At 55.7% G+C, this 139,148-nt stretch overlaps 4 protein-coding genes across 4 annotated transcripts; 3 read left to right on the top strand and 1 right to left on the bottom strand.

Moving 5' to 3' along the window:
* The first annotated feature begins 21,739 nt into the window (after positions 1–21,739).
* Positions 21,740–114,324, top strand: ACOT7 (acyl-CoA thioesterase 7). The gene is made up of 9 exons (XM_004596086.2): positions 21,740–22,129; positions 51,606–51,723; positions 65,702–65,858; positions 69,364–69,455; positions 73,424–73,538; positions 74,571–74,657; positions 97,435–97,551; positions 104,798–104,982; positions 113,940–114,324. The coding sequence occupies exons 1-9, from the start codon at positions 21,966–21,968 to the stop codon at positions 114,036–114,038; spliced, it is 1,134 nt and encodes a 377-aa protein (XP_004596143.2). The 5' UTR covers positions 21,740–21,965; the 3' UTR covers positions 114,039–114,324.
* A 2,292-nt stretch (positions 114,325–116,616) lies between these two features.
* On the top strand, positions 116,617–124,093 carry GPR153 (G protein-coupled receptor 153). The gene is made up of 6 exons (XM_058660776.1): positions 116,617–116,765; positions 119,737–120,189; positions 120,358–120,787; positions 122,585–122,777; positions 123,091–123,275; positions 123,381–124,093. Exons 2-6 carry the CDS (start codon positions 119,834–119,836, stop codon positions 124,038–124,040), a joined length of 1,824 nt encoding a protein of 607 aa, XP_058516759.1. The 5' UTR covers positions 116,617–116,765; positions 119,737–119,833; the 3' UTR covers positions 124,041–124,093.
* A 2,444-nt stretch (positions 124,094–126,537) lies between these two features.
* On the bottom strand, positions 126,538–127,288 carry HES3 (hes family bHLH transcription factor 3). Its single transcript, XM_004596088.2, has 3 exons — positions 127,208–127,288; positions 127,040–127,118; positions 126,538–126,914 (listed from the first exon to the last, which is right to left on the bottom strand). The coding sequence occupies exons 1-3, from the start codon at positions 127,286–127,288 to the stop codon at positions 126,538–126,540; spliced, it is 537 nt and encodes a 178-aa protein (XP_004596145.2).
* Positions 127,289–133,150: 5,862 nt separating this feature from the next.
* ICMT (isoprenylcysteine carboxyl methyltransferase) lies at positions 133,151–138,502 on the top strand. Its single transcript, XM_058660775.1, has 5 exons — positions 133,151–133,427; positions 133,861–133,949; positions 134,349–134,518; positions 135,011–135,228; positions 137,567–138,502. Exons 1-5 carry the CDS (start codon positions 133,233–133,235, stop codon positions 137,747–137,749), a joined length of 855 nt encoding a protein of 284 aa, XP_058516758.1. The 5' UTR covers positions 133,151–133,232; the 3' UTR covers positions 137,750–138,502.
* The last annotated feature ends 646 nt before the right edge of the window (positions 138,503–139,148 follow it).

Here is a 139,148-nt window from a genome sequence, read left to right as displayed (position 1 = left end):
AATCTACCTCATTTCGATGGCCTGTGTTGGGGAGGGACCTTGACTTTGCCCACATATCTCTTACTCCTCAGGCCAGACAATGAACATCACGAGGCATGTGGCGGGCTGCAGCAGGCGGAGTGGTACAACAAGTTAAGCCATGGCTTGGAATGCCACATGCCAGCAGGATGCCAGCGTGTCTCAGCCTTCCGTGCCTGCAGTGGAAGATGCTGCCTACTTGGAAGGCTCGGGTGGACTTCTGTGTCAGCCAGAGGATGGAAGACTGCTCTTCACTGGCGCGCTCTGTAACTCTGATCCCCAACACACACACACACTTGCTAACCCTTGCGACAGTTCTGAGCCCTCGGCTGCTCCCGTTAGGCATGGCCGTCACCCTCACTGCTTAGAGTCCACCAGGCAAGGGACAGTGGCATCTCCTAGTGCCAGCCGGTGCTCTCGCAGGTGGGGCCAGTGTCATCTCAGTGAAGGTTCCCTCCAGGACTTCCCAAGGACTCCATTCTCTCACAGAGTTTCCAGCCTTATGGGGGGGAGGCGGTTCTATAAACTCATGAAGCATTTACATTTAAAAAGAAAAGATTTTTTTTTTAATTTGAAAGGCATAAGATTTATACAGACACACAGAATTTTCCATTCGCTGGCTCACTCCCTAAATGGCCACAGTGGCCAAGGTGGAGCTGACCTGAATCCAGGAGCCAGGAGCTTCTTTTGGTTCTTCCTGTGAGTGTGCCAGGCCTTCATTCTGGGTGTTGGCTTGGGGGCCAGGGCAGATCCCAGGGGCCCAGGTCATCCTACAGCGATGAGCCCAGTGCCCCTGGCACCCTATTCCTCTCCATCATCTGTCTTAACTTCCTGCCTCACATAGCTCCCTTCAAATTCATACCCACCCTGGGCCTCAGAATGCAATCTTGCCTGGAATGGGGTCTTTGGTTTAGGATGGGTCCTCAGTCAGAGAATGGTGTCCTTATATAGGGGTTGGGGACACGAGGACCCCAAGGGCAGAGGGACCCGAGGCAGAGGCTGGATCCTCTGCTGCAGATGCCAGGGAGGGCAGCCCTGCCAAGCCCTGGACTTCATCGACATCACGCGCCTGTGATGACAGTAAGAGAGCCGAAGTTCCTGAGTTGGCATTTTCTTCTCACACAACTTGGAAGGCAGGAAGACAGAGAAAGATAGAGATGAACAGACAGAGAATCCATTGGTTGCTCCTCAAATGGTGGGCACAGCCAGATCTGGGCCAGTCTGAAGTCAGGAGTCAGGAATTCAATCCGGACCGCCATGTTGGATGGTGAAGCCGCCGCCTGCTGCCTTGCAGGGTGCGCACTGTGAAGAAGTTGGATCAGAATGGAGGCAGGACTTGGGCCCAGGCACTCTCACATGGGAGGCAGGTGTCCTGGGTGGCCTCTTAACACTGTGCCACAGTCTGCCCCAAATTACCCATATGGATGCTGGTTCAAGTCCCAGGTGCTCTGCTTTTGATTCAGCTCCGCGTTTATACACCTAGGAAAATTAACAAAAGGTGGCCCAAGTGCCTGAGCCACCCACGTGGGAGACCCAGCTGAGGTTCCTGGCTCCTGCTGTGGCCTGGCCTGGTCCTGGCTGTTGTGGTCATTCAGGGAGTTGGGACTCACCCAGTGGATGGCTGCTTCTCTTCTCTCTCTACAACTTTGACTTTCAAATAAGTAAATGGATTCTTCAAAAAAAATAATAATACTAAAAAGATTGGTAAAAATCTTACTAAAAAAACTATCTTTAGTAAAAAAAAAAAGTCCGAGACAGCAATAGATGCATAACCTGGATTCCATTTATATGGGATTCAGCAAAAATGGCAGCAAAGGGTGCAGACGTGTCTGACATGACAGAGAAACATTAGACAGGGCAAAGAACAGAGAGCAGATTACAGAAAAAGATAGGGGTCAGGAAGTCAACAGGGCGGTACCTGGAGAGCCGCTGGACACAGGGAAGAGGCAATGACTGAAGAGCGGTGTTACAGAGAACAGAAAACCCACCAGCCACCGGTGAGTTGTGATCCAACTCCATCGACAACCAGGGATCCAGAGGCAGCCACAGGTCAGCCCTTGCAGCAGCCAGGTGGGAGCTTGGGTTCATATGGGGAACTCGGGAGCTAAGGCAGGCAGGGACCGGCCAATCCTGCCACATACTTTGGCCCAGCAGAGAACAGAAAGCGAGCTGCAGACTCCACGGGGCAGACTGGTGGTGGGTTGGAGCTAACAACACAGGGATCAAACGCTGGAGTGGGCCTATCTCAAGCTAGTCACACTCAGCTGATCCCACACGGAGGACAATGCCAGCTTCACATCCTGCAGGATCTGTGTAGTCCCTGGATCAGAAAGCCAGCAGCCCGGCTCTCTGGCAGTGCCCCTCTAGGTGCCATCTTATGTGTTTAGACAAGATGAGTGCCCCCGATAAATTAGTTATCTGGGACAGTTGGCCTCTTCCTAACCCAGGACACTGATTGAACTGACTTGTAGACCTGTAGGTAATACATCTTAGAAAACTGCACTAGAGAAAAACACACCAAACAGGATTGCAATGTCAAAAGTTAAAAGAAGAGACAGAGGCACAATGAATGTTACCAAAGACTCCCTGGTAAAGGAACAAAAGCTCTACCACCCTCAGAGTTAACTGAGGAAGACATTGAAAAATGGGGGACGCAGAATTCAGAAAACTTATTATAAAGCTTCTGACCAACAATGAGAAGCACATAATACAAGAGTTCAAGGAATTTAAAGCATTTGTTACACAGGAAATGAATCAAATGAAAGCTGACATTTCAGAAGTTAATAATACAGTGGAGCAAATTAAAAGTACAGTGGAGAGTCTAAAAAAATAGAATGAATGAAGCAGAAGAAAGAATATCAGAATTGGAAGGTATTTCCTGTCACCAGAGGGAAACAAACAAAAAGCTGGAAGCAGAGCTAGGCCAAGCTAAAAAAAAAAAAAAAAGTATCCAGGAATTAAAAGATACAATTAAAAGACCCAACGTAAGAATTATCAGAGTTTCAGAAGGCATAGAAAGAGCAACTGGGATTAAAGGTGTATTCAATGAAATAATAAGGGAAATTTTCCCTAATCTAGAGAAAGAATTGAGAAGCAACATCCAGGAGGGGCACAGGACTCCCAACAGGGTTGACAAAAAGCAACCTTCACCAAGGCACATGGTAATCAAGTTCTCCCCAGCTGAACATAAGGAAAAAATCCTTAAAGGTGGACATGACAAAAATCAAGTGACCTATAGAGAAACCTCAATCAAACTCACAGCTGACCTTTCAGAGGAAACACTGCAGGCCAGGAGAGAATGGAGTGACATTCCAGACTCTAAGAGGGAAAAAATTTCAGCCCAGAATAACGTATCTTGCAAAGCTCTCCTTTGTCTTTGAAAATTAAATAAAATTCTTCCACAACAAAGAAAAACTCCAAGAATTTGTGTCCTCTAAACCTGCCCTACAGCTTATACTCAAAGATGTTCCATTGAAAGACAAACGGTATAGCAGCTACCAAAGCCATAGGCATATGTGGAGAACATCCCACTAAAACGCCAACAGAAGACCCAACCAAAGAGCAACACATTACTAAGATGACAGAACTAAATGACCACCTATCCATATTAACATTGAATGTAAATGATTTGAATTCATCAATCAAATGCCATAGATTAGAGGACTGTATCAAGAAACAAAACCCAGCTATCTACTGCTTACAGGAGACACATCTCACTAACAAAGGTCAGAGGAAACTGAAAGTGAAAGGATGGAAAAGATATTCCAAGTGAATGGTAAGGAAAAACGTGTGGGGGTAGCCGTTCTTACATCAGATGATATAGACGCTGATGTAAAAAACATTCAAAGAGATGAAGAAGGATGCCATAGAATGATGAAGGGATCCATTCAGCAAGAAGAGATCACCATAATAATATATGTGCGCCATATGCCAAGCATCTTGATACACGAAACAAACATTAATGGACTTACAGGGAAAAGAGACTCCAATACAATCAGAGTGGGTGACCTTAATACCCCTTTAACAGCAACCGACAGATCAAAAAACAGAAATCAGCAGAGAAACAGCAGAATGCTCCCAAACTCCAGAGCAAATGGACCTAGTTGATACTGATCGAACCTTTAATCCTACAGATAGAGAATACACTTTTTTTTTTCCACCAGTGTGTGGAACCTCCTCCAGAATTGACCAAGTTATAGGCCACAAAACAAGCCTCAGCAAATGTTAAAAAGTCGAAATCATACCGTGCATATTCTCAGATCATCATGGAGGGACGTTAGAGACCAAGAAGTCAAAACACCCAAGAAGACTTGCAAACACATGGAGACTGAATAATGTCACTAAATGAACAATGGATTAGAGAGGAAATCAACGGGGAAATTAAAAAATTACTTGAAACAAATGAATGCATCAACACAACATAAAAACTTACGCGACACAATGAAGGCAGTGCTAAGAGGAGAGAGCATTTCAATCAGTGCTTATGTCAAGAAACTAGAAAAGCACCAAGTAAATCAGCTGACCTTACAGTTGAAGGAACTAGAAAAACAGCAGCAAAGCAATCCCAAGATTAGTAGGAAAAAAATCATCAAAATAAGGGAGAAAATATTCTGATGGAGGAGCCTGGGCAACTCCTCTGGCAGGACACAGTCCCTGCAGGTAAGCTCAAGAAGCAGAATAGCAAACAGCCCAGAACAGGCAATGGAAATTATCCCACTGGCATACATTTGGCATAGGTTAGGAGCAGACCAGGCTGAACCTGTTCACATCACCCGCTGGCGAATCCGAGCACCAGAACAGAGTGTGGGTAGAGCCAGGTTTGGTTGCGACACATGCCAGTACACATTAAGGAATGCCAAGGTGAGATGAGCCGTATCAGATGAGGTTGCAGCGCCCAAACAGCACATGTGATAATCAGGGGGAGGAGGCAAAGCCGACAGGAAAATGTGGGCTCCCCTGCTGGACAACTACTTCCATTGGAAAGCGTGAGTTGGGATGGGGGCAGATCAGACTAGGCAGGGCTATAACACCTGTGGGCTTCATGTGAGCTAGATAAGGGAAGGGCCAGGCTGGGCTGACTGTTTCAACTGGTGCAAGCAATAATTAGAGTGGGTGAGGGTTGGTTGGGCTTAGCCGCACCATTAGCTGGCAGAGGCTGGCACTGGGAGCCAATTCTGTCAAGTCAAATGCCAGAACCACCTGGAGAGTGCATAATCTGGGAGTGGGAGTGGCCTAGGAAGGAGATAATGGGCACCTCCCTTGGGGTTACCACTCTCACTGGACAGCGGGACAGGGGCAGGGGTGGTTAGACAGAAGGGCACCTGCCAGTATGTGTTTGTAATCACTGGCTTACAGATTACACGGTGGCATCATTTTTCCCCAATAAACTTTTGTATTTTCTTTTTGTCACTCATGTGTTGGTTACTCAGTGGCACGTTTTGTCATGGTGCTGTAATTTGTTGTTGTTGTTGTGGCTGTTCTAACTCACACCAGTTGTTGACCTTGTTTTATGGTTTCTGAATTATGGAAATGTATAGTGATGGAGTACTGGGGTCTACCATTTACAGATGTGGGGGTATAACGCAACATGCATCCCTGCTTCCGGACAAAAGATGGATTCCCAATGAAATTGCTGGACATTATTGACAATGGGATGCTGGACATTGTACCAGCAATGTTGGGGTACACTTAAATAAGAGACTGATGGAATTATGATTCCTTATGAAGGACTATACCATTGTAGTAAAATGGGGAAAACCTATTGGGGGTGGGAGTTTGGGAGGAAATCCCAGTTTATACGAAATTGTACCACATAATTCAAAAATTCAAAATAAAAATACATTTAAAAAACCACATTTATATGAGATTTGTGGAAGAGTCAAAACTAACCCACCAAGACAAGGCCGATGAGCGATATCCAGGGGCTGGGGCTGGGGACCGGCAGCAAAGGGGGAAGAAGAGGCAGTGTCAGGGGCGGCAGGATGCTGTCACAGGACAGTCGAAAACTTTAGGACCCTGTACCCACATGGAAGACCAAGAAGAGGCTTCTGGCTGCTGTTTGGATCAGCTGAGCTCTGGCCATTGCAGCCACTTGGAGAGTGAATCAGCAGAGGAAAAATCTTCCTCACCCAGTTAACTGACAGTTAACTGCAGCAGTGTGTTCCCGCACCTCACCCCACCCTTCCTACCTCCTGTTGGGCCATTCAAGTTAATTGAACGCCCAAAACCAGCTGGGAGGCTCCTTGTTCATGTCCAGCCTCTCCTGCCTCCCTCACTGATCAAGTTAAGGGACAGGAGGAAATGGCCTGGGGCTATTCAAGTTAAGTGTTGGGGGTTGAAATGGCTCTGGAGGCTGGCACGGCCCCTCTGGCCTCCTACTGTGCTATTTTAGGTTGATTAACTGCAGGGAAACATTGGGCTCAGGCAGCTCCCTTCCCACCTCCTGCCTGTTAGTTAATTCAAAACATGGACACTTTGTACTGTGCTGCTTTCAACATGATTACAGGATGAGAACTTAAAAACCCCTGATTTGGGCCCTGCTTTGTGGCCTAGCAGCTGAGGTCCTCGCCTTGGGCGCGCCGGGATCACATATGGGCGCCGGACCCTGCACCTGCGTGGGAGTTCCGGAGGAGGTTCCAGGTTCCCGGCTTCAGATCGGTGCAGAACCGGCCGTTGCGCTCACTTGGGGAGTGAATCATCGGACGGAGGATCTTCCTCTCTGTCTCTCCTCCTCTCTGTATATCTGACTTTGTAATAAAAATAAATAAATCTAAAAAAAACAAAACAAAAAAATAACCCTGACTTGAGCCTCTTGCCCCGAAGTGGCTGGTGGAGCATCCCAGAGTTGCTTTGGCCAAGCTTAGCCAGTGAAGACTCCTCACATCCTACAACAACTCATTTATTTGAGAGACAGAGTGACAGAAGCAACAAACAGAGAGGAAAGAGAGAGATGGAACTTCCATGGTTGGTTCACTCCCCAAATGCCTGTGCTGGGCTGGGCAAGATCCAGAAATAAACAGTTTTTGTTTTAAGTTACTTTTATTTTAGTATGTTCTATCGTATTATTAGGTTGCTATTAACTTCTTTAAGTGGCTGATTTATAAATAGGTATGGATAAGGGAGCCAACAAAAGCTTCACTGAAAACATGCATTATTTTTTTTTTTTAAGATTTATTTATTTTCATTACAAAGTCAGATATACAGAGAGGAAGATTTTCTGTCCGATGATTCACTCCCCAAGTGAGCGCAACGGCCAGTGCTGCGCCGATCCGTAGCCAGGAACCAGGAACCTCCTCCAGGTCTCCCACATGGGTGCAGGGTCCCAAATCTTTGGGCTGTCCTCGACTGCTTTCCCAGGCCACAAGCAGGGAGCTGGATGGGAAGTGGAGCTGCCAGGACTAGAACCAGCGCCCATATGGGATCCCAGCGTGTTCAAGGCGAGGACTTTAGCCGCTAGGTCAAGCCGCTGGGCCCAAAAAACATGCATTATTAAAACACTCTGCATGGAGGAGCGAGGCAGTGCAGGGGCCCAGCACGTTAAACAGCACCCATACGGCCTCCATATGGGCCCCAACCTGTTGCCAGTATCCCATACGAGTGCTGGTTGCAGTCCTGGCTGTTCTGCCTGCAAGTCAGCTCCTTGTTGACATGCCTGGGGAAATAACAGAGATTGGCCTAAACACTTGGACCCCCTCCACCCCTGGGGGAGACCTGGCTGGAATTCTAGGTGTTAGCTTCAGCCTGTCCCAGTCCTAGCTGGTGTGGCCATTTGATTACCTGAACTGGTGGGAAGATCTCTCTCGGTCTCTCCTTTTCTCTCTAACTCTGCCTTTCAAGTAAATAATAAAGTCTTAATAAAGATAATAAAAAAAGATTTAAAAAATAAGTAAGTCTTAAGAACAAAGAAAGAGGGCCCAGCATGATAGCCTAGTGGCTAAATCCTTGCCTTGCACCTACAGGGATCTCATATGGCTGCTGGTTAATGTCCGGCTGCCGCACTTCCCATCCAGCTCCCTGCTTGTGACCTGGGAAGGTAGTAGAGGACGGCCCAAAGCCTTGGGACCCTGTACTCGTGTGGGAGACCCAGAAGAGGCTGCAGGCTCCTGACTTTGGGTCGGCTCAGCTCTGGCCATTGTGGCCACTTGGGGAGTGAATCAGCGGATGGAAGATCTTTCTGTGTCTCCTTTCTGTAAGTCCACCTTTCCAATGGAAATAAATAAATATTTGGAAACACATACACACACACACACACACACACACAGAATCGTGCCTGGGTTCCAGAACATTTTACACCAAAAATAAACTTGTCTTTCAATGCTGCTTCCCATGAATTTGAAGGTCCCTTTGCAGGTACAGCGATCCTGCAGGTCCAGGGGAACCTCTGTGTACCTCCGTGACGGAATTCCACCCAGACACGACAAAGTGCGCACAACCTGAATCCCTTCACAAAACTTGAACAAACCCAGCCAGTACTCCCTGCGAGGGGCCTGTTGCAGCAGGCTCAAAGGCCCGTGTGAGGCTGGCAGGGCTGTTTCTTCATCTCGGAGCTGGTCCCACACCGTGTTTCCTTTACAGATGTTTGCAAGTCCCTAGGATGTGCCAGATGTTGTGTGTTTGTCACCCTTTAATTAAACAGTTCTGTAAACAGGCTGGCCCGACAGCTGACCTCGAGCCAGGGTCAGGTACAAGCTGGGAGCTGAGGCTTGGATTGTAAAGCATGGCCATGCTGCCTCTGTACCAGGGCACAAAGCAGACAGAAGTGTGAAGACCCCGGGGCTGACAGAGGAATGAGACAGGGGTCTGGCCAGGCCGGAGGCTGGGGCAGTGAGCAGCAGGCTTGGGGCTGAAGAAGACCGTGGGCAAGCCTGAGCTTTGGGGACAGTAGCTGGGAGACTCAAGGTGAGTCCATGGGGCTGCACAACCAGGACAAGAACAATGGGGGAGGGACAGGGGAGGATGTCCTGCTGGGAGGCAAAGGCCATGGTCTGTGACGAGGGGGCAGCCACCAGGAGGGATGTGCAACGAAGGCGGGACTTGGGGGAGAAAGACGGAGCTTAGGGGATGACAGAATTTGGAGGAAAAAGGCCAGGTTTTGGGGGAAACCCCACAACTTGTTCCACAGCAGCAAACAGTGGCACGCCAACCCACGCTGCTGCAGTTGTGGTGGGGCTGCCGCCTGGGGGAGCAGGAGGACCTTCTGGGGGCAGTGGTGGCCTTCCTGGATGGTGGGGCTGCCGCCTGGGGGAGCAGGAGGACCCCCTTGGGGGGCAGTGGTGGCCTTCCTGGATGGTGGGGCTGCCGCCTGGGGGAGCAGGAGGACCTTCTGGGGGCAGTGGTGGCCTTCCTGGATGGTGGGGCTGCCGCCTGGGGGAGCAGGAGGACCTTCTGGGGGCAGTGGTGGCCTTCCTGGATGGTGGGGCTGCCGCCTGGGGGAGCAGGAGGACCCCCTTGGGGGGCAGTGGTGGCCTTCCTGGATGGTGGGGCTGCCGCCTGGGGGAGCAGGAGGACCCCCTTGGGGGGCAGTGGTGGCCTGCCTGAGTTCGGCTGTTTCGGTGTTTCCAGGGGTCGTGTCATATTCCTTTCATGATGGTCACTCAAGCTGCACGAGTATGATTTGGGTATTTTTAAAAATCGACTCTTTTTTGTTGCTATTTTATTATTTCTTCACTTTTCTTTTTGATGATGTTTACGTAGTTGATTAGGGTCGGGAGAGTCAAGGATTAGGGGAAAGTGAGTGAAACCATTGTTTCCTTTTTTTTTATTATCTCTTCTTCTTGTATCTAGGGCAAAAGGGGAGATAAGGAGAGAAGCTGCCCCCAGCCTCCCAACTGCCTCAGTACCTGGGGATGGAAAACAGCCACCCGACATCATCCCAGGATCTCTGATGTGGAGCATGCTCTGAGGCTCTGCTTAAGTGTTTTTAATAGTTCTGAAATGCTGTCAATCTTGCCAATTGAAAGATGAGAAAATTCTTCCAAGTTCAATTTGTTGACATAGTCCACCCCAGAGTTTCCATTTGCTATCAATGGTTGGCTGGGGTAGTTGACTAATTTATTCTGTCCTCCTTCCTCCATTACAGTCCCAGGTGTCCTCTGCAGGCTCCAGTGGACTGCCATGTCCTCCACGTGCTTCCGGACATGCTGGCCACTGCTCCGTCTGAGCTGTGGGGCTCAGGCGCGAAGAGGTCACTAAGTCAATAAGATGGCGCCTGGCAGTCAAGGTCACTGGGTTATACGTGGTGGGTAAGATGGTGGCCAAGCACAGAGCCCTGGGCGTGAACTAGGGCAGGGGTCACGTTGTCTCAAAAAAAGACTGATTGGCCAGGGCCGTTTCACTCACCTACCCCGGCCTCTGGGAGGTGGGTTCTGCAGTCATGTTCCTAGTAATGGCTGCTAGTTTCTCCCCTCCTGGAATTCCTGAAATTCCTGACCTGAGGCTATCCCTTACCCTATCTAAGAATCTGAATTTCCCCAATAAATCGGAACTGCTTAGTCTGTTTGTGTCTCACCGGCCGGGAGGCTGGGTGGCGGGCAGCAGGCTCACCCCCTCCGGCAACGGGGTACTAAAGGAATCTGCAGGGGAGACCCCGCATAAGCCACTGAGGACCAGCTCTGACACATGCTTTATGGTCAGTCCACTGATCCTGCAATTCTCCCCGCGGTTGGAGTTCTGAGTCCAGTAGTTCAGTTAGGGGAATCCCCAAAGAAACTTCATCTGAGGTGATCCCAGACCTGACTCTCATGGGTGCTTGCCAAAATGGGATCTAGCTCAGTCCATCACCCACATCCACATACAGAGAGACAGGAGTAGTTGCAATTACTGGCTCAGTTCTGTCTCCAGACATGTCTCTTACATAAACCAATGGCTGCTATGACTCAGCCCAATCCTGCCCACCTCACACTTGGCCCTCACATACACCTGCCAGTGGGAACTGCAGCCTAGTCAGAGTGATCCCCAATAATCCCAGTAGGTCTGCTACCAGCCCTGGTTCCTGTGCTTGCCAGAATATGCAGCAGACTGGTCCAGTCTGTACCATGTCATAGCAGCTCTCCTACAAGTCAATGGGCGTTGAAGCTTAGATCTACCCAACTGACCCCACTATCCAGCCCACACTCGTGCCAGCAGGTACCACTGCTTGCCTACTCGATCCTATACCCAGCCCTGGTTCTCATGCTCACCAGTGAAAGCTGTAGCCCATCAGAGAGGTGCCCACAGTTTCCCTGCTGGGCCAGTTTCCCTCCCAGTCCCAGATCTCACACTCCACCTAGCTTGACATGACTTGGCCCGTCCCAGCACTTGCCTCTTGATGCTGCGGCAAAGCCCAACCAGCCTGTACTTACTCTGATTAGTGCATACACCAGTAGATACAGTCGCTTAACTGAGCCTGGCTCTCCCCTAACTCAATTAATATGCAGGACAACAGGTATTGTAGCCCTAGTTGGCCCCTAGCCCCAGTTCTCATGCTCACCAGTAGGAACTGTGGCCTACTCACGTGAGTTAGATAAGGGAAGAGCCAGGCTGGGCTGACTGTTCCGACTGGTGCAAGCAATAAAGTGGGTGAGGGATGGTTGGGCTTAGCCGCAGCATCAGCTGGCAGAGGCTGGCACTGGGAGCTAATTCTGTCAAGTCTAATGCCAGAACCACCTGGAGGTGCATAATCTGGGAGTGGGAGTGGCCTAGGAGGGAAATAGTGGGCACCTCCCTCGGGGGTTACCACTCCCACTGGACAGCACGAAAACCAGGACAGGGGCAGGGGTGGTTAGACAGAAGGGCACCTGCCAGTAGGTGTGTGGGCTGGATAGTAGGTTGGTTGGGTTGAACTAGGCTTCAATGCCCATTGACATGTACGAGAGCTAAATGGGATGTGGGACAGACTGGACAAGTCTGCGGTACATACTGGCAAGCATGGGAACCAGGGTGGGGGCAGAACTGGTGAGGGTTATGGGGAGTCGCCCGAACTAGGCTGCAGCTCCCACTGGTTTGTGTGAGGACCAAGTATGAAGTGGGTAGGATCAAACTGGACTACAACACCCATTGGTTCACGAGGAAGACAGGGCTGGAAACAGAACGAACCCAGCAATAACAACGGCCAGCATGTGCATAAGCTGATTGGGGCGACAGACGGTGTTGGACCCTGTAGTACCAAACTCATGCAAGAATCAGGTCTGGGATCACCTCAGATGAAGTTTCTTTGGAGATCCCTCCAACTGAACTCAGAATCCCAACCATGAAGAGACTATGTCAGTCAGTGGATTCTGAATAGGTTTCATCGTGACTGGAACGGCAAGATTGGCAGCAATCCAGAACTGTTGAACCATCAAAACGGTCTGAGCAGGACCCTCGGAGCACGCCTCCCGTTGGGGATCTGGGATGGGTGGGAGGCTGGGTGGGGCTTTTCCCTTTGTTTCTCCCCTGACCCCAGATACAGGGAAAACATGATATTATTAGTGTGGAAACAATGGTATTTCCCACTTTCACCCTGTAGCCCTTGACCCTTTGTACCCTAATCAACTAAGTAAGATTATTAAAAAATGATTAAAAAAAATAAGGAACTGTGGTCTTGCAGGGGAGCCGCCCCACAGCCTTCCTACCAGGCTGGGAACTCCGCCCGCCCGCCCGCCCGCACTGGGCTTGCGTGTGCTGGTGGATGCTGAAGCCCAGCCTGGCATGGCCCACCTCACCTCGGCATTGGCCAGTAGGTACTAAAACCTGGCCTGGCCTGGTCTGCCTCCAGTTCAAGCTCGTGCTGGCAGGTGCTGGCGCCCAACCCAGCCCAGCCAGCTCCCAGTCCTGGCCCTAATGTGAACTGGCTGGTATTGCAGCTTGATCTGGCCTGTCCTGCACCTTGTCCTGGTTCTCAGATCTGCCAGTGGGTGTTACGAACTGGCCCAGCCTGGCACAACCCCAGACCTGACCCACGCATATGCTGTCAGGTACTGTAACCTGGTCTGCTCTGGTCTGCTCCCTGCCTTGGTTCTTGCACTCACCTGTAAGGACTGTGTCGTGACAGAGGAGTGCCCCAAGCTGCTCTGTTAGGTCTCCCAGTGACAGATTTTGCGCATACCAATGGGTTCTTGGCACAGGCTGACTTAGCCCACCTCTTGTCCTGGCAGGAACAGTGGCCTTTCCCAACTGGCCTGCGCCCATTCCAGTTCTTGCTGTTAGGTGCTGCAGCCCAGACAAGCCGGGTCCATGGCCAAACACAGCTCTTACATTGCTCCGGCCAGCAGAGCCGGTAATGCGGACAGGAAGAGGGTCTGGGGATGAAGCACTGACAGGAGACCAGTGATGGTAGAAGTCTCTGTAAAGTCTCTCTTTATTGCTCCTTCACCTCTCCTTATATACTCTTCCCTCCACATCCTCATTTAGGAGGATATTGGCTACAGATAAGTCCAATTAGTCTAGGTGTTTTTAGCCACAAGCCCAGTTATTGTTCCTGCCCAGTTTCTGTTCGTGCTCAGCCCAAGGAGCACTAATCAGCTCCTTAACCCACAACATTACATGGCTCAGTGGTAACCAAGACCAGCCCAGCCCATCCTACTCCTGGCTCTCATGAGCACCAGTGGGTGCTGGAGTATAGCCCAGTCTGGCATACCTCAAACACAGTCCACACTCATGCTGAGGGACACCGTAGTCATGTCCAGCGCAGATCGTGGCCCCAATTCCAGCCCAAGCACTCCCCAGTGGGAACCAATACCTAGCTATGGCATCCCTTTAGCTCCCCAACCACGCCTGCTCCCAGCCACAGATCTTGGCATGTGCCAGAGGTTGCTCTGGTCCAGATCAGCATAGCCCATCCCCTGTCTTGGCCTTTGGTATTCGATGCTGAAGTCTGGCCTGGCCTGGCCTACCCCCAGTCCTAACTCTTGCTGGTGGGTGCTACAGCCTAGCCCTGCAGTCTGTTCCCATTCCTGGTTCATGCAAACTGGTATGTGTGATAGCCTAGCTTGGCATGACCTGTGCTCCAGCCTGACTCCTGTACCTGTCAGTGGGCTAAGGTTGGCCTGGTCCTGCCTGGTCCACCCCCTCCAGAACCGACCCGCACACTTGCCGATGAGTGGAGCTACCTTGCCCTGCTTGAATCACATGTTCACCCAGTAGGGGAGTTTTCCCAAGTTCCGCTAGCAAGCCCACTGCCAGACCTCACATGTTCTGGTGGGTGCTAGGGCCTTTTCCTGGCATAGTCTGCTGTCTCTGTCCTGGCCTTTGTGTGAGCTGGTAGTTGGGGTGCCCAGCCCACCCCACATCCTATTCTTGGGTGCACTTGCAGGTGCTGCAGCCGGAACCAGCCAGGCCTGTACCCAACTCCAGTGCCCATGAGTGTTGGGCTCATAGCTCAGCCTGTTATCACCCCCAACTCTTAAGCAAGGCAGCACAAACTGCGGTTCCACCAGGATGGATCTACAAATCCTCCCACAGAATCTGCCCCCAGATCTGGTTCTCTTGCATGCTAGTGAGTGTCACGGCCCAGCCTGACATGACCTGACTCTCATTGGTAGGTGCTATGATCTAGTCCCCCTGCTCCAGCTTTAGTGTGGACAGGAGTGTGGTGGTGGCTGGTGAGCCGTGCTAACTAGTCCAGCTCGTCTCCCGTGTGGGCTGGTGCATCGGGCTCATAAAGGCCCTCCAGCTTCTCCCGTCCAAATCAGTTTCAGCCCCCTCATTTACCTGTAAATACAATAGCCTTGTTGAGGTAAGTCCCTCAGAAGTCACCCCTCACCTGCCACACACTCGCTCAGCGGTCCTCCCTCTTCCCTCCCCCACCCTTTTTCCTGATCAACCTATGCGCCCTGCGTCCTGGAGCACATGGCCCCCAGCCCAGCTTTCTGAAGCCAGATTTTCTGGTCAAGTGGTGTGCTGGCCTGGACTCTGCCTGCCGACCAAGCTGCTGGCCCATGTGCTGGCCTGGATCCTTCGCCCTCCACACACCCAAGATCCAGGCCCATTCAAAGTTCCCCAAGCCCTGTCCACCAGCACACCAGGCCAATATGCTAACCCAGGGCTCTCCCTTCTCCTCTCCAACCCAACCCAGCTCAGGACCATCCACGTGGAAAATCGCCAGGCTCGCTCCTCTGGCCTGGATGTGCACCTCCAGGTCCCCGCACACCGCTCCCAGTGAATCCCTGACTCTCCCTGATGAGTCCTGGCTGCTGCACTGCTGCAAAAGGCAGTGGGGGGCAGGCCTGGGGCAGGGTGAGGTGGAGGGGTGCTGGCGCCTACTCCTTTTTTTTTTTTTAAGATTTATCTATTTTATTAGAAAGCCAGATATACAGAGAGGAGGAGAGACAGAGAGGAAGATCTTCCATCCGATGATTCACTCCCCAAGTGAGCCGCAACGGGCCAGTGCGCGCCTATCCGAAGCTGGGAACCAGGAACCTCTTCTGGGTCTCCCACGCGGGTGCAGTGTCCCAATGCACTGGGCCGTCCTCGACTGCTTTCCCAGGCCACAAGCAGGGAGCTGGATGGGAAGTGGAGCTGCCGGGATTAGAACCGGTGCCCATATGGGATCCCGGGGCGTTCAAGGCGAGAACTTTAGCCATTAGGCCATGCCGCTGGGCCCCCATTGCGAGAGCTTTTAAGCCTATTCGCTCATTTGTATTTATTTAAAAGATAGAGTGATGCAGAGAGAAAGAGCCCCAAAGGCCTTCTATCCATCGATTCATTCCCCAGATGTGTGCAGCAGCTGAGGCTGGGCCAGGCTGAAGCCAGGAGCCAGAGACTCCATGCAGGTGTCCCACGAGGGTGCAGGGGTCCAAGTCCTTGGGCCAGCATCTGCTGCTCCCCAGGTGCAGTATAAAAACTCGGAGAGCAAGCAAAGGATGAGGCAGGACTTGGTCCCAAGCACCCCGAGATGGGGGTACAGGATTCCCTCAAGAGGTAGCTTAGCCCGATGTGCTACAGCGGACTTCCCCTTATTAAAAACAAAACAAAACAAAACTGTGTGGGGCCTGGAGCAATAGCCTAGTGGCTAAATCACCACCTTGTATCCACTGGGTGCTGGTTTGTATCCCAGCTGCTCCACTTTCCATCCAGTTCCTTGCTTGTGCCTGGAAACGCGGTGGAGGATGGCCCAAGGCCTTGGGACCTTGCACTAACTTGGGAGACCTGGAAGAAGTTCCTGGTTCCTAGCTTCAGATCGGTTCACCTACCGTGGCTATTTGGGGAGTGAACCAGTGGATAGAAGATCTTTCCATCTCTTCTTCTCTCTGTAAGTCTGCCTTTCCAAGGCAAATGAGTGCATCTTTTTCAAAATATTCAGTGTAAACAGAAAAATATATGAAGCACGCATAGGATGGGCATTTGGAGAAGCAGTCGAGGGCAGTTCCTGAGGTGCTCACAGCTTAGTCACACAGCCCGGGTTCAGCAGCTAGCTCCGGAACCCTGCTTTTCCCTCTAAGGTTTATTTCTGGGGCCAGTGCTGTGGGCAGTGAACACAGTCTCTGCCTGCAGCACTGGCGTCTCCTGTGTCTCAGCTGCTCTACTTCCAACTCAGCTCCATGTAATATGCCTGGGAAATCAGCCGGGGATGGTCTGAGTCCTTGGGTCCCTGCACCCATGAGGGAGACCCAGGAGATGCTCCTGGCTCCTGGCTTTGGACCAGGCCAGTTCTGGCCATGGTGAGCAATTGGGGTTGAGCCAATGGATAGAAGATCTCTGACTCTCCCCTCTCTACCTCCTCTCTAAGTTTCAAATAAAGCATTCTTTTTATAAAGATTTATTTATTTATTTATTTTTGGAAAATCAGATTTACAGAGAGGAGGTGAGCAGTTGAGATCGGCCCAAAGGCTTGGGACCTACACCTGCCTGGGAGACCTGGAAGAAGCTCCTGGCTCCTGGCTTCAGATCAGCTTAGCTCCAGCTGCTGCAGCTGCTTGGGGAGTGAATCAGTGGAGGGAAGATCTCCCTCTTTGTCTCTCCTTCTCTCTGTATATCTGACTTACCGACAAAAAAAAAAAAATCTTTTTTTTTTTTGAAGATGTATTTATTTTTATTGCAAAGTCAGATATACAGAGAGGAGGAGAGACAGAGAGGAAGATCTTCTGTCCGATGGTTCACTCCCCACGTGAGCCGCAACGGGCGGTGCTGTGCCGATCCGAAGCTGGGAACCAGGAACCTCTTCCAGGTCTCCCATGTGGGTGCAGGGTCCCAAGGCATTGGGCCATCCTTGACTGCTTTCCCAGGCCACAAGCAGGGAGCTGGATGGGAAGTGGAGCTGCCGGGAATAGAACCGGTGCCCATATGGGATCCCGGCGTGTTCAAGGCAAGGACTTTAGCCACTAGGCCATGCCGCCGGGCACCCCCCCCCAAAATCTTAAACAAACAAACAAAAAACAAAAAGAAGACAAAGTGTGTCTGGGAAGTGGCATGTTAGCCTAGTGGCTAAAGTCCTCATCTTGCATGCCTCGTGATCCCATATGGGCATCAATTTGTATTCCAGCTGCTTCACTTTCCTTCCAGATGCCTGCTTGGGGCCTGGGAAAGAAGTGAAGGATGGCCCAAGGCCCTGGGACCCTGCACCCACGTGGGAGACCTGGAAGGAGCTTCTGGTTCCTGGCTTCAGATCGGTTCAGCTCTGGTTATTGTGACTACTTGGGGAGTGAACCAGCAGACAGAGGGTCTCTCTATGGATTTGACTTCCCCCCCCCAAAAAAAACTTAAATAAAAAATGCATCCAGTATAAACCCACGTGACCAACATGTGCAGTAGCCAGGTTAAGAGAGGACACGTTCCCACTCCCCTGACAGGAGTTCCTGGGATCCTCCCCGGAGCCAATCCTCTCCTTCCGTTAAGGGGCACCTGATACCCTGACCTCAATGATTGTTTTCTTCTTTGTTTCTTTACCATGCGCTCTGCTTCCCCAACAAAGCTCTGGGTGGATGAATGGGTGTTTGATGCCATGGTCTCCCTTTGCAGCAGACGGTGACTGGCCTGACTCTGTAGTGTTCCTGGGCGAGAGGGGTGAGCGTGTGGTACTTCACTGTGCCTCCTGCTGAGTCGGGCCTTTGGGTTGTTAGGGTGTGTATGTGTGAGCTGTCTTTTGGGCATGGATTTACAATATGAGCATATTTGTGGGGAAAAATGCAGTTAAGAGTTTAGGGGCTGGCATTGTGGCACAGTGGGTTAAGTGGCCACCTGTGATGCCCACCTCGCACATGAACACACGGTTCAGGTGCTGGCTGCTTTGTTTCTCATCCAACACCCACATGGAGTTCCAGGCCCAGCCTTGGCTCTCGTGGTCAGCTACGGAGGAACTAGTGAATAGAGGATTGCTCTGCCCCACTGTGTCTTTGTTACTCTGCCCTTCAAATAACTCATTTAAAACAAGTTTATTTTGGTGTAAAATCTTTCAAGAAGTCTTGTATTGTTTCTTTCTAGTACAATATTTGGGGGGCACCGTTGGTGTAGTGGGTAAAGCTGCTGCCTAGCGCACCAGTGTCCCCTATATTTTGAATCCTGAAGTCCTGGTTTTGATTCAAGTGCCTGTTGATGAACGTGGGAAGGCAGCATAAGATAAGTCAACTTCCTGGGCCCCTGCACCCATGAGGGAGACCTGCGTGAAGCTCCTGGCTTCGGCCTGGCCCGGTGCTGGCCATTGCAGCCACCTGGGGAAATAACCAACAGACACAAGATCTCTGTCTCTCCCTCTCTTTAACTCTGCCTTACAAATAAATCAGTAAATCTAAAAGAAAAAAAAAATCAGTTAAAAAAAAAAAGTCTCCAATTTTTTTTTTTTTTATTCTGGACTGTTTGAAGATGTCCTGAGCAAAGGCTGTCAGCAATGTCAGTAACTCTCTCCAACTGATTTTAAGAGTTGGCACCAAATTACTTCTCTACCACCACCGCGCCTGACCCTCTTGTTTCATAGCTCGTGGTCAGCCGACTCAAATGGTAGCAATACGAAAATCTATGAAATATAAAACTCTGTCTCCAAGGCTACACCTGCCCATCATTTCATAAATATTTCTCCATAGAACGTTGAGTTCACCAATGTATTTAAAGTTATTATCTATTCTATTTCGTAACATGAGAGGAAGATATAGGCAGACAGAAGAAAAGCTTCTATTCGCTGATTCACTCCCCAGCTGCCCACAGCAGCCAGGGCTGGGCAAGCCTGGGCAGGGCTTGAAGCGCAGAGCCTGGGCTCCATACAGGTGGGTGTGAAATATTAGGCATTTAGGAGAAAGACAAGATCAGTGAGGAAGTCAGGGGTTTTGGGGCGGGGATGGGGAGACTCCAGCTGAGACAGCAGCCAGGAAAGGCTTTATTTAGGAAGCGACATGTGCTGGGGCATGCAGTGGTCCTGATGGAGGAGGGTTTAAGTGCAGTGGCCCTGGCACATCCTGGGCTCCTCGGGGAGGACCAGATGAGCCAAGCAGGCGAGCGGAGAGCAGTGCATGATTCAGAAGGGAGGGTGTGTGGTGGTGGCGGGGGCATTCAGGTGCTGATCTGGCCTCAGCCTGGTCTCACTGAGCATGGTCTCACTCAGCCTGGTCTCACTGGGGGGTTCACTGAGGAGCCTGCAGCATTTGCTGGGGGGTTCACTGAGGCGTGCTTGAGAAAGAGCGGCAGCAGGGATGACTGGGAGGTCCCAGCTTGGGCGCTTGTCAGGGACAGGGGTGCTGGGACAGACAGGGCGGGAGGACCAGGCTGTGCAGGCAGCCCAGGACGGACTCCGCCACAGAGGAGTGAGTGGGTGTAGGCATGAGTCTGGGATTGGTGTGGTGTGGGTGGGGTGTGGGAGGCTGCTGTGACGGCCACCAACGGTGCAGCCACACCAACGGGATCCACATGCTTTCCTAAAGGGATGGGGACTCTGCCGGGTTTCCTTTGTGTACCCTTCCAGAAGCACTTCCCCAGAGAGGCAGAGGCAGCAGGGATGCAGGCCAACCAGGAGGAAAAGGGCCAGTGTCGGGGTCCTGGAAGGCAGGGAGACGCTTCCAGAAGACAGGGGTCACATCGGCTTAAGGCTGTGGAGGAGGTGGAGGAGTTGGAGGAGATGACTTCTGACAAGAGATTACTGGATTTAGCAACTTGGGGGGGGGGGAATTAGAGACCTGAGTGGGGAGGGAGGCAGCGGAGAGGCACCCACAGCTGCTCTTGAGTTCCGCTGAAAGGAAAGGTTAGACACAGCCCAGGGGCCTGAGGCCAGCGGCCGACTCGGGCAGTCTTCCCTTTGCACTTCAGGTCCAGGGCTGGGCCCTTCTCTGTAGGCTGGGGTGCTGACCAATCCTGTGGACAGGACACTCTCCTACGCACGGGGCAGGTTGCTCCTCCCTTCTGGCTGGGACCCGGCTCCCTGCAACTAAGCCCCGCAGTCCAGGAGCTTGCTCTCCAGTGGCCTGACCTGCTTCTGCAGTGGATTTAGGACGTTTGCGACAGGATGGGCACACCCATCCACGCAGGGCAGGGCCTCATAACTTTATATGGCCGCCCCCACCCCCCCATCCTCATCCCAAGGGTTGTGGCAATATACGCCGCTTAGGGTCCGGGAGGGACAAGAGGAAGGACCGCCTGGCTTGCGCAGCCTGGCAGCTCCCGGCACTTGTGGCCCACTCTGGAAGGCTGCTTCCCCAACCCCTGCCTCCGCCTGCAGAGCCACAAGCTTCCTCCCAAAGCCCCCAGCCAGGTCCCAGCTTTGCTTCCACGTCAGAAGCCACGCTGGGAGAGGTGGGGCTGGATCAGGCTTCGTGGCCACTCAATCCAAGCTAATTTCCTGTGATAACCTTGGACTCAAACGCCCTGTGACTTGGGCTCCCAGCAGGAGGGGTCAGATGGGAGCTGCGCCCTGGTCCCGCAATGCCGGATCACCCTGCAGGGATGCCTGGCTGGTGGTGGCTCGGATTGTGCTGCAGAGCTTGGCTGTCGGGGAAGCTCTTTTTATTTTAGCTACGGAGCACAAGTCTGTTTTCATTGTAGAAAATATGGAAGGCGGCCAACCGCAGAGGAAAAAGCCAGAGGCTTGCTTTGTGGCACACGTCAGGCTACCGCCTGTGCTGTACGGGCACTGAGAGGGTCCGCTCCATGTCCTGGCCAGCTCCCTGCTAAGGCCGGTCCTCCACGGTGGGAAAGCAGCGGGAAATGTCCCCCTGTGTGAGACCCTGGTGGACTCCTAGGCTTCTGGCCTTGGCCTGGCCCGGCTTCCACCCTTGGCCATTTGGGGAAAGACAGGACACATGGGAATTGCTATCTCTTCCAAAAACAAACTGCCTGGATTTCAGCAGGTAGAGCCGGCCTCGGTTGCCGTCTGAGGTTTTCTGGTGAGTTCTCTGACCCCAATCCCGGCTGTTCCCTGCTCTCTGCAGCCGGGTGCCCCAGCTGGACACTTGCCGGAGAGGCCCCAAGCTTTGTGTGGCAGCCCAGGTGGGCCTGCGTGCTTTCCGACGAAGACCACAAGGCTCCGTTCCTGAAAACGACCTTCAGGGTTTGGTTTTGTTTGGTTTTTCCGCCCCCCCCCCCCCCCACGACACCGGCTGATTTTAGACAGCGCTATCGATGGGGGCGGGGGTGCGGGCGGCTCCAGACCCGAGGGCCGGTGGCCGGGCCTTCCGCGTTGACCTCTATCGGGCCGCGGAACACTGGGCGCGGACAGCGAACCGCCGGCCCGGCCCTCAGGGAACGCCCCTCCGCCTTTGCCCGCCACCGGGGCGAGCGACAGCCTCCGCGGGACTGCGCAACCCGGGCCTCCGCCGCCCGCACCCTTCAGGCCCCGGGCCCCTCGGCGGCCGCGGCCTCTGCAGCTCGCGGACCGACCGCGCCCAACGGCCGCCGAAGCTTCTAGAAGCCGCACGCCGGGGGAAGCCCCCGCCGCGGGCGCCACAAGCCGACGCCGACGCGAGGCCGCCGCGGCCTTGGCGGCCCGGGGGGCGGGGCCTGCGCGGGGGCGGGGCCCGCGCGGGGAGGCCGCGTCCGATTCGCCCCCGGCGCGCAGGCCCCGCCTCACCGGCGCCATGGCTCCGCCTCCGCCCTCCCCCTCCATGGCGCCTCCCGGGCTCATTCATTCGGCGCCGGGCCTTGTGGACACCTGCGCGCTGCTCCCGCCGCCCGCCGCCGCCGCCGCCGCCAGCATGTCGGCCCCCGCCGCCGAGACGCCGTCCGCCATCCAGATCTGCCGGTACGAGTCGGGCCCGCGCGGCCAGCGGCGCCGGGTGGTCCCCGGGGCCCGCCCGCAGGGTCCACGACCCCCGGCCCGCCGAGGCCCCAGCTCGGGAGGGCTCCCTCCTCGGGCCGCCCTCGGCCTGCGGAGGCTGGGACGCGCTCGGGATGCTGAGGGAGAGGGCGGCCCGGGGGCTCCTCCCATCACCTCTCGGCGCATCCCAAGGGCGGCGGCCGTTGGAGGGAGGAAGCGGGCGGAGTCCGGGCCGCGACAGGGGCGGCGCGGACACCTCGGACCCCGGCAGAGAGTCGGGGTAGCGCCTTGGGCTGAAGACCCGGCGCCGCCCCAGCCCGCGGAAGGAGGGGGCGCACGCACACATCCGCGGCGGGTTTGGGGGGGCAGGTGTGCAGATGGAGAGCAGATAACGCGCTGGTTGGCCTAAAGCAGGGCAAGGCTGCGTCTGGACCGCCCCGAGCTTCGCACACAATAGGAGAAAGGGGTCCCCTCTGCGCCCCCCACCCTAGGGGCGCCACGGGAAGCTGGAGGAAGGGCCGCGGCCTCAAGGTTGCCGCTCCCCAGGAGCTAACGAGGGCGAGGACGATCTTGGCCGCTGGAGGGCTGGGCGCGCCGCTGACCTTGGGGCCCAGCGTGTCCACCCGAGGCTAGTCACTTTCCTGAGGGCTGCCGCTGCAGTGCCGTGCAGAAGGAGCTCCTGCCCCAGCCCACCTGGTTGGCTGGCTGGCTGGGTCCAGGCCCTTTCTTTGATCTCAAGGTCAATGTTGACTACCCCGGTTGGCCTGGGCAGGTCTAATGACTGTCGCAGAGGTGACATGGCCTTGGGCTGGGAGCCCTGGGCATGGTCGGTTGCCAGGGGTCAGGACTCACTTCCAGCTGCCTTGGTGCCCCGCTGATTGGGCAGGGCACCCCACCCTGGAGCTGTGTGGGGGCAACAGAGACACCCCCAGACGCAGTGCACTTACGCCCAGTCTCCGGAACAAGGAAAATTCTAGATCTGACTGTGGAAGGCCGGGCTTGGGTTCACTTCTTCAGGGTGGGGCATAGTCTGTGTCTTGTTTTTGTCCCCCAGCCACAGACAGCGGCTAGCAGATTCCCACATGGCTCTGGGAGCTCCCTTGTGTCAGCTCATCTGTGTGCCTGGCTTGTGCGCTGCACCTGCAGAGCTGCGCCTGGTCCTTTGGTCAGGGATCCTGGGGTTCGGACACCTATCTAAAGTGGACCTGTCCAGGGAGTGAGGGTGCTGGGAAGAGGGCTGTGGTCATGTGGCCTTCAACCAGAAAAATTCCAGGGTTGCCCAAGGTGGAGGTACCGGAGTGGGGAGCCCTTTAAGAACATCCGAGCCGACCTCCTGCCTTGAAAGTGGAGCCTCCTGGCCCAGCTCAGCCAGGCCCATGAATTTAACAAGACTTCACTGGGCACTGCCAAGGAGCCCTGAGAGGAAGCTGACCTGGGAACAGTCAGGTCCTGCCCTGGAGGGGTCACAGTCCAGCAGGGAGGCGATGTCCAACCCCCGTCCTTCTAACAGGGTGATGGCTGCTGTGCACGGAGAAGAAGCCTGAAGCAGTGGAGGGCCAAGCGTGGGCAGCTGCGCAGCTAGGGGACCTCTGTCCCCTGCCCGCTGTGTGACCTGAAGACACGGGTTGGCCTTGCTGCGCTCCCCGTTTTCTGGCTGGTGGCTCTGTGTTCAGTCACAGCAGGTCCGGGGCAGTAGGGTTTGCACACCTCACACCCTGTCAGTCACTGGGAGCTTCTGCGGGCAGTACCTTTGTTCAGGTCCCAGCTGAGGCTTTGGGCGCCTCTCGGTGTCTCCCTGGAACTCAGTGTTCTCGGCTGTGAGTCAGAGAAAGAACAGTGCTTGTTTTGGGGTGTTCCAAGGATGCACACCTGTGCCCCACCTGGCGTGTGGAGGTGACTTCACAGGACTTTGGACGGTGAGGCCAATGTGCAGCCTTCACTCCTTCCTTGGGGCAGAATGTGTGAAGATGTAGTTTGTGGGACAGCATTTGAAGTCTCGGCAAAGCCTTTTTCCTTTGTTTTACTTTGACTAATGGTGATGTGTACTTAGTGAAGGACTTTTTCCCTCTTTGGCGTGTCAAGTTGTGGGGCAGGTGTTTGGCCCAGGGTTGGGATACCCATGTGTTGCGTTGGGAGTACCTGGTTTGAATCCAGGCTGCTCTGCTTCCAGTGCAGCTTCCTGCTAAGGCGCAGTCCGGGAAGCAGGTGATGGCTACTCAGGTGGGAGACCCACCCAGGTTGAGTTGTGAGGTCCTGGCTCAACCTGGCCCAGTCCTGGCTGCTGTGGGCACATGGGGAGTGAGCGGTGGCGGAAAGATGTCTGCTTACCTGTCTGTCACGTGTGTCTCTGCCTCCAAAATGAAATAATAAAGACAACAGGAAGTAAACAGGGTGTCGGATGGAAGCTGAGGTGCTTCAGCCCAGTTCTGTCCCTGCACAGATGGGAAGACAGGCTGGGGGATTAGAGCAGCTGACCAGGGCCGGCCTGGGTGCTGGACTGGCTGAGGTGGCAGGAAGCGGTTGAAGGAGACTTACTGCCATAGGTTTAGTTTTACATTCTGCCCCAAGGGTGGTCTCCTCCCCACCCCCAGGGCTTTGAGGGTGTTTATGGAAAGGAAGGTGAGGAAGTGGGGCCTGTGACAAGTGGTCTGTTAGTGCAGTCTGGCAGAGCGCTGCTGTCCCGTGGTGGTAGGAATGTCCCATGGCTGCCCCGTCCTGCAGGGTCACCGACTGCCAGCTGAGCACCAGGAACGTGGCTGGGGGCAGAGGAACCAGAGGCAGACACTAGATGACAGTGCCGTGCTACTCAGTCCTGAAATTGTCTTAAGGTTTAGTTATGTTTATTTGAAGGACAGAGTAGGATAGCAAAAGATTTCCTCTTCTGTCTGCTGGTTCTCTCCCCGATCCCTGCAGGAGCGGAGCTGGGTCGGTCGGGAGCCAGGGAGCTCCAGCCAGATCTCTGACGTGGGGGCAGGTGCTTGCGTGTCATCTCATCACCGCAGGTACACGTGAACAGGAAAAACAGAGCCACGGGTACTTCCATCCCAGTGTGGGATGCAGGTGTTCCAAGACTATACCCAGGAGCTGAATGTGTAATTGTGTTCATTTTTCTGTATTTATATGTAAATGAAGACTTATGGGCAATGTGGTACATACGGGAATTAAGAAATCCGAATGCAGGATAGAGCGTTGGGCAGGATCTTCCTGGGGACTACCGGTGGGTCAGGAGCAGGGGGCTTGGCTAACAGGCAGACAACCTTGGGATCCTTCACTTGTAGTGGGGGTGGGAGATCTGCGATCTGTGAGACCTTTTGTTTTTTTTCCATGTCCTGTTCTAAGACACATATGAACCAGGAAGTTTACAGGGTTATGAATAGTCTTGTGCTCTGTTGTACCAGAGCCCTGACAATTGCCTGGTGCTCAGAGGATGTGCCAGTTAACAGGAGTTGGTGGGCTGGGCATACAAATGGGTCTCTCCACTTCACTGGCTACTTTTGGCTGGTGGGGGCAGGGGTATAGCCTAGCCTGACTGCTTAAAAGCAGCCGGCGCCATCTTGGCTCAAGCAGCCAGTGTGCCAGTGGTGCCAGGCTTCACCCACTGACTGCACAGTGATGAGCTGTGGGATTTGGGGATATCCATGGATAAGGCCACCTGAAGTGTAGGTGAGGAATGAATCTTGAGGGACTCCCAATGACAGGGCTACTGTGTTTGCGGGTAAGCAAGAGGACTGAGACCTGGTGGTTTAGAGGGGAGAGACTGGAAGATTTGTATGGGTCAGACTGATGCACCAGCCCACATGGGAGTCCTGGGATGGGCTTGTTAGCATGGAACATTACTGACCACCACAGACCATCCCACAGGAAAGCTAGGGCTGGGGACCTGTCTAGCAGGGCTAGAGCCCAGTAACTGACTGCATGCAGGAATGGGATCAGTCACATTAGGCAGGGCCATGACACTAACCAGCAGACGAGAGAACCAGGTCCAGGGGTAGATTCTGTGAAGGGGTATGTTAGTCTAACCCTGTGGAAGTGGAAGGAAGTCCTGCTGGTTAGCTTAAGTGTTGTGGTAGTGATGGGCTGAACTAAGTGTGACCATGGGACCTGCCAACTCTCATGGGTACAGGGACCGAGAATAGTGTGGGCAGGTCCAGGTTGCAGCACCCGCATGTGCATCCTAAAACAGGGTGTGGAGTGGGCTGGGCTGCAACATTCACCAGCTCATACAAAGGCCAGGATAGAGAGACAGGCTATGCCAGGCAAGGGTCTAGCTCCACTGGCATGTGTGAGATCTGGGTCTGGGAGTGGGCCAAGTGGGGGCCTACTTGTATTTCCACAGAGTTAGACCCACATACCCCTTGGGAAACTCCCCTAGTGGGTCATAGCTCCTGCTGGTGAGCATGTGGTCCAGGCCTGGGGGTTAGGCAGGCTGAGAAGGTAGTTCCACTCATTGGCAAGTGTGTGGATTGGTTTTGGAAGGGGGTAGACCGGAACAGGGTGAACAAACCTTAGCTCACTGGCAATTGCAGAAACCAGGCTGGAGTGCAGGTCATGCCAGGTTGGGCTGTCACACCTGCTGGTTTGCATGAGCCAGGGATGGGAGCAGACTGAGCAGGACCAGCTTCTAGCACACACCAGTGAGAATTGGGATTGGGGGTAGGCTGGGTCAGGCCAGACTACAGCATCCAAAGGCAAAGGCCAAGACAGGTGAAGGACTATGCCAAGCTAGGTTAGAGCAACCACTGGCACGTGCGGGATTTGTGGCTGGGATCATGCCTTGTTGGGGAACTAAGGGGACACCTTGGCATACATTTGGCTTAGGTCTGGGGTGAATAAGGCTGGGCCAGTTCATATCACTTGCTGGCAAATCTGAGCACCAGAATGGAGTGTGGGTTGGGCTGGGTCGGGCCGCAGCACAAGCCAGTTCATGTGAAGGCTGGGACTGGGGTCTCTGGATGGGCTAGGCTAGACTGTAGCTCCCACAAGCATGAGCTAGAATTGGGGTGGGGCCAGGCTGGGCCAGGCTACAGCACCCACTGGCAAATGCCAAGGTAAGGTGGCCATGCCAGACTTGGCTGCAGTGCTCAACCAGCACATGTGAGACCTCAGGAGGAGAAGGCAAACCCCACAGGGGGGCTGTATGGGGCTCCCCTGCTGGACCACCATTCCCACTAGTGAGCATGAGCTGGGATTGGAGTAGGCTGGGCAGGGCTACAACACCTGTGGGCCTCATGTGAGCTAGATCAGGGGAAAGCCAGGCTGGGCTGACTGTTCCTACTGGTGCATGCATAAGGCAGAGTGGGTGTGGATTAGTTGGGCTTTACCACAGCATCAGCTCGTGGGTGCTAGCACGGGGCGCAAATTCTATCAAATTAAACTGCAGAACCACCTGGAGAGTGCAAGATCTGGCAGTGGGAAGGAGCCCAGTAGGGAAACAGTGGGCACCTCCCTCCTGGTTGCCACTCCAACTGGTGAGCATGAGAACCAGAACGGGGGCAGGCATGGCTAGGCAGAGAGTGGCATCCACCGGCACATGTGTGGACTGGACAGTGGAGCTGGTTGGGTTGAATTAGGCTTCAATGCCCATTGACATGTATAAAAGCTTAATGGGATGTGGGACAGACTGGACCAGTCCGCTGTACATACTGGCAAGCACAGGAACCAGAGGGGGTTCCTTGTGGGGGTTATTGTGGGTTGTTCCGACTAGGCTGCCGCTCCCACTGGTTTGCGTGGGGGTCGAGTGTGTGGTGGGCAGGATTGGGATGGGCTGCAACACCCATTGGTTTGTGTAGAAGACAGGGTTGGAGGCAGAACTGACCTAGCAATTGCAACCACCAACATGTGGATAAGCTGATTGGGGCAGTGAACTGTGCTGGACCCTGTACTGGCAAGCATACATAAGAATTAGGTCTGGGATCACCTCAGATGAAGTTTCTTTGGGGATCCCCTCAACTGAATTGCTGGACTCAGAACCCCAACAATGGAGAGAATTGCAGGTTCCGTGGTCTGACTGTGGAGTGCATGTGTCAGAGCTGGGCCTGGTCGGTGGCTCAGATGGAGCAGTGGACAGCATATCCAGGTGCACATGGAGGATATGGCGGTCCACTGGAGCCTGCAGAGGACACCTGATGCCATAACAGAGGAAGGAGGACAGAACAAGTACATCAACTACCCAAGCCACGTGTTGGCAGTAACTATCTGAGACTCTAACGGAAACTATGTCAGTCAGTGCATTCTGGAGAGATTTCATCGTGATTGGAGTGGCGAGATCAGCAGTAATTCAGAACTGTTGAATATCGAAACCTCCTGAGCAGGACCCTCAGAGCATGTCCCAGATTTAGGACCCTGGGATGGCATAGAGTGGCTGTCCTCCATCCCAGGGTACAGAGGCATTTGGGAGACATGTGGCCCCTTTGCTCATCTCTCCCCTTCCCCTGATGGAGAAAAAGAGAATGTGGAAACAATGGTCTTACCCACCTTCCACAGCCCTTGACCTTTTGCACCCTAGTGAACTATGTAAGAAATCATCAAAAATAAAAAATAACTGTCTTGGGCCTGGTGGTGTGGCCTAGCGGCTAAAGTCCTCACCTTGAACGCGCCAGGATCCCATATGGGCACCAGTTCTAATCCCAGCAGCTCTACCTCCCATCCAGCTCCTAGCTCTGGATCAGCACAGCACCGGCTGTTGCGCTCACTTGGGGAGTGAATCATTGGATGGAAGATCTTCCTTTCTTTCCTCCTCTCTGTATATCTGACTTTGCAATAAAGAAACAAATCTTTAATAAAAATAGTTATCTTTAAAAAAAACCCTAAGCTTGGTGTTAGAGTGGAACAGGGTGGCAGTTGCTTCCTCTGGGGCCTTGTGTTTGCCTTTATAGTGAAATTACTGAAAACAGACTGATTGATAGAAACCATAGTCAGAGGTAGTCTTCTCGAACATTCCATGAAGCGATCTTCGTACTGACTTTGTGCCTGCCTGCCCAAATGTACACTCACACTCTGTGGCCCGCAGGGCCTGTGTCTGGGGATGCCCGTATGTGGGCCAAGCAGCGTGGATTCAGCTGGAGCTGGCACTCGCAACTGACCAGGCCAGAAGTTGCTTTTCCCTTTGGGACACGCAGGTCACCGCCAAGGGTGACCACACGGTTGCCCTGGCCTGCTCTCTTGTGGGTACGCTCTCACTCTAAGGCGTGTCCTATGGAAGGGACAAATATGGTTTCCCCCAAATGTAGAGTTCTACATGCGATGTCACGATAGCAGAGAGGCAACAAAATTGTAGGTGTTTAATAGAATTCAGTAATCCCTTGATCATGGTATTAAAGAGCTGCCGTTATTTATTTGAGAGACAGAGCTCCCATCTTCCGGTTCACCATCACCCCCCTGCTGCCCACAGTGGTTGGGCTGGGCCCGTCATGGCCAGGAGCTGGGCCAGTTCTGCCAGGTGAATGGCAGAGAGCTGGTCACGTGGGTCATGACTGCTACCTTGGCAGGAAGCTGGTGTCCGGAGCAGAGCAGGAGATGATTCAGAATGCAGGTGTCTAGCTGCTAGGCCAGATGACTGCCCCCGTGTTTTTAAAAAAGATGGAAAGTTGCAGTTTGTGTTTTTGAAGATTTATTTGTTTGAAAGGCAGAATTACAGAGAAAGGAAGAGGTATCTTCCATCTGCTGATTAACTTCCCTACAGGTTGTCACTGCCAGAGCTGGGCCAAGCCCACGCTGACGCTCTGTCCGGGTCTCCCACATGGGTGATAGGGCTCTACAGTGACAGGAAGCTGGATTTGAAGTGGAGCAACGCGGGTTCAGACTGGTGAGCTTATGGGATGATGGTGTTAGCGCCACCCCTGGGACCCGCTGCACCAGCGCCACCCCCAGTGGTCGTTTGCTTTTTTCAAAACAGTTGTGCTAACGTACGTCCATACATTCAGACACACCTCGTCAATGCATGGTTCCATGAATTTCAGCAAATATGCACCCTTGAGGGGTCCTGTTGGTGCAGCTGGCTGAGCCGCCACAGTGGTGTCAGCATCCCAAATCAGAGGGCCAGTCTGAGCCCCGCTGGTCTCCTTGTTTGTTTCTTTTTTGAAGTTCTATTTATTTGTAAGGCAGAGTTATAGAGAGTTGGAGGGAGAGATGAGAACTCTGTTGTCTGGTTCATTCCCCAAATGGCCACTGTGGCTGGAGTTGGGCCGTTCTGAAGCCAGGGACGAGGAACGGCTCTCAGGCTCCCACGTGGAGCCAGGAGTTTAACAACTTGGGTCAGCCCATCGTGCTTTCCCAGACACACCAGAAGGGAGCTAGACTGGAAGTGGAACAGCTGGGACTTGAACTAGTGCCCTAATGGGATGCTGGCACCACAGGTGGCGGCTTTGCTGGCTATGCCACAGCTCCAGTCCCTTTTCCATTTTCTGACCAGTCACTTGGGAAGGCGGCAGAAGGTGGCCCCTGCTGTCCGTGTGGAGATGTAGCAGGAGTCCCAGGCTCCTGGCTCTGTCCTGGGCTGACCCAGGCTGTGTGGCCATGTGGACAGTGTGTCGGATAGAAGGCCTGGCGCTGTCTTGGGCTCTTCTGTGGCTGTGCCTTTCCAAGAGGAGTCTGCTCACTTGTCCAGTGTCTGCTCACTTGTCCAGTGTCTGCTCACTTGTCCAGTGGCCCCCGGGTTGTGACGCAGGCTATTTCCTTCACCTCTGAAACTTCTGCCCCACCCCCACCCTGACCCCTGGTGAGCAGGTCAGCTCACCACAGTTGTTCCTTTCATAGCATGTGAGCCTGACCAGTGAGCCACAGTGTGTGTGTGTATGTCTGCGCACCCCGCAGCACACTCCCCTTCAGTGCTGTGTGTGTGTGTGTGTGTGTGTGTGTGTGTGTCTGCGCACCCCGCAGCACACTCCCCTTCAGTGCTGTGTGTGTGTGTGTGTGTGTGTGTGTGTGTGTCTGTGTGCCACGCAGCATACTCCCCTTCAGTGGGGTGTGTGTGTGTGTGTGTGTCTGTGTGCCACGCAGCATACTCCCCTTCAGTGGGGGGTGTGTGTGTGTGTGTGTCTGCGTGCCCTGCAACACACTCCCTTCCAATGGTGTGTGTGTGTATGTGTGCCCCTTCAGTGGTTTGTGTGTGTGTGTGTGTGTGTGTGTGTGTGTGTGTCTGTGTGCCACGCAGCATACTCCCCTTCAGTGGGGTGTGTGTGTGTATGTGTGTGTGTGTGTGTGTCTGTGTGCCACGCAGCATACTGTCCCTCCTTCCTCTTTTTTGCCCGGTGGTAACACAGCACTTGCAGGGTCTGATGTTGAGGCATAGCAAATGAGGCTGCCATCCGCAGCGTTGGCAGTTCACGTGAATGCTGGTTTGTATGTGTCTCGACTGTTCGGCCTGGGAAAAGCAGGGGAAGATGGGCCAAGAGCTTGAGATCCAGGTGGAATTTCTGGTTTCTGGCTTGGCCTAGTTCAGCCCTGGCAGTTGTGGCCACTTGGGGGTGAACAAGCAAATGGAAGACCTGCCTCTCTGTCATTTTCATTGGAAAGGCAGAATCAGATTTATAGAGCGAAGCAGAGAGAGACCTCTTCCATGCTGACTCACTCTCCAAATGGCTGCAACAGCCAGAGCTGAGGTCTGGCTGTTGCAGCCGGGTCTCCCATGCGGGTGCAGGGTCCCAAGGCTTTGGGCCATCCTCCACTGATGTCTCAGATCACAAGCTGGATGGGAAGCTGGGCCTCCGCGACGTGAACTGGCGCCCGTATGGGATGCTGGCGCCTGCAAGGTAAGGATTTAGCCATTGCACAAGGCCGGGACCTTTGATCTTTGAGAGGACTGTGTTACAGCTGCTGAGCTGTGGGGTCGGGCGTGCTGCAGCCCACCCTGCCTGCCCGAGGGAGCAGGGAGAAGCGGAGAAGGCGCAGGCGCAGGGCTGGCTTTGGAGGGATGGCTTTGGAGCTGCTTGGTGGGGATTTGGGCGGCCCCCAGAAGTGTTTGCTTGTTTCCCTCTGTGGGGGATGGGAAGGTGCTTAGATCTCAGCTTCTGCTTCTGGCTCCTGGGCGTGCACGGAGATGCCCAGTGGTCTGCCTGTCCCTCGGCACCTGCGGCGCTGGAGACCCGTCCTGGGAAACAAGACTGTGCTCTTGCTGGACCAGGACCTCTGTGCCACTTGGCAGCCTCCTGGCTCAGCCGTGGGCGCCACGGACTGAGGACCTTCTGCTTGCCAGGAAACTAAGCAGGCTGCGCAGGGTGCAGTGCTGAGGACCCGGGGATGGCATTCCTGTGGCCACAGCCAGATGGCCCATCGACCATTTCCCGCTCTCTGTTCTGAGGATGCCCAGCTCCGTGAGTCCAGGTTGAGTCACAAGTTCTGTGCTCGCTGGGCTCCGGAAGCTGAGCAACCAGCTTGCCTGCCTGCTGCTTTCCCCGGGGCAGACAAAGAGGTAGCCGGGAGTACAGTCGGTGGCACACAGCTCCCGGTGGGGCTTGGCTAGTCCCTCCCAACCCAACCCACCTGATAGACGCTAGAGCTGCTCTGCTGAGCCCGTTGCCCACAGGATGAAGCTGCTTGCCAGTGTACTCTGCCTTGGCCAGCTTGCTGGGAGGCAGGCAGCCTGGGTCAGATGCTGGGCATCCAGCTGGGCTGTTGGAACGAGGGCCAGTCTGATGCCAGCCCGCCCCTGCAGCAGCACTGTGGGAAGGTAGGATGACTGGCAATATTCTGGGCCCACTCCCTCCTCCAGCTCAAGGTGCCTGCTGGGCAGCACGTCCTGTGACCGCCTGATTGAGGATTTGTTGGAAATCGTTTGCTGTGGATGAAGGGTGCTGGGAGTCGGATGGGATGTGCTCTCTGGGGTCTTCAACTTCACTGGAGACCAGGGCACTGGCAGTAGCTCCTGACTGCGGGCCTGGCAGCGCTGGGCGGGGAGAGCAGGGACACCTCAGGGCTTGAGTTGCATCTGGGAAGCACCTGGAGCCAGCAGCTGTGCTGGCACCCAAGCCCAGCTGCTGGTGTCTGCGTCGGCTCCCGGGTGGGCCTGAGCTGCTGCACTGGATGTGGAGCTGCCTCCCATGTTGGCTCACCTCTCACAGAGCTGTGCACCTTCCAGTCCTTTCTTGCTGTTCCACTGCCCCAATGGCTGCAATTGCCAGAGCTGGGGTGGTCTGAAGCCTGGAGCTTCATCTGGGTCTCTGATGTGGGTGCAGAACTTGGGAGCATCTTCCATGGCTTCTGGGCACGTTAACGGAGCTGGATGAGAAACAGAGCAGCTGGGACTTGAACTGGTGCCCATGGGGAATGTCCCTGCTGCAGGTGGAGGCTTAGCTTACCACACTACAGCGCTGGCCCCAGTTTCATTCCTTTTTAGGGCTGGATGATGTCCTACAGTGTGGGTAAACCCAGTTTGTTTATTCCCATAAGCAGGGAACTAGATGGGAAATGGAGCAGCTGGGAGATGAACCAGCAGTAATATGGGCTTCTGACGCTTGCAGAGTGAGGATTTAGCCATTGAGTCATCATATCAGGCCCTATTTTTAAATAAAATTATTTGTTTACTTGAATAGGGGAGAGAGAAAAAGAGAGAGCCAGAGGGTGTGTTCCATCTGCTGGCTCAGTCCTTGAATGCCCGCAGTGCCTCAGGGTGGGCTGGGCAAAGCCAGGAGCTGGCAGCTCTGCCCGCCGGTAGGGACCCAGTGCTTGGCCTGTGACTTGCAGCCACCCAAGGTGCATATTGGCAGGACCCTGGATATGAGAGCGAGGCAAGGATCCAAATCCAGGGATTTTTGTGTGGAATGTGCTGTCTGTATTAGTGGTGTAGCCTCTGCATTTGCGTTTTCTCCCTGTATAGCTGTCCTTGCAGGGTGTCTGGAGGGAAGTAAAATCTTGCTGTCGTGAGGTAAGGGTGCCCATTAGCGCCTGGGAGAACGCCTTGCAGCACCTGCCCCACGGGACGGGCTGTGGCTGTCCTGCTCGGCCGGGCTGCTGCCTCCACCTCCCGTTGAGCTGCTTCGGTGCGGTGTGCTGAGTGGCCCCAGCCTTGCGACTGGTGGCCGTCCTCAGTGCAGGAAGGACCCCTTGGTTTTGTCTTTGTTCGCGTCTGTGTAGTGACTAGTTTTTCTACATATTTTTGCATATTTAATAGACTATAGAATAGAATTGGGGTTGGTGCTGTGGTGTAGTGGGTAAAGTTGCTGTCTGTGGTGCCGGCATGCCATATGGGTGTCAGTTTGTATATAGGCTATTCCAGTTCTGATGCAGCTTCCTGCTAATGCACCTGGGGCAAAGGTCAAACATGGCCCAAGCTCTTGTGTCCCTGTATCCACATGGGAGACTTGAAAGAAGATCCAGGCTCCTGGCTTCAGATTGGCTCAGCTTTGACTGTTGTGGCCATTTGGGGAGTGAACCAATAGATGGAGGATCTCTCACTGTTTCTCCCCTTTTCTGTAATTGCTTTTTTTTTTTTTGTTACTGCTTTTCAAATAAATAAATTAGTTTTTTTTTTAAAGATTTATTTTATTTTTATTACAAAGTCACATAAACTGAGAGGAGGAGAGATAGAGAGGAAGTGGAGCTGCCGGGATGAGAACCAGCGGCCATATGGGATCAAGGCGAGGACCTCAGCCACCAGGCCACGCTGCCGAGCCCATAAATTAGTTTTAAAAATAGAATAGAATTAAGGGCCCACCACAGGATCCCATATGGGCGCTGGTTCTAATCCCGGCACCTCCGCTTCCCATCCAGCTCCCTGCCTGTGGCCTGAGAAAGCAGTCAAGGTCGGCCCAAAGCTTGGGGACTCTGCACCCGTGTGGGAGACCCGGAAGAGGCTTTTCCTCTGCCTTTCATCCTCTCTGTGTATCTGACTTTGCAATAAAAATAAATAAGTCTTTAAAAAATAGAATAGAATTATTTGAAGGGAATGTGTAGCTTTGTAGAAAAGTGCCAGCTGCCTTCCAAAGTGATTAGTGGGGATTTGTGCTGCTCCGTGCATGTCGGGGTGCGGGCCGTGCTGGCAGGGGTGCGGGGTCGGGGTGCAGGGTTGGGGTGGGGGCCGTGCTGGCAGGGGTGCGGGGTCGGGGTGCGGGGTCGGGATGGGGGCCGTGCTGGCAGGTGTGTGTCGGGGTGCAGGGTCGGGGTGCTGGCAGGTGTGTGTCAGGGTGCAGGGTCGGGGTGCTGGCAGGTATGTGTCAGGGTGCGGGGTTGGGGTGCTGGCAGGTATGTGTCGGGGTGCGGGGTTGGGGTGCTGGCAGGTGTGTGTCGGGGTGTGGGGTCGGGGAGCGGGCCATGCTGGCAGGGGTGTGTCGGGATGCGGGCCGTGCTGGCAGGGGTGTGTCTGGGTGCGGGCCGTGCTGGCAGGGGTGTGTCGGGGTGCGGGCCGTGCTGGCAGGGGCGTAGTTCTGTGCTGCTGTACCGCACAGCTCCCTGACAACGCAGGACATGGAGCATCTTGGCACATGCTGATTTGCCGACTCTGTATTTTCTTTCATGAGGTGTTTCTTCAAGTTTTTGACTCATTTCTATTTATTTAATTTTGTTTTTAAGGTTTATTATTTGAAAGATAAGGGAAGAGTGAGGAGGTTTCCCACCCCCTGTGCACTCCCTACATTGCTCCAACGGCCAGGCTGAAGCCGGAGCAGGAATGCCAGCGAGGCGTCCCCCCTGGGTGCAGGGGCCATCTCCCACTGCTTTCTCAGGTGCACTAGCAGGGAGCTGGGCTGGAAGTGTACCTTCTGGGACTTGAACTTGCACTCTGATATGGGCTGCAAGTGTCAAAGTGGTGAACTGGACGACAGCGCTGGTCCTCCTGGCCCTTTGCATTCCTTCTCCTTGAGTTCTTTGCGTATTTTGGACACAGTTCTGTTGTTTATCTGTCGTGTAAATATTCTCTCCCAGCCGCTGGTTTGTCTCTTCATTCTCTGTCTTCCTCAGAGTTGAAGGGAGATGTCAGGCATGTGACTGGGCAGCCCGGAGGCTTGTCCCGCTGGCTCGTGCTCCGAGCATACCCTTGGCCGTTTCCTGCAGCTGCTTGGCCGAGTCGGGTTGCTCAGCACTGCAGGTGTGTGCCCCAGAGGGGTGGTGGCTGACTTAGGATTGCAGGTCCTGTCCCTGGGCTAGGTGGAGGCGACTGCCGCTGTGGCCTGCAGATAGTACTGGCAGCACTGCTGTTTTGTGTGCAGGGCAGGCCCCTGGCCCCGGGGCCCCTGTGTGGTGGGGGCTGCGGCCTTCCGTGGCTCACCATACACAGTGACATTCAGACGATGACTCAGGGGCGCGTCCTGCCTGTGAGGCTGTGCTGGGATCACTCTGGACCAGTGTTCTGGGTGGTGAGGGCCCCTGCCGCCCCTGTGGGCATACACCTGGGCTTCGGAGTCAGGGGGCACTCCTTGTGACTCCCTCAGGACCTGGGCCACATGGGTGCAGAGCTGGTGGCCGGAGCCCATGCTTCCAGTGCTGGGTTAGCCATGGGAAACCACCCTAATTGTCACATCTTTGTGGGGACGTGTGCTTTTATGGGAAAAAGTCAGGAACCTGGTGGTTGTATTAGTGGCAGGTGTGTGCTCACCTGTTTGGGGCAGTCAGGCTGTGTCCGAAGCAGCTGTGCCACTCTGTGGACGGCTGAGGAGTCCGCTCTGCAGCGCCTTCGTCCACACTTGATACAGGCTTCTACATGTTGCCATTTTGATGGATATGGAGAGGAATTTGTGGTTTCCTGATGTCTCCTGGTGTTGAGCATTTTAAAAAAATGTTTATTTGAAAGGTGGAATTACAGAGAGAGAGGCAGAGCTTCCATCTCAGGGTGACTGAGCAGCTGGGACTGGTCCCAAAGCCAAGAGCTTGGAACTCCATCTGGGTGGCGCGGCCCCCCAAGCCTTGGTGCTTTAGCAGGGAGCTGGGTTGGTGCCTGGACTTCAACTTGAACTTCATGCAAATGGGATGTTGTTCTCACGAGCAGGAGCTTGGCTGGCTCGTCACCACGCTGCCCTGAGCGGGTTGTCCTGCACTCTGCGGTGCCTCTCTGCAACCATCTTATCTTTCTCTGTGGATTGTCAACATCTTACTGCTGTTAGCAAATTAGGCTATTTGTTTTCTTTTGGCTGAGCTCTGAGACGTAGAAGGGCTGGCGACAGGCCCTGCCCTTCCTGGCAGCTGGTAGCCGGGTGAGTTTAGGGTGAGGAACATTGGAGCCTGGTGGCCTGGGCTGGCCCTTCCCTGGAGCACTGGCTGCCTCTCCACCTCTTCCACAGCCTAGGGTCCCTCCTTTTAGGTTTTTAGCCTCAGACATTGCCGAAAATGGTGACCCACCTCTCCCAGGAAAGTAGGCACCTTCGTTTGTTTCTTGAATCTCCTCCCGGAAGTGGTGCTGGCCTCTGTACCCAACGGTGTGTGTTTGGCTTTAGAAATCCAGAGTGCCTTTCTGGGGCAAGGGTTAGGGAGTCTGAGGGCCTGGGCTGGGCACTGCCCGCACGGCCTCTTTCCTCTGGCAAGGAGCCTGCTTCTCTCCCCGGAGTTTCTGGCCTCTGGTTGTTAATTGTAATAGCTTCATTGTGAGGTTACTCCCACAGCCCAGCCGGCCACAGCAGTCTGTGGGCTGACGTGGCTCCGTCCCGTGGGTTTGCTAGGACGAGCAGCCCCAGAATGAACCTGCACCTCCCATTGGGGTCACTGCTACCCTGGCACCTGTACGTCTGCTTTCTCTTCATAGTTGATTTAAAATTTTTTTTCTTTCTCTTTTCCTTTCTCCCACCTTTCTGCCTGTCTCCCTCCCTCCCTCCCCCTTTTCCTTTCTTTATTTCCAGGATTTATTACCATTTATTAACACCTTCTGTGTTGTGGTGCAGAAGGTGGCCCATGGCCTGTGCTGCTGGTCTCTTACATTAGATGCTCATTCCACCTCCCGTCCAGTTCCCTGCCAGTACACTTAGGCAAGCAGCGAAGACGGCCCCCTGCCACCCATGTGGGATCCTGAATGGAGTCTAAAGATGTATTATTTACTCATTTGAAATGTAAAGTGACAGGAAGAGGAAGGATCTTTCAGTGCTGGTTCACTTCCCAAATGGCCACAGTGGCCAGGCTGGTGCAGCCAGTCAGGAGTCCAGAACTCCACCTGGTCTTCCACATGGAGAACAGGGACCCAAGCATCGGGCACTGCTTGCTCAGGTGCACTAGCAGGGAGCTGCATTGAAAGTGGAGCCGCTGGGACTCAAACTGGCACCCCATATGGGATGCCAATATTGTAAGCAATAGTGTAACTTCACTACACCCCAAAACTGCCCCCTGCAGTTCATCAGGAGGTGTACACACACATGGCTGTCATCTGCCGATTACTTCTGCAGTGGCCAGGCTGCAGGGTCCCCGGGGATGCGATCCAGGCCTCCCATGTGGGTAATGGGCCTCCCAAGGACGTGAGGCAAAGACAGGTATTGAACCCAGGCACTCGGTGTGGGACGGGGAGGGGGACTTCACAGGTACATAGATTGCTGGGCCGTTGCCTGCTGTCTGTCTCCTTGGGCTTCCTGTTCTAGACATGATGTGGTCAGTACTCGGTGTGGGACGGGGAGGGGGACTTCACAGGTACATAGATTGCTGGGCCGTTGCCTGCTGTCTGTCTCCTTGGGCTTCCTGTTCTAGACATGATGTGGTCAGTACTCGGTGTGGGACGGGGAGGGGGACTTCACAGGTACATAGATTGCTGGGCCGTTGCCTGCTGTCTGTCTCCTTGGGCTTCCTGTTCTATACATGATGTGGTCAGTGCAGTGCATCACATGTGCCCTGTGACTGGCTTCTCCCTGACAGGTTCAGGGTTCTTGCCCTGTCAGATCAAACCCCACGCTTTCTTTGTCTCTACTTGTGGAGATCGGGTGCCCCATGCAAGTAGTGGCTGGTTGGGTCAGAGGTGGAAAGCAGTGGCCCACAGTGGTTGGACTCAGGACTGTTTATTCGTGAGGCCTGTCTCTGTGGAGCGCTATGGGCATCTTGGGCCAGTGTTGTATGCGGGTGGTATGCCCAGGGCCTGGTGGAGGGGGAGCCAGGTTGCTGAGGGAGGTGGGAATGCCTGCCTAAAGGATGGAGCCGAGTCCAGAGGGTGCAGGATCAGGGGCCCAGGCTGGCACTTCAGCCTTTATCCAGGACCAGTGGGGACCTGGAGGTGCCATGCTGGTACTGCAGCGAGGCTTGTCCCTGGGAGTCTTCAGGAGGCACAGCGGCAGTGAGGCCTGGCTCGGGAGGGCCAAGCAGTGAGTCAAGGCCAAGAAAGACTGTGGATTGTCAGGGGTGGCGATGGTGTACCGGGTCTGTGTCCCCAGGTCAGAGGAACGGGGACCTCCAGACATGTGGCCTTGGGGACCTTCCTCTAACCCACATGTGACTGGTGGACTTGGTCAGACCACATGCAGGCCTTGGTCTCAGCGGAGGGCAGCGGAATGTGCTTCTCCACCTGGGACCTGAGTGGTGTGGGAGCACTGCTTTTGGCCCTGCCTGGTTTGTGACGTGGTCAGTGGAGGAGCGGGGGCCTGCCCTGGCCCTGCCTGCCAGTCAGGTGTAGGAAGACCCAGGAAGGCCGGAGTTCAGGGCTGGGCAGGCCGGGGCCTTTACCTACCCCTCTGTCCTGGTACTTGATCACATTTGGGTTGACACACATGTGTGGTTCATGGCCCTAGGTCTGGCACAGTACCTGGTGCTGAAATGCTATGGAGTGCCTTGTGGGCACCCCAGCCAGTGGGGTCGTTCCTGCTCTGGGTCAGGTGGGGAGCCCAGAGGCCAGCATCCTGGGTGGCTGTCACCTTTAGGCGTGGGTGGGGAAGGTGTTTGGGGAGCCACAGCCCCGGGCTTCACTGCTGAGATGTGGGGCCTATGCTGTTCTGGGCCCCCGATTTCCTCTCCAGGTGCTTGGCAGGGCGCCCCAGCATCTCTGGGGGAGCCAGGCTTGTGGAGTCCTTCCTCTGTGCTTACAGGTGGGAGTGTTTACGGGAAACGACACTTGCACTTTCAGTAATGACGTTCCTGTCCTGCATTTACCACAATGGCTCTCCAGATAAGGAAGTCATCCAGGACTGGCAGCTGAGGCGAGCAGGGGAAGCTAGCCTTAAGATAAGGGCGCCGTGGGCACAGGAGTGGCTGGTTGATAAGAGGACCTTCTCAGCCCTCCCTGTCCAGCACTTCCCCTTTTGCCTCTGAGTGTATGCTGCTTGCCTGAGCCCTGGGAGCTGAGCCAGGACGTTGCTGCCCATCCCCTGTAGCCCTCAGGTGGATTCATGTGTTCATGTGGCCGTGGCCTTGCCTGATAGTCTGCTCTGTGCAGTGCGCGCCCTGGCCCGCTGAGGCTGTAGGACACTGTCTCTAGCAGCCGGGGACAGGAGGTGGCGTGAGGAAGCAGGAAGTGGACACGTGGGGCAGGAAGAGCTGAGACGCTCTGGTAGGGGCGGAGGGGATTACCGAGCAGCAGCTCCGAGGGAGGCGGGCGAGAGTGGAGACCCCGTCCCTCAGCCTGTCCCGGCGGCTCATGGCCCCATGGTATGTGGAGGTGGATCCTAGGAGTTAAGCAAATCGTATTTATTTAATTATTTAAGAAGCAGAGACAAATAAGATCTCTCTCATCTGTTGGTTTCCCAGATGCCTTCAGCAGCCAGGCTGGGCAGGAGCTCAACCCAGGTCTTGTGTGTGGGCGGCAGGGACCCCGTCGCTTGCTGCCTCCCAAGGTGTGTGTTAGCCGGAAGCTGCAACCAGGAGCAGGGCTCTGATGTGGGCTGCAGGCCTCCTGGTGACGCCAGTGCCCGCACTGGGATGGATTCTGGCTGCTTGCTTCCTTCATCTGGGTGCAGGCTCGGATCTGGCCCTCCCTGTCAGGGCTTTGGGAAGGTGGCCACAGGACCAGCTGGGGCCTGGCCTTGGTTGGGTCCAGGCTGCCCCATCAGGGACTTCACAGAGGCCCCTCAGCTGTGGCCCTCCCCATATCCTGGCACGGTGGCCGGAAGGGCTTGCAGAGTTACTCATTATAATTATTTATGAAATGGCGTTCCTATGACGACTGGTGTTTGTGACGCAGCCTCTTCCTGTTTAGCTTGGGCAGCCTGGAAATCCAGGAGGCTCCCCCACACTTGACCTGCAGGGAGCTGGGGTGGGCCTGGGTAGGGCTGACCTCTGGGAGGGATGAGGGGCTGCGTGATGCTGACACTGCCCATGGCCCGTGCACACACACCCGCCTTGCTCTGGGTCTGGGAGGTCGCAACAGCCATGATGGCTTGTCGCAGCTGAGCGGGTACTGCCGGTTGTGGCCTTGTCTAGGCTACCTGGGGCCACAGGGAACGCACGTCTGAGGGACCTGTGCAGAGGAGGGGGTGTGGAGAGGGAGAGTGGCTCCTGTGGCCAGCGGGTTGACTGGCATCATGACCAGGGAGCCCAGACAGGAAGCCCAGCCGCCTGGTGACCTGCTGGGCTGCTGGCCAGATATCCCCCCATGGGAAGCGATAGCCACTCTCTAACCTCCCGCCCTTTTGTTCCCCGCTGGGTTTGTTGGCTGCTGTGCTTCCCTGGCCTGAGCCCTGGAGAGCTGGGCCTTGGGACTGTTGGGTCCTGCTGTGTAGCCACGCGGGCAGCCTGCGAGGCCCGTTCTCCCACCCCCTCCTCACCTTCCTCTCCTGGGGAAGGTAGCGTGGGTCCTGGAGGTTACAAGACTGTTGTCAGAACCTTCTCGCACATTGAAGAGGATGGGCAGAGTCTCCCACAGGAAGGGGAGGGCCCCTGCCCCTGCCGGGGTCCTGAAGGAAGCCTGTGGCATGGCCCTCACTGCCATCCCTGGCCTGCCACTGCCCCTGAAGTTCTGCATGGAGGTTGGCACAAGTGCATTGCCTTCCCTGGTTTAAGGCGTGCTTCCAGTGGGAAAAGCCCAGGGCTGCTGGCTCCCTGAGGCGGCCTTCGTGCCGGCTGCCTGGGGGTGCTGGCATGGGCACAGTGGCTCAGCCTCTTTGGGAGTTCAGGCCAGACCTCTGAGAGGACACTGTCAGTTGCATGCCTCCCTTCGTGCTGCGGGAAGTCCTCCGTGTTTATGTGCCACCATAGTGACCAGGCACACGTCTCCTCCACATTAGCACTGCAGTTTTGGGGTCAGAATCAGAGATTCTGGCTGAGGGCAGGGCAGGCAGACCTAACCCTAGCCCAGGGCAGCCACCACAGTCACTGTGCTGGGGCCTGAGCCACCACGGCTACTGCTTTGCCACCCATCACTGCCTGAGCAAAAAGAGACGAGGCCCCTGCGCAAGAACCTGTGAGCTTGCTGGGGCAGGACAACAAATGACCACAAGTCAGGTGGCTTAAAAATCAGTGGGAACTGGGCCAGCACTTTGGCATAGGAGTCCTCCCTCTGTAGTGCCAGCGTCCCTTGTGGGCACTGGTTTGTGTCTCGGCTGTTGGGACGCTGCGAGCACGTGGGAGACTTGGAAGAGACTCCTGGTTTCAGCTTGGCTCAGCTTTGGGTGTTGTGGCCATTTGGGAAGTGAACCAGTGGATGGAAGATCTCTCTCTGTCTCTGTGTCTCTCTGTAACTCTGCCTTTTTTTTTTTTTTAATTTAAATTTTATTGGAAAGGCAGAGCTACAGAGAAAAGGAGAGACAAAGATCTTTCAACTGCTGGTTCACTCCTGAAGTGGGTTGAATGGCGGGAGCTGGGTTGATCTGAAGCCAGGAGCCAGGTGTCCCACGCGGTTACAGGGTCCCAAGGCTTTGGGCCATCTTCTACTGCTTTCCCAGGCCACAGGCAGGGAGCTGAGTGGGAAGTGGAGTAGCCGGAACACACAGTGGTGTCCATGTGGAATCCTACTGGTTGCAAGGGGAGAATTTGGCCATTGAGTCATCGTGCCAGGCCCAACTCTGCCTTTTAAATAAAAATAAATATTTAGGGGGAGAAGATGATGGGAACTTTTGTTCTCACAGTCTGGAAGCCGGAAGTGTGAGGTCGGAGTGTGCAGGAGGTGCTGCCTCCACAGTTAGGAGACTGGGGTGTACCCCTGCTCTCTGGCCCCCGTCCCTGTGGAGTTCTCAGCTTGTAGCCTTGTCCCTTGCTGTGCGGCTGCCTCCAGGGCCACATGCAGAGTCCCCTGTCCTTATAGGGCGTTAGGTCGGGGCCCACCCTCTCCGTCTCGTCCCAGTCGGTTCCATCTGCCAAGAGCCATTTCCACATTTAGGCTCTGCTCCAGGTGCCCGGGTGGGGCACTGTTCAGCCCACACGCAGGCTATCTGGGACCCAGGCTCTTCCTGGCTGCCTGTGTGCTCTGCCTGCTTGGCACCTGTCTCCTGAAGCACCTCTGGGCTCCAGGCCCTGTGCAGAGCCTGCTGGGACGAGTGCTGACCCGTCACAGTGATGGGGACTTGTGGAAGGCTGTGACGGGTGTGCAGCCATCTGCACCCATCGCCCTGTGCGAGGCTCCTCCCCTTCTGACAATGCCCTCCCTCTTGGTCAGGGTTGGCCAGTATCCTGCCCTGCGCATCTGGCTTCATTTCCCTTGTCCCCCTATGATGAACCCAGGAGCTGGCCTGCCTTCTACGTCGTAAATGGCTCTGAGTCCCGTGTGGTGATGTGGGGCAACTCCTGCCTGTGAATTGTGGGGTCGGGACATGGGCAGGCAGTGGGAGTCCTGCTGAGGTCACAGTGACTTCTTTCCTCCGGACATTGCTGGGGTAGATGGATGCAGGCTGGGCAGTGGGAAGGGCCACATGTGCCTGGCAGACACCAGTGTTTTGGCAAGTACAGCTGGGAACCCTGCAGGGCAGTGGGAGATGAGGCAGAGAAAGTTCTGGATCCATGAAGGCTTCCAGTGCTTTCCTGGCAGGGAAAGCAGATCTGCCTGGATTCCTGCATCGTAGGTCACTCTTTGCAGCAAGGTGCCTGGCCCTAGGTGGGTGCCCCCTCCCCACCCCTGCGCAATCCGTGACCCTGAGTTGAGGTTTTCCCAGGAGCTCAGCTCTCTGCTCCAGCCTTGTCCTCCCACTGTGGATGAGCCCCTGGCCCTGGGGGGCTGCTCCCTTATGCTGACCCTGCTTGCTGCTCCCTTCCAGGGCTTGGTCAGGGTGACGTCACTTCCTCTGGGAAGGTTCCCGAGGGTGGGAGTGGCTCTGTGGAGTGTGTTTACTCTGCTACGTCAGAAACCTTGTCATCTTGCTGTCCAACCTGATGGGACCCCAGCAGCATGGTGGTGTTCGCTCGAGTTAGCGGGGTAGTTCTGGTGTGGGTGGCTGGCTAGATGTGGTTCTGACTTGGGCAGGACTGGCGGGCATAGGCGAGGGCTGGGCCATGGTGAGTCAGTAGCTGTGACCACTGCTGGCCACAGGTCCAGGGCCACACTGGTAAGGGCAGCAGTGGCCTCCTTGCCTTCAGGCCGTGGGTTGGAGGTAGGGCTGCCATGGCCCCAGGGTGGGTGACCACGGGTCAGGTTGGTGCCACCTGAGCTGACCCGAGTGCCATGGGAATTCACGTTGAGTTTAATGTATGGGTTTTTCTGAAAACCTACAGCTCAGGCATCCTGGACTCTCAGGTTTGAGTGAGGAGCTGTGTGTCCCCCAGTCCACCCTGTTCCTGTTACACCTGCCTGGCCTTAAGCTGGCTTGATGGTGGACAGTAGGGAAGCGAGTGGCAAAGGGGGGACCTGAGACAGTAACCGAGCAGCTTACAGGTCCTCTGGGCGAGGTGGGCCTTGATTGACTGTTCCCGGTTGGCCGGTTGGTCTGGGGACAGAGGACAGGGCTTGGTGCAGGACCAGCTACAGGAGAAGGTGACCAGGCCAGGGCAGGCTGGCCAGCAGTTCCTGGCATTAGTCCCCTGAGGACAGCAGTGAGGGCTGGGACCCTGCGTGGATAGCAGGGTGTCTGGTGTCCATGGTGTGGGGCTCTTGAGGCGCACAGCCAGCTCCTCACTTTTATTTTTTGTTTTTTGAGATTTATTTATTTTTATTGGAAAGTCAGATATACAGAGAGGAGGAGAGACAAACAGGAAGATCTTCCATCTGATGATTCACTCCCCAAATGAGCGCAACAGCTGGTGCTGTGCTGATCCAAACCCAGGAGCCAGGAACTTCCTCCAGGTCTCCCACACGGGTGCAGGGTCCCAAGGCTTTGGGCCGTCCTCGACTGCTTTACAAGGCCACAAGCAGGGAGCAGGATGGGAAGTGGAGCTGCTGGGATTAGAACCAGCACCCATATGGGATCCCGGCGTGCTCAAGGCGAGGACTTTAGCCACTAGGCCACGCTGCTGGGCCCCTCACTTTTATTTTTTAATGATTTATTTTTAAAAAAGATTTATTTTTTAAAATATTTACTTTCATTTGAAAGCGTTAGAGAGGGATTTTCCATCTAGGGCTGGGTCAGGTTGAAGCCAGGAGCCAGGGGCTTTTCCCAGCTCTCCCTCCTGGGTAATAGGAGCCCGAGGGGCTGAGCCATCCTGCGCTGCTTGGTCCTGGGCTGCCTCGGTGCTGCTCAGCGCAAGGCAAGAAACAGACGACATCCGGGCCACCCAGGCCTAGGAAGAGGCTGCTGGCCAAGGGGACCCCCATAGGGAGACCCCCTGTCCTCAGGTGGGTGGGACCTCGTACTAGCACTGCCTTGGGGGAGGGCAGGGGTCAGTCGCACTGGACACGGGCCAACCCCTGCGTGGGCTCCTGCCTGGGCAGACAGGGCTTCCGAGTGCATCAGTGACAGGCCAGTCGCCCTGCAGGTGGGCACAGGAGGCGAAGTTGGCCCGGTTGGAGGGAGTGTCCAGGACCCATTCCAGCTTGGGAGGCCCATCCTGGGGTCAAACTCTGCCTCGCTCTGCTGAGCTGGGAGGGGCCAGGGTGAAAACTCACTGGTGGCGGGGCAGGCTCACCTCGACCTGGGCAGCCAAGCAACAACAAGTGTCTCCAAAGACAGACCCTTGTAGTCCCATCAACTCAGTTTTTAAGAACACCAGAGTGGGGCCCGGCGCCATGGCCTAGCAGCTAAAGTCCTCGCCTTGAACGTGCCGGGATCCCATATGGGCGCCAGTTCTAATCCTGGCAGCTCCACTTCCCATCCAGATCCCTGCTTGTGGCCTGGGAAGGCAGCCGAGGACAGCCCAAAGCTTTGGGACCCTGCACCTGCGTGGGAGACCTGGAAGAGGTTCCTGGTTCCTGGCTTCGGACCGGCGCGTACCGGCCCGTTGCGGCTCACTTGGGGAGTGAATCACTGGATGGAAGATCTTCCTCTCTGTCTCTCTCCTCTGTGTATATCTGACTTTGTAATAAAAATAAATCTTAAAAAAAAGAACACCAGAGTGGTTTGAAACAAACCTTAAGGAACCACATGGTGCTCCCCTCTGTGCTCTGCTCCTGCCACCCCGTGCTGACTGCCCCCGGGTTCTCCAGGTACCGTCTGTAACTGTCCCCAGGGACTCCGGGAGCCTGCTGCGTGACCAGGTCTCAGCAGGTGTGGACAGCTGTCTGCGGATGGGAAGTCAGTGGTCACTCGCTGTAGAAGATGGTGTCTCTGGCTGCCCTGTGAGCTTCCGGCCTGCAGGGTCTCACGGTGGGGGTAGATGTGCTGCCAGCTGTGTGTTGTGCCACCGCGGCAGTACTGCCATCTGCCCTTCACGGGTTCCGTCTTCCCTGCAGTGCACTGAGGTGGTGCTGGTACGATGCCCACTTTAGAGGCAAGCAGATGGCCAGGGCTGTTTACCTGGTCGCCCACCTGGTAGGAGCCGGAGCTGGGCATGCTCCCAGGCTGTACCCGGTGCAATCTTTGAGCTACTTTGACAGCAGTTGGGAGATGCCAGACCTGGTGCTGGTCCTGGCCCCGTGCTAGGCTGCAGGGCACCACAGGCCTTCACTTGCTGTCCATCACACATGTCTGGGCCCAAGGCCGATGAAGGCCAAGTTCACAAGCCAGGTGGTTACCTGGGAGGGAGCCAGGCTTGGCCAGGGCTGCCCACGCAGGATTGGCCAGTGGCTTGCTGGCATTCTTGCTGGCCTTGTGCAGGTTTCCTGAGCCCATGGTGGGGATGAAGCTACTCCTCACTGGGGACGGGCAGAGGTGTTGCTGGTCTCTGTCTTCATGGGGAGCCCTGACCAGCTCCCCAGGCAAGACCCAGTGTCTGACAACCCACAGAGGCCGGGGCTTCTGGCCCTGGGAGTTTGTTTTGGGGACCCCAGTGGAAGTCTGAGCTGTTTGTGCCTGCCAGGGAGCCCAGACGGGGCCGTGCGTGGGGGCCCCTGCAGCTGAGCTGCTGCCTGTTTGCCGATGGCTTAGAACCTTCGCCTTAGAATCTTTTGTGCTTGATAGTCTTGACCCTGCCAAATGTGACCACTCCACCACTCTGCCACACAGTCGGGTAATGGTACCCAACACTGCCAAAGAGGCCCCCATCCATAGCGTTGGTGTGGGCTGGTGTGGGCGATCAGTGATGTTCTATGCTAACAGCCCATCTCTGTATTCCTAATTAGGCTGGTGAATCTGTCTAACCCAAATTGTCTTCTGGATACTTCCCTCCAAACCACCAGGTCTCAGTCCCCACACATGCCTAAAACCTCCATGACCCTGTCACTGGGAATCACCCAAATTCACTTTTCACCTACACTAAAACTGACCTTAGTCATGGGTGTCCCCAGGCAGCAAACATATCTTAAAAAAACCCCAGAGTTCGGAGAATCAAGATGGCGGAATAGGGTAAGGACACGTTTATGCGGACGGAAAAACATTTAACCAGGATGAAGCAGAGAGGACACATTGCAGGAAATAGGAAAGGACAGAACAACAGCAGAGGGATACCTGGAGACTGACAGACACAGGAAAGCATCAGACACAACAGTGTGGTGTTGCAGTGACTGATACTCCAGCACGGCGATCTGAACTCCACAGCAGCCGGAACTCCACCAGCAACCAGGTGGGAAGGGACTTTCACTGGGAGCTCGGGTGGTGAACCCAGACAAAGAACTGTCCGTTCTGCTGGTCCGTTTGATTTGACCAGGAGCAGAAACAGAGCAGCAGATCTCAGACGGGCAGTGCGAGAACAGAGTGGATTTCACAGTCCAGTCAGCCCCCTAGAGCCGAATTGGGCGCCATTTTGCGTAAGGAGAAAAGGGCAAGGGAAGGGACTGAGCATGCGCTGAGCTGGGAGTGAGCTCATTTCTGACTCAGTGAACTGCAACGACGTGGCATTTTACGGGTTCCACCCAGGGCAGGTCTGGATAGCCTTCAGATCTGACGGCCAGCAGATCAAGAACTGTAGTGGTGGGCCCGGCGGCGTGGCCTAGCGGCTAAAGTCCTTGCCTTGAACGCCCCAGGATCCCATATGGGCACCGGTTCTAGTCCCAGCAGCTCCACTTCCCATCCAGCTCCCTGCTTGTGGCCTGGGAAATCAGTCGAGGACAGCCCAAAGCTTTGAGACCCTGCACCCACGTGGGAGACCTGGAAGAGGTTCCTGGTTCCCGGCTTCGGATCAGCGCGTACTGGCCTGTTGCGGCTCACTTGGGGAGTGAACCATCGGATGGAAGATCTTCCTCTCTGTCTCTCCTCTCTGTATATCCGGCTTTCCAATAATAATAGATATTTAAAAAAAAAAAAAAGAACTGTAGTGGTTGCATATCAGGCGTCATTTTGGGCACTGTGGCAATAGCTTTGGGACTGCAGGGACAATGGTGAACTGCACATGTGCTGAGCTCACGAGAACTTGCTGGGGTCCTTGATTGCACTGGTCCCGCAGGAAAATAATACTGTTTCAGCGTACCAGTCAAAATAGGTCCGTGTGGCACCCAGACCTAAAGTCCAACAGGTTCCAACAAGATCAGCACTGCCAACAACCTAATTATATAGGACACCTGGTTTCTCTAATCCTGGGACCTGCTCCAACCAGAAGTGGGAGAAAGGTTGCAGAGACAACGGTGCAGCCTCAGCACAGTATCACAGGAGGTGGAGAGTGGTGAGCCAGGAGCTGGAGCTACAGAGACCACGGTGGAAATTTAACATAAGAACCCAGACCTGGAACTCGCTGGAGGTTGTGGCACAAGTGGCTGCAAGGAAAAAGTTTTGTACCAACCGCAATAAGTAAAATCACATTGTAGACCTATGGGTGACACAACTTAGAAACCTGCCCCAAGGAGAAGACTCTGCTAACCAGAAGTACAATGACCAAGAGCAAAAGAAGAGACAAAAGCACAATGAATATTACTGAAGACTCCCCTGCAAAGGAGCAAAAGCCTTTGCCAACCTCAGAGTTTACTGAGGAAGACATCGAGAAAATGGGGGACACAGAATCCATAAGACTCATTTTAAAGATTCTGATCAACAATGAGAAGCTCATGCAAGAGTTCAAAGAATTTAAGGAAGCAACAAAGCAAATCAAGGCTGGTATATCAGAAATTAAAAATACAGTAGAGCAAATTAAAAGTACAGAGGAGAGTCTCCAAAATAGAATGAAGCAAGCAGAAGAAAGAAACTCAGAATTGGAAGATATTTCCTGTCACCAGGGGGAAACAAACAAAAAGCTGGAAGCAGAGCTGGATCAGGCCAAAAAAAGTATTCAAGAATTGAAAGACACTATTAAAAGGCCAAGTCTAAGAGTTATGGGAGTCCCAGAAGGTGCAGAAAGAGAAGCTGAGTTTGCAAATGTATTTAATGAAATAATAAAGGAAAATTTCCCTAATCTAGAGAAAGAATTGGGAAACAAGATCCAGGAGGGGCACAGAACTCCTAACAGGCTTGATCAAAAGCGATTTTCACCACAACATATGATAATCAAGCTCTCTTCAATCGAACATAAGGAAAAGATCCTTAAATGTGCACGTGAAAAAAAATCAATTGACATATAAAGGAATGCCAGTTAAGCTCACAGGAGACCTCTCACAGGAAACTCTCCAGGCCAGAAGAGAATGGAGTGACATATTCCAGATTCTAAAAGCAAAAGATTGTTGGCCCTGGATAACGTACCCAGCAAAGCTTTCTTTTGTCTTTGAAAATGAAATAAAATTCTTCCACAGTAAAGAAAAGCTAAAAGAATTTGCCTCTCCCAAACCTGCCCTACAAAGGATACTTCAAGATGTTCTCTTGACAGAGAAGAGGAATAGCACCTACCAAAACCAAAGGCAAATGTGAAGAACATTTCAGTAAAATGACAACAGAAGACTAAACCAATGAACAACCCATTCCTAAAATGACAGGACCAAAGTAACACCCATGTGTATTAAACTCTGAATATAAATGGCTTAAGCTCAATCACACATCATAGATTAGTACACTGGATTAAAAAACAAAACCCATCTGTTTATTGTCTGGAGGAGACATACTTCAACAAAGATCAGCGGAAACTATATCACATGGGTTTTGTTTTCTGTTGTTTTCATCTCTTCAAAACACTTCCTTCAGATTAAATCATTCAATGACTCGTAGATCATACAGTGGCATCATTTTCTTCAAGAAGGTTCTTGATTTTCATTTTCACATTACTCACTTAGTAGCGTGTTACTCAACTTCTTGATGTTGTTAATTTCTTTTTTCTCCCGGATGTTGATTTTGTTTTGTGACTCTTCATTTAAGGGGATGTATAGTAGCTGTGTAATGGGGACTGTCATATCTAGTAACATGTCATTTAACCTCAGGCATTGTAAATTTCTATTTTTATTGCTGATTTTTGTATCATGACTTTTCATTTAAGGGGATGTACAGTAGTTGTGTAATGGAGACTGTCATATCTAGTAACATGTCATTTAACTTCATGGCATTGTAAATTTCTTTTCTTTCTATTGTTGATTTTGAATCATGACTTTTCACTTAAGGAAATGTACAGTAGCTGTGAAATGGAGACTAACATTCAGATGTGAGGATGTAGTGTGGTATGCATTTCTACTTCCAGACAAAGATGGACTTACGATGAAACTGTTTACTATATCTTGACAATAGGATTCTGGACTCTCTGCCAGTGTCTATGCCTGCAATGATGGACATATGACTGAGTATGAAGAACTATATGTTAGTAATGATATAGAGGAACTGGGGAGGGGATAAGGGAATATGAAACTGTATTATAAAATAATAACAATAATAATAAAATGTTTTAAAAAATTAAAAAAATACCCATAGTTTACCGCAGGGCAGCCAGCAGGCAAAGCCTGGCACCACTTGGTACACTGGCCACCCTGGGGGAGGCCGAGGACTCGTTCACTGCCTTCCGGCCGTGTCTTTGGCGTGAGCCCCCAGCATTGGGTCTGACCCGGCAGGGTCACCCCCCCACAGTTGCCACACTGCAGGGAGCTGCACTTGCCCCCAACCCCAAGGCCCGCACCGCCTTAGAATCTTCTCCATCAGCATGCGAAGGCCCAGGCAGGCTGGCTGCCCGCGGCCCCAGCAGGAGAGTGCCCCATTCCCCCGCATTCCTCAGAGCCCTGCTAGACTAGCCCCGGTCTGCCTACCACACACACGGAGCGCGTGATGGCTTGGGGCCCATTGCGGTCTCACACACCCGCATCTCTTCTCCCCGGGGTCTCATCCTGCTTCTCCTCTCTCTGCCCTAGGATCATGAGGCCTGATGACGCCAATGTGGCCGGCAACGTCCACGGAGGGACCATCCTGAAGATGATCGAGGAGGCAGGCGCCATCATGAGCACCCGACACTGTAACAGCCAGAGTGGGGTGAGCCTCCGGCCTGGGCTGTCCGGGGAGTGCCTTGTACCAGCCCCAGGGGCTTCTGGGGGCCACCCGGCCTAGGAATGACTGCATGAGAAGGGCTGGGAAGCCACAGGAATGGGGGCAGCCCTCACAGGGCCGCATCTCAAAGACTTTGGGCCATGACAGTGATGGAGGTGTGTGATGGCCCAGTGCCTTGGCTTTCTGCTGGCCATGAAGCCCTGGGCGGCTGTGTCTGGCTGAGGCTGTACCCCAGTTACAGCCCAGAGGTGACCCCAGGGCTGGGACCCGGGCATAGTGGGGGATTGAGAGTGTGTGGCTTGGGAACCCCTATAAGAAGGGCTTGCCTGCCTGGCCGGGAGAGAAGGGCTGCCCTTGGGTGCTTCAGAGAGCGCCCTCTGGTGGCCCTGGAAAGGGCCTACATGGCCTTCAAGGACCAGCCTGTGAGGGTGCCCCTGTGGCTGGGGCAAGGGCAGGCCCTGTGGGCACAGGACCTCAGCCTGGCATGGGGATGGGCTTCAGAAGGCGGGCCCCAGGAGTGGGGAGCCAGGGAAGTGGAGGGGCATGACTGTGAGCATGACTGGCGCTGAGCCCAGCTCTGGGAGCTCAGCCTGCACAGTGCTCATAGCAGCCCTGGAGACAGATGCTCCGATGGAAAGATCGAGGTGCAAGGAGACTGCGTGCTTGTTGGAGGCCCGGGGGGAGGCAGGCGGCCAGTCCAGGCTGTGGATCCAGGCCCAGAAGCCTGGCTTTGAAGCTGAGGTCCCAGCACAGATGGGATGCCTGGGAGGGGACCATGGGCTCTGGATGAGAGCCTTGGAGCTGGCCCCTGAGGACTGTGCCGGGGCCCTGGGTGGGGCGGAGGCACTCCCAGCCACATCTGGTGCTGTCCTATCTGTGAATTTACTTCTTTTTCAAAGGAAAGTATTTGGTCAGAGAATCAAGATAGTGGAATAGGGTAAGGACATGTTTAAACAGATGGAGAAACATTAGCCGGTGTAAAGCAGAGGGCACATTCCGAGAGTCAGGAGAGGACACAACGACAGCAGGGGGGCACCTGGAGACTGACAGACACGGGAAAGCAGTGGCCACAGTGGTGTGGTGTTGCAGTGACTGATACCCCAGTGGCATTCAGCGAGTGGCGAGCTGAACTCCACCGGCAGTCAGAACTCCCCCAGCCACAAGGTGGGAAGGGACATTACCTGGGGAGCGCTGGAGGTTAACCAGACAAAGGACTGCCCGTCCTGTCCTGCTGGTCTTTTTTTTTTTTTTTTAAGGTTTATTTATTTTTATTGGAAAGGCAGATATACAGAGAGGAGGAGAGACAGAGAGGAAGATCTTCCATCTGATGATTCACTCCCCAAATGAGCGCAACAGCTGGTGCTGTGCGGATCCAAACCAAGGAGCCAGGAACTTCTTCCAGGTCTCCCACACTGGTGCAGGGTCCGAAAGCATTGGGCCGTCCTCGACTGCCTTCCCAGGCCACAAGCAGGGATCTGGATGGGAAGTGGAGCTGCCGGGATTAGAACCGGCGCCCATTTGGGATCCTGGTGCATTCAAGGCGAGGACTTTAGCTGCTAGGCCATGGCGCTGGGCCCCCTGCTGGTCTTTTGATTTGGCCAGGAACAGAGACAGTGGCAGATCCCAGATGGGTAGTGCAGGAACAGGGTGGATTTCACAACCCAGTCCGTCCCCTAGATCTGTATCGGGCGCCATTTTGTTTAATGCAAAGGATATCGACAATACTGCACATGCGCTGAGCTAGGAGTGAACTCATTTCTGGTTCACCAAACTGCAACAACATGGCATCCTGCAGGTTCCACCCAAGACAGGTCTGGGTAGCCCTCAGACCCGATGGCCAGCAGATAAGAACTCTAGCAGTGACATGTCAGGCACAATTTTGTCTAGTATGTCAAAGGCTTTAAGACTGCAGGGACAACAGTGAGCTGCGCATGCGCTGAGCTTGGCAAGAACTCACTGAGCTCAGTGGATTGCACTGGTTCCACAGGAAAATTGTCGCTGTCCCGCAGCGACGGACTTGGTGCACGGAGCCGATAATAACACGCGTGGACCCCTGACTGATGGTCAAAAGCCGAGGTTTATTAGTAGCATCAGACTTTATATTCTGAGGGTCATATATGATAAGGGAGGAAGTGTTGAGCTTATCAACAAAACCATTAATGCTTGTTTGGAACTCCTTTTGTCTTGTATATTCCACCAGGTGTTCTCATATACATATGCAGATGATATCCAATAAGGTATACAAAAGGTAGCCATTTGGTTATTCTCCTCCAAATATTATCCAACCAACTGTAATCCTGTGCTCACTGACCTATTAGGGTCACAATGTCCTCCTACAAATCCCCCTTCTGTGTTTTGTAAAATTAGGCCTGAATGATGTATGTAGGGGAAACATGCTCTTGGGAGAGCAGAAAAATGGGGAGAAACAATATTATTTAACCGAAAGCAGAGTGGCACAGGAACAGTGTAAAGACCAACATTGACATACATAGCAGCTGAGTTCAAACATAACATCAAAGTTCTTTACAGTTACATCTTGTTTAGCATTAACAGTTTTAAATTGATAAAAGCTTTTCAGGGAGATTCTTAACCCAATTTAAATTTTGCAGTTTATAGAGGTTAAGCACAGTTTTGCATTTAACAATTGAAGAATAGAAAAGTTTTAGGTAGGTGAGCAGGGAAATCCCCAACAACTTAGTGAGTGAGGAAGAATTTAACTCTACATGGGGCTCACAAGCAACCCTGATGGTTGGTGTAAGAGAGGGCTGAGAGCCAAGGCTGGAACTAGTTAAGAACTAGAGGAAGCTCCTCCTACAATCCTTTTGTCTCTGAGTGCCTCCCGGGGCTCCTGGCTTAAGTTCCCAGGTCACCAGACCCTATGAGCAGGGTACTGGGCTGCTTCAATCCCTTGTGAGAAATCCAATAGGAAAGGACTGACCTCAGAGTTCTCGGCCTCCAAGGGCACTCATCTTCCTTGTGATCTCCTTGGCAGTCGGGATACTGTTCTCGATGTCCTTGATGAGGCAGATATCCACTGTTTCTGCAGCGAAAGCACATGGGAGGCCTCCGGGGGTCTCCGGGACTAGGATAGAGGGCTCCTCTTATCCTCCTGCTCCACCTTGAGATCCCCCTTGCTCTATACACACAACCTCCTTTAAGAGGGTGTCAGAGTCGTCCTTGGATGCCACCACAAATTTCTATGGCTTTTCTAATGTCTAAGGTCATTAAAATCTATAAATAACAAGTTACACTTAAAGTCTTCCTCAAATATTCTAAGAAGGTGGAGAATTTCTCTGCACTCCTGACCTGTAGTGGAACCAGAGGAATATTAAACAAATTTAGCTTTTCAGTTCTTAGAGGACGCTCCACTGGGGGTTCCATCTTCTCCAGGGGCAGTGTTGAGTTCAAGGGAGCTGCAGCACTTTCGAGGTCAGATGAGCCATAGTTTTGAGGATCCATCAGGAAATTCTAGGGACAAGAGCATAACCTTTCCCACGGATTATTAGTGTTTATCAAATGCATCATAATGTCAAGGACAGTTGCGCTTGATGCACCAATCTCTTAGGATCCCTCACGTCACCCGGTGTTGGGAGGGGTCTGGCCTCCTCCTCCTCCTCCAATGTCTCCTTGATGGAGATGGATCTTTCAGAATGAAGTCGCGAATTTGTCTTACTGCAGGCGCTTCCTCCGGTGAATGGAGTCCAGGGCTTTATATTACCTGCTGGCACCCACACAGGCTGCAACTCAGTTTCTGGGAAAACACAAACAAACCCTCTTCCCATAGTTAGCAAGGTGCCAGGGCCTCTCCACTTGTGAGTGGCTGGGTCCCTCCATCAAACAAAAGGTGTCCGTGTTGAGCCTGCAAGCAGCCTCCAGTAACGCAGAGCTGGTGCTTACCAGGAGGCAAGATCTGAAGAAAATTTAAGGTGAGTAAGGCCAAATTAATGCATTTACAGGGGTAGCATATTCCCCCCTCTGCTTTTAAAGCATAACTTTAACATCTTTTTGATTTTACAATCCTATCAGAAAGCTCTGGGCGTGGCTGCAGGTTGCCACAGCCCCAAGGCAACCTGCTCTTGATAAACAAACAGCAACACATGATAACAATTTGAAACAACTTTTTACAAAGGACAAAATGTTAAGACATACATGTATGCGCGCACACACACAGACACACACACACACTTTTGGAGACTTGAAAATATTATTCTCAACCAAGCTTAGTAGTAGTGTTCACCAGAAACCAGTAAGTGAAGCACCATTAAATCAATAGTTTTGAACCAAGAAACTCAGACAAAAACATTGATCATGCTATGAAATCCCTCCAATCTAAAATTGCAAATTTCAGTCTTCCCAGCAATACAGCCATGCTAAGAATACATAATTAGCAACGCAAACTAAAATTAAACCTTCACAACTCCATGGATGTATACAATGTTTTGACACAATAAAATTTTACTCCATTTGTTATTTGGCAATAATCTTAGTATAATCCAATAGCCTGGTCAACTGTCTCCACAAAACGGGAGATAAATCCGTTGGCATTCTTGAGGCCTCATAAGAATACCAAGGGAATCCCTAGGATTTGAAACCTTTGAATTCTTAAATGCTTTTTTAAGGATAGCTAAAAATATCTGAAACAAGATTTGTTGTTGACATTAGCATAACACATGATAGATTACAATTGGTTATTGATGCGAGATCATCACTCAAATATCTTTAAAACAAATACAAAACCTTGACACGTTAAAGGCAGTGAGAGATTTGATAACCAGCCAAAAACACAAGAATTACATTAATACATGCAATTAATACATGCAAACACTTTGTAGACAATGAATATCACATTAACTTATACCTTGAAATAATCAAATAGTGTTCGAGTTCAATTTTATACCAAATTATTTATGATAAAATTTCACATTTTTATTAAATGTCCCCCCAAAAAACCCTCAGGATTTACAAAAGCCTACTATCTTCTTTGAATTCCAAGCTCCCAAAAGTTGCAATGGATATACAGATGAAGTCATTTTGCTAAACATCTACCACAACAAAAGACCTTGAAATTGGTGATTATTGTGAAAGCTAGCCACTAAACTGAAGGCCAGCTTCCTCAGCATTATAAAATATTCCAAAAGACATGCGGTTACAACTTGGGTACATTAACAAACAAAACAGCAAACATTCACTTTATAATGATATAATGACATCACCCAAACACTCCTTAAAGCAAGAACATCGCTTTTGTTAATTTTAAACAATGAGAACGTAATGAGGCAGTGAACATAAAAATTAACTTAATATAAAGACTTGTACTTAAAACTTAGTATACATGATTAAGCAATGCTGTATATGAATAACATGCATACACCACAACTGATTGGCATTTCAGCCTCCAGGATTTATACTTGCAGGGTGAGGAGCACAGGTGGGGCAATGAGACAGTGGCAGTTTTAAATTTGTAGCTTCTCTGCAGATTCCCATTTTGTAAACCTGTGAATGTTTGGGACCTGGGGCTGACCCCTCCCAGAGTCTTCTGGCCACAGGCATCTGCCATCACGGTCAAATTTGGATTTACATTCTTTTTTCCAGTGTAGGCCTCTTTGGCACTTAGGACATATTCCAGGGGAGTGACTGTTAAAAGTATCCGCAGGGTATTTTTGAGTTGAAGGAAGCATTCTGCAATCTTTTCTAAGGTGTCCTGGCTTGCCACAATTAAAACATTTAGCCTTCATTTGTTTTTGAATAGCAAAAGTTTCAAATGCTGCTAGGCGGGCACGGTGTTTAAATGTCCCTATGTTGCGACAGGCTCTCAGGTAACCCAGAAGATCCTCTTTTTCTTTGATAGGACGAATAACAGCCTGGCAGTCCTCATTCGCATTATCAAAGGCCAGTTGCTTTAACAACAATTTCCTAGTGCCTTCTCCCCTAACTTGTTTTTCTATAGAGTCTGTCAAACGTCTTACAAAATCAGCATAAGATTCTCTGGCTCCTTGAATGACTTTTGTATAACTGCCTGCAAATTCAGACCCAGTTTCAGTTTTCTCCCATGCCCACAATGCTACGTCTCGTATATGCATGAGCGCAGCTTGAGGTAGCTGTATCTGTTGCTCTGTAGTAACCCACTGTCCATCTCCAACCAACATATCATAAGTCAATTGTCCCCCACCAGGGAGTTGCCGACCTGATGCTCCTAAGGATCGCAGTTTTTCTTTAGCCATATCGCTTCTCCACATTTTCCATTGTAAATATTGAGAAGGAGAAAACCCTATTTTTGCTATTACTTCAAAATCATAAGGAATCCAGTTTGCTCCCTGGCTCCAGCCATTTAAATATTCCCACACATAAGAGGAAGTAGGTCCGTAGGACACGCAAGCCTTTTTAAAAGCTATGATGGCATTAACATCTAGGTTTTCATAGGTAGGTTGATTATTTTCTTGACTAAGAATGATTGGAAAAAGCAATCGGAATTCATGAGGTCTCCGGAAAACATCAGGCATTTGTAAATGTCTTTGATCAGATTTAAGAGCAAGACGGCATGGGCTGATATTTAACTGTTGCTTTATCCCAGCCTCATTTACCTCACTAGAGAAATCCTGTGGTTTAACACTGAAAATTTTCTTTTTCTTAGTTCTGATTTCATTTTCAGTCACATTATGGTAACATCTTCCAAGTTTTCTTTTCCTAATTTCCACATCTGAAGTATAAGGCCTTTCTCTTTTTGCTGCATTACAGTGGCATCTCCTCGTGGGAGGGTCTCTCACACGTTCTTTCTCATCTTCATCTGTAGTATAAGCCATTTCTTTCCTAGCCACATTACGGTGGTGTCTCCCGTTAGGGAAATCTCTCACGGGCTCCTCTTTGCTGTCCTCCTCATCTGTACTATGAGGCGTTTCTTTTTTAGCCATATTACAGCGTCCTTTCCTGTTAGGTGGGCCTCTTAAGGATTCTCTTTCTCTTTCTTCCTTGTCCATACTATGAAACACTTCTTTTTTAGCTACATTTTGGGGGTGTCTCCCCTTAGAGGAATTTCTTGCAGATTCCCCTTCTAAAATTATGATAATAGCTCTAATTAAAGCCGATATAATCCAAAAACTAACTTGAATATCTTCTATCCTTCTGGCCTTTTCACCATTTTTCTGAGTAAAATTCTTAAGTCCAGTTTCTAGTGTCCATTCATCTGGAGACCAAGGATTATATTCACTAACAAGCTCTAAATAAGAATGCAATTGCTGCCTAGTTATCTTCGTTCCACTTTTCACTAAAAAATTCTGCATAAGAGAGATAAAAGACTGTGCCCTACACTGGTTCTGGCCCATTGTCCCACTCACCACTTTCTGTGGGGGTCTCCGCTGCACTTTCTCTTCTTCTTTCAAGTCCCCGTTCAGGCGCCAGTTGTCGCTGTCCCGCAGCGACGGACTTGGTGCACGGAGCCGATAATAACACGCGTGGACCCCTGACTGATGGTCAAAAGCCGAGGTTTATTAGTAGCATCAGACTTTATATTCTGAGGGTCATATATGATAAGGGAGGAAGTGTTGAGCTTATCAACAAAACCATTAATGCTTGTTTGGAACTCCTTTTGTCTTGTATATTCCACCAGGTGTTCTCATATACATATGCAGATGATATCCAATAAGGTATACAAAAGGTAGCCATTTGGTTATTCTCCTCCAAATATTATCCAACCAACTGTAATCCTGTGCTCACTGACCTATTAGGGTCACAATGTCCTCCTACAGATTGCACTGGTTCCACAGGAAAATAATATCGACTATGGCTTTGTACAGGTCAAAATAGGTCCATGTGACCCTCAGAACTAATGACCAATAGGTTCTGGCAAGATCAGCACCACCGGGCCTGGTGCAGTGGCCTAGGAGCCAAAGTCCTCACCTTGAACGCGCTGGGATCCCATATGGTTGCCAGTTCTAATCCCAGCAGCTCCACTTCCCATCCAGCTCCCTGCTTGTGGCCTGGGAGAGCAGTCGAGGACGGCCCAAAGCCTTGGGACCCTGCACCCATGTGGGAGACCTGGAGGAAGTTCCTGGCTCCTTGGTTTGGATCGGCACCGCACCAGCCGTTGTGCTCACTTGGGGAGTGAATCATCAGATGGAAGATCTTTCTGTTTGTCTCTCCTCCTCTCTGTATATCTGACTTTGTAATGAAAAACAAGTAAATCTTAAAAAAAGAGAGAGAGAAAGACATCAGCACACCAACAACCAGCTGTATAGGACACCTGGAGTCTCCCTGATCCTGGGCCTGCTCCAGCCGAAAGTGGGAGAAAGGTTGTACAGACAATGGTGCAGCCTCAGCACAGGAGGAGAGGTGATCCAGGAATCGGGGCTACAGAGACCATGGTGGGACTCTAACATAAGAACCCAGACCTGGAACTCGCTGGAGGGCGTGGCACAAGTGACTGCAAAGAGCCGTGTACCAACCACAATAAGTACAATCGAGCTGTAGACCTGTGTGTGACAGCTTAGAAACCTGCCCCAGGGAGAAGAATCTGAAAACCAGGAGTACAATGACCAAGAGCAAAAGAAGAGACAAAGGCACAGTGAGTATTACTGAAGACTCCCCTGCAAAGGAGCAAAAGCCTTTGCCAACATCAGAGTTAACTGAGGAAGACATCGAGAAAATGGGGGATACAGAATTCAAAACACTTGCTATAGAACTTCTTAACAACGAGAAGCATGTAAAGCAGGGGTTCAAGAAAGTTAATGAATGTGTCACATAGGAAATAAAAATCAAATGAAAGCTGATATATCAGAAATGAAAAATACAGTGAAGCAAATTAAAATTACAGTGGAGAGTCTAAAAAAATAGAATGAATGAAGCAGAAGAAAGAATCTCAGAATTGGAAGATATTTCCTGTTACCAGGAGGAAACAAACAAACAGCTGGAAGCAGAGCTGGATCAGGCCAAAAAAAGTATTCAAGAATTGAAAGACACTATTAAAAGGCCAAGTCTAAGAGTTATGGCAGTCCCGGAATGTACAGAAAGAGAAGCTGAAATTTAAAGTGTATTCAATGAAATAATAAGGGAAAATTTCCCTAATCTAGAGAAAGAATTGGGAAACAAGATCCAGGAGGGGCACAGAACTCCCAACAGGCTTGATCAAAAGCGATTTTCACCACAACATATGATAATCAAGCTCTCTTCAATCGAACATAAGGAAAAGATCCTTAAATGTGCACGTGAAAAAAATCAATTGACATATAAAGGAATGCCAATTAAGCTCACAGGAGACCTCTCACAGGAAACTCTCCAGGCCAGAAGAGAATGGAGTGACATATTCCAGATTCTAAAAGCAAAAGATTGTTGGCCCTGGATAACGTACCCAGCAAAGCTTTCTTTTGTCTTTGAAAATGAAATAAAATTCTTCCACAGTAAAGAAAAGCTAAAAGAATTTGCCTCTCCCAAACCTGCCCTACAAAGGATACTTCAAGATGTTCTCTTGACAGAGAAGAGGAATAGCACCTACCAAAACCAAAGTCAAATGTGAAGAACATTCCAGTAAAATAACAGCAGAAGACTAAATCAATAAATAACCCATTCCTAAAATGACAGGACCAAAGTAACACCCATGTATATTAAACTCTGAATATAAATGGCTTAAGCTCATCAACCAAACATAGATTAATAGACTGGATTAAAAAAAAACAAAACCCATCTATTTATTGTCTGGAGGAGACATATCTCACCAACAAAGATCAGCGGAAACTATATTTGATGGATTTTGATTTTTTAAAATTTAGTTTCATCTCTTCAAAACACATTCTTATTGAATTCTTCACTGACTCATAGATCATACAATTGCATCATTTTCTTCAAGAAGGTTCTTGATTTTCTTTTTCATTTCTTTATTGACACATTAGTCATTCAATAGCATGTTATTTAACTTCATGGCATTTTTAGTTTCTTCTTCCTGTTGATTTTGTATTGTGGCTTTTCATGTAAGGGGATGTATAGTAACTGTGTAATGAGACTGTCATACCCAGATGTGAGGATACAGTGGAGTATACATCTCTGCTTCCAAAGATGGACTCCCAAGGAAACTGTTTGCTATATCTTCACAATAGGACGCTGGACTCTGCCATTGTCCATGCCTGTAGTGATAGACATGACTATGCATGAAGAACTATTTGTTCTCTGATCAACTAAGTAAGATCATTTAAGAAAATAAATAATAGAAAAAAGTAATATAGAGGAACTCAGTGGGATGGGGGAGGGAACTTTGGGAGGAGATAAGGAAAATCCCAGGGCCTATGGAAAGGTATCATAAAATAATAATAATAAAAGTAAAAAAAATAAAGTATTTACTTGAAAGTCACAGTTAAAAAGAGAGAGAGACAGGGGTGGAGAAGGACAGAACTTCCCTCCACTGAGTCACTCCCCAGATGGCTTCAAGGCCAGAGCTTGGCCATAGCAGAGCCAGGAACCCTGCGGGAAGCAGAGGCCCGAGCTTGTGGGCCGTCCTCCACTGCTTCCCCCAGAGCATCAGCAGTGCGGGGTCAGAGCGAAGTGCCGGATCGGAGCGAAGCGGCCTAGAATCCTAGAAGCAAGCTAATACTCATGTGACCTGTGGCATCCAAGGTGGCGGCTGAACCTGCCATGCATCGATAGGAAGCAGGTTGGAAGTGGAGCAGGTGGGCAGTCGTGATGGCCTAGTAGGCTAAGCCTGCAGTTGCAGGCACTGGCATCCCTTACGAGTGCCAGTTTGATTCTTGGCTGTTCCAGTTCTGATCCACCTCCCTGTTTGTGGCCTGGGAGAGCACTGGAGGATGGGTCAAATCCTTGGGCCCCTGAACCCATGTGGGAGACCCAGAGGAAACTCCTGGCTCCTGGTTTTGGGTCAGTTCAACTCTGGTCACTGAACCATTTGGGGAGTGAAACGATGGTTAGATCTCTGTCTCGGGCCCAGCGCTATAGCCTGGTGGCTAAAGTTCTTGTTTTGCACACGCCGGGATCCCATATGGGTACTGGTTCCTGTCCCAGCTGCTCCACTTCCCATCCAGCTCCCTGCTTGTGGCTTGGGAAAGCAATGGAGGACGGCCCAAAGCCTTGGGACCCTGCATGCTTGTGGGAGACCTGGAGGGAGGCTGCTGGCTCCTGGCTTCGCTTTGGCCCAGCTGCATTGTGGCCACTTGGGAAGTGAACCAGTGGACAGAAGATGTAAGATCTATCCGTCTCTACTTCTCTCTGTAAATCTGCCTTTCCAATAAAAATAAATAAATCTTTTTAAAAAATCTCTATGCATCTCTGTAAAATCTGCCTTTTGAACAAAAATAAAATTTTAAAAAGAAAGAAGGAAAGGAAGGAAAGAAAAAAGAAAAGAGGGAAAAACCCAGTGCCCTGGCCAGGCTCACCTGGCGTGGTTCCTGTCGCTCGGGGTGGCGCCACCTCTGAGCTCAAGGGGTCTTGGATCAGGTGGCCAGGCGGGCTTCTCCCGCAGTCACTCTGCAGGCGCACGGCCACTGCAGCGCCCATCTCTCACTGACTCAGGTCCTCACTGGTCCTCTCAGGCCTCACCCTGGTCCTCACTGACTCGACTTGGCCCTCACTTTCACCATGGCCAGCTCAGCTCCACTGAGCAGCTTCCCCGGCCTCTGCCATTGTGCTGCCCACTGTGCTGGGTGCAGCCTCCTGGTGGATCACCTGCTGGGCTCTGCCCACCTCGGTCGCTCTCTACCTGCTTCTCTTGGTCCCATTCACAGCAGCACAGCTTCCTGTCTTCCAGAGGTCACATGGGGTGACAGCCTTCTCCAAGCTACCGCCATGGCAGGGTGCCTGAGGGTGGGCATGAGAGCAGGTGCCACCAAGGAGATAGCAGCAAGACCAGCCACCTTTCCGGGCCCTCCTGGGTGCCCAGCATGACTCCACACACTTGGCACTTGTGAACACAGCTAAGTCCCCACCCATGGGAGGGTACAGCTGCCTCTCCTGGGCATTTGGAGCCCCAGGGCTCCTCACAGCTGCAGCGGGCTGGCAGTGTCCTCTAGTGTCTGTTTTCACAGAGACTAAGACCCAGGTGTTGGGTTGCTACCCAAGGTGGAACCCCAGGCTGGAGCTGTTGCTTGGGCCTGTGCCTGCTCAAGCTGCCTCCCAGGGTTTTATGTTGGGCAGAAGCCATAAGCTGCTCTGGGGAGTCAAGTTCGCAGCTTGGGAGGTGCCTTCCAACCAGGTACTGGGCCTGGGCTCCTCCACTCACACCTGCCTCTATCCTGTCCCCACTCTGGCTGGCGCCTCGGTGCCAGTTTGCCCAGCCTCGCCACGTGAGCCGATGTGCTCCTGTGTTCTGCGGACCCCGGGAGGCCCCTGCCCTGTCCCCTTTGTCCACACCCTCTTCAAGTCCTGTAGCACAGTGTCTTGGCTCAGTGTCCCCTCCCCCAGGTCTACGGAGCACTGAACTCTGTGTGGTTGCCTTGTTTGTGTGGGGGCTGTCTGCCTCCCTCGGACCCCCTGTCCAGAATCCCAGTCCCAGGCACCACCTGTGAGCGCCATCTCCCCAGGCGGCAGCCCCTCCAGGTGTGTGGAGGTTGCCACAGCTGGCGGGTCGCAGTCACCACCGCAGAGCTACCACTGCAAGTGCGAGTCCCGGTGCCCTTCCCTGCTGCTAGCAGTGTGTGCTGGCTCCAGCTCGCCACCCCTGGCCTGCCTGGCTCCAGGTCGCCCTGTCTTTCCCGCTTCTGCCAGTGGGTGGTGCCATAGCGCTGTACGTTGGTGTGGAGGCGACCGTGCTTCTGGCTCTGGCTTTAGTGTAACCTGCTTGCGGAATGGGGGAGACAAGTGCATGTAAATGGGAGTGGGGGAGCACCGTCCACTCCGGCCAGCCTTACCTGGGCATTTTCTGGCCAGTGTAATTCCTTGCCCTGCCCCTTTGTCCCTCTGAGACTTGTTCCTCGGGTGTGGGTAGCAGCAGACTTGGTCACTGGAGCCCCGAGCCTGTGCGTGAGAACTGCCTGGGCGAGCCCAGCCATCCCCCCAAGGGGCAGGCTCTGGGTTTGGACCAGCCTGTGCATTTGCATATTGACCCAGAGCCAGGTGGGAGAGCAGGGACCCCCCACACACATCCAGACTGGCGATGCTGCCACTTGCTGTACACGTCACTGACTGTGGGCAGCTTATCTCAGCCCTGGTAATGGTGCTGGCAGCATGAACTTGACGTCAGAGCTGGCCCAGGCCGTCAGGCCCACCACCCTGGCCTGTTGCCTGCCCAGTGCAGGGTCAGCCTGGTCTCTCGCCGACAGTGCCCAGCATCCATCCTGGGCGTCCCGGCCTCCAAAGCCCTGGGAGAGAAGCGGTTGTTTCTAAGCCACCATGCTCATGACGCAGTTCATGGTGCTTCCTTAGAGCAGCTCAGACAGCCCCAGACACAGGGCCGTGGGGACGACCTGCAAAGCAGAATGTGTGAGAAGCGGGGTGTGGTGTGCCCTCCCCTGGGAAGGGGCCCCTTGGTGGCCAGAGGCGGGCTCTTGGCTTCTGTTGAAGTTTGAGCCCTAAGAACGGGTCACCCAATTGGAGGATAAGCAAGATTCAGATTTTTAAAAATAGAGCAATGCTAACAGAGAGTGTGTCATGCCCAGCAGGGTGTTTTTTCCTGCATGTTGAGTGAGTGTATATTTAGCTTCTGCCCAAGCATAGCAGCCCAGAGCTGTGAAATGAGAAGCCAGGCAAGTGAGCCAAGGAACTGACAAAACGCCTGCAAACAGTCACTGTGGGTGTCTGTGGGGCACTCTCCCCTGCCCTGGTTCCCCGAGGTGGCCGGGAAGCAAGGCAAGGCCCACCCTCAGTTCTGCTGCGACACCCCCCTGGAGCCCCTCTTGTGGTTTTTCTGCATCCTGGGAACCTGGGGGGTCAAGAGCAGCCATGCAAGAAACACTGGAGCCGGTGCAGAGTGTGGCTCAAGGGCGTGGGTGGGCAGCTGGGCTGGGCAGGACTGACCGCCCTCTGGTCTTCCCAGGAGCGCTGTGTGGCCGCCCTGGCCCGGGTGGAGCGCACCGACTTCCTGTCGCCCATGTGCATCGGTGAGGTGGCCCACGTGAGCGCGGAGATCACGTACACCTCCAAGCACTCAGTGGAAGTGCAGGTCAACGTGATGTCCGAGAACATCCTCACAGGTAACGTGGCTGGGCTGGGGCGCAGCAGGGTGGTGTGGTCCGCACCTCCTGTGCCCCATTCATATGGGAACGGTGCACCCTGAGCCAGCATCCTACTGCAGAGTAGGAGCTGATCCCTGGCGCTGAGTGCGAGTCCAGCTGGCCTGGGTGGGTCTGGGAGCTGGCCATGGCCTCCACGCTGCCCCTCCCTGGTCCTGCTCACCCTCAGAGGCCACGGGCGGTGCTGTTCCCATGGAGTTCACCAGCTGCCCGGAGTAGGCCGGCCTGGATCTCAAGGGGTCAGACACAGAGAGAAGCTTACTGGGCACAGCTTTGCCTTGAGATGCGTCTGCACCTTCCCCGCTTGGCCATGGTAACCATGGAAACCATTTCCTTCCCACACAGCCACAAGAGAGCAAAGCTTATCCTCGTTGGCTCACGCGCTTCCTTTATAACCCGCCTATAACCTGCCCACCCTGTCGTGCCCTCTGGCCTCACTGCCACCTCCCCACCCCAGGCTGTCCACCCGCAGGGGGCTGGATGTGGGGCACAGTTAGTTGTCCATTGTGAGCATTCAATGACCTCTCAGCGTAGGTGATTACAATGGGTCGCCTCGGTCCTGCCGTAGCCTGGGCACCTGGGCAGCAGGGCAGGGCCTGGGGTGGAAGGGGAACCAGCTTGCCCATCTCTGGGTCCTTGGCGGGTTCTCCAGCACACTGGGGACCGGCCCCTCCTGAGCCTTTGCTGTAACCAGGGGCAGGCTCGGAGCAGATGGGACGTCCCTGTACTCAGCCGTGTGGCCCAGCTCGGTGGCTGTCACCCCGTCTTGCGGAGGGAAGGCCGCAGCTGTCTCCGGCATCTGTTAGTTGTTGATCACTGATTAAATAGTGTTATCTGAGTGTGGAAGTTGGTGGCTTCCAGGCTGGCAGGGCTGCTCCATGACCCCCTGCCCCTGCAGTCGCAGTTGCTGGCCTCCCTCCCGGAAGGGTGGGTACGAAAATCTGCCCCTTGGGGAATAGAGCAGGTGCTGGGCACCGCTGGAGCTGTTCGCTCTCCTGGGATTTGAACCTAGGCTTTGTTGCCCCAGAAGGCGAGCAGCTGTCTGTCCCCCAGCCCGGAGGAGCTGGGCGGTGGGGCGCTCTCTTTCCTGCATGTTTTGGTCCTCTGGTCCTGGCACCCACTAATAAGGATGGGGCACCCCATTACTTCTTTTTCCTCTTTCTTTTTCAATTATTTTTGTTTTTATCAAAAAGCAGAGATAAGAGCCATAGCTTACCACCCACAGGTTCACTCCTCAAGACTGCAACAAGGCTGGGCCATGCCATAGCCAGCAGCCAGGAATTACATCCGGGTCTTCCAGGTAGATAGTAGGGGCCCCAGTTCTCTGCCACACCTGTGGCCTCCCAGGCCATGCCCTGGCAGGATGGAGTGGGCGGCATCCAGCCAAGCCCCTGGGTCAGGGATGGGCGGGCGCTGCTCTCTGCTGTGTCTCTGCTCACCTCCATGGTCTGCACACTTCTCCCACCTCTGATCTGGGCCGAGCTCTCGGGCACCCTGCAGGCTATTTTCTGCCCACCTGTGTGCTGGCAGGGGAGCCTGAGAGATCTGGCTCATGGCCACATGGTCACTTCCAGAGCTGAGCCTGGCACAGTGGGCACCTGGCCAACGGGCAAGTGACCTGATGGCAGGGAGGGCGGGGCAGAGAGGCACCGGGTCTGTGGCTCTGAGCTGACTGACTGTGGCGACACTCTGCTCTGTGTGTCCCGGGATCCCGGCCACGCCGCCTGTCTGGCTGTGGCAGAGCCCGCACAGGCAGACAAGCCACAGAGCACTGCTCTTTACGCTTGTTCTGTGGCTGTCAGGACAGTAAATGAGGTGGGCGCGACGGCTGAAAGCTCTGAGCTCCTGAAGAGTGGTCTCGGTGCTGGTGTTGTTCGTGGCCGTGGGTAAGGGGAGTGCAGTTCACATGGGCACCTCCTTCTGCTCCATGGCGTTCGTTTAGGTCTGGAGGGCCACTGGTGTTTCCATGGAAACCTGCTTGTCAGGTGGCCGTGGCTCCCGGGCTGATGGAGCGGCCAGACGCGGGCAGGAGGCCTGGGCTTTGGCCTCCTTTTAATTGCCCCTTGGTCTGGCCTGGGGCCTGGGGCCTGAGGTGACTGGTGTGAAGTGAGCTCCACTTGGCCCGGTGGGGAGGGTGCCACAGTTGTTTCCTGCCTTGCCCGCTTGCTCACTCTGCAGCATCCTGTACTGGCACTGCCCTGGTCTATGCCTGGAGCCACCGATGTCACAGGAGCCACTTTGCCCGGCAGGCCTCCCTCCTTGCACGGGACGGGCCGCCACTCAGGATGCCTACATCCCATCCAGCTTCCTGTCATTGCACACCCTGAGAGGCAGCGGGTGATGGTCCAGCGAGGTGGGTCCCCACACCCAGGAGGCTTTGGCCTGGCTTGGCCCTAGCTGTCACAGGTGCATGAGGAGTGAACCAGGAGGTAAAAGTTCTGTCTCTCTACATTTTAGATAAAATTAAAATAAATAAAATGCTAACTGAATAAATAAAAATAATAGCATCCTTGGAGATACATCTCTGACTGGAGCCGGAGAGGCCTGACTCTGGCTTTAGAGTGGCCCTGAGTTGCTGTGTGACCTGGATAACAGGCTGAGCTCTCTGGGCTTCAGGCTCCCCTGAGGATCAGGGCCCAGTGATCTGTCTTCCTGTCTTCCTGCCCGGCAGCCTCGTTGCTCTGTGACTGGGCACTGTGCCCCGGGGAATCAGCAGCCGCGTGTCCATCCCTTGGCACTCAGAGGCTTCTGGATTGGAGCTGTGAGTTGGCCAACATGAAATTCAAGTGCCTGGGAGAAAGGGCTTCAAAGAGATTCCTGGGGTGACAGAATGGGGGCTCTGATGAGTTGACTGCCTGGCTCTGTGCTGGGCCTGGCCATCCCCTCTCTCTTTGGGACCTTTCTGCCTGGGCCCAGCTGCCAGCCGTAGGCAGGTGCACACCTGTGTGGGTTGTGGGCTTCCCTGTCTGCTGGGGCTCCCGGGGAGCTAAGAGTGCTCTGGGCATTTGGCTGCACAGTGCCTGAGCGTTACAGTTGGTGCTGGCTGTGAGGTGCTAGTGGGGCCCCCGGCCAGGAGAGGAGCAGCAGGTCCTGTGCCGCTGTCCCCACTGTCGGCAGTGCTTCTCGGTGACTGGACTCTCTTCCTGCAAGTGCCAGGTGGAGATGCCTTAGGCAGCTGGGCAGGCTTCAGCCGCGTGGCCTGAGTCAGCTGCCCCATTGTGGGGCTCTCGGCAGGTGTGCAAGGGGAGGCTCCGAGTGGTAAAGGGGTTTGTCTACAGGCTCATGGTGCCTTGACTGTGTCTGTGCTGGCACGGTGGCTGGCAGGCCATGGGGCTAAGTGGCCTTAGAGGAGGGGACCAGAGCCAGTGATGGGAGGTGAACAGGGCTGGGAATCGGAGCCTCTGGATGCCTAGCAGTGCCCACCCTGCCCCCGTCCCAGAATATCATGCCTGTGGCTTCTCACCAGGTACCAAGAAGCTGACCAACAAGGCCACCCTGTGGTACGTGCCCCTGTCGCTCAAGAACGTGGACAAGGTGCTGGAGGTGCCTCCTGTCGTGGTAAGGCGACCCCACCCAGTTTGCTTCTCTCTCGGGTGCAGAGGGCAGAGGCTGCGTCCTGGGGCGTGATGAAAGGTGACTGACTCATTCAGCCAGGAAGCAGCTGGATGGGAAGGATGCTGGTTATCGGATGAGGATGTAGGGTGGAGGTCCCTTAGTGCATGCTGCATTCATTCATTCTATAGCCGAGAGCTGGGACCCCCAGGCTGCGGGGCCTAGGCCTCAGGAGCTGGTTCTGGTCTCGGCTCTGGGTACAAGGGCACAGCATGAGCCTGCTCCAGGGTTCTGCCCGACAGGAGCTTCCTTGGCATGGGAGACGTCTGCTGTGCCCGTCCTGGGCCTTGGCAGACCTGTGGAGGGCAGATGCTTGGGGAAGGGGATACGTCCGTTCCTTCAAGCCCCTCCCCCGCTCCTCTGGTACCCCAGCTTCTGGAGTGTGACCATGGCTGTGTCTGAGGGCCGGTGCTGGCCACTATCTCCCCCTGCCCACGGTGCAGCCGTGTCTGCCCCAGCTGGGAACGCTCTCCTGCCCTGATGTTCAGCAGTTTTAGAGATGACGAGCGAGGGCTGCTGGCCAGGGTCTGCATGCCAGCGCGATGGAAACTGCATGCTCATGGCACCCACAGTCCTCACTGCACCCTTGGGGTTCGCCCCATGGCCAAGACCAAGGCTCAGTCTTGTCTGCAGGCCTTAAGGAGCGCTGTGTTGCTGGGCTGGGAGGACGTGTTCTCTGCAGCCACGGTCCCTCTGGGACCATGAGCCTGGCTGGCTCCCCAAGGCTGCCTTCCTCTTTCTGTCCCCAGTTCTGTGCCTGACTGAGACACTAGGAGCCTTTCTAGATTCTAGGGGCTTATTGGGGGGAGGGGGAAGTGTGCTGGCTGCTGGGCACACTTGTTGTGTGCTCTAGGTTTTTTTTTAAACAAGGAGGGGGCCACTCACTGTTTGCTGGACAGGGCAATTGGATCCTGGACTGGCTGACTTGGTGACTGTCTCCTTTGCTACTGCAGGCGTCAGGGAAATCCACCAATCATGAACACGAAGGGTGGACCCAGTGTAGAGTTCTAGGATCCCACGCAACTCCCCATCCTGGTGCCCTGGGCTGCTGGGAAGTGGCATGGAGTGGGTGGCCTTCAACAAAGGCCAGCAGTCTTGGTCAGGGAGTGGGCAGGGCCACTCTGAAATTTCGCAGACTCTCCTGGCCGCTTCCCGCCTCTGCAGGTGTCCAGGGCTCATAGCTGCATCACCCCGTTCTCTTGTCTTACTGCCTTTCCTTCTGCTGCGTTTGTAAGAACACCAGCCCTTGCGTTAGAGCCCGTACGATTCTGTGTGACCTTGTCCTAACCAAGCACAACAAAGACCTTAATCCTTGCTGTATTCTACTGAGGCTCCAGATGGAGACAGACACCCAGGGACACTGCTGGGCCTGGCGTCCACCCCTGGGCTTGGCGCATCTGCCCCTACACCTGTTCTGTCTAGGGTGCTTCCTGCTGCTCAGCTGAGATGGGAATTTCTTTTTCTTTCTTTCCTTTTTTTTGGGGGGGGCGGTGAGGCAGATTTACAGAGAGAAAGGTCTTCTACCTGCTGGTTCACTCCCTAAATGGCCACAATGGCTGCAGCTGAGCCAATCTGAAACCAGGAGATAGCAGCTTCTTGGGTGCAGGGACCCAAGTACCTGGGGTGGTCCCACCCTGCTTCCCCAGGCACATGCGCAGGAGCTGGGTGGAAGTGGATTAGCTGAGATGAGCAGCACCCGTATCAGATGCCAGTGCTGCAAGCAGACTTAGGATTCTTGGTTTTGTTTTTTAAATTTATTTATTATATTGGAAAGGCAGATATGCAGAGGAGAGACAAAGAGGAAGCTCTTCCATCAGCTGATTCATTCGCTAAGTGATCACAATGGCCCGAGCTGAGCCGATCCGAAGCCAGGAGCCCAGAGCTTCTTCTGGGTACAGAGTCCCAAGGCTTTGGGCCGTCCTCGACTGCTTTCCCAGGCCACAAGCAGGGAGCCGGGTGGGAAGTGGAGCAGCTGGGATATGAACTGGCACTTACATAGGATCCTGACGCATGCAAGGCAAGAACTTAGCCTCTAGGCTACTGTGCTAGGCCCAAGACTTAGCATTCTTTACCATGGCACTGGCCCCAGTAACTATGCTTTTCAAAATAAATAAAAATAAACCATTCAGAAATAAGGATGTACTTGGCACCGTAGCTCAATGGCTAAATCCTAAGTTTCCAAGTGCTGGGATCCCATATGGGCTCTGGTTCGTATCCCAGCTGTTCCACTTCTCATCCAACTCTCTGGCCTGGGAAAGCAGTCCAGGACAGCCCAAAGCTTGGGCCCCTGCACCCACATGGGAGACCTGGAGGAAGCTCCAGGCTCAGCTCCAGCCACTTGGGGGTGAACCAGTGGATGGAAGATCTTTCTCTCTGTCTCTCCTCTCTGTAAATCTGATCTGCCTTTCCAATAAAAATAAGCAAATTTTTTTAAAGAGTTTTGGAAGGCCTCTAACCTCTATTTGCACATGCTCACATAGAGGCACACACCCTCGGTGGGGCACCAGGAAAGAGCCTGTTTGTGGAGGGAAGGTTAAATTGCTCACCGCCACTTACGCAGCTCCCGTGGTGGGTCTCTGCTGAACGCACACCCCCACCTCCCCCCCTCACTGCTGCTCCCTTCCCTTCTGAGCTGCTTCGGAAGACGGGCTGTCTGGCAGCAAGGGCTGGCTGAGGCCGCGAGGTGGTCAGCCCTGTGCAGCTGAGCCACGAGCAGGGAAGTCGAGGCCCAGCTCTACCACCAGAAGCAGGTTTGCTCAGCAGAGTGGAACGCACGGGTTCTCTGAGTTCATGGCTTCCCCGCAGGTTCAGCTGGGAATGTCAGCTGAGCGAATGGAGAGACAGAGGCAAATGGGCAGCAAGGAGGGAGGGGCCCAGGTGAAGGGGCTGGGTCTGGGGGCAGGGGCAGACAAGACACGAGACCCAGCCTGGGGCCAGCGCAGAGCACCCGTGGGCCTCAGTGAGAGGAGCTGTCCTGCATGGGGGAGTTTAGCAAGTCCTGGGCATAGCCTAGTGAGTATCAAGTGAAGCAGAGAAGCCCGGCAACCCCACTGTGCCCCAAGATGCTCGTATCACATCCGCTGGAACTCCTGGCTCAGAACCTGAGCGGCCACTAGAACCTCGGGCTGCTTCAGCGTGGGCCGAGATGCAGCGAGGACTGGTGGAGCAGGCGGCCCGGGCTCGGGACGGGAGGACTGTGTTTCCTTGTGGCCCTGGATTCTACAGTTTGTGACTCAAAACAAATCTTAGGAAGAAGTGGCTGAGGCTTGTCAGTATGAGATTGGCTTCTCGGGGGTAAGTTGGGGACGATTGAAATGCCCTCGTGTGGTTACGTAAATGACATCACGATGATCCAGTGAGACAATGAGACACTTCTCAGTGCCACAGAAGTGTGATAGACCTGTATATGTGGTCCTCTTCAAAAAGATGGTGGAAAAATGAAGTTCAAAGATGAGTTTGTTTTAGTGTGAGGAAGTTTGAAAGCCACTTATCATTTTCAGGGTTTGCGTTTTTCATAAGCTTTCTGAAGACTGCCCACAGGCAGTCCTTGGAGGCTTGGTTCCCGGGTGTCTCAGTGGAATAGGATCCTGTGGGATTTCTACCTCCCTCATGTTCTTGTTGCTTATGAAACAGGTGTTAAAATTTAGGCAGTCACTGGCATAGGTGCAAAATATTGGGCACCCATGAGCCTGCTGCCCAGGGTTGGGAGGCCATGCCGGGCTGTGTGCATGGGAGCCAGGCTGTGGCCGGGCTGGATGCGGGGGAGCCAGGCCGTTGCCAAGCTGGGTGTGGGGGGAGCCAGGCCATGGCCAGGCTGGGTGTGGGGGGGGCCAGGCCGTGGCAGGGCTGGATGCGGGGAGCCAGGCTCTGGCCCTGCCGGATGCTGCTGATCTGATCCTGGATGGCTTCTGCAGTATTCCCGGCAGGAACAGGAGGAGGAGGGCCGAAAGCGCTATGAGGCACAGAAACTGGAGCGCATGGAGACCAAGTGGAGGAACGGGGACATCGTCCAGCCCGTCCTCAACCCAGGTAAGGTTGCTGGGGACACAGATGTTCCTGACTTGCACTTGATGGGCAGGCTTCTCCTCTCTAAGCCGGGGCCTGGGGCTCACCTGGACCTGCCACAAGCACTCCGTCGCCCCACTCTCCCCGGCCGTGGCCTGGTGGCCTGCTCTCTGCCTTCTCAGACTTTGGATCCCAGACACTCGAGGGCCACCTGCCCCTAACCTTGAAGTCCCAGTAGGCCTGTGTGTCTGTGCGTCTCCACCAGGCCCAGTGCAGGCCTTGCCGTCCACAGCCCCTGGACTGAGCAGAGCCATTAGTGATGGTGGTAAACGGAGCTGAGAAGTAGGCAGGCTCACCCAGGAAAGGGAGGACCACGGGGCCTGGGCAGAGAGCGAGGATCCGGCTAGGGGCAACTCTGGGGCCCCCAGCTCTGCCGTCTGTCCCTTACCTTCCTGGTCTCCCCGGAAGCGGGTGCTGGGGCTCAGTCCACCTCCTGCTGAGCTGTATGGCTTTGGAAATTGGACAGGCAGACACCTTGCAGTCCGAGTGAACTTGATCTCCTCCTGAACTTGTGAGCATCTAACGTACTTCTGGTCAATTCTGTCTGACAGTAACTGCATCAACATTGTTTTCAGGCATGAATTCCATTCCTGCTGCCTTTGGAAAACTATGTGGCCACAGAGATGGCCAGTCTGGAGGGAGTACAGGGCCCTGCACCTTGGGGGACTGTGCCTTCGGGGACCATGGCGGGTTGGTGTGGCCAAGTCAGTTATGGACATAGCGGTGGTGCTTCTTGTAGAGCAGAAGTCAGGAGGCTGAGGACCTCTCAGTAGAAGGACCCACACAGCCCTGTGACTGCATCTGGAGGTTCCAGTGATGCCTTGCAGGGCACCGCAAACCCCAGAGGGTGGCATCAGTGACCACGACCTGAAGGCTAGGGAGGCTCTGACCTGCCCCAACCCTGTCGGGAGAGCATGGCAGTGACCCCACGGGTGCCTGCGGTTTTGGTTTTACCGACTCACTCCCCACAGACTGGCGTGTCCTTTGTGATTGCAGAGCCCAACACGGTGAGCTACAGCCAGTCCAGCCTGATCCACCTGGTGGGGCCGTCGGACTGCACGCTGCATGGCTTCGTGCACGGAGGTGAGAGTGGTCGTGGCGCTGGCCGCTCCTTTCTGGCTGCTGGCTCCTTGCGAGTCCCCAGGAAGCCGTGCCGCTGTCTGACCCAGTTTATACTGTTGTGTTTAGTGAAGTACAAATTTAAACTTTGAAGAGGTTGCATAAGAAATTACTGAAACCCTGCCGGTGCCTGTGAAATTGGAAAGGAAAGTCAGCCGGTGACTGTCCCTCGAGGAGCCCCATGCGGGGTCCCACGCAGCTGCAACGCCTGATGCTGTCTGATGCTGCCTATGAGTGCCTGGTGGCTGCCTGGGGCTCACGACGGGGCTCATGTCCCCACAGAGCAGCACTGTGCCCCCGTCACAGAGTGCCCGATGGCCCTGGCTTTGTCCCTGGTGTTTCCATTCATTTCCTCATAATTACAGACCCCTCCTCAAGCAGCACTGGCCTCAAGGTGCCCTGCTAGATCGTTCCAGAGCTTGGCCAGTGTGGCTGGAACAGAGATGGGCTGTGGGTCTGGAGGGGCCCTCTCGCCTGCACTGGGGCGTGACACTGTTTGCTGACTTAGACCAAATAGAAGTGAGTGCGTGAAGCCCCTCGTTTTGTGGGTGTCGTCATTTTGGATGAAAGCAAAGTAAACCTCAGTGAGCAGGTGTGTTTGAAGTGATGGAGGCTGAGGGAGAACGGGGCTGCAGGCACAGGCGGCGCCAACACTTGTGAAGGCAGGTGTGGGCACAGCGGGTACTTTTGCATCATGCCATTCATGTGTGCTCAGTTCTTGCTGCCTGGAACTCACGTGTCCTGGTCAGGAATCACCTGTTGATCCTTCAAAACCCAGCACAGATAACACCGTTCGGCAGGCCTTGGTTTGATTTTTTTTTTTTTTTTGTAAGATTTATTTATTTTGGGGGCCCAGCGGCGTGGCCTCGTGGCTGAAGTCCTTGCCTTGAACGCGCCGGGATCCCATATGGGCTCTGATTCTAATCCTGGCAGCTCCACTTCCCATCCAGCTCCCTGCTTGTGGCCTGGGAAAGCAGTTGAGGACGGCCCAATGCATTGGGACCCTGCACCCGTGTGGGAGACCCGGAAGAGGTTCCTGGTTCCCGGCTTAGGATCGGCACAGCACCAGCCATTTCAGTTACTTGGGGAGTGAATCATCGGACAGAAGATCTTCCTCTCTGTCTCTCCTCTCTGTATATCTGACTTTGTAATAAAAATTAAAAAAAAAAAAGATTTATTTATTTTGGGCCTGGCGCGATAGTGTAGTGGTTAAGGTCCTCGCCTTGCACACGCTGGGATCCCATATGAGCACCAGTTCTAATGCTGGCAGCTCCACTTCCCATCCAGCTCCCTGCTTGTGGCCTGGGAAAGCAGTGGAGGACGGCCCAAAGCCTTGGGACCCTGCACCCGTGTGGGAGACATGGAGGAACTTCCTGGCTCCAGGCTCCGGATTGGCTCAGCTCCAACCATTTCGGTCACTTGGGGAGTGAATCATTGGATGGAAGATCTTCCTCTCTGTCTCTCCTCCTTTCTGTATATCTGCTTTTCCAATAAAAATAAATAAATCTTTAAAATATATATTTACTTTTATTGGAAAGTTAGATATATAGAGAGCAGGAGAACCCTAACCAAGAAAAGACAGAAGACAGAACAAGTCAATCAGCCACCTCAGCTATATGTTGGCAGCGAAATACTGGGCAAATGGAGACTCTATGATGGACTATGTCAATCAGTAGATTCTTCAACGACCGCATTGTGCTTGGAGTGGCGAGACTGGCAGTGACTCATAACTGGTGAACTATCAAGACCACTTGAGCAAGAACCTCGGAGCATGCCCAATATCCGGGACCTGGGGAGGGGGGGAAACTGGGTGGGGCTTCTCCCTCAATATCCCCCTTTACCTCAGATACATGAAGGAAACAATATGGAAATAATAGTCTTACCCACTTTCCTATAGCCCTTTTTTACCCAAATTATGTAAAAATTGTCAAAAATAAAATAAAAAATAAAAGATTTATTTGTATCTGAAAGACAGTTACAGAGGAACAAGGAGCGAGAGACAGACATACATCTTCCATTTGTTAGTCCATTCCCCAAAGGGCCCAGCTGAAGCTGGCCCTTCTGAAGCCAAGAGCCAGTTACCTCCTCTAGGCCTCCCCTGTGCGTTCAGGACCCAAGGACATGAGCCATCCTCTGCTTCCGCAGGCTGATAGCAGGGAGCAGCCGGATAGAACTGGTGCCCATGTAGGAACCTCAGTGACCAGGACAATCCTCTGCCTCTCTTGGCTCCGGCACCCCCTAGAGGGTAGAAGAGGCATGGCAGCGTTTACAGTGAGGAGTCATAGACCCTGGTCTTGGCACGATCAGCAGCCCTCGTTTGAGAGGGTGTGTAGATGCGTGTGTGTGGTATGTTTGCTTCTTTGAAAGGCACCGTTACAGAGAGAGCTGTCATCCATTGCTTCACTCCCCAGGTGGCCACAGCAGCCAGGACTGGACAGTGCCTGTGGGAAGAACCTGGAACTCCTCCATGTATCCCAATTGGTGGCAGGGGTCCACGCGCGGGATTTTCCCACTGCTTTCCAGACACGTTAACGGGCAGCTGGATCATAAGTGGAGCAGCTGGGACTCGAACCGGCGCCATGTGCAGATAACAAGCTGCTATGTCATCTGCGATAGAGTTGTTTTTTTAAAAGATTTATTTATTGAGGGCCCAGAGGCCATGGCCTAGTGGCTAAAGTCCTCACTTTGAACATGCTAGGATCCCATATGGGCTCTGGTTCTAATCCTGGCAGCTCCACTTCCCATCCAGCTCTCTGCTTGTGGCCTGGGAAAGCAGTCGAGGACGACCCAAAGCCTTGGGACTCTGCACTCGCGTGGGAGACCTGGAGGAAGTTCCTGGCTCCTGGCTTTGGATTGGCATAGCACTAGCCATTGTGGTCACTTGGGGAGTGAATCTTTGGACTGAAGATCTTCCTTTCTATCTCCTCCTCTCTGTATATTTGCCTTTCCAATAAAAGTAAAATAAATCTTAAAAAAAAATAAAAGATTGGGGGCCCAGCGGCATGGCCTAGTGGCTAAAGTCCTCGCCTTGAACGCGCCGGGATCCCATAAGGGTGCTGGTTCTAATCCTGGCAACTCCACTTCCCATCCAGCTCCCTGCTTGTGGCCTGGGAAAGCAGTCGAGGACGGCCCAATGCCTTGGGACTCTGCACCTGCGTGGGAGGCCTGGAAGAAGTTCCAGGTTCCTGGCTTCGGATCGGCGCAGAACCAGCCATTTCAGTCACTTGGGGAGTGAATCATCAGACGAAGATCTTCCTCTCTGTCTCTCCTCCTCTGTGTATATCTGACTTTGTAATATAAAAAAAATAAATAAATCTTTAAAAAAAATTAAAAGATTTATTTATTGAAAAGTCAGATTTACAGGGAGAACCAGAGACAATAAGATCTTCCATCTGTTGGTTTACTCTCCAAGTGTCCGCATCGGCCAGAACTCAGCCGATCTAAAGCCAGGAGCCAGAAACCTCCTCTGAGTCTGCCTGGTCATTGCAGGGTCCCAGGTTCGGGCCATCCTGTACAGCTTTCCTAGGCCACAAGCAGAGAGCTGGATGGGAAGTGGAGCAGCCGGGATGTGAACTGGCATCCACATGGGATCCTGGTATGTACAGGCCAGGAGTTAGCTACTGAGCCATTGTGCTGGGCCCTGTGGGAGTTTTTTTTTATTTATTTTTTTAAGGCATAAAAGGTGGTTTATTCAGGTTAATGTGAGAGATTTTTAAAGTTTGTTTTTGCTAACTAATGTCCTTAGGTGTGTTTCTTTGTCAATTCCGTGGTTGTTTCCTGTTGCCACTAAGTGCTAGCCATGCTGCCCTAACTCTGATCAACTTGGGCCTGGCTGCAGGGGCAGCTCTTGGAGCCCTGTCCAAATGCCAGCTGTTGTGCCAGCTGCAGTGCACCTGCCGGCGGCCGGGCTGTTCCTCGCTGGCCCTGTGTTCTCCTGGGCCTGGCTCTGCCACAGGTGCTGTCAGCCCCATGGGGCTCCAGTCTGCCTTTCAGAAGGTCTGTCGCACTTTGTGCTTGTTCTGTCTGTACACTGTGAGATTGCACTGAGGGCAGTGGGGGGCTGCAAGGGGAGAGCGAGCTGCCGGGGGTGCCCTGGAACTCTGCGACTCGCTGTGTCGCCATGTCCACAGAGTCCAGAGTCGGCCTGCGGCCTTGGTGCAGGTGTGACCCCTGCTGCGTGTTTACCAAGTGCTCACAATGCTGTAGCGTGGTTAATGCCTGCTGTCATCAGTGTTTGTGGCTGTGATTTATAAAAACATGCCTGCATGATTTTCTCTCTGGAGTGAGGGAGTCAGCCGTCCGCCAGGCCGCACAGCCCCGGGAGCTTTTCTGTCGTGCTGCCGACAGTGGCGGCATCTGCCATCCTGTGCGTCAGTGCTCAGGGTGCTGGGATTCGGTGGGCGCAAGCTGCAATGCCACGGCAAGCCGAGACGGATGCTAATTTTACCTTTAGTCTGTGATTCTGTGCCGTCGTACATCCCACATCCCATTTCCTGGGACTGTGACAGGCTGACTGGCCTTGGGCTCAGGGACTTGGCCACAGCTCCTGGTGATGACCACACTGTGGGGGAGGGCCTTCCTGTTTGGGCACGGGGTGCTCCTGGGGCCCCAGCAGACACTAACGTGTTTCTCCTTTCCTGGGAGTCTGGACAGATCTGAAGTCGTCACCTCCGTGGAGAGGGCGGCTTCGGCTTCTGCCCTCCCAGCCCTGAGTGAGCCGCTCCAAGTCCCCCTCGCCCCTTCTCCTGGAAGCTCTGATGTCCACCTCCTCTGCCCTGGGTGGTTGTGCAGCCTGAAGGCTGAGCAGCAGGTGCCTGTGGGCCCGGAGTACAGCTGTGGAAAGGGACTTAGCCGGCAGCTGTGCTGGGGCAGACCCTGCTGCCTGCTGTCTGCAGCTGAGGGAGACCTGGCACTTCTATCATTGTCCTTTCAAAGGGGAGCAACTATGCTTGGCACAGCCCTGCTCTGCGCTCCCCCAGCTCTCGGGCTGTGCTTGGGCCTGTGACTCGGGTCTTGGGCTGCCCTTGATGTGGCAGCATCACACGCGGGTTTGAACACGTCCTCTGCCAAGCCCGCTGGGGACTGGTGGCCTTGCCACGAGAAGGCTGCAGTGGCATGCCGCAACCTGACCTCTGTCCACTTCCAGCATCCTGGGAGTCTCCCCACACCTTCCAGCAGCTCTGGGAAGTGCAGCCGCTTGCAACGGTTCCCAGTGGACTACTGCTCGCGGTTAGCCGTCCCTGGGGAGCGTCCCCACATCCTCCTCCCCAGAGCGGGGCGCTCCTGCCCTGCACATGTGGCTGTCTGCCCTGTTGGTGTCGTACGGACTGGCCGTCTGGAAGCAGCAGCATCAGACTGTGCTGTGGACTGCGTGTACTTGGCCTTGACAGAAGCCCCAGGGCTGTGCCCCCAAGCCTCCTCCTGGTCAGTGCCCTCCTGGGGCTGTTGGGTGTCCCCTGGCCGTTTGCTCTCTGTGGCTTCCTGTGTGTTTCCTCTGGGAGCCTCTCGTGTGCGGGGCAGTAGCTGATTGTGACCCTCAGTTACACAATCAGAGTTGATTAGAAGCAAAGGGACGAGAGTTGAGGTGCCTTCGGCCAGGATCGACGTGGAGACAGCTGTCCCCACGGCCAGCCCTGCACCTGTGACCTGGCCCGGCTCACCCTGGGAGACTTCTGTCACATGTCATTTCCAGCCCAGGCATTGTAGTTACTTCTCTGGCTCCCACTCCAGGCATTTAGCATGTGAGAGCCTGGGAGGGGACAGGATCTATGTTCTAGAAAAGACCCTCAATGTTATCTATCACAGCTGTCTCGGAGGCAAGCCTGGCTGACGGGTGTGTGGTCCCAGGCAGGCCTCCTTGGGCAGAGGTTTGCTCAGCTCACCTGGTCCAAGGGGACACCTCGTTGCCATGCTGTTACAAATGCAGATTCTTGGGCCTGGCACAGTAGCCTAGTGGCTAAAGTCCTCACCCTACATGCACCAGGATCCCATATCGATGCCAGTTATAATCCCGGCTGTCCAGCTTCCCATCCAGCTCCCTGCCTGTGGCCTGGGAAAGCAGTGGAAGATGGCCCCTGGGACGCTGTACCCACATGGGAGACCCAGAAGAAGCTTCAGACTCTTGGCCTCGGACCGGCACAGCACTGGCTATTGCGGCCACTTGGGGAGTGAACCAGTGGATGGAAGATCTTCCTCTCTGTCTCTCCTCCTCTGTGTATATCTGACTTTCCGATAAAAATAAAAATCTTTAAAATGCAGATCCCCAGGCCCTGCACCTGGAGGACAGGATTTGGGGTGGGGCTAGGGAGCTGTGTTTGTTGCATCCCAGGGGGCCTCAGAAACCACGGTAGAATACATGCGTGTCAGTAAGACTGGCCACTCTGTCCTCACAGCCCGTTCCTCTCAGCCATGACTCGCAGCAGCACTTGGACTCACTCCCGTCCGCCAGCTCCGCTCGCACTGGCCACACACACCTCCTGTACACACAGCTCCTGTGGCCCCTGACCTGGTCTCTGCTTGCCTCCGCACCCGCCGTGTTGCTAAGCTTGGAGGCTGCTGTGTGGGCGGCACCCCTGAGCCTGTGGCCTGAACAGCCCTGACCCTCGCTGCCCACGCTGCGTGAGGGAATTGGGCATGAGCTGAAGGACTGGTAAAGGCTGGTTATTTTTATAGCTTTTATTTTTTTTATCAGCTTTATTGCAGGCCGAGGAGAGGATGTTCTACTTGCTGGAGAACTCAGGCTCTTTGCTGCATCCAGCATTTATAAAACACGAGTGTGGTCATGAACTTGGCCCCTAGAACTGGGAGACATTCCTGCAGGACTCGCTGGTCCATGAGGAGGGGAGGTCTGGGAATCTTGGAAAGGAAAGCATTTCCTGTTGGAATGGGGGAGCGACCAAAGATGTTCTCAGAAATGTGGGTAACCTTGAGCTTGTGTTACTTAAAAAGGGAAAAGGCTTGCGCCCTGGAGCTGGGAAGACGATAACAGAAACCCAATAACAGAAGGCGGGACTGGGGTGGGAGTGGGCTGGCCATGCCCTCTGCTCCATCCTCCCGGCCCAGCCCCCTCTCGGCCCCCTGCAGCAGTCTCCCCTCCCTCCGCTGTCTGATGCCAGTGCAGAGACACCTCAGGGTGTCTGCAAGGCCGAGGCCAGAGGCCTGGTCTGCACCTTCGACCCAGATGATGGCCCAGGCACCCTGGGTGAGGGTGGTAAGTGGCCTGCCGGCTGTGGTCACAGGACGGAGGCCAGACCTCTACTGCATGGAGTCCCCTGCCACGGACCAGAAAGAGGCTGCTGGGACTGCGGCTGGCGTAGGGCACCAGCAGGGGGCAGTCTTTCTTCCCCTGGCAGAGCGAGTGTCAATTCCAGCGTGGAGCCCTCAGAGCCGCTGGCCCTGCCCCCTCCCCTGCTGTCCTAAACCCACCCCAAATGTATCCCTCCTGCCTCGGTCCTGTGATGGGCTGTCACCAAAGCCAGTGGCAGGGGTCGTGTTGTCCCTACCCCTGCCTTCCACATCCTTTCCCCAGATACCACCTCAGCCTTCCCACGTCCACTGCAGCCCTTCAGTACTCTGCTGTTCCCACGGCCTCGGCTGCCTCGCACCCCAGCCCGCCCCCTGAGGTGGCCGGCTCCTGCCTCGGCCTCTCTCCTCGGGACCTCTGGCCATGCTCTGAGCCGCCTGGGGCCCCACTGCCCCCCACTCCCCGCCTCCTGGCCACCTCTGTCTGCCTGCGTCCTTGCTGCCCTTCCTGCTTGCAGACTCCCAGCGTCATCTGTCAGCCATGGCTTTGACTTGACCTTCATGGCCTCTCAGTTCTCGCTTCTTCCATAGTTGCCTCCTACTCCCACCATGACCACTGCCCCCACCTGGGTCTTCCTTTGGGAGAGCTTGGTGGGGCCACACTGTGGGGGCAACTGCAGCTTGCCTGGGCCCAGGCTGCCCATGAGCCCCCCAGGAACCGTGTCCTCCCAGAGGCCTCTCCGTGTCCTGCCTCTGCCCTCGCCTCCTCTCCTCACTGGGCCCCAGGCCCTGTGTGGCTCTGCACCCTCTCCCCTCCACCTGGTCTGGATGCCTTCTGCTAGGCACCCAGATCCTCCCTGTCCCGCCCCGTTCGCTGGGCTGAAGCACTTGATGTATGGCGTATTCTCCTGGCTATCCCTCCTCACACCTCACACGGGGTTACAGGGACTTCTGTCTTGTTCATGGCTGTCCTGCTCAGGGCAGGACCTGACATGGAGGAGACGTTCAGTAACTGAAAGCCTGTGAAGAGGAAGATGAGCCCCGCTTCCCGCCCCCAGGCCCATGCAATCAGCATGCCCAAGGAGCAGACCAGCCTGGGGGTGCTGCCCTCTCCCAGATGGCAAGCCTGGCGCTGGCCCTGACGTGGGGGTTGCGCATGGGCCTGCAACAGCTCCCACGTGACTGACAGCTGGGCATGGACATCCAGCTCCAGTTCCTGATGTTAGGGGCTGCATGGCTTAGCAGGCACATGTAGGGAGAGGTGGTGTGGGGCAGGGCAAGGGACAGGCCCAAGGTGGAGCAGAGAGAAGCCCTATAGCCCACGCAGAGACAACAGCAGGGGTGTAGCCAAGGCATTCCTGGTCACTGGTCGCCTTGGGGACAGGTTGCAAAGAAGTGCTCTGCATCTGTGGGCGGATGGGATCCACTGCAGTCAGGTGCAGCCGCTGCTCCGCTGCTCTGGGTCTGGGATCTCCGGGACCTCACACCCCGCTGTGTGGCAGGCAGCATGGGGCCCGCATTAGGGGACAAGGGAGAAAGGGGATCAGGGTGCGTGTCCTGCTCTAATGGCACCGGCGGATCACGCACAGGGAAGTGAAGATGAGGCTGGGCCCAGCTCTGTCCCACAAGAGCTGTGCTCCTCCCGCACCTCATCTCCAAGGAGTTATGGCTTTTGAAAATGGTCCTGCAGCCAAAGCCCCATGGAGCAGCTACACCTGCTGCCCTGTCCCCGGCGCTGTGGTTAATAATCACCCTCTTTTTCTTAGTGTTAAAGATTTATTTAGGGCCTGGCAGCGTGGCCTAGCAGCTAAAGTCCTCGCCTTGAACGCACCGGGATCTCATATGGGCACCGGTTCTAATCCTGGCAGCTCCACTTCCCATCTAGCTCCCTGCTTGTGGCCTGGGAGAGCAGTCGAGGACAGTCCAAAGCTTTGGGACCCTGCACCCGTGTGGGAGACGTGGAGGAACTTCCTGGTTCCTGGCTCCGGATCGGCGCAGCACCGGCCGTTGCGCCCACTTGGGGAGTGAATCATCGGATGAAAGATCTTCCTCTCTATCTCTCCTCTTCTCTGTATATCCTAGTTTGTAATAAAAATAAATAAATAAATCTTTTTTAAAAAAGATTTATTCATTTTTATTAGAAAGGCAGGGAAGGACAGACAGCGCTTCCATCAGCTGATTCCCCAAATGACCACAGTGAGTGGAGCTGAGCTTATCTGAAGCCAGGAGCTTCCTCTGGGCCTCCCACATAGGCGCTGGGTCCCAAGGCTTTGGGCCGTCCTCCACTGCTTTCTCAGGCCAAAGCAGGGAGCTGGATGAGGAGTGGAGCAGTCGGGACATGAACCAGTGCCCATGTAAGATGCCAGTTCTTGGAGGTTGAGGATTAGCCTGTTGAAACAACGCACCGCCCGCCGTGGCCGCCCTTTCTTGCCCAGGCCTCTGAGCGTGTCTGCATCCTGCTCCTGATGCCTGGTTTGGAAATAGGGAAGGCACTGGCCTTCATGCAGCAGAAAGTGCCCATGACCTCCTGTTCTGTGGTTGGCATCACAGAGCATCCACTGCCCTTAACCCCAGGTGGGTCTGTTGTGTGGCCAGGCAGGTGTGAACACCAGTCCCCTTCCCACCTGTGACCTGTTTTTCTCATGAGAAATCCATCAGCCAGGGGCAAGTGAGTGGCACGGTGCCTTTCACTGGGATGCCCATGTTGTCATCAGAACATCTGGGTTCGAGTCCCTTCCTGCTGTTGCCAACGGTGGGAGGCACTGTGATAGCTCAGATGGGTGAGTACCTGCTGTCCACATGGGGGTCCTGGTTAGACTTCCTGGCCCCCGGCTTCACCCCACGCCATTCCCGACCACTGTGCGAGCATCCAGGGAGTGAACCAGTGAGTGCAGAGCTCTGCTTGTCTGTGTCTGTCTCTGCCTTGCAAATCAACGTAATTAAACAACTTTTTTTTTAAAGATTTATTCATTTTATTACAGCCAGATATGCACAGAGGAGGAGAGACAGAGAGGAAGATCTTCTGTCCGATGATTCAATCCCCAAGTGAGCCGCAACGGGCCGGTGCGCGCCGATCCGATGCCGGGAACCAGGAACCTCTTCCAGGAACCCCATGCGGGTGCAGGGTCCCAATGCATTGGGCCGTCCTCCACTGCTTTCCCAGGCCACAAGCAGGGAGCTGGATGGGAAGTGGAGCTGCCGGGATTAGAACCAGCGCCCATATGGGATCCCGGGGCTTTCAAGGCGAGGACTTTAGCCGCTAGGCCACGCCGCCGAGCCCAGTTAAACAACTTTTAGGCACTCACCATCTTCACTCTGCAGTGCCCACAGGATCGTAGCTAGCACGCCTCTGCCTGTGGTCACAGTTCCTGGGACCGCCTGCCTGTGGGGCTGGAAGGGCTGGCCAGGGCCCACTGGGAGGCTGTTAGTTAGCTGGGTCTCGTAATAGCCCCGTGTCAGTACACAGGAGGGGCGTATTTAAAATGAGATGAAGTTACTATCTTTTTCCTAATATAGGAGGCTGGCACCCACACTCCATCAGTGGGGGTTAAATATAGAAATGGGGGCATCTCAGTCCCTCCCACAGTGCAGTCAGTGGCTCCAGGGCTCTGGCTGCTAACCACTGCTTTGGGTTTGAGGCCTGATCCAGCCAGCCGGGCCTCGGGAAAATAAAATTAAGCCTCTATTTTTAAGCCAGTCAGCACATTGTCGATATTAAGGTGGGGGTGCCCATTAGCAGTTAAATGTTAGATTCAGAAATATCCTTGGTACCCAGTGTTTACCCATGCATTAGTGCGGAGTGGGTCTCCCTTTTTTCCTCCCCGTAATTCCTGAAACATGCGACATTCTGAGGACAGCAGATGCTACAATTTTGTTGTCATCTTTTGAGGTTATAAATCTGGGGAAGCTGCTGTGGTGACTGCACTTTGCCAAAGCTGCTTCCCAGTGTTGGCAGCACCTATGGTGCCTGTGACAGGATGTGATGAGGAGGCTTGCAGTGGATCCTGGAAAGAGGCATTTCGACAGGCTGCAGCAACGCATGGCAAAGGCTAAGATGGGTGATGGGCTGTGCCAAGCTGGGTCAGAGCAGGCACTGGCACGTGCCAGTATCTGTGGCTGGGTTGCGTTTCCCACTGGTGAACATGGGGGCTGGAATGTGGTTGGCAATCTGGCCTGGGCATGACTGCAGTATCTCTTATAGCATGGGTGTGGACTGGGTCTGGGCTGTCCCAGACTGGGCTAGACTCCAGCACCCACTGATGCTCATGAGAGCACGGTGGATGTAGGACAGGCTGGGCTAGGTCTCAGCTCCTGCTGAGCCACGCGAGAGCTGTTTCTAGGTGTGGACCAGAAAAGACGCAGGCCAGTTGGGAAAGGACACTGTTCCTGCCAGGACAGGAGGTGGGCTAAGTCAGCCTGTGCCAAGGACCCACTGTACTGTGAAATCTGGCACTGGGAGCAGACCTGATGGAAGATCTCGGGGAGCTCCTACAGAGAGTAGGAGACAGAAATATCTTCCATCTGCTGGTTCACTCCCCACGTGGCCATAATGGCTGGAGCTGAGCTGATCCAAAGCCAGGAACAAAGAGCCTCTTCGAAGTCCCCCACGCAGGTGCAGGGTCCCACGGCTTTGGGCCATCCTCGGCTGCTTTTCCAGGCCATGAGCAGGGAGCTGGAGGGGAAGTGTACTAGATAAGACACAAACCAGTGCAAGTAAGGTGAGGATTCAGCCACTAGACTGTTGTGCCGGGCTCTGACCTTGTCTCTTCTCTCAGCCGCAGGAATGGGCAGCTTACACACAGGCCCTGCAGGGACTCCAGGGCAGCTCTTTGCCAGGAGGGGAAGAGAGGGCCTGCCATCAGCGTCCGAGTGTAGTCAGTTCCCTTCCCTCTTAGTAGCCACCAGAGTGCAGCTGACACGTTGCGTCGCAGCAGACCCCACTTCACCTTCCATTTCTGGGGTCCACTACAGCCGCATTTAAAAGTGCCCTGTAGGGGAGGCTGGAGACTCAGGCAGCCATCAGGCAGCTCCCAGCCAGGCCTGTCTCCTCTGGCTTGGGCCTGACTTCACCACCTGCTGGGCCAAGAGCCTGCCTTCGAAGAGCAAGCATTGGGTGATTGGACAATACTGGAGTTCCCCAGGAGTGTAGTACGGGTTTTCCGTGCAGGGAGTTCTGACCGCCCTCTGCCCCTGCTTCTCTCCACCAGCTGCTGTGGCCTCCTGGGGTGCAGGCTTATGGGAGGGACCATGTGCATCCAGCTGAGGGCCCGTGGGCACACGGAGCCCCGCTCTGCCTTGAGGGCCGCTGTGACTGGCAGTGTTGTGACCCTTCACTGTCCTGGTCATCTGCTGTGGTACCAGTCACTGTTCCCACACATGGCACCAAGCCCCAGTCTGGATCCCGTCTCCTTCACCCAGCTCCCTGGTTTGGGAAGAACACTGGCTCTGTCCCTCAGGCACAGCCTCTCCAGTGGCCACTGTGACATCACTCCACACGACCACACGGCATGCCTCAGAGGCTGCGGGGCCTCCATGCTGGGCCCAGGAGTTGGCTTCCGGTGCTTAGAGGCCTTTGGGCAGCGCCACCCTGCTGCAGGCACTGGCACACGTCCGTGCAGCTCTTGTGGCATTACATGTGTTTGTGAGCCCTGGAGGAAGCAGCCGATGGGCATACGCCCTCTCTACTCAGCTCCTTAATGCACACACAGGTGCACGCTAGCACAGCACATAGGCCTGAAGCCAGGGTGCCTGTGTAGGCAAGGCCCTGTGTTCGCATCGTGCCTGTACCCTCCTGAACCCAGCGTGCACACCTCTCTGTGTATCTCTTGGTATCTCTCAGAGATGTTCTGTTTCTCTTTCATTTGCTGAGCAGCTAGCTCCAGACCTCCGGTCTCCCCAGATCAAACTGACACTGAGCTTAGCAGATGTCCGATGTGTACCACAAGCCCCCTGTGCAGCTGCCAAGCCCGGGTGACCCCAGGGCGCATCGCGTTGCCCGTGTCACTCCCTCTCATCTAGGGTGCGGAACCCAAGGTGAGGCAGGTGTACAAGCAGGTGCTTCTATGTCAATTCCCACCCAGCTTCATGGCCATGTCTTCCCTATTGGGAGCAGGATCCTCTTATTCGTTAAGAAACACATTGATATAGAAACATCTTTTTAATCAGGATTGTAGCTTTGCCTTTTAAAAATAAAAACAAAAAGCCACCTTTTGTTACAGAAATGCAGAAGTCAAGCCCCCCGGGTGTCTGCCCCTCTGGCTTTACCCCTTATCCCCAAGTTTGTTTTGTTTTGTTTTAAGATTTTATTATAATTGGAAAGCCGGATATACAGAGAGGAGGAGAGACAGAGAGGAAGATCTTCCATCCGATGTTTCACTCCCCAAGTGAGCCGCAACGGGCCGGTACGCGCCAATCTGATGCCGGGACCAGGAACCTCCTCCGGGTCTCCCACGCGGGTGCAGGGTCCCAAAGCCTTGGGCCGTCCTCTCCTGCTCTCCCAGGCCACAAGCAGGGAGCTGGATGGGAAGTGGAGCTTCCAGGATTAGAACCAGCGCCCATATGGGATCCTGGGGCTTTCAAGGCGAGGACCTTAGCCGCTAGGCCATGCCACCGGGCCCATCCCCAAGTGTTTTGTACAAAGTCTCAGGCATCCTGCGTAGGTGACTTCCTAAGTAGATGCTTCTGACATCTGCAGCACCGTGATCACACCCTCCCAAACAAGGTTCCAAGGTTCCTTTGTCCCGACGCACCCAACCCACGGTCCTCCCCGGCCATCCTCAGCCTGTGGCCATTCCCCCATTGGTGCCCCCGTGGCAGTTGTGTAGTTTGAATGCCAGCAAGACTCGTGTGGGACATATGGTTGGTGTGGTTCCTACGAGACTGAGGGGACGGAGGCAGCAGTGCAGCCATGGGGTCAACCTGTTCCCTTGCCCGCGACCCCAGCTGCCCTCACTTTTCCTGACGTACAAGGAGAGGGGAGGGGGCCTGTTTTTTTTAGCTCTGCATTTTTAGAAATCATTCCATACTCCAAGGATTAAAATGCTCACAACTTTCCAGAATTTATGGCAGCCGTTAGGCTGATCAATATCACTTTGAAGCTTTTAAGGAGCAACAGATGGGTTAATATTGGCAGCATAGTTCAGCCTACTGAGAGGTACAGTTTACATTTTTAATGAAGTAAAATACATGCGGTGCTCAATATTCTGTGTCCCTTGACGTCCAGCTTCTCTCACTTGGTGTGGTGTTCTGAGCTGTGCCACATCATAGCAGGTATCATTCCATGGCATGGATCACGCGCCATGCTGTTCAGCTGTGCCTGTACCGGTGTGCCTGAGTCCAGCTCCAACCGAGTTCGGGACTCATGAAGGGTGTGTGGAGTAGGCGTAAAGAGGAAAGAAATGGACCACTACAATTTCAGAATCATAATGGACAATGCAAGAACGCTTCACAAACTCTGGCACCAACTCTTCACACCTTCAACTTTTAAGGATAGTTCTGCCAATTGTTTCACCTTGAGGCAGGATATCAGCTGGACTAATCCTGTGGTCAGGAAGTTCTCCATCACTAACACATTCCTTCTGCAATCCTCACTGTACAGCTTAGTCTTGAATCAGTTAAGGGAGGACATGCATCACAGGAGGAGGGCGCGAAGGATTAAGGAAAGGAGAGAACCCTAACATAGATTCCCACTACAGCCAGGGACTTACCGCTCTTGATTAGCATATGGTCAATGGGGACAGCTGAGACAGTGTGAATAATAAAAGGCCCTTTTGCTAAGACTTCATCAGCAGCATCAACTTCCAAGCTCACATTGATAGTACAGACCAACTCCGCAGTGGCAGACATGCCTAAATAGATTACAGAAATCCCAGCGGGGTTGTTGCTGTCCATGCAAAGGGAGGTGGAAATGCCTTCAGGTGGTTGCAGAGACATCTGCTGGGCCCTGCCATGCAGCGGGAAATTCCTTGCAGCCCTGCAAGTTCTTTTTACACCTTCATGTCCTCCACACACACCTCAGGACCCCAGCACTGGTGGACACCTGCTTGTCCCCACTGGTCGGCTGGCTGTGGGGGAATGTCTGTGATGGCTGTGTACAAGCGTTTCTGTGAACACGTCTGTGATGGCTGTGTACAAGCATTTCTGTGAACACGTCTGTGATGGCTGTGTACAAGCGTTTCTGTGAACACGTCTGTTTTGATCTCAGGGGTGTATCTAGAAATGGAGTTGTTGGGCCATGTGGCTCCTCTGTTCTCAGCCTTTAAAAAAAAAAAACTCCCGGGCCCGGTGGCGTGGCCTAGCGGCTGAAGTCCTCACCTTCAATGCGCCAGGATCCCATATGGGCGCCGGTTCTAATCCCGGCAGCTCCACTTCCTATCCAGCTCCCTGCTTGTGGCCTGGGAAAGCAGTCGAGGATGGCCCAAGGCTTTGGGACCCTGCACCCGCATGGGAGACCCAGAACAGGTTCCAGATTCCTGACTTCAGATCGGCGCAGCACCAGCCGTTGTGGTCACTTGGGGAGTGAATCATCGGAGGGAAGTTAGCAACTTTCAAAAAGTATGGGGCGGTGGATCTTATCAAACACCAGGTACCTCCTTCCTGAGGAGTGGTCTGCCTACGTGACCTGCCAGGTGTCCTGCTGGGTGTCAGGCCTAGAATCCACACAGCCCCCAGCCAAGCCATCAAGGCGGGATCACAAAGGGCAGAAAACTTCCAGGCTCTTCATTCCCCCCTCTTTCTAGTAACTAATCAAATCTTTGATTCAATAACACACTTAGTAATACAATTAACAATGTACAAGCATCATTGAAAATACTAACATTTAAGAATCTTTTAGTGTTAAGATGTTACATGTATACAACACAGTTCTGTCAGGAACCGGAGACCCTAACTGCCTATCATCCCATCTGGCTCCTGTATTTCCAGACAGAGGACTAGACCCCAACAGTTTAAGGAAAGGGGACGTCGTCGTCCGCTCTTGACTACTTCCTGCTGACGGGGCGCAGTTGAGTAACAGCAGCAGTTGGGGGGGTCCATCTAACGGTTCCTGATAGAAGGCAGAAGTCATCAGGTGTTCAATGTACAGCCTGGCACTTGAAAGGCCCTTCTTTGTTGAAGTCTAGATAACAAAACATAATTATAATTTTTTTTTCCAACTTAGTAGGTCGTGAAACTTTAGTTTGAATACTTGAGTTCTAGAGCTTAGATGCAAAAGAATTGCTAGGTTTTAACCTTTGTTTTAGCAAATAATATTTCAGTGGAACACATGAAACTCCCCCTGAGCTGCATAAATAGTTGACCTAGATCAATCAGAAGGCACAGTAACAATGCAAGGATTAGCATGCAGCATCAGGATATAAGCCCATTACAGGACAGGTAAATGCAAGCTGACTTTTTGGAAATTATTGCATTTGGCATTTGAAAATGCAACAGTAGTTTTACATCTAGGTAGGTGATGTCCACCAAAGTAATCAGAGGGAGGTGGAGTTTGCCTCCAATCAAACCTGGAATGCATGGCAGAACTCTGGTGGGGCCCCTCTCAGGTTGTGAGGCCACCATAGCACTAATGAGGGGCACAAACCCACATCACTCCAAAGAAGGTTAGAGGTGACCCTCATTCTAGCTTCCATGCCAAGCAGAGTCCAAAAAGGCCTCTTCCTCATCTCCATGCCCATTTTCCTCCGCAGCCTTTAACTCCAGGTCTGTCTGCTGCATGGGGAAGGGAAGCCCGTGACCATGGCTCCCTGAGACAAAGGCCATTCAGATTCCCTTTATGTATTTGGCAGAGTTCTTTTCTTGAAAATTGGCAAATCCAACAGTAGGGAACAGGCAAGTGTTAGATTTTTCTAAAACAATTATACTTTACCAATTGTTGCAAGCCCTAAGAGTTCCGGGATGACACGCACAGCCTAGAACATAAAGCATAGCACTGAAAGCATTCTGTTGCAAGACCTTCTAGTCATGCTATTGATGGCAAAAGATTTAAACAGGCTTTCATTTACAATAACTCAGTAGTTTGTAGTATTCTGACAAGAGGTTACAGAACTTTATGCACTTTAAGGCAGAGGTAAGCAATATACTGGTTATAGTCTAACAAGCTATGTACTTGCAATTCAAGAATACAAGAATCTTAAGTAGGAGAGCAAACAGATTCCAAATAGTTTGGCAAGTGAGGAAGTCATGAGCTCCGCTTCAGAGCACTCAGGGTGTCCTACCCCAGGAAGGCTTAGTTGTGGCACTGGTTGAGCAGTCATAGGCCAACTAACTTACAGGCCACTGGTAGCCAATGTATTTCAAGCTCTTCTTGTTAATAAGGCTTTTTAGATCCACAAGACACTACTTAGAGAAATCTATGAATATTAATAATATATCTTTCTAGTATAACTCTGAAGTTACAGGTCCTGCGTGGGAAGTCAGTACACAGTGACTCTAATGAATTTAATAAATTAGCACTCCTATGTGTGACGTCAGTGATCACCTGAGGCTCCTGACACACGATGCTTAGGCTGTAGAAGCTTCTTGAATCCACAACAACCCCACGAGGCATTAGACAAGGCCACACACAAAGTGGAAGTTCTCTCCTCCACTGAGAGAAGAGCACAACCATCTTCGATGGCTGCTTCTTTGCACAGGGGTATGGACCACAGAGGTCCTTCACGGAGGGACACTCTTTGCAGCAGTGTCCTGGTATTCCACACCTGATATGTTTGCTCTCTTGCTGGCTCTTCTGTCAGACCAGAATGCCTTTGGGTTGATTCTGAGGCCACTGAGTGCTACTCAAGATAGTCTATGAGTCTGCTGTAAGAATTGTTTCCCATGTTGGAGCATTTTAACATTACCTGACATCTGAGTTATCATAGCCATACATTTTACCACCTAGTTCATGAGGATTTGGCATCCTATGGTGTTTTGAAACTGTGCCCTTAGTAGTAAGTCCATTTAAATGCATGCAGAACAGACTTCATAGGTCCTGAGAAAACAGAAACAGACATGACTCTCCAAGAGCTTAATTGTGCATCCATACATTATTTTCAAAAGGATTTAGCTTAACAATTCTCATTCATGAGCATTTTTATCTATAAGCAAATTAAAATAGATGACATAGCTTGTCACATTTAGATAGCACTGTGAAACCAGCTGTGCACCTGTAGAATTTTGCACAATCTTGCACTTTTTAGACCTAGGGGCCTAACCACTATGACAGATAACACCACAACCAGATGGTCACTTGGACATCAGGAGGGAAGGTTTGAGGAATTTACATAATAACAAGAGGGAGTATACCAACAAACAATTTGTTTCTCTAGCAGATTCTTTTTTTTCTTAGTCTGTCAGTTCCCCTACTTGGGGGTGAAAGTACCTCTTTGATCTGTTATCTAAAATTTAGGATGAGGGAGTTCCTCTCATGTAAATTTTTACATCAATCATTTCTGGAGCTTTCCTGGCAGGATTGCAACTAATCCTGGCTCCTTGTAGACAAGGCTTCCTAAAGTCATTTTTGTAACCAAATTTTTCTACACAATTATCTTTACCAATCAAAAGATGCAATCTTTGACAAATCTTATGATTTTGAGATTCCTAGGGGCCCATCTAGGAATTCCAAAAATCTGAAGAGTCAGGTTGATTCAAACAGTAATGGATCAGATTCATTCAAACAGTAGCAGATCAGATTTTTTTTTATCACTTATAAAATGACCACACAAATATTTCTTGAAAAATGCAGCTCTTTTAAACCATGAGAATTTAACAAAGACAATTAAGTTACCTTTCTGAGACACGAAATGTGTATTTCTTTGGTCAGTCACCAAAGGCAGATATAACCTTAAACACAGGAATTAGTGCATAATATCATCACATTACTTCTAAGAATTTAACAAATTCAAAGGTTGGAATAACAACAGAGCTTACTGAAATGAGGCTGGATAGACAATTGACAAAGTTACCAATTTGTTTCCATTAACAGTCCTCTAAACTTAAAACTTCCATTGTCAGATATTCAGGAGCACTTCCATAGATGTCCACTTCAAAGGCATTTTGCAACAAATTCAAATGTCAGCATACATTAGATATTAATGTGAAATACTAACATGCTTAAACCTTTAAGTATTTTGCTCCACCTTTCCTTTTGCATCTTATGGTAGCCATACTCCTGTAGGGCAAAATATTTTAACAGCAATGTTCTTTTTCATAATTCTCCTTTTATAACCTTCTCACCAAGAACACATTCTCAGGCTTGCAACCATCCTTCATCTGCCAATTCTCTGTATCTACATTTTCTAAATAAAAGCAGGTTAGATTTTAAACACAATTGTTTCAGGCAGTCTTCAGTTATCTTTCAAATGTAGCCAATCCATGAAAACATTTTAAAATGCAAACCCACTTTAGAACCAGAAGCAGTTACCACCTTCCAGCAAACTTGGGAACCTCCTCTTTCTTGAATTAAGGCAGATAAGCAACACAATGGCAGGGACAAAGTCAAAGACCAGGCTCCAAGCACGCCCCTCCCTTTAGGGCCTGAAGCATCTTCTTCTGTTTCATTCAAGTCAGGGAATGGAAGAACTCCAGTTCCGCCGCCAGAAGAATTTACTGAACCTAGTTAGCAGGGTTAGTCATCAACAAGATGAGAATAACTGAAAAGGAGATGTTAAAACGCTGTTGTTCTGTAACAAGGCATCAAACTTCAATTTCAGTTCTGTTGCTTTAAAGGTTAAACACTTAGAAAATTTACACAATATAGACAATTTCACCACACATTCTTTTAGGAATTTGTTGTCTTCCTGCAAGACAAAGTCTCAGAAACAATAATTTGCAAATAAGAACACAGATAACTTACATCCTGAATCAATTTCGTGATTAAAAAAATATTTTGACTAATAAACATACACATCAATATGCATTCTCTGCAACCATGTAAATATCCATCACTTTAATAGAACGTAAGTAGCAACCAACTTGGCATAACTTCATAACACTGTGAGATAATCCAGATTATTTCAAATTACAATTAAATTATCCAAATTGTCTCTATCTTTGAGAATTCCATGGATCTTATGGAATTCCCAAAGTCAGGAGACTTGGTTCAGACTTTTGAACAATTTAGAGATTCAAATAAGTTGGTTAAATGTACATTTAACTGAGCATGCTAACAAGTAAGCCAGATTTGATCAATGTTGGAACACTAGAAGCCACATTAAGTTTCAAAATCAAAAAGGAGCAGAAAGCATTACAAAACCCCTAAAGTTTATTCCTGAAGTCAGTTGCTGTAACACAAAACACCTTGATTTAGCATAGGAACTCTAAAAAGAGGGGACTAAAGCCAGACTATAGAGTTAAATTATCCCAGGCCTTTCCCCAGCAGGGGGGTGGTTGGATGGCGAAAGGCTGTCTCTGTGCAGGTCCTGCTACATATGCATATCAATGCCTAAAAGCCAAGCTGAGGCCGACCTGCAACACCAGGAAGCAGAGGGAGTTTTCAGACTCCAAACCCAAAATCACCTGGAGAAAGCTTTCAGTCATCAAACCCAAAATGAGAACAGGGCTGCAGGACAGGGACACATCCAATTCAAGACAAAGACATAACAGCCTCTCGAACCCGGAACTCAGGTGGAAAGGACACCTTTCAACCACTCGGATTCGGAACTTAGGCTACACATACACAAACCGGTCCCTCTGACCTGGCACCTGGACACTGGCTCTTCCCTCTCGAGCTTGGAATAACCAACCTATCCCTCGAATCCGGAACCCAGCTAGGAGGCCGCCTTCCCCATCAGACTCTGCAGGCAGAAGCCTTATCGAACCTGACGCCCAGTTAGAAGGCTGCATCCAAACTCATCGGACTCGGAACCCAGGCAGGCTGGTCCGTCCACCTCGGAACCAGGGAGAGCCCACAGTCCCTCAGGTCAGGCACTTGGACCCAGGGAAGTCAGCCGTGGGGGCCCGGTCGTCACCAAGGAAGCCCCAGCCAACAGGGCCGAATTACGCGTCCGCCCAGACCCTGTAATGTCAGCTGCCGACTCCCTATCCTCCGGAGACTTTCGGCTGTCCTGCTTGCTCAGAAAATTAATCTAGAGAAACTTTCCCTTGCTGTATTCAGATTAGAATTTAGGCGGCCACAGATAGGTTCAATTTAACTTAGGCACGCCACTCATAGGTTTAATTTAATTTAGGTAAGAGGTCCTCTTAAAGTTCTCACAGTTCCAGATTTTACAGTCAATAGTTCAAATTTTTGCAGCCAATTTAACTATCCTAGCAAGCATTTATCCTATAGCCGGCAGACACAAAAACATACAACAGTTTCACGACAAAACAGACACACAGTTAAAAAGCCTACTAAAAGATAAAAAAAACATTGGGAAGGAACGTACCAGCTCCTCCTTGGCAAAAAGGTGCCTCACCTGGAGAGGCCTTCCGGCCCACTCACCAGGCACAAACACTTAACCCATTCAGGGATTCCTGCCCCCATGCTGGGCGCAAAAACAAAATTCAGCTGAAAAAGTAGCTGGCAAAGAAAAGTTAGGTGACACTCACCAAACACGTCCTCAGTCTTGATGACCTGGGGATCCCAGTGAACCCCAAAATGTCATCTCGGTGGGACCTCCAAATGTTGTGCCGGTTTCTGAAATCCCCAGATAATCATCAAGCCTGAAGTCCGTGTTAAGGCAAAAAGGTGGTTTATTCAAACTAACCTAGGTCTCCCAGCCACCTCCCCCAGCCCAGCCGCTGCAGGATCCGCAGGGCTAGCAAACAGCAAGCCCGCAAGCCAGAGAGAGAGCCCCAAGAGAAAAGAAAGACCCCGAGAGCCCAAGCTCTCCAGTTTTTATACATTTCAGGCTATTAATTATACAGTCATGATCTAGCAGGCTTCTATTGGTGGGTTTGAAACTAGCAACTTTCAAAAAGTACAAATCGATGAGCTATAGGGCGGTGGATCTTATCAAACACCAGGTACCTCCTTCCTGAGGAGTGGTCTGCCTACGTGACCTGCCAGGTGTCCTGCTGGGTGTCAGGCCTAGAATCCACACAGCCCCCAGCCAAGCCATCAAGGCGGGATCACAAAGGGCAGAAAACTTCCAAGCTCTTCAGAAGATCTTCCTCTCTGTCTCTCCTCTCTGTATATCTGACTTTGTAATAAAAATAAATCTTTTAAAAAAAAAACCTCCCATTTCTAAAGCAGCTGTCTTGTTTTCCACCCCGTCCTGGAGGTGGCTTCTGCCTTCCCCACAGCCTTGTTTGCACGTTACCCTCTGACTTGCCTGCCCCCATCCCGTCTCGGCAAATGTCTGCACACATCCCTGGCAGGTGTGGCAGGGAGCGGAATGTGCAGGGGTGAGGAGAAGGGTGGTTACCCTGTGAGGGTCTTGGGCATCTGCCAGGGTCATTTGTCAGAGCTCCTCAGGAAACTGGCACTGAGTGGGCCACAGGGGGCATGTGGGCACATGGGGACTGGTGTCTGGATGTGAAATGGCCTGCCTCCCCTCACGTGCTTTGTGCCTCTGCTTCACAGGTGTCACCATGAAGCTCATGGACGAAGTGGCTGGCATTGTGGCCGCACGCCACTGTAAGACCAACATCGTCACCGCTTCCGTTGACGCCATTAATTTCCATGACAAGATCAGGAAAGGTACAGAATGGGGGATGGGAGGGGTGCAGTGCTCTGAGGTCCCCGTGCCTCCCAGATGGTGCTCCTGGGTCTCTTGCGCCGGTGTGGCTTTAGCTTACACCGCGTCACCTGTGGGTTGAGCTGCAGGGCGTTAGAGTACGTGCGTGCTTAGTCCTGGCTGCTGCCATCTGTAGGGCCGGGATTGGTGACGATGGTTTAAGCTTCCCATCTGGTGAAACACACAGCGCAGACAGCTCCATGGAGAGTCCTGTGCTCAGCCGCCTTGGCCATAAGCACCAAGCCAGCAGCTAGCATCCTGGCAGGGGTTTGGTGGCAGCAGGAGCAGCACAGAGGAGCCCTTGGCGGCCTTGCACCCGTGTCCAGGACCTCTGTGTGTGCCTGTGGAAATGAGGTGGCATTTCTGTCTGTGCCAGGTGTCCCAGATGAGGCTGTCACCCCTCCTACATGGAGCGAAGGGCAGCAGACCCACCCAGCCTTTTCTTTCTGGAGGAAGCTGTTGGTAGGACTGCTCCCCGTGTGTGGGGGGTGACAAAGTGGAAGAAATGCCAGCGAGGCACTCCTCACCATGCCCTGGTCCCCAACCTCTGTGGTGCCCCAGCCCAGCTGTGGTGCTGCCTGGCAGGTGGCATGGCAAGGGCCTGAAGGGGCAGGTGCAGTCATGGGGACTTTGACAGTTTGAGGGAAGGGCTTGGACAGTCTGTCACGTGGCTCTCTTCCTACTAGTGGTGTGCCTCCCAGAGACCATTCTCACTGTCAACCCCAAGCACGTGGGTCCCATCTCTCCTCAGGTGACCTGCTCTATGAATGTTAGAGGGAAAGTCCCGTGTCTTGTGCCTGGGGAGGTTACCCTGATGACACGCACGCTGTCCATGGTGCAGTCAAAACCCTCGGGAGAGGACCCTTACACACTCTGGTTGTCCTGTGAGGGCTGTGCCAGCCAGGTCCCTTAGCATCAGCACGCAGGGCTTGAGGCTGATGCTACTGCAGTCAGAACAGTTGGAAAGGGGACACCCCACCACCACTCTTCAACTCAATTCTTGCTCAGACAGAATGGGGGTAGCTGCAGTGGCTAAGAGTGACTTACTTGAAAATTAGAGTTACACAGAGCGGGAGAGACTAAGACCCCCGTGCACTGGTTCCCTCTCTGCGGGCCAGGACCAGGACCAGGAGTTCAGTTCAGGTTTCCCACAGGAGTGGGCAGGGACCCGAGTACTTGAGCCATCCTCTGGGGCTCTGGGGTCTACCTTACAGGAGGCTGGAGTCAAGAATAGCGGGGAGCACTTGTGTAGGACATTCGGGGGTCCCACGCAGTGTCTTAGCCATTGTATCAGAGGCCCCCCACGGAAACTGTCACTTTTGGTAGGCATTCCCCGTGGGTCAGTGTGCTCCCAGAATCCAGGATGGGGCTGGCCAAGTGTCCTCACCCGGTTGCCACTGCCATAAAAAGCTGCAGGGCTGAGCCATACTCAGGGCTGGCTGCAATACTCCCGTACCCGCCTCCCTTGGCTTTGGCCTTGGGTCTGTGCCACCAAGGCCTGCCGCAGCCACTCTGCCTGGAGCAGAGACAGAGCTGCCATTGTCCTGTGCTTGGCCGTAAGCATTAGGAGCGGCTGTGGAGTGATTGTTGGTGCGCCCAGGTCCTCCAGGGGCCAGCACTGTCACACCTGATTTGTTCTCTGCCAGAGGAATGACACGCTCCGGAGTCGTCAGCTCATTTCCTGCTCTCTCTCCCTGGCAGCCAAGGTCTCAGTCCTGGCAACAGAAACTGCAGGAGCGTCACGGGCAGGACTGTGTGACATGTCGCCTTAGTCCCCCGGGGCCTGGCCTGGGTTCCTGATACGCGTGGGGTGGGTCAGGGCAGACGGTAAACCGCCACAGTCGCTTGCGAACCTCAGGACTCCAGCACTTCCTTCCATGCCACCCTCCGTGGGCCCCGCTCATTGCCTTGGGTTGTGGGAGGCACCGTGAGACTGCTGTGCCAATGACCCAAGGCTGCCCTGTGAGCTGCACACGCCAGGGGCTTGATATGGCAGCTAGCATCCCAGGCCAAGGTGTGACAAGGCCACGTCCCCACCCTTCCTGCCCGCCTGCAGCCCCTGTGTCTCCGGGTGCTAGCTGGTTTCCTGGCTATGGTGGCAATGCTGCGACCTCTGCCTCCACAGCCTCCCCTCACTGTCCCTCTCTAAGTCTCTTCTGGGACACTTGCCGTAGGGTTGGGGTCCTCTGACTGGTCCAGCGTGACTGCGACTCCTTGCCGTGCTCAGTCCTGTGAAGCTCCCGTCGGGCTCCGGGCACTCTTCAGCCACTGCAGGAGCTGCTGTTGTCGCTCTCCCGAAATCCAGAGTGGTTCACATCTCCCCATCCCCCAGCTGCCACTTGCCTGCGTGCACGTGGGTCCAGGAGGGAGGGGTGGGCCTGCAGCCAGCCTGCTGGTGACGATGGCTGACTTGGCTCTTGGAGCAGTCCCCTGAGTGCAGGGCTGCAGCCTTGCTGGGTCCAGGGCACCTGGTGAAGGAGCAGTGTGTGTCCTCTGAGCCGAGTCAGGAGGGAAAGCACCTCGTCAGCCCTGGTGAGCAGAAGCTGAGTGGCTGGGAAGATTCCGGGGTCCACCAAGGCGCGGCTCCTGTCATTGCTGGGACAGTAACTCAGTTTGGAGTCAGGGGTAGCATTCAGTCAGGATAAGGATGGTTTTATGTGATAATATTTTGGTGCTCTGGGGACACCCCTTGCCCTTGTCTGGGCCACTGCAGTGCCAGCCTTGCCCCTCGCCAGCCACCGCAGATGCTGCTGCTGACCTGCCGCCCCTGTGCTCACAGCTGGCTGCCTGTGTGTGACGCATCGGGCACTCAAGCCCACTGGGCCAGGCTGCCACCTGTCACAGCGTCTGGCAGGTGTGTGGCAAGGTAGATGCACTGCAGGCAGCAGGGACAGAGGAGGGAGCTTCGTCTGTGACACTGGATCTTGTTTGGCCTCAGTGTCCCTGACCCAAGGTGCCGCCTGCCCACCTCGCAGGGCTCCTCACCTGGCACCGTGCATCAACCTCCCCGGGCCACTGCCCACGCAGGTGTCCCCGACAGCGAGGCCCATGGCCAGCCGGTGTGTAACAGCGTGTGCTTCACCTCTCCATCTCGATTGTTGTCGAGACGTGGAAGTGCCACGGGAACCGCCAAGAAGTGAAAGGGGAAAGTAGCTATATTTAGTGTGTGGTTTTAGGGCGTTGGGTTAGAAAGCCTAAAGCTGCACTTGTCCAGAGGAGTGATCACCTGGGATAAGGAGGAATCTTCTAGAAAAGGCTTTGTGTTATCGAAGAACACAAAGGGCTGGTTCCTTCTCCACATTCTCCTTAAGAAAGTTCGTTGTCACAGCTCCTCTGGAAGTATACCTGTCACACCGTTCCTCAGCTTGCAAGCACTTGGCAACCTCGCAGGCTTGCTAACAGCTATTCTTTTTAATTGTTTTGTTTTCTTTTCCCAATCGCTGGCACTCTGCTGAAGTCTGGCCGCCACTGGCCCGGAAACGATGCCCATGTGCCAAGGCAGCCGGACTGGGGCATCTGCCAGTTAAATGGGCGCGCCATCCAGGCGGCTCAGCAGTTGTTTCAGAGCCGAGTGGCTGTGACTCACAGCACGACCCCTCCAGGTACTCCGTGGGCTCTGCTCCCCTCCCTCAGGCTGCCAGGCCTGGTACCAAGTGCTGCAGCCTGCTCACCTCTCCCATGGCCCAGTGAGGATGCAGCAAGCCTTGACCGCTTCCTCCCATCTGGAAACCACAGTGCCAAGAGGGCGAGAACCTGCCCACGGCCCCAGGGCCTGTCCTTTACAGAGCTGGAAGAGGAGGGAGGCCTGGCAAGCAGATTTGAACCTGAATCTGGGGTCTCCTGACAGCTGGCCCAACCGCCAGGCATCTGCTGTGTGGACCCTGGCGGGAGCCCTCCACCGGGAATGTAAGGTGGATGAGGCAGTGCCTGCACTGGGTGCCAAGTGGCTGCGGCTGTCCCCCATGTCATTGGGCCTAGACTTCTGGCTCTGTGGCAACTTGTGAATGGCCCAAGCCCTAGAGCAGGCACCCTCCCATCAGCCCCCACTCTGGCCCTTTGTTTGGCTGAACTCCTGTGAGGCCCATGTGGCCCTTGAGGCCCGTGTGGCCAGTGCGGATCTTCACCCCCAGCAGCGCCGCATGTTCTGTGTTCTGTTGGTTCTGCCTGCAAGAACTACTTCTGCTGTCCCCAGAGATAGCCCTGCCCACATGGGACTCTTTAACCTGTAATTAAAATTAAGTGAAATTTTAAAATAATTAAATGAGATAAAAAATATGATTCCTCAGGCACATGAGCCCCATTCTGAGTGCTGGATCCCACAGGTGGCTTGTAGCTGCCATATTGGGCAGTGCAGACATGGGACGACTTCTTTGGCTGCACCTGGCCCAAGGGGCCTGTACTCAAGCTCTGAAGGGACGTCCTTTGGCCTCACTAGGGTCCAGCCCTGAAGCAATGACCCCAGGCTGCCCCACTTGGGGCATGCTCTGCTGGGACCCACAAGGAGAGTTGGATTGCTGCTCCGACTCGCAAAGGCAGTCGAGTAAGTGACCACAGACCTCCAGGCTGGCAGTGTGCCTTTGCCCACACAGGCATCAAGCAGCCTTGCCACCCACAGCCCTCGGCCTGCATGAGGCTGCGGGAGTGGCTGCCTCGCCACTGCAATCCCCTTGGGACTCCCCTCGCGTCTCTAGGTTCCTTTCAGAACTGTAGCATTCCTGGTTGAATCCAGAGACATCATGGCAAGTGGCAGGAAGGTTCTTAGAATTTCCCTGTGTGTGTCACAGCATGCCTGCCCCTTAGTTCAGCTACTCAGAGTCCCGCGTCACTGATGGCAGTGAGCTGCAGCCATGTAATGTGGCCGCACACTCACTTCGGGGACTGTAGCGGCTGCCTGTGGCTGCTGTAATGAATTCACCACAAATTGTGTGGCATGGATTGCCATGCAGGATGCTTTCCCGGCTCGAGGAGTCAGATGCCTGGCACTGTCCCCCCCCCCCACCGGCCAGCATCATGGTGTCGGGGCTGTGTGGATGCCCCTGTGCAGGTTGTGGAGGAAGCGCCCATTCTCTGCCGCCTGCATCCTCAGAGCCCTGGGAGGAGGCATGTGGAGACAGCTGCTGCTAGGACCTACTGTCATCAACTCAGTGCCCTGGCCCCACCGCCTCAGCTCAGCCCCAGGCACGCTGCTGGAACCTTTCCTTGCCATGCCCAGCAGGATGTGGGGTTCATGACCAGAGCTGTGGACCACTGCACACTCCTCCTCTGGGTGTCCCCAGGCGCCTGGCAGCTCCGGGCACTTGGGCTGTGGCAATCTGTGGCCTTCCCCTTGGGGGAGCTGGGCCGGTAGGTGGGGCCAGCTCTGTCCTGGTGTCAGACCCAGGACACACCTTTCAACACTGGGTTTTGGATTAAGTCCTGGAGAGTCAGCAGCCAAGTCAGGTTTTGTCTTCCTGTGTGTCCTGCTGTTGAGTTTGCATCCCATTCATAAGCACTCTGGCTCTCTGAAAGGCGAAATGGCTCCAGTTGGGGCTGTAATTGGCCATTTTCCTGCCTCGTATGAAGTGTAATTCTATTAGGTCCCTTCAGGGACTCTGCTTTTTGCTGTTCTGTCTGTGCTCGCAGAATCAGCCTTCTGCATTGTCTGCAGCCATTGCTTCCGATTCTGGCACGGGTGATAGTGTGGGAGGAGAGCTGCGAGCCCCGAGGAGGCAGGGCGACGGCCCGTCTCTCCGGCTCAGGCAGCTGCGGCCCTGCTCGCTGGTGTCTCAGCAGTGCCTTTGGTGTGGGAGGAGGAATGGGCTCCTACCTCTTGGCTGCTGACCCTGGGTGGTAACTGTCACCATCAGGGAAAGGGGGTTAGAAGACCTCTGGGGAAGGGCTGCCCTGCCCCCTGTGTGCATTCATTGGCTGTCGTTGGTTGCTCTGTGTGTGGCCCTGCACCATACAGCTCAGTCTGGCCACCAACTGCTCACCATGTGGCTCCTTCCTTTTCTCCCAGAAATGGCCATATCCGGCACGAAGCACCCCCTGTAAGTATGAAGTTGAATGTGGCATGGAATGTTCTAGAGTCTTTAACATTGAATAACCCCACAGCGCTCGCATTTGTCTCTTCCTCTGGTCTCTAAACATGTCTTGTGTAGCGTCTTGGAGCCGGGACATTGAAAGCCCCATGGGTCATGTTAGGAGGCATCTATTGGGCATTCCTTGAGCCAGGTGCTGGATGAGGCTGTGCCAGGAGGTGAGAGGCTGTTCTGGGCCTCAGCTAGGTCCCACTGCCTACCGTGGAAGCTCCCAGGGGTTCGTGCATGCTCGTACTGGTAGCATCATCGAAGACGATAATGACCACGGACCCCAGGCCAGCACGGCTGGTTTCCTTCCATCCTGCCATTCCCTCAAGAGCAGGTTCTCAGTGAGAGTGAGAGATTGTGCGGAGGGCAGGGAGTCCCGAGGCCAGCTAGCAGGAAGGACCTTGAGCCTCTGAGGGCAGGGCATGAGGGAGGCACATGGGGAGGCTGGGTCGGGGCTGGGGGTGGGGGAAGGCCCTTGGGCTTGCTGTTAGGGGCATGGAGCTTTGAGCTTTGTCGCCTGGTGCTGAAAGGCAGTGAGCTCCTGCTGTGGCATCTGGCGTTTCTGGGAGGAAGCTCTGGTGCCATGGGATCCCACCGGGCAGGGTGCAGGAGGGCTGGGGACTGTGGTCTGCATGGTTGCAGTGCATGGGGGGGACTTAGGGCCACAGTGAGCTTGGAAGTGTGGCCTGCCTCTGTCAGCTCAGCGTTGAAAACCTAGAACCACCGATGGGGAGGTGCTGGAAGGTTCTCTTGTGCTCAGAGCAGCCCGGGGCAGTGGACGGCCATGTGGCCAGGGCAGGCCACAGATGGGACCCTCACCTACGAAAGGACAGAAGGCGCTCACGTCGGTGCAGGTGTGGGTCAGGTAGGGGCATCCCCTCTGGGACAGGAGTGGCTTAGGCAGCCTGTTGGACGTGGATAGCAGAGCTTGAGCTGGTGGCCACCAAGACCGTAGTGACAAATGGGCCGTTTATGAATTACTAATGGTACAGTCTACTGGTGTGTCCCTTTAACACCCTAGGAGTTGTGAAAGCCTCCATGTCACTTAACCAAGTGTCCTCTAACGCCCCGTGGTGGCAACTCCTCCCAGGTCCTGCTGGGGGACGGGGAGAGGCCATCTGACGCCCGCTGTGCTCCACAGGCTGTGTGATCACCATCTCTGGCCGCATGACCTTCACGAGCAATAAGTCCATGGAAATCGAGGTCTTGGTGGACGCCGACCCCGTGGTGGACAGCACGCAGAAGCGTTACCGGGCCGCCAGTGCCTTCTTCACCTACGTGTCCCTGAGCCAGGAGGGCAAGTCGCTGCCTGTGCCACAGCTCGTGGTGAGTGGGACCTGCGAGCGCCAACTCCTCCAGCTCACCTTGCCCTTGGGGCACTCACAGTCTGGGACCATGCTACCCTCAGGGTCATTGTTATCGCATGTGTCCTTAGAGGGTGGGCTTGACCACTGTCACCTTGGCCTGCGTGTCCTGCTCGGTGGCCAGCAGGCCAGAGCCCTGGACTGTGGGGCTGTGGGCCAGACTTCAGACTTCCCTGGGCTTGGCCGTGCCCGCAGTGTGCAGTGGCACGTGGTGGGTGTGTGCACCTTACCCGTGTGTGCCATGCCCCTCGGATCCATGTCCTCTGAGCTTTGCCTGCATTTAGTACTGATGTCAGCCCACGCATAGTCCCGGCAGGGTCCTGGACATCCCAGGGGAACCCTATAGAGGCAGCTTCCACACCTGATGTAGGAGCAGAGGTCCCCGGCCTGACAAACACCCTCCCTTCGTAAACCAGGTTCTGTGTCTGTCTCTCAGGGACAGCTGTGGTGGGAAGCTTGCGGGACGCAAGGCCTGGGCACTATGTATCTGTGTGTGGCAGCCCCCGGGCTGGGCCCTGTTGCAGGAAGTGCTCATGAGTTCCCTGCAGCACGTGGGCTCTGCCTTCTGGGGCAGAGTGCATGCTGAGCCCTGTGACGGCAAAACATCTTCCCCGGGCACTGGGGGGCCAGTGGCATCTCACTTTCCGGGAGGCTGCCTGGCAGCTTGCTAGGGCTGAGAACCACCTTGCCATGGCACCTCTGCCAAGGACCCCACACCCCTGCTCCCCTCTGGCACAGTACCCACACCTCGTCAGGGCCTGTTGCAGCAGCTCCAAAGCACCCAGTATGAGTTCTTGGCCTGGCAGACCACAGTGGTGACCAGTGGTAGCCAGAGAGGCCCCAGCTGCCCTTAGGATCTCCTTCTGCCAACACCATCAGTGCTGGTCTTTGCCTGGAGTTGGTTTCCCTCTTTGGACTCTGCTGAGCAGACTAGACTCAGCCAGGTTGATGGGAGGACAGTGAGCCCCTGGGCATTCTCACGTGACTGGTTCCTCTCTGCCAGCCTAGGGAGCCCCATCTCTGTTGCTCTCTCCCTTCCCACCCACATGCTCAGTATTGTGCACGTATGCTGGGGCCTGCCTTGGCCTGCTTCTCTGCTGGCTTTTATAACGTGTTGGTCAGATGATGCGGGGAGGGGACCACACCCAGCACCCAGCTGTGTCACCGTTTGCTGGTCAGCCACCCCTCCCACGGTGGCCAGGCACTGGCCTCCAGCTGTGTCACCGTTTGCTGGTCAGCCACCCCCCTCACGGTGGCCAGGCACTGGCCTCCAGCTGTGTCACCGTTTGCTGGTCAGCCACCCCCCTCACGGTGGCCAGGCACTGGCCTCCAGCTGCCGAACCAGCACATCTGCTGTCCTCGGTCTTGGACCTGCTGTTCCCTTCCGGGCCCTTTCGGTGTGACCCTCTCGCCTGGCCTCCCCACGTCTCTGTTCTGGCTGCTGAGTCTCCGCCCCCCACCAGTACATCTTCCCCCCTGCTGGACCTCCCACACTGCAGCTCCTGTCCTACGGCAGCGGCCGTGGGGCTGGATCCAGGGCATGCTGTCTCACTGGCTTCCTCCTCGCTTTGGCACCAGCGGCCAGGCCCCTCACTTAGCCTGTGTTCCTGGCCATGGGACTCTGCCGCATCCGTCCAGTCCATAGCCTCCCCACTCCCCCCGGTCCTGCTACACACGAGGCTCTGCCCCATTTCTGCCCTGCCTGGCGCAGCACCCCTGTTCTCCATGTTCTCCCAGACAGCCTCACAATGTCTACGAGCGTGTTCTGGGGTCTGCCTGTGGCTGTAGGTCCCAGAGGTTTCCTGTTCCCTCCTGGCTCCCTTTTGGCTCCCTCTGACCCCCTCCTGGTCCTTCCTGGCTCACTCCTGGCCCCCTCCTGGGCCCTCCTGGCACCCCGCTGGTGCCTCCTGTTACCCTTCTGGCTCCCTCTTGGGCCCACTGGACTCACACCACCAGGCTGTGGGGGTGCTGCAGCCTACGTTCTCAGGGTCCTGGAACTTGCCTGTTGGGTGACCTTGGGCACATCAGCACTGCCTGCAGAACTTGTACATGGAACAGATAGGATCCTGACTGGCTCCATAAGTGCCCACTGTGCGCCTTCTTTGCCAGAGCGACATGCCTTGGTTCACTTTGCTAATACCCTTAACAGCCAGGGCTGGGTCAGGTTGAACCAGGACCTGCCTTGGTCTCCCATGTGTACAGCAGGGACTCAGCCACCTGAGCCATTACCTGCTCTCCCCAGGAGCCCATTAGGAAGCAGCCAGAACCTGAACAAGGCACTCCACAGTGAAATGCAGGGGTCCTGAGCAGCCCCCTAACCCACTGCGCTACAACAACCCCACAGCCATCAGGGAGACCAGCACAACAGTTGGGAGGAAGTGCTGCACGCCCCCACTCCCAGCAGGGGTCAAAGAGACCTTTGGGGTTGAACCTGTGGCTTCATGGAGCCAGCAGAAACCTCCACGTGGGTAGAGGTCATGGTGTAGGGGAGGTCAGCACATGGAGAAGGGGCACAAGGGTTGGCAGGGGCTGCAAGGCGCTTGCTTGAGTGCTGGGAGTAATGGCTGCTCCCCAGGAGTCAAGAGCCCACATGGATTCACTGTGCTGGGCTCCAGCTGTCACATGTTGCTTAAGATGCAGCATCCTGGAGCCCCACCGCTGTTGATAAAAATAGCCACCTCCAGGGAAGGCCAGCAGGCTCCCAGAGGGGCTCTCAGCTGAGCCCAGCCTCTGCGTCGCTGCCTGGGGACCACTGCCGTGCGCGCACGCCCCAGGCTGCAGCACACGTGGGCTACACGCGATGTGCATGCGTGCGCACACCGTACCCCCTTCTGCTCCCAGCTGCCACCCCGTCTTCACCCCCACCCCCTGCGCTTCTTCAGCCTTCTGTCTATTTTTAGCTCCCCTCCCCAGGGCTGGCTGGCTGGCTTTGGAAGTCAGCTTTCCTGTTTGGAGTCACTTCTTGGTGAATGTTTGATGCCGGGCTGGCAGCAGTGGCAGGCTCAGCATGGAGCCAGGCTGCTGGGCTGCTCCCCATGTCAGGTCCCTCCAGCTGCTTGTAGCGGTACCCACCAGTCTTGGGGATTCTGGAGGGATCTGGCAGTGGGAACCTGGGTCCTGGGGACCCGACCCAGCACCGCCTTGTCAGGTGGGGAGCCTTTGCCGGGGTAAGAGTCAGAGCATGTGCTGGGTGTGTGTAGCTGGTGTGTGTAGCACCGACTCCGGTTCTCCTGAGGACATGGTGACGCAGGAGGCGACAGTCCGCAGAGAACCTGGCAGGGGGCATGGTGGTGGGCAGGCGGAGGGCCCCAGCCTTGTTCTGTCAGTGTGTTGCTGCCCTGTATGCCTGGGTCACCCGGAAGATAAATGTGCTCCCCAGGGAGCTGAGGCCATGCTGGGGGGCTGTGGAGGTCCTCTCAGCACAGTGGCTTTGCTCACTGGAAGGGCCTGTCCCTAACAGTGATAACAGGGCCCGTGGGGACCAGACAGCCTGCCACCGGCAGCCACCGATCGAGGGAGAGGCAGCGAGGAAACCATCTCAGTGCTGACCAGTGGGTGACACCTGAGGTACCTGAGGACAAGGGACCTGATGGACCTGCTGCCCAGCTGCGAGGCAGGGCCAGGCCTGGGCTGCTCTCAGCCTTAGATCAGGAGATTGCCTGCAAGCAGTGCTCAGAGCTGGGGCCTTGTTTTGCACTGCTATGGGGTCTGCAGGTGGGGCAGTGCCCTTGGTCATGGCTAGCTCTCATGTCTCTGAGCCTTTGTGTCTTTGCTTGAGCCACGTGGTACCTGAGTGATCTCTATGCTCGATGATGATTTAGCCACGGGGCCCTTGCATTTCTCTTCGGGGGCTTGCAGCGGCACTTGGGTCCACAGAAGCTGGAGCAGCTGCCTTCCCTCCTGGTCATGGTGGGTTGGGCAGGGAGGGAGGCCTGCCAAATGGGGCCCTTGCCATGGGTTGAGTGCCCCAGCAACTATCACTCAACTGGCAAGCAGTGAGGGCCCCGCCTTCCCTGAGAGCTGCATGGCTAAGGGGGTGGAGGCTGTGGGGACCACAGTTGCCCCTTGCTCTAGGACCAGGATCCTCCCTCTGCTACTGCTACTTGCTTGGCCCAGGTCAAACATCTGTAATAACTTTGTGCTTGTTGAGAGAGATGGGACATTCAGCTTTTACTAGAGTATGTCCACGGTGTTCCTGGAGGGGTCCAGGTATTGGTGAGGGAAACTGTTCCCCCACCCACTCCTTTGCAGCCAGCCTGGAGGGTTACATCATAGATGCCTCCCAACTGCCTGTCGTAAGCCCAGCCAGGGACAGGCTGCAAGAAGGCACGGAGAGCTTGCCCACCCACCTGGCACAAGAAAGACCCAGACCAACCTGACCCTGCCAGCAGCCTCCTGTTGGTCGTTACGCAGCCCCTTCGTAGAGGGGAGGTGCCCATCAGGCTGGGATGTTTGCCTCTCCATAATGGCCTCTTAATTTGGGACTTGGGCCTGCTTCTTGCTCCCCGCTGGAGGCTGCTCCCAGGACATTGGAGCAGGCAGCGGTGGGCGGGGGACACAGGCTTGGGTGGCTCATGGGCCCCAGCGCCAAGTAAGTGCAGCATGGCACAGGTCCCCCTCCACACTGAGGGCCCTCACAGTGCCACACTGTGTCCCCAGTGAGTAGCGATGTTTCTCGAGAGCCCTCCCCTCCCCCACTGCACGCTGCGGCACTGGGGCCACTCATCCCACCAGATACCCGCTAGTCACAAAAAGGACAAGCTATTGATTTTACAAAGAATGGGACTTAGTCTCTCCTCCTCTGCACCACGTTCCAAGTATGTTTTCTTGAAGTGCAGAAAATGCAAAATAGAAGACATTTGGTTTGCAGCATTGGGCTCTGAAAGCCACAGGCTTCCCCTCCCGTGGAAGAAAGCCCAAAAGCCAGCACTTGGCAGGAAGTGCCTTGAGGGCGAGGGAAGGATGCACCTCTGAGGCCAGCAATGGAACTCTCCTGCCACCCCAAAGACCCTGCAGCCTTGAGACGGCCCCCAGGCCATCTGTGGTTGGTCTGGGGTAGTGCCACGGTGGGCAGCTAACCGCCAAGGCAGGTCCTTGGGGCAGCCACCTAGAGCTTTGAGATGGTGTGTGAGACCCACAGGATGACCCCACAGACACGCACACATGTGTGCCAAGAAATCACACACATGCCATGGAGGAGTTCACACATGTGACCCTACAGAGCAGACATGCACACACACACACCACACATGAGCTCTCGAGCACCAGCCAGTGTAGGGGAGCCCTTGGCCATGTTACCACACTGGATCCCTGTCGCACAGGGGACAGTGCTCCTGAACCCGGGGTCGTGCCTCTTACCACCACCACCCTTCAGTGTCTCCCAGCGGAAGGTTGCCAGGCTCCAGCAGCCTCCTTCACCATCAGCCTCAGCATGTGCTGAGGCATGGCTGCTGGCCAGTGTAGCCCGGCCACATGTCCTTCTCCTCGCCGCCCTCCCCGAGCCCTCCTTCAGGACCAGCCTCGAGCAACATTGCCGTATTTGTTTACTTTGCTGCAGCAGGGAGACGCCTGGGAGGAGCTGGCAGCTGGGCCCGGGTGCGGCCACGTGCCAGCAGCCATCTGGCTGTTCTGGCAGCTCCACAAGCACCCAGGATGTAGTGTCTCCCCACCCCCGTTTACTCAGAGGAGAGGCCCAGAGAGGCTGTGGGCACCACTTCAGTGTGGAGCAGCCGCGGCCCTGCCTCTCCGAGTGTCTCTTCAGCTGCCTGGAACCCTGCCATCCTTGGCCGTTTTCCTTAGGAACACGTGCCGTGCCTGAGCACTGCTCCAGGGAGCTGGGACAGCAGTGCTCCCAGGGTGGGCCCTGGGCACGGTGATCCTGAGACTAAGGTGGCAGAGCACGGCTCCCAGGCCCAGAGCGCGGAGCGCCGTCAGCCAGCTCCCTCCTCCCTCCTCTTGCGTCGTCTGCCCTCTGCATGTCTGTGGCTGGCAGCATTTGGTCCTGGCTGTGAGGCCACTGGGAATGTTCCGCATACCAGTCTAGAGGCCAGCAGTGGGTGACAGCCTCTCCCTCGCCGAGCCGGCAGCGTGAATTTATGCCCCTTGGCCTGTGCCTCAAGTCGCCCACGGCCCAGCCTGATGAGAGAAGTGTCCAGAGCTGTTGACCCATGTGCCTGAAGCCCTTAAGGCTGCTGAGGCTGTTTGGATGATGTGGTGCAGGCCAGAGCCCTGGCGGCCAGGGGACAGCCCAGAGAGGCTCTGAACGCCTCATGGTCACTGCGGCTGTTTGGATGATGCTGAATGCTCGTGTCTTCCTTCTGCCCTTTGACCCTTCTCCCCTCACATAACTTCCCACCTCTGTCACTCAGGATGCCTTCTGTGGGAGATGGAGAGGGGTGATGGCCATGGTGTGCTGTGTGACCCTAACGGGCACCATGTGCTGTCAAGCCAAGTGTGACCCCAATGGGCACTGTGCCACCTCAGCCCGAGTGTGACCCTGACAGGCACCGTGTGTCACACCAAGTGTGACCCCGACGGGCACCATGTGCCATTAGCCAGCCCAAATGTGACCCTGACAGGCACCATGCAGTGTCAACCCAAATGTGACCCCGACAGGCACCATGCAGTGTCAACCCAAATGTGACCCCGACAGGCACCGTGTACCATCAGCCCATATGACCCTGATGGGCGCTATGTGCTGTCCCAGAGTGACCCCGATAGAGTACCTTGCTCCGTCAAGCCACGTGTGACCCTACCCACCACTGATACTGCCTCTTGGCCTTTGAAATGATTTGTACCAGCGAAGAGGAGGGGTGGGTCTCTTAACTATCGAAAAACAGTAACCAAAGCAAAGAGAGGTGGAATTGTTTGTGACTCCCAGCACACAGAAGTCTTGTGCCCACAGTTTGCCCACCGCACTTGGCAGACCCAGCAGCAGGTGTAGTTTTGTTATAGCAACCCCGTTACAGCACGGTGATGCAGTACGGGAAAGGCAGCTGTGGGGCTCAGTCCGCAGCTTCCGGCGTGCGTGCGCCGCAGTGGGGATCCTCTTGTGCAGCATTGGTTTCCCAGGGAAACGTCCCTGGCTTCCAGCTCGGGGGACTTGGGGGGATGCTTCCCGCACCTGCCCAGCTGGGTGACTGGAAGCTGCTGGCCAGAGCAGGGCAAGTCTCGGGTGTCGAGCCAGGAAGCATTTCCTCATGTAGGATGGGAACCCTCTCCTCTCCGTGGACGGGGAGAGCTCCGCCAGGCAGTTCACCCACTTCGTCAGTTCAGGGGTGAGTGGGTTTGTGGAATCGTGCAGCTGTTGCTACAATTTCAAAACATTTTTCTTGTCCCAAAAGAAATACCGCACCCTTTAGCTGTCACTGACCCCATCCCCTGCCCTGCTCCTCAGCTATCGGATGGTGCCTGTCCCCATGGATTTTCCTACTGGAAACTCAATGGGCCTGGCCAGCTGGTGGCCCGTGGACTGATGCTAATAGCTGTTTTTAGTGATGACAGGTGAATGGTGGGAGGCATTTGGACCTCATGACCACCATGTCAGCAAATGAACGATTAGCCAGCTGTGTGGGGTCCAGGCCTCGTCACCGGGGAAGCCAGCATTCAAGCAGGCCACAGGGCAGCTGGCCCATTCTGGAGGGGCCTGCAGTGGGGCCAGTGCTAAGGTGCTCAAGCCTGTGCCCTGGTCAGGCAGCACATCTGTCCCCCCATCTGCCCAGGGACAAGCTGGTGCAGGAGTGCTTGCGCACCTGGCCAGCACCCAGGGAAAGGAGTTCCTGGCCATGTCAGGGTGGGGAGGCCCGCACTAACTGCATGGAGCTGACAGGCTCGACCCTGAGACCAGAGAGCCCTGGTCTTGGAATTGGAGGAGAGAGGCCAGGGAGGCTGTTACCACTTGGCAAGCAGGCCAGCAGTCTCGGGTCACCAGAGAGCTCACCAGGACAGCACACCCTGCTGGGTGCACAGACCCGCAGCCCCTGGAAAGCTCAGGGTCCTGTCCCATACACCTGCTAAGACTGTGCGTGCGTGCGTGCGCGCGCGCACACACACACACACACACACGGGCTGTTTCAATCCAACTGTGTAGCCTCAAAGTTAATTTTTAGAAGAGCCATGTTTTCTGTGCACACACACGGGAGACTGACAGCCCAGAGCTGGCCATGGGGAGCCTGGCCACGGGAGCACGGCCGTGTGTCTGAGATTCCTAAGGGGCTGCTGAGCCGGCTCCAGCTGGGCCGTGACGGTTTCTACCTGGTGACTCCTCGCACCGAATCGTCAGGGCCAAGGGGAGGGCGTTCTTGGTGTGACCTGGTGGTACATCCTCTGGCTGACTCTCCTGGCTTTGGCCAGTACCCCATTTGTCTGGAAAACATTCAGACCTCAAAATAGCTCCTGGGGCTTGGCGTCCTTGTGGGTGAAGGGCGACACTCTCCAATGCCACAGTGAAATGTCCTAAAGGAGTTAGCACAACACATTAAACACGACTCCCCACCAGGGCAGGTGCCAGACAGAACTTAGGACAGATGGGGCCCGAAGAATGGACCACCTCAGGTGTCCCTCCCTGTGGCCAGCAGGTGGAACCTCGACCATCTGAGGGAGGGAGGCGGCAGCAGTAAGGGGTGGGCCAGGGCACAGCTTCTGAGCCCTTGGCACCCTCCCTGAAGTGGCAACAGGGCTCTCTTCCCACCTGCACTCCTGTGGAACAGTGACTGTCTCCCGGTCCCAGCCGGCAGCTTTGGGCCAAAGACCTGGGGCTGCTGGCATTCTCTGGCCACTGTCAGTACAGGGCCTTTTCCCAGCACTCCAAAGACCACTGGAGCCGTGTCGAGTTTGTCAGCCCCCCTGTCCCGGGGTCGGGGGAGGGCAGCCACGCAACCTGCTTGTGTCTCACTGACTGTTTCTCTGTGTACCCCACAGCCTGAGACCGAGGACGAGAAAAGGCGTTTCGAGGAAGGCAAAGGACGGTACCTGCAGGTGAAGGCCAAGCGCCAGGGTCAGGCGGAGCCCCAGGCCTAGGCCCCTCCCAGCCCAGGCCATGAGCCGCTGTCATCACGCCCGGCCTCCACTCAGAAGCAACCCCCTTGGCCAGACCCCAACTCGCGTTGAGAGCTGGTGTTGTGTGTACTCGTCTTGCAGTGTTAACCCATCCTCTCCTGAAATCCTATACACCAAAGCTTTATTTATACCATCCCGGTGCGAGAGCTAATCAGTGTTGCCCCAGACCCCGGGACCCGGGTAGTGCCCCTGCCTGCCACGAGGTGGGGCGGGCCTGGCGTACAAATAAAGCTGCTGTTTGGCTGCACTCAGAGGTCTGGGTGACTGTCTCGGGACTGCTCTCCCACTGGCTCAGGTCTGGGGGGCGCCCAGTGAGCCTGCCCTGAGCCCCCTGCTGGCACGGGGACCTTTGCATGCCCTGGGTCCACACCTGCTGGGGACGTGACCGCTAGACAATGCCTGTTCCCCACCTGATTCCTGAGACCCCCAAAAAGGATTGGCTGGGCCACCCAGCCTGGCAGGAGCCCTGGCACCCACTTCCCCAAGCTCAGAGCTGAGCAGGGCTCCGCCTGGCACTGAAGGACACAGGGAGGTAAGGCGTGCAGACAGCCCTGTTGGCCTGGCCCATCTCAGCTGCCGCTTGCCAGAACCCAGCCAACACCCAGGGCTTTGCTGAGAGGAGCCTCCTGGGGGATGCCAGGACCCTCAGGCAGAGTGGCTGTGGAGTTGCCAGGCAGTGTGTGGGGTGCATCTGTTGCTGACTCTGCGTGCTGTGAGGTTGTGTCACTGCACACATGGGCACACATAGTGTGGTATGAGGGCTCCAGCCTTGGGGGTGCACCCGGGCAGCCGCTCAGGGGCCAGGACCCCAGTCCTACCCAAGGCTGCAAAAGGCATCCCACCAAGCTCTTCCCTGAGCTGGGGCCTCAGAGAACATGCCCAAGTCAGGCTCTGAAGCCAAAACATCTGTCCCGCCTGGAGAGGGAGCCTGACCCGCCAACAGCTGCAGCTTTGGGCCCCTGGAGAGTGAGCTAGCCAGTGAGTGAGCAGGGCTCCAGATGTGCGGAAACGCCCCGCCAAGTGCTCTGGAATCTGCCAGGCCCCAGCCCCCAAGGACAACAGGGCAGCAGCAGCTACTTACTGTCTGGAAGCAAGGATGGGGGAATAAGCTGCACCACCTACCACCCTGACCCCTGACCCCTGAACTCTCCAACCCCGCCCATGACCCATGCCAGTGATCCATGGGTTCAGAGCTGAAGCCAAGGCCTGTGGGACCAGGGCTGGTCATCCACTGCCCACAGTGCCTGGGCATCAGACCCCAGGCCAGTACTGCCTTGCCCAGTTTTACAGTAGGTAGGAACCAGCCAGGCACCTTAAAAATCCACCACACCAGGACAGAAGCACTTAGCCTCAGGCCCTGACAGCACTGAAGGGCACTCCCCTCCTCCCCCTGCCCAGGACGGCCATCCACCGGCTCCCGCAGGGCCAGCAGAGGCCAGGCAGACCCTGGCTATGAGCCACGCAGCAGCAGGTGAGCCAGATAAAAGGGAGGCGGGACCAGGCCGCTGGGACTAAATCAGCCGACTCAGGGTCAGCCGGGTGCCTTAGCCACACCACTCTGTGAGCCACTGTGCCAGCCCCTGCTGCGGGCAGCCTGTCCACAACCTAGGCCAGCTGGGTGGGGACCAGTCTGTTCACCTCAAAGCCCCAGGGACACATTGGGGATGTGTGACCAGCTGCCCAGCCCTGCATGAGATAGGGCCCCCTGGCAAGCACAGGATGGACACTCAGGGCTGCTTTCCTGAAAGCTCCCTTGGGGGGCCCTGAGGGTGTGGTCAGCGCCCCCCAGGAGGGACCAGTGCCCTTCCCTTGGAGAGGAAGGCCTGGGTGCCAGCTCCTCTCAGGACTGGAGGGGGCTCCAAGGCCCCCACTGGGGAAAAAAGGGGGTACCCCAAAGGACCGTCAGAGTGTAGGTGACAGCCTGTGCCCTGGCAGTGCCAGTGGAGGCCCACGGCACGGGTTTCAGAGCCACAGAGCCATGGGGAGAGGGCAGCCTCCTGCAGTCCCTTGGCCTGTGCACTCCTGGGTCACCCCCACTTCTCCCACGCCCTGGGGGCAGACCAAGACCCTGGATCAGCTTGAATCCTTCCTTGGTCTCTTGCTGCTCCAGGCCCAGTTAACTACCTGGTCCTCAAGCCCCGCCCTCATCGCTCACCTGAGCTGTGGCTTCCTCCAGGAAGGCCTCCCTGAAACCCCCCCGCCCCCGCTCCAGCCTCTCCATGTCCTCACTGCCTGTTCCCGTTCCAGCCCCTCCTGGCCTAGGTCTCCCCGTCCCTGGAAGGCTGCAGCCCAGCTGCGGGGTGAGAGGGCAGATCGCGGATGGTCCGACGGGGCTACCGGCCGTGCCTGCGAGCGGGCGGGGTGGCGGGGCGGGCCGAGGGGCGGTGCGGTGGCGCCCGGCGGAGGCATGCGCCCTGGCCCGCCCTCCGCCCCCGGCCGCCCGGCGCAGCCAGCAGAGCGGCGGGAGTCAGTGGGGCCGAGGGACGGGAGGGCGGGCGGGGCGGCGAGGCCGAGCCGGGCCGGGCCGAGCGCGCCGGACGCCGCCAGGATGCCTCGGCCCGCGGGCCACTCCGCCGCCAGCCACCCCCGCGCCCCCCGGCGGCCCGCGCTCGGCCCGGGGGCTCGGGAGCTGCAGCCGGAGCCGGAGGCGGGAGCAGCGAGGTGGAGTCGCTGGCGCCCGAACGCAGGGTGAGCTCCACCGTGCTGGCCCCGGGGTGGCCGGGCGGGAGGGCTGGGGACTGGGGCCGCCTGCGCTCTGGTGGCAAGCGCCGTCTGAGGGGGACACCGCCCGGAGCTCCTGCGCCACCCCACCCCCGCCGACCCAACTTGGGCACCTTCGGGGTAACTTCCCCAGAGCCGGCCCCTCCCTGTTTCTTCGCCTGCAGTGATGCCCCGGTGGTCCGCAGCCGGTGGAGAGGGCGGGTCCGAGGGTGTGGGTCGGCCCCTGTCCGTCACCGCCATCAGGCCCCCCACCCCGCAGGCGATCGCTGGGACGCGCCCTCGGTGTGGGGCACAAGTCGGGGGTCCGGTGGGGCCAGACAGGCAGGACAACGCCAGAGAAGGGCTGGGAGAAGGATCTGAGCCCAGGGGAGCAGGGACTGCTGGGGGTGCGGGGCAGGGGGAGGGAGGCGTGTCGGAGATGCGGAGGTGCCCCGCCCTGGGCCTTGCGAGATCCGTGCAGAACCAGCAGAGACCAAGTCGGGGGAGCCCGGGGCGCTGGCCAGCTGGAGCCCGGAGACTCCTTTCAAGTTCTGGGTTCTCTTTGTTGTGCAATAGAGCCCCGGGGCCGCGCGGTCTCATTGGCCCCGGGGCCTTGACGTCACGCCATGGCTCACCCGCCAACCACGCAGAGTCCTCTTCCAGGGACGGGTGGGTCCCGGGATGGTCCCTCTTCCAGGAGCGGGTGGGTCCCGGGATGGTGGCACCAGCACTGGGCCACTTTGAGGGCAGTGCCAACCAGCAGGGCGCGGGGCAGGACTGACCCCAAGTGGACTTGTGAGCCCATGCCCTAGGCAGGAGTGCCTCACCCCTGAAGACACATCTCACCCAACACTCCTTCTAGACCGCTAGAACGCAGCTCCCAGCGAGACATAGCCCTAGCCAGCACTGCTGCTTTTTGCGCCTCTCTGAGCTTGCAGCCTGCGTTTTCATCTGCCTAGGTCCAGATAAGAACCAGACCTTAGGTCCATGCACTCAAAAAATTGCCTTCTTCCAGAACGTTCCAGGGCTGGAGCCGGGGCTGTGGGTCAGGCGAGTAGAGGTCGGGTACTGGCTCAGGCCTGCAGTGGCTTGGTTCTCCTTCTCTCTGCCTCTGCTGGATGCTCTGATGCCGCATGCCTGTGTACAGGAGTGGGGTGCACCCTTTACCCACAGCTCTCCCTACAGCCATGCACTGTTAGGGTTGGGCAAAGGGCAGAGCTTTGCCATTCTGTGCCAGCAATGAGCACGTGGGTCGGGGGGGCTGGGCCAAGGCCACAGGGATCCCCTAAGCAGGGCTGGGGAGTTGGGGGAGAAGCAGGTACAGGCTGAGTTCAGTTTTGGTGTCTATTGGGCAATAGGAATCACCCTTAATACACCAGACGCCCCCCCCCCCCCAGAAGCCTACCAGGCACCCAGAGCCTGGAGGTGGCCCTGCAGTCCCAGTCCCCCAGGTCCTAGCCAAGGGGGCCAAGGTCAGGCTCACCCACACCTCCCAACCCTCCATTGCCTTGGCTCTGGAGATAACAGGCTGGGGCGGTGTGCAGCCTCTCACAGCCCGTGTGGATGTCAAGCACTTATTGAGTGCTTCCTGCATGCTCAGCTCCCGTCTGAGCGCTCGCCAACGCCACACGCTTTCCAGGAAGTGCTGTGCTGCCTGGTTACAGCTTGGAGGAGACACAGAGAAGTGAGGGCAGCTGCCTGAGACCTGCTGGAGTCGGGCAGCCGAGTCAAGGGCTTGTGCTATCTGCTTGGAGGCTGGAAGGGTTGGGGTGGGGGGCTGGACATACATGGGAGTGGCCAGCAAAGACTCCACCAGGGCCACCTGAATCCTGTGTGGAGTGGCGAGTAGGGAGAAGCAGGAACCTAATAAATGTTCCGAAAGGAAGTTGTATGGTCAGGCAGTCCCCTAGCTGGTGTCACAGACTAGGTCAGGGGCCAGGAGGGGTGTGGACAGGGGCACTCCCTTGAGGCCAGCTGGGCATTCAGGGTAGCCAAGCCATGGATGGGCCAACGGACTCCCACAGGCAGGGGTGCTGCCAGCTGGCTGGGGCAGCAGCAGCCCCTCCTCTCCAGGGGAGCCTGTGGCAGGAGGTGCCCATGGGGCTGGCAGTTGGGCGAGAAGGGCTGTGTGCAGGTAGAGACCAGCCAGTGACCCACCAGGGCACCAGGGAATGGGGAAGGGAGGGACTTGCTACCAGGCCCTATGGCTGCGTGCCCACATGTGCCTCCTGCCAGCAGGCTAGTCCTGGCCTGCACCCACCCCCACCTGCCCGAAGGGGAGGCTCTGAGCAGCCTCCCAAGTACCTGGTGCCTGAGCCATCCAGGGAATACTGCTGACTGCTGTGTCCACTGTGCGTGTCCCAGGCCCCAGCTTTCGCAGTCAGAGGGCCTTTGTCCAGAGGAACCTTGGCTGAGCATGCTGGTAGCCAGGATAGGGGTCTGTGGGCACCTTACAGGGAGGCCAGCTGGGAAAGGCTGTGACCACAAGAGGCAGACTGCCCCAGCCCGGAGTGGGTGTGACCCCTGGATCAGGTTGTGTGGAAGTCAAGGAAGGTAGAGTGGCTAGCCCACAGGAGGTGCAATGGATTAAGGTAGGAGTCCCCCGTGGCCCCTAAGAAAGCCTGGCATGGGCAGTATGGGCCATCTGAAGCATCTCCTGGAGAGAGGGTTTGTTCTGAACAGTGACAGGCCACATATGGGACAGGAGAGCCCATCTGGGCCCAGCATGGTGGCTCCCTAGAGACAAAGGTGACTTGGACCCAAGCCCAAATAAGGGGGTGTGGAAGGGGGAGTAGGTACATCTGTGTACAGTCCTCTGGGTGCCCGGGACATTGCAGGACCCAAGGATGGAGAGAAGACTGGGCAGCTGTGTGTAAGCCAGGGCAGCCCCACCCCGCCCCTCCCCCAGTGGCCATGCAGCTCCAATGCTGCCCACTCACCGCCCCTCCTCACACCCCAGGCATGCGTGGTCACCAACACCCATGAGCCTCTGTGGATGAGCTCATGGCCTGACTCCAGGAGGATGCCCCGGCCGCCCACCAGCTCTCGGGTGCACCATGAGTGACGAGCGGCGGCTGCCCGGCAGTGCAGTGGGCTGGCTGGCGTGTGGCGGCCTCTCCCTGCTGGCCAATGCCTGGGGCATCCTGAGCGTGGGTGCCAAGCAGCAGAAGTGGAAGCCACTGGAATTCCTGCTGTGCACACTGGCAGCCACGCACATGCTCAACATGGCGGTGCCCATTGCCACCTATGCTGTGGTGCAGCTGCGTGGACAGCGCTCGGACTACGCGTGGGGTGAGGGGCTCTGCAAGGTCTTCGTGTCCACCTTCTACACCCTCGCCCTGGCCACCTGCTTCTCCGTCACCTCCCTCTCCTACCACCGCATGTGGATGGTGCGCTGGCCCGTCAACTACCGGTGAGCGCTCGCAGGTCCGGGTGCTCCGTGTGAGTGCCACACCTGGGGGCAGGGGGCTGGCTTGAGGCTGCCGGCGTGCAAAGGAGCACTGCCGTGATGGTGGTCAGGTTATGTAGCCAGGACCCTCTGTGAGTGACACTGTCCCTCTGTCCCCCCATCCTGTGCCAGGCTGAGCAACGCCAAGAAGCAGGCAGTACACACAGTCATGGGTATCTGGATGGTGTCCTTCATCCTGTCAGCCCTGCCCGCTGTGGGCTGGCATGACACGAGTGAGCGCTTCTACACCCACGGCTGCCGCTTCATCGTGGCCGAGATCGGCCTGGGCTTCGGTGTCTGCTTCCTGCTGCTGGTGGGCGGCAGCGTGGCCATGGGTGTGGTCTGCACTGCCATCACCCTCTTCCAGACGCTGACCAGGCAGGTGGGGCGCCAGGCCGACCGCCGCGCCTTCACAGTGCCCGCCATCGTGGTGGAGGACGCCCAGGGCAAGCGCCGCGCATCCCTCGACGGCTCCGAGCCCGCCAGGACCTCGCTGCAGATCACCGGCCTTGTGGCCACCATTGTCGTCATGTACGACTGCCTCATGGGCTTCCCTGTGCTGGTGGGTGACAGGGTTGGGGTGGGACAGAGCTGGGCACACTCCACGGTGCTTTAAGTGTCTGAATCCTCAAATCAAGTCAGGGCAGCTGTTGTGGGACCTGGACCCATGACAGGCACCTACGAAGCCCAGGCCTCCCTGTCTCCTCCCCTCACCCGGGTCGGTCAGAGAGAGCACAGGAGGTGGTCAGACAGGCTGCTGCTCATGAGTGAGGGCCACTGGATAGGGGCCGGGGGGCAGGACAAGGCCCTGAAGATCGCTCTTGATCCTAGGGCCAGGAAGGGTGTGTGGAGGAGGCCTTGGCAACAGGTCTGAGGGTCAGCAGAGCTGCCTGCGACCCCCAGCAGTCTGGAGCCAAGCCCTCCTGCCACGGGCTCCAGCCCAAGCCCCTGCAACGGATGTGCAATGAGACACCTAGGGACCTTGGGGCCAGGGCATGAGCTGAGCTGCAGGACAGGGCCGCGTCTCCTGAGGGACTTGCAAAGACAATCAGACGCAGCCCCTTCTGCCCCTTCCCCCAGCAGCCTCTGCCCCCCCATCCCCTTTTGTGTACAGAGGGGCTGGGTGCCCCCACCTCCTGTGCCAAAGGAACGAGTCAGGTGACATTTCTCCAAGAACCACATTCAGAGGGTAGGGTACACCCCAGCTTCTTCCTTGGTGGGGCAGGATGGCCCTTCACCACACCCACTAGCTGTTTGTTTTCTTACTATATGTTCATCTAGTAGTTTTTTTTAAGATTTATTTTATTTTTATTAAAAAGTCAGATACACTAAGAGGAGGAGAGACAGAGAGGAAGTGGAGCTGCCGGGATTAGAACCAGCGGCCATATGGGATCAAGGCGAGGACCTTAGCCACTAGGCCACGCTGCTGAGCCTGCATCTAGTAGTTTGTTTCATTCAAAGCACAGACAGAGTAGGAAGATCTGTTCACTGGTTCACTCCCCAAGTGCCTGTAAGAGCAGGCTGGGCAGGTCCAAAACCAGGAGCCTGAGAACTCAGTGTGGGGTCTCCCATGTGGGTGGCAGGGACCCAGTCCCTCAAGCTGTCACCTGCTGCCTCCCAGGGTGTGGGCAAGCAGGAGGCTGGAACTGGGGACAGACTGAAACAGGAAGCCAGGCATCCCAAGGGACATTGCCACTGCTGAGCCCCATGCCCACCCCTGTCTGGACCCTGCGTTTCTGAGTGAGCAACACCTCACCGTCCCAGGTACAGGGCATGTCACGATGCCAGAGTGCCCAGTTCTAGAGCCTTCGCCACTTCCCAAGGATCACAGTCTACCGTGGTCACAGCAGAGGTTGGCGGTTGACACATTCCCCTGCCCAGCCGCTCAGCCGGGGCTCCTTAAGTGTCACTGTGCAGGTGCAGCCAGGGGTCCCTGTGTAGAGGCCCAAAGGCAGTCCAGCTGTACCCTCTGCCTCTAGAATTCGCTGCAGTGCGAGTCTTAGATCCCTGCAGGAGGGGTAGTACCAAGAAGTAACTGGCCAGGATAGGGACTGTGGGCGGCCTGCTTGGGTCCTGAGCAGATGACAGACCTGCTTCTCCAAGCTGGTCTCCCTCTCCCCTCTTAAAGGAGATACGATCTGTGCCCCCACCTCTTCCCAGGGACCAGTGTCAGTAGGGTGCCTGGGTGGTAGGGGTGCTGGGCACCCCTGGAGCTGTGGCTCCAACCTCGTGGTCTCCCGGTTCCAGCCTTTCTCCACCCCAGACCTGGAGCTCTACCTGTCACCGCCCGCCAAGTCTGGGAGGGAGAAGCAGGGGGTGTGGGACCTGCTGGGTGCCAGGCTGCACCCTGTGCCCTCAGGTGGTGAGTTTTAGCAGCCTGCGGGCCGACGCAGCAGCCCCCTGGATGGTGCTGTGTGTGCTGTGGTGCTCCGTGGCCCAGGCCCTGCTGCTGCCCGTCTTCCTGTGGGCCTGCGACCGCTACCGGGCTGACCTCAAGGCCATCTGGGAGAAGTGCGTGGCCCTCATGGCCAACAACGAGGACGCCGAGGAGGGTGAGGAGGACCCTGGAAACTTCCCTGGTGGTGTCCCCGAACATACTTGGACCCCTGGGAGCGACCAAGTCAGGGGTTGCACAGAGCCCTGCAGAGGGGGTGAGCTGTGGGCTCCCCCAAGTCTCCCGGCTCACGCCCAACCTGGGGGACCTTGGGAGCTCCACAGCAGCACTCCAGGGCCCACTTGATGCCGGGACCCCGCCCCTTTCTGTTTCCCAGTAACCAGCTCTTTCTACCTTTGTGGGGGTGGTGCTGGGGTTGGGAGTGTCCAGGTTCACTCCCAGGTGTCCTGAGTCCCTGCCGCCCTTTGCAGAGACCAGTCTGGAGGGGGGCATTGCTCCAGAACTGGTGTTGGAGTGCTCTGCGGACTACAGCTATGGCCGCGACCTCGTGGCCTTAGACAGGATGGCCAAGTACGAGCTCTCTGCTGGGGAGGGAGGCCTGCCCCAGCTGCACCCGCTGCGGCCTCTACAGGAGAACAAAATGCAGTACCTGCAGGTGGGGGCTGCCCCACATGGGGGTGGGCATTCCGGCTCAGTGTGGGGAGGCAGCAGCTTTAGCCCCGACGACATGTTGGGGTTCAAGCCCATCTGATTCTTCCAGGTCCCTGCCACGCGGCGCTTCTCTCACGACGATGCGGACGTGTGGGCCGCAATCCCGCTGCCCCCCACCTTCCTGCCACGCTGGAGCTCGGGCGAGGACCTGGCCACGCTCGCACAGCTGGTGCTGCCGCCAGGGTCTGAGCGGTGCCACGGCAGCCTGCTGGCCCTGACCCAGGATGTGCCCCCTTTCCGCCCGCGCCGCCGCTCGGCTGAGAGCCTGCTCCCGCTGCGCCCCTTGGACAGCAACCACGACTCTCCGCCCGGCAGCCCCGGCCGCCGCCACCGCCACCGCTTCCCTGGGCCCAGGTCCAGTGCCCGCTGGGCCTCGGCCTCGCCGCTGCCGGGCGCCTTCGCCCTGACGGCCTTTGAGCGTGAGCCGCAGGCGCTGCGCCGGCCGCCCGGCCCACCAGCCGCCTTCCCCGCCGCCATGGACGGCAGAGCACCGACGTCCCCTGGAGGTGCCCAGCGGAGCCCTGGCCCGCGCCCGGACACACACGCGCACGCCGGGCCCCTGCGGACCAGCCTGAGCGCGTCGTGGGGCGAGCCCGGGGGTTTGCACGTGGCGGGCGGCGGTGGCAGCACCAGCAGCTTCCTGAGCTCGCCCTCCGAGTCCTCCGGCTATGTCACGCTGCACTCGGGCTCCCTGGGCTCGGCAACCTAGGGCAGGCGCCAGTGCCTCCCCAGGACACCAGCACCAAAGATTGCCCCCTCTGTCCGCCCCGAGCGCCAAGACCGGCAGAGGGCCAGGGGCATGGCCTTGTGCCTCTATCTGGTGGCTCCTCCCTGCTGGCCTTGCACGGAGCTGAGCACTGCTCAGCCAGCAGGGCAGCTGGACTGTGGGTGCAGGGAACCCTGGAAGGAATCCAACACCACAAAGCAGCCCCTCTGCCCCTTGGAGGGGTAGAAGGTAACAGCTCCTGGACCCTGCACAACTCTGCCTTCCGCCCTGTTCTGAAACGGTGGCATGCCCCGGGGAGGGGGCACTGGGTCTCTAAGCACAGGGATCTTTGGAATCCAAACAAGCTGTCGGCACAGATGTCCCTGGCCGCCTCAGTTTCCCCATCTGTAACAAGCAGGTGGCCACGTTCAGTCTCAGGGCTGTTTGACGACGTTTTCTGGGCCCTGGCCACTGGGTGCACCTGGCGAGTCACTTATGGGGGCCAGTCCCTGGTGTGGGGTCTCCCCGCACCCTCAGTGCAGCTCAGCCCCTTGGAAAGCCTTCCTGCTCTCCAGTCAAGCACAACTCCCGCACCACCACCCCTGATGTCCCCACCACCTGACCACCACTTGTTTGCCTGCCCTCAATACTCTGCCAAAGTTGCCTGCCCCCCAACACATCAGCCACCCTGATTCCCTTGGCAAGGTTGAGTGTGCACGCCAGAGGGGGAGGGAACCTGCGGACCCTGGCTGCAGCCCCGTGCACCTGTGCACCCAGCTGTGCAGGTGCTTCCCTCCCAGGCTCCTGACTCCACAGGGTTCAGACCCCCTGCTGGGCTTTGCCCTGGGGAGGCCTGGGCACAGCTGAAAGGGCACTCAGGACAGGATCCCAGCCGCAGAAACAGGCAGGGGGTGGGGGCTGTTCCACTCCAGCTCAGCTTTGGCTATGCCTCCTCCCTGGCCATGGGGCCAGAGGTGCCGCCTCTGACTGGCGTAGCTGTGCCTTTGAGCACTGACATGTCCAGTGGAGACAGCGGTCACGAGCCAGCCACTGTCTCCAGCCCAGGCTGGCCCATTTTGTCACATGGGTTTTCACATTTTATAAAAATGGCAATACTCCCAGTGGGGAACATGACCCCACCCCCAGCGCGGTTTTTTAACAGGAAATAGAAGCGGGGGTGGGGGTGGCCCCCATCCAAGGACTTTGAGCCTGCTGCGCTCTCTCCCACTCCATTCAGCCTTGGGCCTGTTGGCTGGGTTTCTAAGGAGCTTCACCTTGGGCTACCTGGGGAAGGGAGTGTTCTTCACTGCCCAGACCAGAGCCAGGGACTCATTTGTAGTTTTCTGACAACAAGGCATTTCTTGTTTGTGCAGGACTCAATAAAACATTTGCTCATGATTTGCACCCAGCCCTCTGCACCTGCCTTCCTGGAAGCGGTAGCCCCAGGGTTTCGCTGGTTACAGTCTACATTTTTGCTAGCCCACCACCTTGCCCCTTCTCCTCGCAGGTGTGAGAGGGATGTGGAGCTGCGGAAAGGGGCAGCAGTCGGAGGAAGTCCCTTATGGTGCGAGTGGCAACACTTGCCCAGGGGTCCGTGTCAGGGCTGCCAGACACTGTGGCAGTCGGAGGAAGCCCTGCCTGGAGCGCCCCGTCTCCGGCCCAGGCCTTGGGGTCCGCAGCGAGCGGCCGCCATCTGGTGGCCAGCAGACTGCTCCCGGGCTCGGCGCGGGGGTGAAGGAGGAGCGGCATTCGGCTGCCCGGGCGCGGTGACCAACCAGGACGGCCCCCTACTCCGGCGGCCGCCAGAAGGGAGGCTCTTCAAAGGTGGTGTTTGCGGTTCAGGAGGCTGCACCCGAGTGGACCTCGAGGGGAAAAAGCCGCCCTCGGTTGGTTTTATTCCCATTTACAGGCCGGTGGGGACGAGGTGCCCCTCGCGGGTCGACGGGGGAAAGCGGTTGGCTCTCCGGGGTCTCCTCCCACCGCCCCAGTCCGAGCGCAGCCACGGCCTCACGGACCAACTCGCGGGCCGGGTCGTGGAGAGTCGTGCGATCGCCGCAAACCCTATCGTTACAGATGCAGTGTACCGGGCCAGGGGTCTTCAGTGGTGAAAGATGAGCGCCTGTCCCGGGGGGAGCGTGCGGGTCGTTCTTGCAGCCTGGAAAACGCACGGGGCTGCTGGGGGAAATGGGGCGCGGAGGGGCAGTCGGGGATCCTCGGTGCACGCCGCGCGTGCTAGGAGGGTGGAGGGGAGTGTAGCCAAGAGGGTGGGGGCGGGGGAGGTGGCCAGGGGACCGCTGGCGGGCGGGGCGGCTTTGTGCCGGTGAGAACCGGGAGCGGGCGGCCGGCTGAATGAATGAGGGGGCAGCGATTTCCTCGCTGCCAGGGGGTCGCGCCGCTGCCCACCGCGACCTTGGAGTGGCCACCGAGAGAGCGCTCCAAGCAGTTTCTACATCTCCAGACCCAACGGGAAGCCCCCGGAATGCGAGGCGTGCTCTGGGCCTCACCAGGGTCGCCACACGCGCAGCCCGGGCCCCGGGCTCTCGGGTGGGCTGCGCGACGCTGGTGGTGGAGCCAAGACGCTAGGGGACGAACCGGGGAGGTCTCCGGGGAGGAGGCGCAGGGGTGGTGTGGACGGCGGGCCGCAGGCGGAGGACGCTGGAGCCCAGCGGGCCCAGGCGCAGGGCCCCCGCGAGGAGGGCGCCTCCGGCCCGGGGCGGCCGCTGTCCATGGTGCTGCAGCCAGCCGGGCGCTCGAGCACCAGGGGGCAGCTCGGGCCGCCCGAGCCCTCCTCTCCGCGCCGCAGGAGCAGGCTGACGCCCGGTAGGCAGCCCCGGGAGCAGGATGCGAACTCAGCTCCAATGGACACCGGCCAGAGGCCTGCGGAGAGAAGTGTGGAAGGGAAGGGAGAGGAGGCAGCCGCACAGCCAGGCCCTCCTCCGGACCCGTTCTCCCCATCCTCCCCAGCCACAGTTAGGACTCCACCAGCGCCCCTCCCCTGCTACCTTGTAAGGTCTGCAGGCTTTTCATGTACTTGACGCTCAACTCCAGGATGTCAGCCTTCTCCAGCTTGCGTTTGCGGATCTGATCACAGGTGGGAGGGCTCTTAGCGGTGGGCTGGCAGGAGATGGGTGTGGGCAGAGGGTCGGGCCAATGTCCTTTGCCGGCCTCACCTGGTGCGAGTAATGTTTCTCCAGGAGTGTCTTGAGCTGCTCAAGTGACACATTGATACGGGCGCGACGCTTCTTCTCCATTAGCGGCTTGGAGATCTGTGGACAGGTGGCCTTCAGGGGGACGGGGGCTGCCACCTGCTCCCAGCCTCCCCACCCAGGGAAGGGCCCCCACCCTGTCCCCCTCAGGACTCCAAACCTTGCGGAAGCTGCTGGCGGGACCCCCGGGACTGTCCCGGGTGGCGGGCTCGCTGCCCATGCTGCCCTGTGTGCACTGGCTAATGGAAAGTGATTTGTGGCCTTTATAGAGGAATTCGTTTACATGTCAATGAGGCCCTTCAGACTGGGGGGCCGAGACCTGAGGGGGAGGGGACGAAGGGGGAGGGGACCACCTCCTGCACTGGGCTCCCGCCCTAGGAAGCGTCTCTGCTTTCTATCTCTCTGGCTGTTTCCCAAGTTTGTGAATCCCTCCCATGCCCCTGTTGCTCCCACGTGTTCCGGGCCTCATCCGCTGGTTCGCATGCCAAACTTGGACTGCTCTGTGTCTCTTAGCATCCCAGGGCTCACTCGCTGAGGGACCCGGTGCCGTCCAAATTCCCTAATGTGTGTGACAGAACTCCCAGCCTCCCGGGTTCCTGATGAAGATGCCGAGGCGAGCCGGAGACACCTGTCTGCCTGCTTTACGCTCTAGCCCAGGCCCGCAACGCCGCATTAGTCGCCCTAATGGCGGGACAATGTAGCGATTTTCTGCTTGTGGCTGTTCAAAGCCTGGCACAGGCAGGGCCCGTGGGGGCCAAGCCACTGACACGTGTCCCATTAAAGCGTGCTGCCCGCCTGCAGGGCCACTGTGGAGATGCAGCCTGAGCTCCTAGTGCTGTGAGCCACCGAGACAGCATCACCCAAGTCCACCACCAGGCAGACGACCTGTGGCCCTCTGGGGACAGATCTGCCTCTGTCCTTCCCAGCAGCCTGCCTACCCAGTGGCTGCAGTGATGGCTGCCCAGCTGCGCTCCTGGAAGAGGTCTCACTCTGCACTTTCGGGAATCCAGGGCTTCCACTCCTTGCCATTGCTCAGGCCCAGGCAGGAGGCCCCATGCGCCAGAGTGTGAACTGAACTCATGTGGGCCCCTGGAGGGTGACCTCTAGAGAAGGCGCTGGGTTCAAACTCAGGCAGCGCCTCTTACCAGACTTTCCTGGTTTTTTGTTGGGAGAGGGTGTGCAAAAACGGGGCTTTCTTGGGACCACTGGCTGCGGTTGGCTTCTGCAGGGTTCCAGGGTGGGGGAGGGGAAGCTCTGGGCGTGGGCGGGGGACGCCCCTTCCCAGTTAGGCCGTCCAGCCGGAGCACCCTCCCCACTCGCCCTCGCTCGGGGTATTGATGGGCTTCGCGGGACCGCTGCGTTCCCAGGCGCCAAGGACCATGGAGAATCGCGCCCCGCCTTCCCCCTTTCAGTCCTAGGCAGCGGCCACGGCAGTGTTCTGGGGCTCCCTTCCCCCGCCCCAGCCCTCCCCGTGGCCCTCGGGCCGGATCCGAGAGATCGAGCCCGGGAACTGACGGCGGGGCCGAGGCAGGCGACGCAGACGGAGGCCGCTGGCACGCGCCGCCGGACAGATTTGAAGCGCCAGGGCCGGCCGTTCCTGGCGGCCCTCGTGCGCCTAGGCCCGGGCTGGAGGCGGTGGGGCGGCGCGGAACAAAGGCCCCGGGGGCGGGCGGGCGGCGCGGCCGGGCACAAAGGGGGCAGCCGAGTGTTCAGGGCTTTGTGCGAGTCCCACAAAGCGGCGCCCTCGCCCGGCCCCGCGGGGCCAAACTCCGGGCGCCCTGCTGCGCGCGGGTTTCCAGCTGCCCCACATCTGCCCCGCACCCGGGCGCGCGCCTCGCCCCGGTCGGCTCCCTCCCGCCCCCTCGTCGGGGAGTCGCGCGGGCAGCGGGGCAATTTGTCTCTAATTACAACCCCTCCCCATAAAACCGCCTCCCGGACCTTTCAGTCCGCGACATTAGCAACCCAATGGCCCCGCGGGCAGCTCTCGCGGCCCGCAGCGGGGCGCCAGGCCCGCCCTCTCTCCAAAGTTAGGGCCGCCATAAAAGGGGGTCCTCTGTCCCCCCTCCCGCTACACCCCCACCCTGCACGGGGCACCCGCTGCTCTCGGGGCCACCAGCCGAGTGGCGCCTCGGGCTCGCGGAAGCGCTCACGTGGGCGGCTTAGTGATCCTTAAGCAGTGGAAAATTGACCGCAAAATGCACTAATTCGCAATGTTCTGCTCTGGCTGCGGGAGGCGAGCCCGCCGCCGTAGAAAGGTGCGCCGCCGCTGCCTCTGCCCGCGCCCAGCGCTACGCTCCCTCTCCTGCGCCCCGCTCCACCTGGGCCAAGCGCCCCTGATCCGAGCTCCGCTTCACCCTGCCTGGCTCCCGCACCACCAACAGCCGCTGGATCCGGACCCTTTGGCCAAGCTTGCTGGGGTCGCAAGCGCCCCCATCCACCACCCCGGCCGTTTCCTTTACTTCCCTTCTGTTCTCTCCGCTTCACCCACAATCCGCTCGGTCCCTGGGCCGCGGATGTCCTACTAGGTTAAAGCTCTTCGCAAGGTCTCTGGGAAGGCTGCAGAAGAGCCCCCCGCCCCCGCCCGCGAAGTCCTCCCAGTCCTCCCCGGGCCCCACCGCACTGTCGCCCAGCCTTCTGGGAGGCTTGCCTGGAGCTGGCGCAGAGCAGAGCAGGGGCGCCCGAGGCGGGGGTCCACCTGCCTCCTCCCTGCGCTCTTGGGCTGCCCTTGGGCAGGGTAGCGACCAATTTAGCAACGGACTTATGCAAACCTGCATGTAGGCCACCGCCGCCTTTCCTTCTTTAGCACCTGGGGTCCCCAAGGCGGCGCAGAAAGGAGCACAGGCCGCAGGGCGGGGGCAGCGGGGGGCGGGGGCCCAGGCGCCCCTCTGCTCGTGCCAGGCATACACTTCCTTCTGCAACGGCTGAGGCTTCGAGGGCCTGCGGGGTTAATGGGGACCCCCACTTTCTCATGCTGGGGAATTTCAGATACAAAGTTGTGTTTGCCACCCCCCCAACCCTGCCTGTCCCTCGTTTCATTTCCTTGACTCTGACAAGAGAAAACATCCTGAATGCGCTGAGCCAGGGGACGAGAGCCACCTTAAGCAGCCCACTGCCCATCGCAGGTGATGGCCGGGGAGCCACGGAGGCCACGGCTCTCTGGCAAGGGATGTGGGGGACACACTGGGTGCCCAGGGGAAGAACCATGCTCCGCAGATGTCCGAAGAGACCACTCCATATAATTAATGATCAGGGCACAGCAAAAGGCCGGGCTCTGCCGATTGTGTGCCGAGGCGGTTGGAGAGGCTGCGATTGTTTCACTCTGGCTGTATTGGGACTTCCAATAGCCCAGGACTCTTCAGGGGGACAATGGGTGGCACTCAAGCGGGTGGGCAGCAAGTGCATCAATGCTGACCGGGCTGGCCTGGCTCAGCTGGGGGGAGTGAATTCCAAGAGACCTCATTGTCGCCTCCTCTGTGCTTCTCCCCCAGCGGCTCTAACCTTTAAATATTTACCCGGCCCCTTTGTATGGGCATGACTTGTACATTTCAGGCTGTTGTATTCATAAATCACACTCATTTCCCGGGTTCAGGGGCAGGGGGGACAGTCCGCAGTGGCCAAAGCAGGGGAAAGAACATTTTGGCAAGATCAGGATTCCTTCCAGAGACCGCTGCGGCCACACTGCACAGGCCCCTCCCAGGCGGAGGCCTGACAAGGGCCTAAAGCACCACTGTGCCAGGGTTGCTGAACTCCTCTGCTTGGGCCAGGCTTAGCTCACACTTAGGGCAGTGCGATGCCTTCAGCCGCGGGAGGTGGCACGATCCCCTCATGGCCCCCGGCATGCACCTGCCTTGGCCAGACCCCGACCAATGTGCTTCCTGCCCTCTGTCCTTCATAGGGACATGCCAAATAAGAGGGTGGGGAAAAGCCCAGCTTCCGCGGGGGTGGGGGAGGGTTCTCGGACCTCCCAGGGTCCGGGGTTGGAGGCAGCTGTGAGGGCGGGGAGGGAGGACCCCACCGGCGCTCCCTTTGTGCTTGGCTCCAAACACCTAGCACGAAACACATTCAAACGCTCATTTACAGGAAAAAGGCTGGGAACACACCTCAGGCTGGGTAGCTCTCCCTCTTGGTCCTAAAGCAGGCGGCTTGGGATGGGGTGCGGTTGCTGGGCTGGAAGGTGTTGTGTGGGTTTCTTCCAGCAGGTCTGTGTGAGGGACGTGACTAAGTGCACACAGACTGACCAACTTGCCAGTCGCTATGGCAGCTGCCGGTGGCACCTCTAGCCCCGGCCGATTGCACTCCAGAGCTGTGGCCCCTTCTTCTTTTTAATTTAATTTTAATAATTTTATTTTGGGCCCAGTGTGATAGCCTAATGACTTAAGTCCTCGCCTTGCATGTGCTGGCATCCCATATGGGCACGGATTCTAATCCCGGCAGCCCCACTTCCATCCAGCTCCCTGTCTGCGGCCTGGGAAAGCAGTCGAGGATGGCCCAAGGCCTTGGAATCCTGAGCCCATGTGGTAGAACCAGAGGAGGCTCCAGGCTCCTGGCTTCGGATTGGCTCAGCTCCAGCCATTGCAGCTGCTTGGGGAGTGAGTCAGCGGGTGGAAGATCTTCCTCTCTGTCTCTCCTCCTCTCTGTATATCTGCCTTTCCAATTAAAAAAAAAAAAAGGTTTATTCTTATTAGAAAGGCAGATATACAGAGAAGGAGAGATAGAAAGATCTTCTGTCAGTTGGTTTACTCCCCAAATGGCCGTAATGGCCAAAGCTGAGCTGAACCGAAGCCAGGAGCCTGGAACTTCTGCATCTCCCAGAGGGGTGCAGGGTCCCAAGGCTTTGGGCCATCCTCTGCTGCTTTCCCAGGCCACGAGCAGGGAGCTGGAAGGGAAGTGAAGCAGCCAGGATATGAACCAGCACCCATATGGGATCCCAGCACGTGCAAGGCAAGGACTTTAGCCACTACGCTACAGCGATCCACGGCCCCTTCTGAGTCCAGCCCCGACCTCACCGTAGGGTGGGTGAGGACACTGGGCCAGGGACAAGGTAATGGGCAGAGGGGAGGAGGCCTTGCCCAATATCCTAGTCTGGGCTTACCAACCCAGGCTGGAAGGTGGCCTGGGGGCTCCCCGGAGCAGAGGGAAGGGGGCAGGAGCGCCCCCTGCCCCCCGGGAGCCCTGGTGCAGGGGCAGAGGGCCTGGGTCTGGGGGAGACCCCGCCCAAGCAACCTCGCTGGTGGCCGTGCACCTGGACGACGCGGGATGTCTTCTGTGCCCATCACCTGAGCTTGGCCAGCGTCCTACCAGTATCTCTTCCAGGAGGCCTGGGGCTTGGGGAACAGGTGACCCAGCTTGCTGACCAAGGAGAGGCAAGGCCAGGCCCGGCTGCAGGGCTCCGGGGTCCCTTTCCTCATGCTGCCTGGAGCCCCGTCCGTTCCCTGAGGACTCCTCGCCCCCCACCCCAGTTTTGCCGAGGCTTCCAGCCATTTCCTGCTGGCCTTTCTCCTCCATCAGCTCTCAGAGCTCGCTTAGCAAGAAGCAGTCTATCCTTTAAATGCCGGCGCTGTGCATGAAGCTGCTGCCTTGCAGCTCAGGCATTCCCTTCCCCCTCCACGACTTGGCCGCCGGTTCGCGTCCTGGCTGCCCCACTTCCCTTCCAACTCCCGGCTAATGCACTCGGTGGCCGCTGCGCCCATCTGCGGGGACGACCCAAGGTGAGCGGGGGTCATTTCTAACTGCGAAGTGTTTCTGAGGACAGAAATCCAGCGCACCCGCACCCCCGTTCCCGCCGCCGCTCCGCCCGGGTGAGGCTCTTCCCCAAGGGGCGGGGCCGGGCGCGCGCACCCACTTCTCGCGAGAACAGGCCGGCGGCGCGCGGCTGCGGGCGGCTGCCCTTCCGCGGCTGGCGTCGGCGGCGCCGTGCGCAGGCGCGGTGTGCCCGGGCTCCAGTGTGCGCGGCCGCCGTCCGCCGCCCGCCCGTCCGCCGCCCTGAGCCATGGCGGGCTGCGCGGCGCGGGCTCCGCCGGGCTCCGAGGCGCGCCTCAGCCTCGCCACCTTCCTGCTGGGCGCCTCGGTGCTCGCGCTGCCGCTGCTCACGCGCGCCGGCCTGCAGGGCCGCACCGGGCTGGCGCTCTACGTGGCCGGGCTCAACGCGCTGCTGCTGCTGCTCTACCGGCCGCCGCGGTACCAGGTGCGGGTCGGGGCTGAGACCCGGCGCCCGGCCTCCCGCGGGCCAGGCTTGAGGTGGACGGGAGTTCCGTGGCAGCCGCGAGCCTTTTACGTAACTCGAGGGGTGCAGACCCACCTGCCGCGCAGCCTGGGGTCGGTCTGGGGTTCAGGCTGGGCGGGATAGCCGCTCGTGGCGGCGGCCACTCGGAAGTGTTGGACCCGGGCTGACCCTCAGCTTAGGCCCGGGAGCTTGGTGCGGGGTCGGCAGCACGGAGTCTGAAAGCGGACCCCTTGCCCGGCACATGGGCTGCGTCCGCTGCCCGCTGCCCTGCCTGCCCAGGGGGAGGCAAGCCGGTCAGTGCCCTGCCTGCCCAGGGGGAGGCCAGCCGGTCAGTGCCCTGCCTGCCCAGGGGGAGGCCAGCCGGTCAGTGCCCTGCCTGCGGGCTGCCTTTCAGATCGCCATCCGGGCGTGTTTCCTCGGCTTCGTCTTCGGCTGCGGCGTGCTGTTGAGTTTTAGCCAGTCATCTTGGAACCACTTTGGCTGGTAAGGACGCCTTGCTGTAGGGGAGTGGGTGACAGGCAGGACTGGGTCCCCATGGCACCCCTCCTCCACCTGTTGTGGGCACTGGGGTCCTCTGTGGCCAGAAGGGGCAGCCCGGTTCCGACACCCCTCTCTCATCTCGGTGGGTTCCCAGTCTAGTGAGTGAGTGTGTCCCCCACAGCCACTGTAGGACTTCAACCTCGGGGTGTTACAGACCCTCTACAAGGCCTCCCTACCCTCAAAATCCCACTTGTTGCAGCCCTGAGAGGAGAGGGCACGCCTGGGCACCTGCTGGCCACGGGTCCTGTGTGTAGGTAGGCCAGCCCAGTGCGTGCTTCGCTCATGGCTGGCTGGGCTTCAGGTTACCTCCTCTCCATGTTCCCCGCAATCTTCCCTGACCAGGTACGTGTGCTCTCTGTCGCTCTTCCACTACTCGGAGTACTTGGTGACGGCCGTCAACAACCCCAAGAGCCTGTCCCTGGACTCCTTCCTTCTGAACCACAGTCTGGAGTACACGGTCGCAGCACTGTCGTCCTGGATAGAGTTCACGCTGGAAAACATCTTCTGGCCAGGTCAGCGCCCCTGCCCTCCCTGGGCTCACCTCGCAGGCCTAATCCCCACTAAGCCATTTGCAAAAGCTGAGCCCTGACCGTGAACAGAGGGCAAGCTGCCCTCCCTGCTTTAACCCTGGTCGTCATAGCACTCTGGCCGGGAGCCCGTCCACCCGTCCAGCAGCCACAGCAGGGTTTGCCTCTTCTGTGACGCTGGCATCTCGGGGCAGGAGTTTAGGAACAGAAACCACCCTCTCTGCCTCTGGAACCCACTTGCAAATGGGGCTTCCCACACCAATGGTGTGGACGTACACGGCTCCCAGCATGCACCTCCCAGCCAGCTCCCACCTGTTGTCCACCAGCAAACAGGGTACACGGAGTGTGAGCCAGAGGGCCGTCCGCTATAGGAGGGCAGGGCCTGGCTGTGACGGAGAAGACCCAGACCTGTGCTGGCAGGGGCCTGAGCTCCATGGTTGCTCGCTCCCCACGTGACCCGATGTCCCTGTCCTGCAGAGCTGAAGCAGATGACCTGGGTCAGTGCCACGGGGCTGCTCATGGTGGTCTTCGGTGAATGTCTGAGGAAAGCGGCCATGTTCACAGCCGGCTCCAACTTCAACCACGTGGTGCAGAACGAGAAGTCAGATACCCACACCCTGGTGACGAGCGGGGTGTACGCCTGGTTCCGGCACCCCTCCTACGTCGGCTGGTTCTACTGGAGTATAGGAACCCAGGTAGTGGGTCAGCTTCCCCCCCACACACACCCTGGTGACGAGCGGGGTGTACGCCTGGTTCCGGCACCCCTCCTACGTCGGCTGGTTCTACTGGAGTATAGGAACCCAGGTAGTGGGTCAGCTTCCCCCCCACACACACCATAGCTCCTTCAAGGTCGAAACGGGTGCTGCCCTTCACGAGTGTCAGGACACACTCCTGGGGACTCGGGGCCTGCCTACCTCTCTCACTCTGATCTGGAGCGCCCCAGGGGCCCATGCAGGCGGTACTAAGGAGGCCAAGGGCATGTGGCGGTGAAGGCGAGCTGTGGGGATTTGCTGAGTCCCAGGCTGTAGGCTGGCTTCGCCTCCTGACAGCTGCTTCCTGGTGGGCTCTGCCCCGGCTGGCCGGAGGCTGGACTGAACCGGGAACGTCCACCCAGAGCACCAGGTGCACGCATTGCGTGACTTCCCTGGGCATGATAGAGGCAGACCACATCGTGGCCCTCCTTGGAAGGTTGGCATTCATGAAAACAGCAGAGCCTGTGCTGGCAGGGCCGTCCTTGGACCACGGTGGTCGTGGGTGGATCCGGTGACGCCCCAAGTGCTTGCACTGTGTCCCTTGGACACGGTGTGTGTTTGGGAAAGGCCTACCTTTCCCAAAACAATGATTATGCCTCCTGGGATACAATGCTTCTCCTTTTTTTTTTTCAAGATGGACTGTTTGAAAGGCAGAGTCCGTGGGAGAGACAGAAAGCGCTTCTGTTGCTGGTTCACTCTCCCAGTGGCGGCATTAGGCTGAGCCAGGAACTCCATCTGGGTCTCCTGTGTGGCTGGCGGGGCCTGGGCACTTGGGTCACCTGCTGCTGCTTTTCTCAGGCAGGTTAACAGGGATCTGGATTGGAAATGGAGCGACTGCGCTTTGAGCCTGTGCTCAGGAGGAATGCTGGCATTACAGGTGACACTTGAACCTGCTGCGTCAGTCCCAGGACCGTTCTCTGTCTAGTTCACAGTGCCGCTCGCGACACACTGAGCTGCCGCCCCCTGCCCTCCCTGGCCTCGTGCATTCACATGGGGACACTAGTGCTGCCTCCAAGCAGCTGATGGCTGTGCACGCCTTAGCACGCTGCTGACCACCCAGTGGTGCTGAGCCCGCAAGGTCACAGGTGTGCTGTGCGCGTCAGGGCGGAGCTGAGGAGTCAGAACACGTGCCCAGCTGTGGTGGTGGGCGTCTCCTGTGGAGTGGACATGCGTCCACAGGGACCAGTGCAGGAAGCCAGCAGTGGTTGGCAGTGAGTCCCCTGCGAGCAGAGGATACTGGCTCTCGGAGCTCCTGGGCCCATGCTGGAGCCTACCGGGGCAAGTAGCTGTCCTCCTGCGGCACCTGCGTCTGGGATGAGCACTGGTTCAGTTCGCAGTGGCTCCACTTTTTTTTTTTTTTAAGTTTTATTTATTTTATTACAAAGTCAGATATACAGAGAGGAGGAGAGACGGAGAGGAAGATCTTCCATCTGATGATTCACTCGTCAAACGGCCGCAATGGCTGGAACTAAGCTGATCCGAAGCCAGGAGCTTCTTCCAGTTCTCCCACATGGATGCAGGGTCCCAAGGCTTTGGGCCGTCCTCGACTGCTTCCCCAGGCCACAAGCAGGGAGCTGGATGGGAAACAGGGCTGCCAGGGTTAGAACCGGAGCCCATTTGGGATCCCAGCTCATTCAAGGCCAGGACTTTAGCTACTATGCTTCCACGCTGGGCCCAGCTACTCCACTTTTGATCTAGCCTCTTGCTAATGGTTAGGAAAGCAGTACAAAATGGCCCAGGTGCTAACCCCAGCTCTAGCCCTAAGCGTCCACGGGGAGACTCGGGTGGAGTTCCTGGCCCAGCTCAGCCCTGACAGTTGGCAACAGTTCGGGGGTGAACCAGCAGGTAGAAGATTGTGCTGCAGCTCTGCCTTTCAAATAATTCTTAAAGAAGAATAAGAGAATGGGAAAGCCCACGAATGAAGGAGGCAAGAGGTGGACATTGGACCCGAGGTGGGCCAAGGTGTCGCTGTGCAAACGTTTAGGCAGTGGAGTGTCCCGGGTGTGCAGTGACCTGCTGGAAGAAGCGTCTGGGGTTCTCAGGGCCTGAATCTAGCAGCAGGGAGAAGTGACGGGCAACTGTGGGCTGTGTGCAGTGCCAGGGAGCATGTCTGCGTGGGCGCCTACACAGGCCCTCCCTGACCCGAGGATGGCCTCCGATGGTCGCTCTTCCCTTGTGTGTGGGAGCGACCATGAGGAAGAGCTTGGGCCTGTGTGGGTGAGGGTGCGCTGTCCGATGGCCCCGTGGTTTCCAGCGCCCTACCCATGATGTCGCCCTGCAGGTGATGCTCTGTAACCCCATCTGTGGCGTTGTCTACGCCCTGACTGTGTGGCGCTTCTTCCGCGACCGAACGGAGGAAGAGGAGATCTCCCTCATCCACTTTTTCGGCGAGGACTACCTGGAGTACAAGAGGAGGGTGCCCACCGGGCTGCCCTTCATACAGGGCGTCAAGGTGGAGCTATGACGGGGGGCCACCGCCCTGGCCTCCGGCTACTCTCCTGGGACATCCCCGGACCCAGAACGTCGGACCCACTGGAGCCACCCGTGCGGCACTAAGTCCGGCTAGGGCGTCGCTGCCAGGGGAACCGAGCACACCTCAGCGATATGCAGCAGCACCCCGCCAGGGTTGAGCCGTGTGGCCCCGCGGATGCCTCGGGCAGGTGGGCTCCCCGCCAGGCCTCCCCAGCCCACAGCGGGTAGGTGTCACGGGTGGTTGGTGCACACAGGGTGCGTGGACCACCTTTCTTTCAGCCACAAACAGCACAGCTTTAATCTCTCCGTCCTTAAGTGCATGACCAGCCACACAGTTCTAAAGAATTTCCTCATCCACTGCTTTTGCTCTTCATGTATTTAATCATATTTACATATCTATTTTTTATAAACAGCCATGTGAATTCCCAGGGGACTCACTTGGTGTCTCCATCCCAGCCTCTGTTTGGAGCAATAAGCATCGACACCTCGGCGCTGCGGCCGGCTGTAGCAGGTGCCGTCAGTGTCCCCAGGCCGGTCTCCTGCCCCTCCTGGGCTTGGTGGCAGCCGGCTCAGGGCTGCATCACTTGTCCTTTTCCTGGCACGTGCCCACCATGTCCCTGCTCTCCACAGGACACTGGGAAGCACGACTCTCCAGCTTCTATCTTTCTAATTTAATTTTTTTTTAATTTTCTTAACCATAACTTACATATTTTGTGTTTGGGTATAAAGTCACTTAACGATTGTTTTCGGTGTTGTGATCCCAGAGTTACAGACTTTCCAAGGGGTTGAGCCTGTGCAGCCAGCCACACACTGTCCTGGAGCACGTGACCAGCTGTGAGGCTTTGCTAGCCGCCTCCAGAGGCCAGAGCCTACTTTCAGTGTGGCCTGGGGCAGGCGCTGTGTTGCGGTGGCGCTGTGAAGGCAGCAGTGTGGCCCCCTCTGGTCATAAACCCCGCCGCTCCTGCCCCGCAGAGTGGGGTCAGCACCACCTACCTCACAGGGATTTTGTGAGGGTGCGGGCGTGTGCGTGCTTGGAGAGGGACGGCAGGTGAAACCCGCGCTGTGTGTTACACGACAGTGTGCGTTCGCTTACCTGTGCGATGCCTAAAATGTATCTTCAAAAGAGCGTTTTATCAACTTGGAAATATACTTATTTCTAGATTTTCCTGGCTTGATTAGTTTTCTTGGTTCTATAGGGCTCGCTGACACTGGTGTGGCTCTTGTTCTTTGGGAAGTGGACATACATGTCCAGCTGTTGGCCTTCCTGAGGGCTTGGGGTGGGGGCCTCTCCGGAGAGCACCAGGAAGAGCTGGGCCAGACTGCCCAGCCTGTGGGCACCGCTGGCCGGGGGTGTCTGGCTGGGCCTGTGGGCACCGCTGGCCGGGGGGGTC

This window comes from Ochotona princeps, chromosome 2 (assembly GCF_030435755.1).
Source record: "Ochotona princeps isolate mOchPri1 chromosome 2, mOchPri1.hap1, whole genome shotgun sequence".
NCBI classification, from domain to species: domain Eukaryota; kingdom Metazoa; phylum Chordata; class Mammalia; order Lagomorpha; family Ochotonidae; genus Ochotona; species Ochotona princeps.
The sequence above is the reverse complement of the archived record's forward strand: the minus strand, read 5'-3'. Positions and strand labels throughout refer to the sequence as shown.

Bases quoted from the DNA above. Each gene is read 5' to 3' on its own strand.
- ICMT (XM_058660775.1), top strand. From the start codon at position 133,233: ATGGCGGGCTGCGCGGCGCGGGCTCCGCCGGGCTCCGAGGCGCGCCTC. The intron at 133,950-134,348 runs GTAAGGACGCCT...TTCCCTGACCAG, and splicing joins TCTTGGAACCACTTTGGCTG to GTACGTGTGCTCTCTGTCGC. The intron at 134,519-135,010 runs GTCAGCGCCCCT...CCTGTCCTGCAG, and splicing joins GGAAAACATCTTCTGGCCAG to AGCTGAAGCAGATGACCTGG.
- ACOT7 (XM_004596086.2), top strand. From the start codon at position 21,966: ATGGCTCCGCCTCCGCCCTCCCCCTCCATGGCGCCTCCCGGGCTCATT. The intron at 22,130-51,605 runs GTACGAGTCGGG...TCTCTGCCCTAG, and splicing joins TCCGCCATCCAGATCTGCCG to GATCATGAGGCCTGATGACG. The intron at 73,539-74,570 runs GTAAGGTTGCTG...TTGTGATTGCAG, and splicing joins CCAGCCCGTCCTCAACCCAG to AGCCCAACACGGTGAGCTAC.
- HES3 (XM_004596088.2), bottom strand. From the start codon at position 127,288: ATGGAGAAGAAGCGTCGCGCCCGTATCAATGTGTCACTTGAGCAGCTC. The intron at 127,119-127,207 runs GTGAGGCCGGCA...ACCTGTGATCAG, and splicing joins AGAAACATTACTCGCACCAG to ATCCGCAAACGCAAGCTGGA. The intron at 126,915-127,039 runs GTAGCAGGGGAG...TTCTCTCCGCAG, and splicing joins AAGCCTGCAGACCTTACAAG to GCCTCTGGCCGGTGTCCATT.
- GPR153 (XM_058660776.1), top strand. From the start codon at position 119,834: ATGAGTGACGAGCGGCGGCTGCCCGGCAGTGCAGTGGGCTGGCTGGCG. The intron at 122,778-123,090 runs GTGAGGAGGACC...CGCCCTTTGCAG, and splicing joins CAACGAGGACGCCGAGGAGG to AGACCAGTCTGGAGGGGGGC. The intron at 123,276-123,380 runs GTGGGGGCTGCC...TGATTCTTCCAG, and splicing joins ACAAAATGCAGTACCTGCAG to GTCCCTGCCACGCGGCGCTT.